Raw genomic sequence first — 105,882 nt, forward strand, 5'->3', positions numbered from 1 at the left:
AGACACTAAAACTTGAAACACTGCAAAATGCTTTGCTCACTTTAAAAATTAACTCGTCTACAGCCCCGTGCATTAGGCCATCCCAAAAAACGTGTTTCCAACATCTGCCTCTATCACTCCAACTGAACTCTTAGCAGCACCTATCACACCCACATCTGGCACATCCATCCATCCATCCATTCGCTTCTGCTCATCCTTTTCAGGGTCGCGGGGGGCGCTGGAGCCTATCCCAGCTGTCATAGGGTGAGAGGCGGGGTACACCCTGGACAGGTCGTCAGTCTGTCGCAGGGCCAACACACAGGGACAGACAACCATTCGCACTCACTTTCACTCACACATTCACACATAGTGGCAATTTGGATTATCCAATTAACCTATCCCCACAAGCTGCATGTCTTTGGACGGTGGGAGGAAGCCGGAGTACCTGGAGGGAACCCACGCAAACACGGGGAGAACATGCAAACTCCACACAGAAAGACCCCGGCCTGATGTTGGAATTGAACTCAGGACCTTCTTGCTGTACGGCAACAGTGCTAATCACCGTGCCACCATGCTGCCCCACATCTGGCACAAAATAAGAAAATAAGTGCCTTTTTGCCATTAAATAATATTACAAAAATCAAATGTATCTAACTTCATTGAATTCTCGCCTCTGAAATATTTGTGCTCTTATAAATACATATGCAATAAGGTCACCTGCAAAAATCTGTGTCTATGCCTTTTCGTCTCAAACTTGGCACTGCATCGTCTTTATACCTGTAACAAACATGTAATTACAGGTGTTTAACAGCAGCTTTTAAAGACAGTTTTACATTAATGCAAAGCATTTGATTTTTTTGGCCCTACTGGGGAGATATAGCAGCAAGATCGCCAGTACAAAAAAGAATAGGCATCAGGTTGGGTTAGGAATGTGTTACAAAGTAAGGTAGTTTAAATAGGTTGTCTTAAATGAGCTTTTATATGAGCCCATTATATATTAAGCAAGTCAGAGAAAGCAAAGGCCTGAATACTTGAATATCTTGCTGTGTTTCAAGCAGCAGTGTGCAGTTTCTTTACTGACCTGTGGCAGCGTTCTTGTCGCCAGCAGTTCCATAAAAACACTTCAGCTGCTCTGATCACAATCAACAGCCTCCTTCATGTGAGGACTCCATTATCGTTGGGAGGTAGAAGAGTGTCCTTGTATGTTCAAGTCCTTTTATCATTTTAAGCTTTTTGGGAGCCGTTCTGAGGGTTTAATTTCACAACAGATGAATCATCAGCTCATGATGAATCTTAAATGTTACTTGAGAAACCTAGCAAACTGAATTCATTCAGTGTTTGTACAAATGTACTGTTTATAAGATTGGGGAAACCTGCAGTCAGCTGAGACTGAGGAAGTCAGTTGGATGAATGAGGAAACGTTTCTCCCACTGAAAATGTCCAGATGAACAGAATCAATGTTTTGGGATTTACTTACCTGGATGATTGAGCGTGCATCAAGACATTACCTGAGAAACATTGGTCAGCACGGTGGTTAGCACAGTTGCCTCACAGCGTGAAGGTCCAGAGTTTGATTCCCCCACAGCCGGGGTGTTTGTGTGTGGGGTTTGCATGTTCCCTCTGGCTTCCTCCCACAGTCCAAAGACATTTAGTTAGTCGGGATTAGATTAAATTATTAATTTATATTGCTTATAGGTGTGGATGTGATGTGAGTGCGAATGGTTGTTGGGGCGGGTCAGCATGAAAGAGACAAAATGTATTTTATAAATGATGCTGAGTTTTGGGAAGGATTTATTTCAATCCTTTTCCCCTCTTGCATTGACCTCATCTTTATTTCAAAACCCCCCAAAGAGGAACAACCTCCTCTGCCTCCATGGACCAGCTGCCACTGATAAAATCAATGCAAATCAATGTAATTATGCGTTATTTTTTCACATCGTCTCTTTGAGACAGAGCTACTGAGAACGATTCAGTCTTACCCTCCTGTGATTAAGACCCTGATGCCCCTAATTGCTCTGATAATCATCTGTCCTCTGTTTGTCCTCTTTGAGATCTCATCCTGTAAATCGTTCTAGCGCCCAAAACGCCAAATGATTGCACGCTCGAAAGGGTGTCACCTGACTGACAAAGAAACGAGGGCCACAAGGTTATTAAAGCTATGAAACCTAATATAGAGTTTTTGTCAGATTTAACTGCACGAGGTGTCCGTCGTGCTGAATAATTACTCGGTCTTTCAAAATAATTTCTGCACAGTCCACGCCACCCAGAAAAGGTTTCTTCTAAAATGAGTCAGGCATCTTCCAAAGAAGACTAATTGAAAGCCTAAAAAATTCTTTCAAAGTCACGTATCAAAGTGACACTTACTCTTTGCAAATAACACGAGATAAAAAGCAATTAAAGTAGAAAAATAAAATCCTGTCATCTTGTCAGAATAAAGTAAAGTTTAATAATTTAGCTGCAAGCAGCGATGGTGCCGGGCAGAGGTCGCATTCGACTTTCTCGTCTGTCATGGTGACAGACAAGGTCGTAAAGATCCTGTCGTAGCGTAATTTTACCTGTCATTTCAACTTTTTAATGATAACAAGACACTTAAAAACAACTCCATCACAAAGAGTAATTCACAGAAAGGATTTCATTTTATGCAGACATGGAAATAAAACAATGATGAAACAGACTGCAGTCACTTCACTACACTGGATCCTGTAATTACTAGCACCACAGCCTGTCTGCCAATCTATCGATGCTTTAGATAAGCTACAACTGCTAGCTGGCCACTTTATTAAGTACACCTTGCTAGAACCAAGGTGGCCCCACTTTTGCCTTCAGACCTTTCTTAGCAACAAGCCTGACCTGGATAAATAAACCAAATTCAAACACAGTAAAGCATTCAAATAAAACTTTATTTAGCTAAGTTGTTCACAGTTTATAAAGTTGAAGATAATGACTAAAACAGAAATAAATACTACATTAACCACAACCACAAATAAACACTGAGACCTGCACCGATGTCCCTCCACACCCAAGAAACAGACATAAAGAAATGTTTTGTCAAATCTGAAGGTTTAAAGACTTTTAAGGCAACACCTGAGAAACTGATACCAGGAGTTAATAAGAAGACCGTATAAGAGAGAGAGATGAAGGAGAAATGGAGAAACGGTGCATGGATGCAATGGCTGAGGTTCCCACCCTTTGTTCATGACGGGGAGAAAATCTGGTCATTTAGAGACCATTTATTTTACATGTTTGGTTATGAAGTCCCATTATGTGTTGTGTTTGACATTAGCAAACAATCTCAACAAACAGATAAAGATATCTGCAGATGAATCTGTAGGTAACAGACGCATGTAGTCGAGTGCTTCTAGCAATCATGTTCGAGTTAGATTTGTTTCTTTTTTAGCTTTTTAGTCATTTGTTTAAAAATAAACTATACTAAAGTAATGTATTCATAAAATCTTAGCTTGGATATCCCCTGCTATATACCTGAGGGTCCACATTTCCACTTAGGCTTAGTCAACAGACAATAGTGCTGTCAAAAAAATAACCAAAGATCATGTTCAAAAACTCCACACGAAGCCAAACCATTTGACTATCACGTCACACCTCTTACCCCATCAAACATCCCCACCCTCTCCTCTCTTGACCTGAAGCATCGAGATGTTTTACCAACTGTAAAAATAAGACAGATATAACCACCAGACGAGTGTTGTGATCTAACTCTTTTCCTCTTCACTCTAAGTCATCCCCTTTTCTTCTCTTGCAGCAGCAGCAGAGTGTCTGCAGTCTGTGTGAGAGGTGAGCATGACTGTGACACACAGTATGTGGTACTGTGGGAGGACAGTGCTGTGTTATCCCTCCAGCAGACCTGGTGGAAGCCCACCGATACATACTGCCTGATTCTTCTTTATTTTTTAATACCCTGATGCTGACAGACCACGGACACTGAGATTGTGATTTTCACCCAACTCCAAACTTCACAGCTCAAAGCCTCTTTTTGCAAAGCGTTTGGTTTTTGTTCCTGCTGTTGTGTTGAAACCACAAAACAGTTGAAGAATTGCATTTCTGACGTGGAGGTACCAGATGCTGCTTGTATTAAGCAGGCCTGTTTTCAGTTGTATGTGATTAACTGAAGCTTATATATGAACCAGACACCTGAACCATCTACAGAGGCAGCTGCCTAGAAGGCAAAAGCTCAGGAAGACATTAAGGTTAAATAGTCATTAAATTTCTTGACTTTTATTCTTTGAAAATGTTACATGAGCAGCTTTGCTTCTTATAATAACCATCACAACAGCTTTAAAAAAGAAGCTATTTTTAGCATCTTTAACAGCATTAACTGGGAAACGTTTCTCTGGCAACACATCTGTACATGTCTCCTTCCCTGTCAGAGAACCTTGGCTATCATCATATTAGAATGAGCTTCTGAGCTTCAGTAGATTTTTCTGATAATCCCATTTAGAATTATTAAAGTGATTAGGGTTAAATCTGCAAGGCTTCCTTTTTGAGGAGAAAAGGAGAATCTTGAGGATCTGCACGGCGAGGTTTTGCTGTCGTCAGCCGCCTCCAGCCGCACCATCTATCAACTTAACTGTGATGAGATGAGCTCCGAGGCTGCATCCACAAGGTCGCCGCACAATTTGGAGGTCGTTGTGGGGCTTTGGCCAATCTTCCACAGTGGACTGAGCAGCTCCATTAGTTTTCTGCTACCCACACGGTTCGTTGCCAGTTAAAATAAATCAATACCCTCTGCTCTCATCTGATAAAATCCTACCTTTTTTAAGACTTAAGCGATTGGCTAACACAGGACAACTGTGCGGCAGTTCACCGGGTTCACCTCTTGTTTGGGAAGCAAAGCTTTTGATTGATTATTCGGATTCAGCTGAGCAGAGAGCGTTACAGTCAAAATAACCCCACAGAACATACAGTAAAGTGTGTGGTGTTGGAAACAGCTGTGACAGAGGCACAGTTAATCAATCGCAGTCTGGATTCAGACAGTAGAAATGGTAGCAGTGTTTTATCAATCTACTCCTCAGTAATGTCCATCCATCCATTTTATTAACCGCTTCTCCAGTTTAGGTTAGTGGAAGGGCTGGAGCCTATGGACAGTTACCAGTTCATCACAGGGCCATTCAACATGTCTAGCAGCTGAACAGGTGGGTTATTTGACCTTAACCAGTGATATTACTGGATCTCCGAAATAAGTTTAAGAGTGCTAAAACCGTCATTATCAAATATTCAAAAAGAGCATATCACAGTTAGATACCTGACTTTGTGGACTTGGCAGCATCTACAATTTAACCCATGAAAATCAAAGTGTGAAACAACAAGAGAAAGAAAATGAGCAGAAATTAAAACAAAACGAGCAAACGTTACAGACGTACAGAGCTTCAGAGCTTACGCGTGGCAATCAGAGCGCTCAACGAATCCGCCCACAAAAAGAAAACATATGCGACTTTAATTTGGTTGATTTCAGCTTCGATGTCGCCTCACTTTACATCTCTGGACACACATCCACTGTTTGCTTGTTTTTAGATCGCCGTGTGGAGCTCCTGTTTTATTACAGCAAAAATTATAATCACGGTCATTTTGGTCAATGTTATATTCTCGATTATTAACCAGAGTTATTCTTTAAAATAATAAGCATCTTACATTTAACTTTTTTCACTTGGAGAGGTCTCTGTGCATGTGTGAGTGAGTGTGTATTCATATCTTTGTGGGGACCAAAAATTGCAAGTTTACAATACTTGTGGGAACCAAAATCCAGGTCCCCACAAGAACAACTAGGGGGTGTTTGTGACCATAAAGCTCGTCTCACAAGGGAAGCAAACTATCCCCACAGGCCTGCTGTAACTGGATGTTACTGCAGGGTGCTGGTGCAGACAAAGAGAAGCCTCAGCCATGCTTTACTGGTAAAGGGAGCATTTGATTTAAACTGAAGAAAAAATAGACCTCTGTATAAAAATGAACAGGTCGTTATCACCAGTGATGATCCTTATGTTAAAGTTGGGTCATTGTGACAGAGAAGGGGATGAGCGCTCTTCACATGCATTTTGAAATTACAAACGTGTATGTGCAGTCGTACCACAGCTTCCAGGGGGCTTTCCAGACGGAGCACAGGCACACTGGAGGTTCAGAAGTGCACAGTGACCTGATCTTGTAGGAAAGATCAGCCATATTTAAGTCAGTGTTTGTTTTTTTCTTTTGTGGGCGGAGACCACGAACTTTCTAATCGCACCTGATACAAAGGAACTAGATGAATATTGCAGTTTAAGGTGTTTTTTGCACCAAACAGGTGATGGTCTGTGAAACCAGTGTGTGGAAGCTGTACCAGTAACATAAAAAGAGGTAAATGGAAGTACAAAGACCGGAGAAATGTATTAAGAACAGAAGAAATAAACTCAAACTATTATAAAAGTTTTCCATTATAAAAAAAAAAGCATCACTCTTGTGTAAGCTAAACCATAGGCTCATCATCGCTGTCTTCCTCTTCCTCAAAGAGTCTCTGTAGGGTGGAGAGGCGGATGGAGGAGAGAGGAGGAGAGGGAGGAGGAGTGGAGGAAGAGGGGACTGGGGGAGGAGTAGAAGAAGGAGGGAGGGTGAGGTTGCTGTTGCAGCTGCAGCTCCTGCTGGCCGAGCTGCAGGCCACCGTGCTGCTGCCGCTCCCCGAAGCGCTACTGGTGCTTTCCTCCACCTCCCTCGGCACACCCTCGATCAACACCTCTGTTTCATTCTCATGGCTGTGATGGTGGTGGTGTTGAGAGGGGGAGGGGGGAGAGAGGGGAGGAGCCTGAGCAACAATTTCAGGTGAGGGAGGAGAGGAAGGGGCGTTGGGAGATGGAGGTGGAGGTTTAGAGACCGAGTTGTGGTTGCTGATATCACGAAAACTGGCCAGAGGAGGGCGGAGCCGGACACCAGAGCGTGTGGAGCCCTCGATGGCCTTTTGGAGCTGGAGGAGGAAGAAGAAGAAGAGAAAAAGGAAGAGAAAGAAGAAGAAGAGAAAGAGAAAGAAGAAGAAGAGAAAAAGGAAGAGAAAGAGGAAGAAGAAGAAGAGTAAGAAGGAGAGGCAGGGTTTGAAGAGTGAGGGGAAGAATTAAAAACAAGAAGAAATGAGCGGAATTCATACATGAATGGTGAAAATGTAAAGACGAAATGAAGGAAAGCAAGCAGGGATTAGACAGAGTCAGTGGTGAGCAATTACACAGATGGAGGAAAGAAAAGTTAAAGAAAATGAGGCGACACAGGAGCATGAGTCAGAGACCATTATGGATAAAGACAGGAGCCCAAAACTTACAGAGAGCTTATTGATTATGCTCACAAAGTACTCATACATAATTCAAAAAGCTTTACGAGACTCCAAGGAAATTAGGAGCAAAAACAAATTGGATTTTTTCCTCCAAATTAAAGACAAACAATAGAAGACTTCCAAAGGTTGAGTGTATTAAAAAAGGAGCTTTTTTTGGACTTGGATCAGGAAAGTTAATTTCATTTAATGCTTAGGTTTCAGTTCTGGAGACCTTCAGATAGTTTCAGAGTTTTTCCATTAGCTGGTTGTGGTCTGGCTGCTTTAGCCATGCTGTGGCTGTGCTGCTGAGATCCAGACCAGCAGTGCCCAACCTTTTTGTTTGCCTTCAGCAACGCCTCATACAAGTACAAATGTGTTCATTTGCACTCATTTTAAGGGGAATACCATTTAATCCCTGATTATATAAAAGGAGGAGGATGTTAATTTTAATCCAGTTCAACGCTTACTCTTTATGCCCGTTTGGTCTGAGCTATTTATTCATTAGATGAAGCTCTGTCTCATGCATCTTTATAAACAATAAACCAACCTTTCTAGCATTTAATAAAAGGCACGATTAAGCTAATTTTTAAAGGTCTCTATTGCTACTTAACATGACTCCAACAGAGCGCACAAACACTCTTACTCTGTGATTAACTACAACACTTACTGCTTATAGGGTGACCAGATGTTCCTGCTTATCTGGGACTGCACAGCATATTTACCTTGCGTCCCACATTTTAATTTGGCTCTGTAGGATGCAGACCTTTTCTAAAGTCTGGCTTTTTACGTTTTTACGTTTTTATAGCTTGATTATCGTCGAGAGCAGGTTAACTTGTCTTTTACTCCCAATGCAATAGTCTGCAGAGAGCTACCAAAATCAAAATGAAGCAACAACATAAAAAATATTTGGTGAAAAGGAGCGGTGTGCTTACTGGAGGCTGATTACTTGTAGCTTTTACATGAACATCTGCAGTTTACAGTTTAGCTTCAATCCTGTGTTTATGTATTGTTATTAAAATGATTGATTATTGGTTGCTGTGGGTAGTTTGGGCTTTAGCTGTTGGGCAGCTGGCCTCATGTCTGACTCTGGATTACTTTGGTGTACAGATGAGTTCATGGTCGACTCAGTGACTGCAGTGTCCTGTGTCTGCAAAACAAGCCCGACTCATCACTCCTGCACCGCAGCGCTACAGCCTGACCTGAGTCCTTTATGATGAAGCTTTGCTCTCTCCAAACACGACTCTGTGCATTATGGCCAAATGTCTCCACTTTGGTTTTGTCTGTCCAAAGGACATTATTCCACAGGTCACTGTTGTTGTTGAAATGCGACTTTGAAACCTACGCTGTGCTGCCATGTTCTTTGTAGAGAGAAGAGGCTTTTTTTTCCTGGAAACTCTTTGTTGTGCTGTCATGAACTTTAACATTTAACATGCTAACGGAGGCCTGTAGCGTTTCAGATGTAGCTCTTGGGGTTCTTTGCAACTTCTCTGAGCATTGCCATTAATAAAGAGCATTTAATTAGCAGCACCTGACTGCTACTTACACTCTTAAATCCTATGAAAGCATTAAAGGTGTGCTTACTATTTGACAGAGTGCTGTGAAGGCCTTTTTTTCTCCAGACTGTAAAAGACAGATTGTCAGTCTCTTTCTTCTTCTTTTTTAAATATTGGAGTACTTAGTTTCTTCAAATATACAAAGACAAATGGAAAAAAAGTTATCTGTGCATCCTTACATTAATGTAGAGACTTTAAAACGGGGTAATATGCTCTCACCTTCTTTTCCTAGCAAGTATATAAAGCCAGCTTGATATAAAAAGTGCATTAGTTTGTCTGTCTGTTAGACAAATAACCTAAAAATACTGCTGTTCACAGCACACACAGGAATGTAAATGTCCATTTCTGGAAGAAAAACGAACTGCAGGGTGAAATAAAGTAATGTTTCTTACCTCTTTTAGTGCCACCACCCCCACCAGTTTGCCAGTACTGGTCACATAAGCATGACTTAAGCCAAGCAGTGAGAATAAGGTGTGGGTCTGTGGAGACAGGGGGAAAAGGTCACTTGTGAAATTACACAAACTTTTTGCTTTCTGCTCCAAACACAAAGTCACGCAGACAGAATGTCTCGAGGCTCCAGGTGAACCACCGGAAGAGAAAGTCCTTGAGCGTGTTTGTAAGCACAAACTATTGTGTTCACGACCCAGCCAAGGTCACACTTTGGGATGAGCTCTTTGTATGCATCGGCACACCTCCATCACAAGGCCCCCTTTTGCGCATGAATAAGCAGAATATTACAAATATTACCATGACAATGAAACCAACGGGAATGGTACAAGGTGTTTACACGCTTCACTATGCTGCAAACATCTGAAAATCATAATAAGGACGTGAGCAGGTCACAGAGATTGTACAAGGCAGGAAATGATTAGAAATACATAGATTTACAAGAGATTTTATGTAAATCCCCGACTGGGGCAGCTCGGACACGCTCGGGCTGCATTCAGCTGCACGGGGACATTTTAACTGCAACGAGACAAATGAAAACGTCACTGTTCAAAACAAAAATACAGCAAAAGCTGCAGGAAATTACTGAATGAAAAGCCATCAAAGCAAATAAGATAAACGGGAATATCCAGAGTTCATATTAAACTTATATTAAACTGCTGTAACTCATTATGGAGTGCATATTGATTAGGCAGTGTAAGAGCTTTTAGAGCTGTGGTTTCAGGCTTGGCTGGCTGATATTTTCTCATTTGACTAAATTCTTGCCAAACCTAAAACAGACCGGCAATTTCCAGATTGGCACAGCGACAAAATTAAAAATGACTGACTTAATAGCATTACACAGCATGTTTACAGCTTGGTACACAACAGGCTTTTGGTCTCTATGAATAGATTTCTCCCTCTGCAACAGCTCCATGGTGGATCGCTTTATTTTAAAAAAAATCATTTTCACTTCACTGCCTGGAGCTTCCTAAACAACAGGTATCGAAACTTCGCTTCACAGACTCACAGTTATAATGGGAATAGAAGAAGTCAGAACAGGAGACAAAGCAAAGTCACACTTGCTGTGTGTGCTGTGCGCAAACACGATAATACTGAGCATAAACTAACAGTGCTGGGTAAAAAGTCCCGAGACATCTCTCCAATCATTCAAGCAAAAACAAAAAAAGATTCCAACTCAAGGGATGAAGCAGTGTTGTGACCACACATAAGAGGCAACTTAGATCTTTAATATAAAACATTATTTCTTTAGTTGAATCTATGAAAAAACTATCTGCAGCACAAAATCAGTACATCTGAGTCATGTCCTTATGAAAGAGGGAAAAAAAATCCAACAAAGACCTGATGTGGGGTCGGAGGGATGCATCTGACCGCTCAGTTGATCCTGTTCAGTGAAGGCACATCACTGTTCTCAGAGAAAGGTTACTGTCAAGAAGCCATTCTTAAGGAAGTGAAACCGGGAGGGAAGGCTGAGGTTTGCCAGATTACAGAAGAACTGCACTGAAAATCACTGGAAACAGGTCTCATATTCTGCAGTTCCATTTATGTGTGCGTGTTTCACAAAAGTTTGTATTTTCTTGACAAAAAAATGAGGAATAGCTCAAGACTCTTGCACACTACCTCACTAACTCCATCTATCTTATTCCACTTATCTGGAGCCGGGTCGCGGGGTCAGCAGCCCAAGCAGAGAAGCCCAGACCTCCCTCTCCCCAGCCACCTCCTCCAGCTTGTCTGGGGGAACACCAAGGCCTTCCGAGGCCAGCCGAGAGATATAATCTCTCCAGCGTGTCCTGGGTCTGCCCCGGGGCCTCCTCCCGGTGGGACATGCCTGGAACACCTCAACCAGGAGGCGTCCTTTTCAGATGCCTGAACCTCCTCAACTGGCTCCTTTCGATGTGGAGGAGCAGCGGCTCTACTCTGAGGCCCTCCTGCTGAACTTCTCACCCTATCTCTAAAGGGAGAGGCCAGCCACCCTTCAGAGGAAGCCCATTTCTGCTTCTTGTATCTCGCTCTTCCGGTCACTACCCACAGCGCGTGACCATAGGTGAGAGTAGGGACGTAGATCGAACGGTACCTTACTAACTCCGTATTATATAAATAAGAATTAATTTATACATATTAATAATACCAAGATCCTGCCAATGATTGGCTGCCACCAACAAACAGAAGGTTTGAATAGCATGTGGGCGGGGCTTTTATGACTGAGATAACCACATTAGGGATACCCCCTCACTGCGACATTACACAAGAGACAAGAGTAGAACAAAAAATGATTTAGAGCAGGCTGACAAGATGAGGCAGCCTGCTCTAAATCATTTTTAGATTTAGAGCACGAAACACGTTTCAGTGTTTGCACCAGGAACCACACTTTCCAGCTCCCACATATAAATGTTGGGTTTATATAACAGCACCTCAGGAAACAAGATTCTGTTCTCGGTCAAAAATGAAAAACTGTCGTGTCCATCTCTATTTATTCAGACGACATTGTGTGAATAAAAAACCGTCCTCACTAAGTGTTTTTCATGTGCCATTACTCCCCTGTCAAGGTTATCCACATCTTCAGCTGAATGAGATGTAACAGAAGTAAACAACTTAGCAGCTGAGAGTGAGAACACCAACAAAAGACTGCCACTGCCCGTGGGGCTGAATTACATTTATATGGATATTTGCTTGCATAATGCATGTGATAAAATACATGAACTCTTCTTCAAGGCAACTGTACATTTTGGAATAAATGCAGACTGTGTGACAATGATTAATAAAATGAAAATAAAGCAACTTTGTCTCTGTTTCTAAGAAAAAAATTATTTTTCTTGTTAGTTTTCTGTAATTTCTACAGTTAAATACCACAAAACTCACAGTAAACAACAATAAATCAGCTACTTTATGACTGTAGATTATATTTACTGTTAACAGGTTACAGTTAGTACTGCAGTAATTTGCCATATGATGTCTAACAGCAAGATTTCTGGGGGACCCTGACATGCTGGGTAACAGCTTTTCCCCAGTATTTCAATGAAATGGTTGTTTTAGGAAACAAGCTTTGGAGACAGTACCTCCTATAAAGAAAAATGTGCATTCATTGAGACAAAATGCAGTAAATGGTGTATGAAATGATGTTTCTGAATGTGTAAGAAGGATCTCAGTGTTTTATAGAGGTGCCATAGGACTGGAAAACAGAGGAGGTTGACAACATGGTCATTTGATTTCATATTTCTTATAATACTGGGAACATCAAAGACACTGAAAAAGAAAACTGCTGCTGAGAGTGCAGCAGACGAGTCCTTGATAATAGAAAAACATCATAATCACAATTATGTTGGTCAATGTTGTTATTTTAATTTAATAAAGAGATGTCAGTATGTATGGAAAGTGTTTGGAAGTTGATATTACAGTGAAGTGTTTTTAAAACCACCTTGAAGTAAAAAAGGGTTTTATTGAATTACTGTTGTAATACCACGTGTTGCTTCAGCATTGCTTTCATGTGGTCATTCTTTGGCGTTTATGACCACTGATGGTGATTTCAAGCAATGTTTTTAAAAACAAGGCTTTTGTTGTTGCATTCGATGACTCTGCCCATTTTGTTGAACACCACTTCAAACTCCTTCCCTTATTCATCTCTGATCAGTCATCGCTGGACATGCAAGCTCTGTCTCTGGCTGCAAAGAGTTTGGAGTGTCCAAGCACAGAGTTTGACAATCAAGTCAGTAACACAGTTGCTGTTTTGAAATGTCATGGGTTGTGCGCTATCATGTAAACGTCCAGGTGAGAACAAAAAGTGCAAACTGCCTGAACTATTACCCACTGAGCATTCACTCAGGGTGCAATGAAAAGAGAATCGACTGAGTCTTTGCTCATGTTTGGCTCCTGCTACTTTGTTCTCTTCCTTAAAGTGAAATTCCAGGATGGATCGCAGACGCACATTGAGGTAAGAAAAGGATTTATACTGAACAATCACAGAATACCAGGAGCACGAGAAGTGATGCTCCGGTAGACATAGAGATGACTTAAACAGTAGAATGACTTTTTAGCAGTTTAAAACGCGTCTTTCTCCAAACGTTAATAACATTTCTAATGTACAACATCCACCACCTTGTCGAAAACAAGGTGGTCTCAAAAAGACTATCAAACTGCGATTCACACAGACATGTTGTCCACCAACCTTGTGTAACGATGTTCTCTCCACCAGCTGAAAAGGGGAAGGGTCCACTCGTATCTCATCGATTTCCATCGGCTTGTCCATCTCTTCCTCTTCCCACGCTTTAATCTGCAGCCACAAATAAAACCAAGGTCACAGAGGTGAATCTGCTGTGGTTAGTTCACATTCCCTCTGCTGACGGGAAAAATGCACCTATTCAAACATACGAGTTCAACTAGAGGGGAAACAGTCGGATGTGTTTTCGCTATGAGTCATGCACATGTGTTTAAATATATCTGGCAACAATAAGAACTGTTGCATAAATCATGAGCTCTATCTCTAGGTAAAAGTCTAGGTGTGTGTTTCACAGTCTGTGTGTGGATGCAGGATGGAGCAATTAATTAGCTACCACCGAGGAGAAGTCTGAGCAGTAAAAAACCTTGAAAGCCTGCGTTGCGTCCTTGCATGTCACCGGTAACCCCTCTGAGATTTAGGATGTCTGACACCTTTTAGCCTCTCTATGGATTTTACCTATGAACCTGAGCCTGCTGTGACAGCAGCAGCAGTCTTGTAGAATATACAGGCCTGTGTTATGGGGCAGTTTGGGAAAGTGCCAGGAAGAGTAAAAGCGGAGCGGCAGACAGAACAGGACTGGAGGGCACGATGCTGTTTTGATGTCTCATTTAAAATTCAGCCTGTGCTCACACTACAGTTTAAAAGTGCCCCAATTCAGTGTCTTCCCCTCAAACGTGACACAGATCTGTAACACCGCTGACCTACATTTGAGATGGATTCGAAAGCTAATAGAGATTTGCCTGCATCAGTCATATGGTAATAAGTCTAAAGCAACTTGATATATGCTGGCAGAGACAGTAAGTCAGAACTAATGAACTCAGGCCCACATTTTACATTTTAATCTCGTGTCAGTTCCCGTCAAAGTGACGCTCTTCATTTTTGATTTTCACTTCTCTCCTTGCACATTTTCAACCAGTTTTTCTTGCTCTTTGGTGACATTTCCACACATGAAGGTACATTCGGTTTTTCACTTCCACTGAATTTTGACTGTGGGAGGTTTCTGCACAGTGTTTTTAATACATGAATGAATAAAATATGAGACAAAACAATTTAAAGTCATATGTTTGCTTTATGCTTTCACGAACAAGCAATAACTACATGTTCGGCATGCAACATCTGAAAAGTTCAGCTTTCCCTTCAAAAGGTTATTTGATGCTTTTCTTGGACACACATGGTTGTAAAGTGAGTATCTCTGGATTTTAAACTGCTGCTCAGGTAAAATAAGTCATTTGCTCTATAGTTCGTATTTATGTAGAGCTTCTGCCAGCGTATTACCGTCTTGGAGACCAATGCAGCTAAAATGACCCTCAGCAACCGGGAATTGGTATTTTTAAGATTTAGACATAAGCTGCAGTCTTAGCTGATGTTCCTCATAGACTTAATTTTATTTATGAAGCTTAATATTTTTATGGCTACTTGTTCTTTTATGTGTAGTCGCACTGCTGTTATTTGGCATTTGGATGAGGTCTACTGGGGCTTATAAAGATTGATTTTATTTACTTCTGGGAGACCACTGGGGTCTGTTGTTAAAAATATGTAACGATCTTTGTAATCCAATTACAGCTGTATGATCCATGTAGCTGTCCTGATTGAATGACCCCACAGTGGTACTGTGTTAAAGACGTAAAACAGTATAATCTATACAGAATAGGATGGATTCCCATATCACCGTCATCAATAAAGCAAGATGGTGAAATAATCAGACTGTGGAGCCTCCTGTTAAATTTAAATGGACTTTTCTTTGGAGGAAGTCTCCAGTGGGTTATAGAGCTCTTAATATACATCACAAAACATAAACATTAAGGTAATTAACCTGTAAATATAAAAAGGAATCAAACATGTTCGGTTGTACTCTTTGATCTCCATAATTCCCGTTATTCTGATGAGTTTATATATACTTTATGTTTAATGAATTCAGAAATGTTTTGGTGCACAGACAGAAAGAAAGGCTGTTTTATCATCTTTAAAGCTGCTTTTAGACAGGTTGGATTCTTTATCTGTGTTACTATCTGGCTCTGTTTTGCTGTTACTGGAGTCTTGTAAGCCTACTGGGCTTTATAAAATCAAATCAATGTGCAAAACATAATATACTTGTTTGTCCCTGCAGGCTCCCTGCCAGCAAACACTGAAGCTTAATGAGCATTTAAGGTGCTCGAGTGGCAGGAGGAGGAAAGTGGAGCAGTTTGTGTGTGTTTTGGAGACTTTGAGACTTTTTTGTGGACCTGAATGCTATGGAGAGACAACAATCAAAAGTTTTCCTCTGAAATAGTTTTGCGTTTTACATTTTTTAATACCAAAAAGTGATTTTTATTTTTTTATTTTTTATTCATGGAGGAGTTAGACCCCATTGTGTTAACCTGTACCGAAGACAGAAACACAGATAAAGTAACAGTAAAACAACAACAACCTAAAAAAAAACCCTGATTTTAAGATTAATCTTATTGGCCAATTGCTACTGTACTGTAGTACAAATAAGACTTTTTAAACACTTTTTAATATTTGAGCTTTTAATGACCCCAGGACTCAGCACTTGCTCTATGAGTAAGCATTCAAATAGCATGCTTAAAATTATTCAGCAGACTATTCTGTAAAATTATGCAAATCCTTCATTACTGTACCTCTTCTGGTGTCATTGTGTCTGACAGCGGAGGAGGACAAGGCTCCTGGAGACGAAAAAACAGGGAAAAGAAGAGAAATGATTTGGAGTGATTTTATAAAAACACCCTGTCCTCTGAAACAGGTCGTGGTGATACTTCTAACTCTAGAAGCTCATCTGAATCTTACATTAGGGGAGGAAACTACCAGCAACTGAAAGAAAACCTGTTTCATACCATGAATATTAGGCAAACACACATTTCAAACTACTCATAACTCTTAAAATGAATGTATTGAACTCTATACAGTCTCACATTAGATTTCTGTCTGTCTCTTTGTTTTCAGGCTTCTGTCATCCAGTTTCCTGTGTTCGTGTTTCACTCCCACAGCACATCAGCAGCTTTGTGAGTTAAATGAATGCAGCAGGTGAAATTCAGGCCAGCACCTGCTGCGACCTGTTTTGTGAAACTGAATTTATTACTAGCTGCGATCGCAGAGCTAATATTGCTTTCACCTTGTGGAAACAATATGATTCTGTGGGTGTGTTATTGTGGCAAAATGTGATCCTGGAGACACACTCTGCAACAGGAACAATCAAAACATCCAGTTTTGGGTGCTTCAACGTGCGTTTGCATGTCTGTGGATGGATTTTGTACTGAAGGAGGACTCTAAATGCGCTCCGTTGCCTTGTGTGATTTCAGAGGGAGCAGAAAGGTACTGGCAGGACAAGTGGAGAGCAGCTCTGGCAGTGGCTGACACAATAATTTGGATGTGGTAGCAGTGTGGTGAAACCATGGGGAAAAAAAAACCTTTTGATTAGCCTCAAAGTTATTCTGGTAAACATCAGATGTCTCGGGGGGGGGGGGGGGGGGGGGGAGTGGTGCTCTACTCAAACTGCATACAGTGTTACTGGGACCTCAACTGAAGATATAGTCAAGTGGTAGAAGGAACACTTTGAGGATCCTTAATCCCACTGACACATCTTGTGTAGAGGAAACGGGGTCTGGGGGATAGGGGAACAACTCGCCTATCACTGGGGACGAGGTCACCGAGGCAGTTAAACAACTCCTTGGTGGCAGGGCCCCTGGGGTAGATAAGAGTTTCCCTGCGTTCCTGAAGGCTTTGGATGTTGTAGAGCTATCTTGGTTGACACGCCTACGCAAAATTGCATGGAGGTCACCCTGGAGTGGTTTGCAGCTCAGTGTAAAGCAATAGGAAAGACAAATCTGAGGCCATGGTCCTTAGCTGGAAGAGGGTGGAGTGCCCACTCCAGGTCAGGAACGAGTTACTACTTCGGGGTCTTGTTCACGAGTGTGGGGAGAGTGGAGCGTGAGATTGACAAGAGCATAAAAGTGGAGCTCTCGATTTAGCATTCAGTCTACCGTCCTGCCCTCACCATCGTCACGAGCTCTGGGAAGTCATTTGGTGTCCGTTTTTAATTCTCACTTCACTACAACTGTATGACAGATGAATTTTGTTTAAATGTCACTGACTTATTAGCAGCAGGACTGCTTTGACTGAAGGGCTGGAGCTGCATCAGCTGCTGGGTTTGACCTGCACTAAACAACAACTCCCCACCTTGTTTGTGGAGTTGGTGCTTTATCACCAATTTTGAAGACAAGTTTTTTTTTTAACCCTAACAGCCAGAACGAAGAGATGGACTAAGATGGAGTAAGTTGAACTATGATTTTGCCCACTTTTCGCTAAGCTAACCTCATATTTTGTCTGTCTACATCAAAGCAAAGTTGCACCAAAAACCGCCAGCTGTGGTTTGTCAGCGATATCAGAAGAATCACAGCTTTGGTTGTCTTATGGTGCATAGACACAAAACACCAAGTGATGTTTTTGTGCTATGTAATTACATATAAAATCTATGCAATTCTTTGCATTACAATAAATAAGCACGTCTCCCAATCAGAAATGCGAGGCCTGCTCACTGATACAAATTCAAGGCGGCTGGAGCTAAACTTCTCTTCTACATACAGGAGACAGCACGGAGAAAAGTGAGGAAAATCATACACAAGTGCCTTCCGAGCTTAATGGTGTTCACTGGTTACCTAGCAACCCTCTCCAACCATGAAACAAAGATGGCAACAGCCCTGAAGCTAAAGCTGAGGCTTCAGAATGCTAATCGCCGCACTGTGGCTAGATCCGTCTTTTAGATACAGTCTATAGTTTATCACTGAAAGTATAACTATTGTTTTATTCAAGGATTAGCAGCATGCTAATATTATTACACCTGCCAGATGTTGTCCTAAAGGTCATTGTTTGGTTACCTGCACTCGGCAGTTGGTCAAATAAACAATACCTGGGTCACAGAGAGAATCCAGCCTCAGCTTGGCTTGATTGCTGGTAGCAGCATCCCACTGTGTGCCTATTTGATATTCATGGTTGTAGAAGTGTGGCTGATGTAAAAACAATCCCCACCGAGGAACAGGATTGAATCCAAAAACATAATAGAGAGTCAGACTGGTAATTCACCAGCCACAGCAGTGGGCACAACACAAATCAAATTCTAATCTTGCCAGTTCACAAGCATATGCTTATTTCCAGTGTGGTTTTCATTCTTGCATGTACTGCCTTCCTTGCGAGCCAAGATCACCACCAAGCTGAATATAATGACTCTGCCACCAGCATCTGCATTTCCATGAGAGCGAGCGAGAGAAAGATGCTCGACTTCAGTGAGTTTTCCTGTGGATGAGACGTGAATTCATGTGCTTCTGTCAATCAGATAAGCATGCATCTGCCTGAATAGAAAGCAGACTGGATCTTCCATTCGCCTGGAAGATGTGGTTTCAGGAATTTTTCTTTTAGAGAAAGCGTTGAATGGTTCGCGACACATGGGAAAATTACACTCCTGACACAGCTAATTAGCTGGCTGGAGGAAAGAGCGCAGGCATTAAATACACAGACATGTAGAAACATACAAAGATGCTGGGATTTAATTCATTTTGGCTTTATTTATGTGACAAGCAGGCAATACCCTACATCAGGCAAAAAAGAAGTCAGCAGAAGTCTGTAAAAGACCTCTGGCAGAACCAGGATCAGGGATGGGACGCCATATAATACAAGAGATTTCAGGGTTCGGGGAAAGACAGCAGAGAAAGGAGATTCTCCCCTCATGTCTACATATATAGTTCAGTGAAAAATAAAGACACCCTAACTGCTTCCATAGGAATTAAGAGGGTAAGTAACAGTGAGGTGCAGCTAATCTGATGAACTAGATTTATTAAACATCAGCACTGTTGGGTGTAATGTGCTCAAAAGTAACATGTTACTGTAATCAGTAATGCAGTTACATAATGCATTATTGTACTAAACAATGATCACATCAACTTCAGTAGGTAACAAAGGCAGTGATGAGCAGCCATGCTTGCAGCATTGTAGCCTCCATTGTTTTTACTGTGCATGTTTGTACAGTAGAATCACTGCGGCAGTAGCTTTAAGTCTCTTTGGATGGTTTTCAACTTTGCATTTGAAAAATCTATTTTAAAAAAGGGATTTTTGTCAGTGTGTGGAACTGTAGCCTCAGGTTTATATCGTTAACTGGTAACTTTGTGAAAATGCGATTCATGTCATGTTACGGAATGTAGTGGGTCACTTTTTCTGGTGTCTAATTAAGTAACATACTGCATTACTTTAAAAAAAAATTAATGAGTAATATATAATATATTACTATTGTTGAGTTGTGACTCCAACACAAATCATCATCTAATATAAATAAGTTTTGACTGTTTGCACGTCTAGGGGCATTCAGGTGTGCTTTAACACAAAGCCGCAATCCTCCCAGGAGCCGACATCTGAGCAAACACCCCAGACTCTACAGGCCTCAGTTAGCATGTTGAATGTTACAGTGCATGACAGCACAAAAGCCTGAACAAGCATGGCCTGTTTGGAAAGGTTGCCAGGAAATTGGGTCATGCAACAGGACAATGAGCCGACACTGACCGGCAAATCTACAAAAAAGGAAAGAATTGAGGTGCTGCAACAGCCCAGTCAAAGTCCAGACCACAACCTAACTGACATGCAGTGGAGAGAGCTGTGCATGGCCTCATTGAACTGGCACCATGTTCTAAAGAATAATGGGCAAAAACTCCTCCACAGCAATGTGAGAGGCTGATAAAGTCATGCAGAAAAAGTTATTACTGGTAAAGCTGGTTTTACAAACTGCTGAAGTGTGCAATAAGAAGTGCAGACACACCTGAACGTGTCTGCCTGCTCTCAGAGGTTCACATGACTGTTCTTGCCTTTGCAGTAAAAAGAAAAATAGCCACTCACATTTCTCTTAAGTGGTTTCCATGTGACAACAGAGATGATACTGCATTGAATTAAGGTGTCATGCCTTGTCTAATAGCCCTGCGTGAAAGAGGGGTTTAATTACTGCATATTTAAACAGAATTTAATCTTTTCTCCTTTGTTTGATTGTATCTATCATGTCTTTTAAGCAGAAAGGACAAAACATGAGACCGAGAGCAATGCACGAATTAATTATTGTAGAAAACCATCCCACCCTACAAAGACGTGACATACAGAGTGGAGATGTGAAGCATATTTAATGCAGATGATGCATGAGAGCACACGCACTAGACATGCAATGAGACGTGCAGACACACCTGAGACTGGCCCTCTGTCTGCCTGCTCTTAGAGGTGAAGATATTCCTGAGTGTTTTCCTCACAGACTGCAGAGAACCTTTTTCTGAGGGAGGAGTGGAGAAGGAGACTCAGTGGGTAAAAGGTCAATAAATTATACAAATGCAGCTTTGGAGAAAATAACTCAAGAGTAAATGGAGACTTTTAGAGACTGCAGGGAAAAAAAACCTCGTTGTTGCCTGGAAACCATTTCACTGGGACATTGTCTGTCTCTTGTTATGTTTGATGGGCTACTGAGCAGTTTGCTGTGCCACAATAGGCACAGACACCATCTGGATACTTGGAGTGAACAAGCTGCCAAACCTTCGCTCACTGCTGTTTGGGTTGCAAAGTTATTAATTCCAAACATTTGACATCTGTTGAGGGCAGCAATGAACATGTTGAAGTCAATTTGGTAACCTAACAAAAAGAGTAGACAGGTTTAACTTTAACCTTTAAAAAGCTAGAAGAACATATTTATTGCTGCAGGGCATGATTGAGTTTAGTGGGGAGTCTTCTGGTTTGTCACCATTGGGAGTCTCACCAACATGTGATGGAGAAAATAAATATGTTACAGGTAAAGCTAGGCTTGCCTTGAGTTATTTAATGATCAAACACAGCTATCTTTCTGTAAACAAGCCTTTCTCGTGAACTTAACAAATTTGCATTCAGGGTTTTGCAAGCTGCAAAAAACACATTTTAAGTTGCGTTTTAATGCATAAAGTATATTTTTATGTATCAAATTACTGGAAACAACAGGAATAATGCACAGACTTCTGTTCACTAAGCAAACAGACTCTTTGCAAAGATTATACTGTTGTGCTGAAGTGCAGTCAACTCCTAAAGGACAACTTCAAGCCTGTGCATTTCTTCTCACGTGAGTCATCTGCAAAATGCTTTAGAATATATATGCATTGCATTTTCCCTATCTTGAATTCATCTTCTTTACCGCTTCTCTTCTCAGCCAACTAAAATTAAGTGGACTTTTTATGCTTTTTTTGTAATTGTTTGCCATATATACATACACACAGTTAAAATTATGGATGCTTATATTAAACATGGTCAGTTCAAACAATGAGGTCATTATTTGTAAGTAATCCATTTGACCTGAAAGCTTCAGACTGTGTTAAACACTGTTTTTCCTACTTTTGACTCGATCATGTCAGTGAGAGACTGTGTGGCAGACTGGAGGAGAGATCAAAGCCACCCTGTTTGATGGCATCCTTAACGACGTCCATTACTCTACATGTGTCCTCTCGGGGTACTCCAGCTTCCTCCCACAGTCCAAAGACATAAGTGGGGCTAGGTGGTTATTAGATTGTAAATTAACCGTAGGTGTGAATAATTGTCTGTCTCTCTGTGACAGCTGTATCCCACTTCTCACCCTGGACAGGTGGGACAGGAAAAAACCCGCTGTGACACTAAACTGGATAACCAGAAGAAAAAATATGGATCTGTTTTATGTCCAACAGGGATATCTCTAATATATCCCACCTGTCTGCTGCATGAAGTGGGGGAACTGAGGGGATGCAAACATCCCAGCAGAAAATTATTATTTTAAACTGTAAAACATACAAAACACCTTTATTATAGTTTAAAAATAAAAAAGGGAAGCTGAGCATAACAGCTCCAGTTTAAAGACAGATAAAAGGCTCAAAAAGCACCATTAAAAGCTGAAATCTGTTTAACAAATGATGTAAACTCTTTTTTTAAACCAACAAATCTAAAAGCAACACGTATTTTGGCTTCATGTATTAACAGTTGTGTTAAACGACTCACTCTGTCAGCAGTTCCACGACTAAAACCTGCACCGCCTTTTCAATTTCAATTTGAAGTAAATATTATTTATAACAATTTCTCCAGTCATCTATTATTATTATTATTATAGATGTTTTTCATTTCATTTCACATTTAGCTCGACGGTGTTTGTTGCTGTGCGTTCACCTCTTTGTTTTCTGAAGACTCCTGAATAAATCCTCCCAAGTGGGATAATTAAACTTTTATTCGAATGTGCCTGTGAGATGCAGAAATGGAGCTACCATTTTGAACTGTGTGTTAAACTGAAGTTCTTACTTCGGATTTCCCAAAATTGCAGCTTTTGTACTGTCTATGATCAGTGCAAAGACCAGCTTCAGTCCTAATTCAGCCTCCCAAATAAATATGACATGAACAATTCAAAGTGTGACCATCTTTGTGAGTGTTATAAGAGTAAGAAGCTCAGTCCCTGCGTGATGTCTTTAACTTGTTTAAACTGCTTTATTGCTAAAAACGGCTCAGAGGGCCGTTCCTCCTGACCCCTGTGTGTTTGGATTAGCATTAATGCTGCCACTGCTGTTTACACGTTGTGTAACATCACATTGTTCCTTATGATTTGATTAATTCTGATGGGTCCCCCTTTTCATACTTCACGAGCACCAATAAGACGTGTTTGTGTCCTCTGGGCAGTAATCTGCTCAGCAGATATGAGAACCTGGTGAGCCTCATACACCATCTGGGATGTGACTAAATGCTTAGTCATATCAGAGGAGATTTTTTTTTTCAAGGAGAAGAAGGGGAGACATAGCGAAGAATAAATCCCATTACATCATCCTAGTGAGCAAAACTTGTCTGAAAGAATCAATATTACTGTGACAGGAGCCATAAGGCTTTCATTCCCCAGCCTCGCCTCCATGCCGCACAACTCCACGGGTGTAACCGAGCTAAGGAAGAGAGATCAGGAATTGTAATTGTCTTCTGCAATCTGATTTCTGTCTAGATAAAATTGACCTTTAACCCTATGCTGAACTTGAACAGAAACTTGGGCAACAGCGAAAGAATCACCCTCCGAATACACGATGTGTTAAAATGTTTGGACGTGTGCTGCTTTGCTTTACCCAGACCACCATTACAAATAAGAATAACATTATTACAATAATAACAGACAAAAAAGGTGAAGAAATTGTTCATCCTTTTTTAATATTCGGCGTACGGTAATATATTCCTCCTCTGAAGCAGCTGTAAGGGTGAGAAATTTATACACAGTCATGTTTAGAGATAATGTATGACTACTACACCTCTGCCAATATTAAATATTTATGTTTTCTCATAAATATGTAATCCTCTCAACTCACCAGGAGCAGGAGCAGTGTGGTTTGAGGAAGGCTCCTGGGGCTTCTGAGGAGGCAGGGGACCGTTCCTCTCCTCCTGGACTGGACTACCCTGCAGACGACGGCCACGTGTTATTAAGGAAATTAGCATTAATAAAGAACCTGCAGACCAAGTGGTAAAGGTTAAACTAGGATTTAATGCAAGGGACAAGCAGCAATATTTTAAAGGTACTTTTTGTAAGTGCAAAATCTAATTAATAATAACTTCATTCCTCACCACCAGGGGGCAGCGTTTTACCTCTGGATGCTCTGAAATATTTTCGGATGTTGGTCTTTTAACTCCTTATATTCTTTTAGACCTAAACAAATGAGCTCAAAAGGTCGTGCATCTTCCCAAAAGCCATTGAACATAATCGAGTTTTTAATCACTTGCCTGATTAAAATAAAAGTTACATTTACTCTCTGCACCATCTTATGGAACTAAATTCACATTCAGTTGATATTCCTTCAGCACAGTGCACAGATGTTTGGGACATTAAGTCAAAGTCGTTGCTTTTTCACATTCTGCTGATAGCTTCAGTTAAATTTGGAAGGAAAACTGTAACACAGAGGAATTTGCATTGCATATATTTACGCTGAATACAATTGGCATAAATCTATGACTGGGGTCAATCTTTCACTTAAACGTTAAACAAATTAAAACTGAGGAAAGCAGCTACAGAGAGAAAACCCATACACAATAAAGGAATAATCCCTATGAATATATTAAATGAAACGCCCACCTTCTCTCCCTCCTCCTCTTCCTCCTCCTCCTCCTCCTCCTCCTCTTCCTCATCTACGAAGGCGAAGGACTCCCAGCTGTGCTTCTGAGACTGGTTCTGCTCCTGTAGGCAGCGACCCTGAACTCACATCCAGACAAACACATTAAAACAGAGCGGTGCTGTACCTGCGCCAGACTAAATCTAATCTAACTGCTTAACGTCGATGTTGTTTTAGCACCTGCTCTTTATTTTAAGTCCTGTTACCTCACCCGTTTGAATGGGTTAGCAAATCCAAGACACGGAGTTCTCCTTGTGGGCTTTTAAGGTGAATCATTACTGTACAGAAGGTCTTCCACTCACTACAAAATCAATATCTTTTACACAGTCAAGGTTCAGTCTCCATGTTTTTTCCTTTCCAGCATCTGACTGAGTATATTTAATTTCTGTTTTAAGATATTTATCAACATCAGAAATAATTTTAGGACTACATACTAATGTCACACTAGTAAGCATTATTAAGGTATCTTATGTTTATAATTATGATTGTTAATAGCAGTGATGTGGTAGCACTGCAGTGATAGCTTTACATAGTGTGACAGTAACAGAGGATAAACATGTCTGCATGAATGAAACACTTAATAATGCTGAATAGTGTAATAATAATACATTAATAATAGTGTGATAATATCAAACATCATTATAAAGTTCTTCAGTGGGAATCACTTGGCTTAGATTGGTAGACCACAGATTGGTACTATTGGTGATTTCATGGGAAAAATCTTCTCCAAAAATGTTCATTTTTATATCAAGAAAAACGAGCAGAGAGATTTTTAACACCATCACATAAAAAAACACAGCGATTACTAGAATGTTTCATAATTTCCATAATGTTTTCCAGTTTTAGATTTCACTCTGCTCAGTACCAGCTGACTTTTCAGTGCCCCAAATCAATAACAATTGTAAACACTTGTTATTTTAATGTCTGGCTTCAGGCTCTGCCTCTGCATGAATACACAGAGCTTCAGCTGAACTCGAGAGGCGCTCGAGCAGCTAATTCACTGACAATGTCATGCTGTAAACTCAACATTATGTAATTTCGGTAAAACGTTAATGGAATTATTGCATTAACAACCATGTTTGTACACTAGTTATAAATTATACATCTGCTTTAGGGAGCAAAGTGCTTCAAAAAAAAACCAGTAAATCCACAGGATGTTAGCTCCTGTGTTTATACATGAAATCGTGCTTGTACACAGCAGCGCTCCACAAGGTATTTATAACAATCATTTACATGTTCTGCATCATTTAAATGCATCATTGTTATTCAGCTTGAAGTAAAACTGAGAAAACTTTACTTGTGTTTCTCTTTAAAACTATGGAAAGTAGCAAAAACCCACCCTGTGGGCAGTTTTACCAGATCTGCACGGCTTGTTTGAAATTCTTCATTCTGGATTTAGGTGTAAGGTGAACAATTTATGTCCCAGATACAAATTTTGGTGGTTGTTAAGTTGGTGGTTGCCCTGTGACTGTCCTCACCTGCATCAGGAGCCTTCTTTCTGGTGACAACCACCAATCACAGAGAGCCAGAAGCTCCACCCTGTCAATGCTGCCCAATAAGATCATAGAATCTGGAAGCAGAGAAACAAATGTTAATTTTATTAATATCACGATGCCTTATGATTCCTATAAAATCCATTAAAAATCCAAAGTACTCTTATTTAAATACCTATATTTGATACTGTTGTATTTAATGTGATAGCAGCAACTCTTTGTGTTCTTTCAATTACCAAACAAATTTCTGTGAGACACTTTGTTGGCTCATCCACTCATCCAATCCAGTTCTATTTTATCTACATCAGGGGTCGGCAACCCGTGGCCCAACATTAAACTGCGGCTCCGCGTGGCTTGGGAAAATAAATTATAACTATTTAACAGAAGTGTGTTTTACTTGTGTTAGTTCTTTTTTTCAACTTGCAGTTCGAGACTGGAAAATTATTGATTTATCTTGAAATATTAAAATAAAATTATATTTTATTATTTTTTGTTGCTCAAAATAAGCGTCACACTCACGGAAGCTGGTACACCCTCCAAAACGTCGTGCATTTATTGAGACTTTCAACCCCAGGTAGGCCAAGTATGGAGAAATGTAAGAAAAGAAAAATATCTGAAGAAAACAGAACATTTGTTGATGCCGGGGCAGATTCATTTGCATTTACTTCTGACAAGAGTGAGAAGCCTACCAGCATGCCTGATTTGTGGATTGTTGATCCACATACGTATGTGAGCAGCTGTTCTCCACCATGAACTATGTTAAAAACAAACACAGCTCACGCCTCACCAACGACAGTCCTGCGTAAAGCTGAAAGTGACTCGTACAGCCCCGATTTGCAGACGCTGTGCGCAGAGGTTCAGGAGCAGAAGTCCCATTGTAAACATACTACGGCAGACCCGACGATGTTTGCATGAACACGCTTTTCAGCATCTCTTTATTGACCACTTTTCACACACAGTTGCTGCACACATGCAGCTGGCTTTAGCTTTCCAGCTCACAGCCTGACACGTACCAACAACAACAACACAACAGCAGAGAGAGCACGAGGCATGATTTCGGATGCCGCTCAGGTGCATCCGCCTCCTTGCAGCGGCACCGCAGACCACGCTCCGCTACACACATTAACCAGGTAAAATAAATATTTATGCAAATATTTATTTTTCATTGTTTAGTAGCATTTTTTCCAGTTTATTTTTTAAATTCAGGTCAAGGTTCGGCTACAGTCTCCGAAAGCCCAAAGGCGACATAAGGATGACAGCTCACAACATTTTTTATTTGGTAAATGGATAATTAAAGTTTAGCTTTATATTCATTTAAAAGAGACCTTCAACTCGGCATGTTTCTTTTTTTTGTTATAATTTTTTAAGAGTTTAAAATGTTTGTGTCCATTACATAAATAAAATTTAATTTTCTCTGTAGCACTTTGTGGATTTCATACGCAACACACTATAGTTGTTTATAGAAAGCATAAAGGTAAAAACAAACAAACAATATATACAGTGTTATCTTCATTTTAGATGTCAAAAAGTATTTCCAGCTCCCAGTGTTTTCCTTTCTGTGGAAACTGGGTCCAAATGGCTCTTTGGGTGTTAAAGGTTGCCGAACCCTGATCTCTATAATCCCCAGTCGAAATAGCAAGGAAGGCGCTTCATCGGTCTGTTTACCTTTTGAGTCGACCAGGGGGATCGATTTGAGTGAAGTGGAGTCCAGCAGGAGTTTGACTTCTCGGTATGTGGACTGAGACGACATAAACTTCACCGTCCTCACCATGATGTCCTCTACAAAGATGTTGTATTGGCTGTGAAACAGATACACAAAGATGGAACTGCTACACAATTTTAGAAAGCACTGTACAAGAAAATTACCCTTCATCGTTACCAAGAGGCACAAATTACATGTTTCAGCTGCATGGCATCTCTGCATGCTGAGGGTCCTTTATAATTGTACGGTTTCCTCATCTGAAGGGGTAAACTGGAAACCTCTTTTTGTCACTTTCTTTTATTTTCTTGCAAACATTTATTAATTATGCAGAAATGTAATTCTTAATGTTTTTTTATCCACCAACAATTACACCATTTATTTCCCTGCCAGCTGGAGTTATGGAGGGCATCATATTAAATTTGTTGACATCGTTCCCACAACTGGCTTGTAAAAAGAAAACAGACCTCATGTGTCCGAAGCCAAGCTCCGGCAGGTACGGGAGCTTCTTGACTTGGATGATGGAGTCGTAGAGGGAGGGCTGCAGGCCCTGGGCCACCATGTTGGCCAGGATTACTGCCACCATCATGGGCAGGATGTGGGAGATCTGACCTGTCAGCTCGAAGCAGATAACCGCCGTGGACACTGTGTGAGTCACAGCCCCAGTCAACGCTGCTGCTCCTGCCAGAGAAACGGGATGGGATGATGAGGGTGGGGGAAGGGAGACGTGCCAAAGGAAAGACAGTACAAGATACAGTAGGAAGAGATGGATCACAGAGTAACAGGAAGGAGGAAGGGTAAAAGTATACTGATGGAAAGTAGAAGACAAGGAAGACTGGAAAAGCAGAGCAGAATAGGATGGGAGCAGATAGGAACAGACTCAAAATAAAATAAAATTAAGAGAAAAAAGAAAATCAAGAATGAGGGTGATAATGTTTAAAAAAAAGAGCAAAGAGAATGAGGGAGAAAAGGAAAATCAGTGGAAGGAAGAGGAAACCATGCTGCACAAGAGTAGATTAATGAGAAGCAATGTAAGGAGATACTGGGAGGCTACCGAGAGAAGGATAAAAGAGAAGAAGAGGTTAAAAAAGGTAGAAAAGGAGGAGAGAAATTAAGGACGGGCTTTTGTAGGCCAATGGGAGCGAGGATTGAAGAAAAGGCCACATTTCTGGGTCAGCTGTTGAGGTGAGGACAGCAGAGCAAACCCAGGGTGACATTTAACTGTCAGAGCACAGCGACCACATGCTCTGATGGAAAGGAGGAAGAGGAGTTGGGATGGATGGAGGGAGAAGATGACAAGAATGGGGGTGGGGTAGCGGATTAGGTGGGGAGGACAAGTTGACAATAAGTGACGACTGGAGGACGAGAGAGGCTGACAGAAGGAGAAGCTGAAGGAGAAAGAAGACGAGGGAAGTGACAGTACAGAAAGAGGAAGAGGGTGGAACACGCCCGACAAGCTGAGGGCACAGGAAGCTGACAGTTAAGGGGGAAAAAGATGAGGACAGTTTGACAGTAAGACTTATATGTGAAGCTAAAAAATAGGCTAGTTGCTAAGGTGGATCATAGCTGTGATTAAAGAGTAAACATGTGGAGAAAAGCTATGAGGAGAAACAAGAAACTAACCGATGACTGCGTACCCTCCAGGGATGATGCGGTAAAGGATGCCATCAAACACGATCCCATGAGGAAACAGAGTGGCCATGATCTCCCCTACCAGCCTGCCAAATGCAGCTCCTATAGGACGAAAGTGGGGCTAAAAGTAAATATAGTTTAAAAATAAAATACATTAATTATCATCACGTCACTGACGAAGCGTGTGAATCATTAAAGTTTAGATAAAGGTTTCTGAACTGTACTGTTTACAGAGTCAGTATTTATAGTGACAACCAAAGAGGATGAAGACTTAAACCAACGCAAAGCTTCAAAACACTCACCTAGGATGAAGACCGGCATGAAAGCTCCGGATGGGATGGGCATGGTGGTGGCCACAGCAGACATCCAGAACTGCAGGAGAGACAACATGAAACCCTTTTTAGCCAAAAACTCAGAGCTGACGATTGCAACCAATAGAAACCAGATGAGACTTAACTTTCTTACAGTTCAGCCTCTTATCGGTGTCTCCACCTCCACCTGTGGAGAAATACTGGCTTGTGAACCACGTTTAAGTCATGTTAGGGCACTCTGCTTTCACACTGGAAACTCACATATCTTCCTACAACACTATACTGGATTCATGAAATGAGTGTGTGCCTGACATTTGGACAATAAAGCCTCCAAGGACATAATAACTTAGTGATATGAATCCGAACTGTGGTATTGGGCTGAAGTTTGATTTGGAGCAGAAAACAACACTGGGAATGAATAGCTATTTAATTTTTAGCACATATGATGCATGTGTGCGTCTATTTTTAACTTTCTTTGGTTCATTAGTTTTGTTTTCCTTTGTAGGAATAATTGCGTGTGAAATACTGCACATTATGTGCATGTGCTAAAATCATTCTTTTCTAAAAGCTGGTTACAGAAGACATTCGGTGACATTCTTTTGAGAACATGTGGCCTGAATTCTGGGCAGGTTGTATTAACACAACTTAATAATGTGCTTTAACCCAAATGACACCAATGCAAAGTGCCAAAAACTAAAATTCCTCCACCCAGCCACTCGATGCTCAGGATCGCGTTGATCTAGAATCTACACTTTCATGTTAAAATACCTAAAATTACAAACTTTACAGAGAAATAAATATGTTTACAGCCACAGTTGTGACCTGTGGCAGTTGTGGCTCAGGAGTTAGAATAGATCGTTTACCTATTTGAAGGTCAGGGATTTGATCCCCGGCTCCTCTAGTCTGCATGTCATACCCATGAAGTATGTTTGGACGCTTAACCCCAAGTTTCTCCCAATGCATCCATCAGGGTACGAATGTGTGACATTGTGATTAGCCTCACCTGTACTCATTAAAGTCAATGAACTGTAGTTTTGGATCATGTTTGTGCTGTTGGTATAATACACTCAACAAAAATATAAACGCAACACCTTTGTTACTGCTCCCATTCCCCATGGGATTCCAGATACACAATATAACCATCCCTCCCAAACAGTGGTCACAAATCAGTCCAAATGTGTGGTAGTGGGCACATCTGCTATATTGAGATAATCCATCCCACCTCACAGGTGTGCCACATCAGGATGCTGATCTGACATCATGAGTAGTGCACAGGTGTACCTCAGACTGCCCACAACAAAAGGCCACCCTGGAATGTGCAGTTTTGTCTCACAGCAAAATGCCACAGATGCCACAAGCAATGAGGGAGCGCGCAATTGGCATGCTGACAGCAGGAATGTCAACCAGATCTGTCGCCCGTGCATTGAATGTTCACTTCTCAACCATAAGCCGTCTCCACAGGCGTTTCAGAGAATATGGCAGCACATCCAACCGGCCTCACAACCGCAGACCTCGTGTAACCACACCAGCCCAGGACCTCCACATCCAGCAGGTTCACCTCCAAGATCGTCTGAGACCAGCCACCCAGACAGCTGCTGGAACAATTGGTTTGCACAACCAAACAATTTCTGCACGAACTGTCAGAAACCGTCTCAGGGACGCTCAACTGCATGCCCGTCGTCCTCATCGGGGTCTTGACCTGACTCCAGCTCGTCGCCGTAACAGACTTGTGTGGGCAAATGCTCACATTCGATGGCGTCTGGCACGTTGGAGAGGTGTGCGCTTCACGGATGAATCATGGTTCACATTGTTCAGGGCAGATGGCAGCTGAGAATGTTCTTGCATGGCCAGCATACTCACCGGACATGTCACCCATTGAGCATGTTCGGGATGTGCTTGACCGGCGTATACGACAGCGTGTACCAGTTCCCACGAATATCCAACAACCTCGCACAGCCATTGAAGTGGAGTGGACCAACATTCCACAGGCCACAATTGACAATCTGATGGACTCCATGCGACGATGTGTTGCACTGCATGAGGCAAATGGTGGTCACACCAGATACTGACCGGTTCTGGGTCCCCAGACCCCCAATAGCGCAAAAAACTGCACATTCCAGGGTGGCCTTTTGTTGTGGGCAGTCTGAGGTACACCTGTGCACTACTCATGATGTCAGATCAGCATCCTGATGTGGCACACCTGTGAGGTGGGATGGATTATCTCAATATGGCAGATGTGCCCACTAGCACACATTTGGACTGATTTGTGACCACTGTTTGGGAGGGATGGTTATATTGTGTATCTGGAATGAATTTTAGGTCTCTACGTCCATCCCATGGGGAATGGGAGCAGTAACAAAGGTGTTGCGTTTATATTTTTGTTGAGTGTAATATGGCTTATTGTGCATTTAAATTTACCATTTAAGAAGTATGTAGCTCAGTTTCAGTGAAGGCAGTTTCCGTATTTTATCTGTTAGCGCTAATTAGCAGGTAGGCTATGTGTTTTTCTGATGCATGTGTACAGTATATAAATGCAGCTTGCTAACCAAGTTTGATTACGTTAGCTATTAGCATGAGAAGCACTATTCAGAGTTTGAAAAGCTGAACAAGACAATCAGACAAAACACACAATTTAATTCTAAACCTTCAAGTTCAAAAGAAAACACATGAGGTCTTTTTTTTGTTTTTGTTTTCATTTTCAATACATCTCCTTTGTCAGTGCAGCACATCCATCTAATACTAATTAGACTGCTACCAACATGTTGGGTGCATAGCAACAGGAGAACATCTTTGCACCTTTTTAGCTCTTGTTGTCTCAAATATCCAATTTGGCATTCGCTTGCTGTGTTACAGAAGTGGCCAATCTTGAAAGCGTGTATACATGTATGCTGTGAGGAAGGGGACCCAATCACCTTTGGGTGTCCTTGAGCAAGGCACTTAATCAACAGCTGCTCCAGTGAAGCTGCAGTAGATAGTGACGTAGCTGCACTGGGTGGCTGCCAACTCGACGTGTGCGTGAAAAGATCACGGTCCTCTGCAGGGTGAACTAAAGCTAAACTCACCCTTCAAATGTCATTTGCACAGTTCGCGTCCAAATAATTTCTGTATTCATCAGAAAGTAACTCCAAAATAGCTTTCCTAATAATATGCTTTCTACTCGGGTGCTGAGAGCTCATCAGTGATAATGAATACCTTCAGACAAGGCCTGGATTTTTGGTGTGCGGGGGTGAAAGTCTGTCTGTTCCAGGCACCAGATGCTAAGCTTTGTCTTTTTCATTCAAATGGATTGGTGGGAAACACTACATTACCATTTTAACCATCCAGATTACCAATTCTACACATAATTTGTCATCATCGTTTGATAACTTAATTACTGTGGAACAAGATAAAAACTCATTAGCACGTCTTTCACAGGGTGGCTGCTATCCTGATGACAGAGGAGACTGCGCTCGGTCTTCTGCTCTCTTTTAATCCTGACAGTCAAACACAATCAATCAGAAACTCACACAAAGAGAGTCTCACACATACAAACACAGTGTCACCCAGCACTCGCTCCTTCATCAGTGTCACAAATCCCGAGATAAATGGGAGTTGAAACACTCTGTTTGCTTCAGTGTTTCAGAGAGGCCAATACAGAGTGGAGTGGAGAAAAGGGAAAGAAGTACAGAGCAATGTAAAGAGATTTAAGTAAAAAACTTCAGAGACAGGTGCTACCATAGACTGTATATAAAAGATGTCCATTTTTCAGATAACATGTGAAGCGTTTTACGCCTGCATTCTTTCTAAAAGCCAGCAGGGGGTGACCTCTGTTGTTGCAAGAAGTTAAAATTGTTGTAATTAAGATTCTCAGTTGAGTCAGCAAGGAGGATAAAGCAGGATATGTGAGTCAATGCATGTGCAGTGATATCGAGTGATATCACATTTCTATGCATAGTTTTTAATCGCGTGGTTTTACGTAGCCTACCACTTTCTGGCTGAGTTTCTGTGATTCGAAATCCTTTCACTTTGTCATAATACCACTAACAGATGATTGTGGAATATTTAGAAATGAGGAAATTTCATGACTGGACTTGCACAGCTGGCATCCTGTCACGGTACCATTCTATAATTCAGTGAGCTCTTGAAAGCAACCAATGTTTGTAGATGCAGTCTGGATGCCTAGGTGCTTAATTTTATACACCCGTGTCCGTGGAAGTGACTGGAACACTGGAATTCAGTGATTTGGATGAGTTTCCGGTAGGTGTTGGACTCTGCCAGGGCTGCCCTTTGTCACAGTTCATAACTGTTTTGGACAGAATTTCTAGATGTAGGCAAGTGGTAGAAGGCTTCCACTTGTTTGGTCTCAGAATCTCATCTCTGTTTTTCACAAATGATGTGGTTCTGTTGGCTTCATCAGGTGACAGCCTCCAGCTCACACTGGACTGGTTTGCAGCCCAGTTTGAGACAATCAGCACCGCCAAATCTGAGGCCATGGTTTTCAGCCGAAAAAGGGTGGTTCACGAGTGTGGGGAGAAGGGAGCAGGCGATCGACAGATGGATTGGTGCTGCGGCTGCCCGATGCAGACGCTGTACCGGTCCATTATGGAGAAGAGAGAGCTGAGTGTAGAAGCGAAGCTCTCGATTCACCAGCTGATCTGCATCCCTACCCTTACCTATGGTCACGAGCTGTGGGTAGTGACTGAAAGAACGAGACTGTGGATACAAGTGCCGGAAATGGGGTTTCTTTGAAGGGTGGCTGGGCTCTCCCTTAGAGATAGGGTGAGGAGTTCGGCCATCTGAGATGGGCTCAGAGTAGAGCCACTGCTCCTCCAAATCCAAAGGAGCCAGTTGAGGTGGTTCGGGGATCTGACTAGGATGCCTCCGGGCACCCCCTAGATGAGGTGTCCCACGGGGAGGAGGCCCTGGGGCAGACCCTGGACATGCTGGAGAGATTGTATCTCTAGGCTGGGAATGCACTGGTGTTTCCCTGGGAGGAAGTTGCCGGGAAGAGGGAGGTCTGGGCTTCTCTGCTTAGGATGCTGCCACCGTGACCCACCCATTGGCCTAGGTTATTGTTATGATGGTTATGTTTAATTGTCGAACACTCTCTTGGAAAACGAGAGAATTTCTTGCTCTTTTCTGGATATTCATTACAACCTGGAGTGTTTCTCTAACCAGAACTTGGAGAACCTGCTTCATTTAGCAAAAGCAGCTGAACTCTGAGCTGCTGGAGAACAACTATGCAGGATGAGGGACTCACTGAAGATACAGCTGATTACGCTCATTTATTTATTGTCACAAGTAACTTTTGCAACGCTCACATGTGCATTTAAATTTAACATTCACGGAGCTTTTTATATAGACAACGACGGAAAGTCAAATCAGGTAAAGGACAAAAGAGGAAGGCAGATTTTGAGTGTGTAGTGGAGAAAAGCTGACAGCAGCCGGAAAAAAACCTCTGTGTGTGTGTGTGTTGGGAGTTTCACCAGGCAGCTGCTCTCAGTTTTGGCTGAATTAAGTTTGCACTGCAGGGGGCCGCTCTGCTCCAATGAGAAACACCATAACTGAACCAATGCAGTGAATGATGCTGAGTGACAGCCTCTAATATCCTGTTGATACAATTATCTGTACAACATTACTGCCTAATTTGACTTTAGACAGAAAAACAGATCGAGGCTCTTCAAAGAGAAACAGGTGAGAATACCTTTTCTTTGGAGTCATCTTGGAAATTTAACCTAATTTCCTGAAGAAAACTTAATCTAATTTAAATGGTGAAATGTATAGAGCTACAAAACATTCTGTATACTATTTATTTGGATTGATTTTTAAGCATCAGTGACAGCAAGTGTTGATGTTTAAGATGCAGGCTTTATAATCGTTTGCCTCCAGCTGGACTCACATGAAAAAGCTTCGTAATTTTGAAGAAAAATAAGCAAACAGGAACATATTTGTGGTTTTAAGTGGACAGAAACATATAGCATAATAACACATCACCAAGACAAACATGAACTGACTTCCATGTAGCAGTTTGTACTTTGTATTTAGTGAAATGGTAATGTGCTTTCACACTGCTGTGTGCCTGAGCTGTTGAGAAGTCACAGATTTTCACCAAACAGGAGGCATCGACAGCTTGGCACCATTTTCTGCACCAGCCAACAGACTGTAGGCTGGTCATGACTCAGGAGTATTTAGAGACCAGACTTTGTCTGTCTGGGCTTTTTTTTATTTTATAAAAAAGCAAGCATTACGTGACTTTGGAAGCTCTGGTCACAGCATTTCAAAAGGAAGAACAGCATTGCAGGTTTTCTTTTTAAAGATTTGTTTGGAAATGCCCAGAGTTAAATAGAAATTTGTGTGCTCTGATATCTGCGTAGATTCTCAGTCATCCAGGTCATGGTAGTCGTAAGAGCTTGAAAAGAGAGCAGCTGAACTTCTTAAAAGACTCTGAAGATGTTTCACCTCTCGTCCAAGAGGCTTCTGAAACCAAGAGGGAGTCCCAGGGATTTAAACCCTACGGGGGTTGTGCTTTAGGTGGTTGTTCACCCACTATTAATAACGAGCGTCACACAGGTGTGAAAAAGGTATAGGTCATTATCACGAGTGTCCTCTGAAGATTACATTGTATTTTAGGTCCATTTTATTTCATGAGACATTTTAAATGTATAAATAACATGTAAGTTTCAAGCCCTTGTACATCAATGCACCAGCTGTCTTGGTTCTGGGTCATTGACTCAGCATGTTGAGTTTATGAACCTTACAGGGTTTTTTTAACGTCTTCTGATAACTCCGTTTGTCGTGTCATTTGCTTAATGTCTCCCTCTCCTTAGTTCCTGGTTATAGTTTTGTTTATATTGTTAGTTTTGTGTTTTAGTATCAGCTCCCTTGTATTAAGTTCATTCGTGTCGCTGGTTTCATCATTTAGTTATCACGTTTTATTTCACTGATAGTTATTTGTTCACATGCCTTGTGTTGAGTTTTGCTTGCCATCATCTCATTTTCCCAGACTGTTTGCACTCATGTGTTTTCCTCAGCTGTTTCCAACTCTCATTATCCTCAGTGTGTACATACAGTAAGCCCAGCCAGTCCTTTTATCCTTTGGCAGCGCTTTAGTTTTCCTGTCTCGTGATGTTTCTGGTTAGTTTGCTTTTGTGTTTTCCCTGACTTTTTGATTAAGTTGCCTTTTGGACTTGAATTGTCTTCATTTTGAGTTACAGTCTGTCTGTTCATGTGCTACGTCTGCATTTAGGGTCCACACTCCACTTTAACACCAGTAAAGTATATATTGATTGCGAACAGACTTTTCAGTCCAGAAAGAACAACTCTGGAAAATGCTTCAACTTTGTTCTCCCAAACATCATTTGTGAAGACGATAACGACACCAGAGTCAGTTCAGATTTCAGATCACGTATAATTTTCACAATTATTCTCAACCCTGTTCGGACGCTGTCTGGTTGTTGTCAAAATTCCTTCTGACTGCTGTCCTCTACTCTGACATTGTCTGGATGTTAATGACTTCGCCCATTAATTTGTATGGGTGAGAGCAGTTTCTGCACTTGGGAGCAATCTGAAAAGATGGCCTTGGACATTAAACGATCATTTCAAAGTCTGCATAAGATCTTTAACCAGACAGCCATCTGTATTCAAGGCCAATAGACGGCTGTCAGGTTCATCTTTTTATCCTTTGTTCACTGGTTTTTGCACCAGTCATTGTCCCCAAGCTTTATAGACAAAGGGTTTCTTTGTATCAGTTAATTGTCTGAATTTCATGATTTTATACGACCTATCACTCTGCTTGGCTCCTTTGAACTGTTAGACGTCTGATGTTATTTTGAAAGGACTTTACCTTGGTCTGTATCACAGGTTTCTTCTTTATTAGGATTTATTTGGGTTGTTTGTCATGTTCTAGTACACATTTGCCCACCTTTGTGCAAACTGGGATTTTTTTTACAGCGTTTCATCAACTTTTTCGCTGATTCATTGTCATCCCAGCACCTAGAACGGATTTACACACACATCTATGCTCATAAAATATTTAAGCAAACAGCTAAGAAGACAGTGGGAATTCTGAAGCTCTGGGATTTGAGTGTGTGTGTGTGTGTGTGTGTGTGTGTGTGTGTGTGTGTGTGTGTGTGTGTGTGTGTGTGTGGCTGCGCTAAAGAAAACCTAAGAAAGCTAGAAGTGTTGGCAGCCTGCCAGCTCTGTTGACCTTGAACAGGAAGAAAAGGAAGACGACAAACACAGATGTCCCCTTCACCAACACACAACATGAGTGACCTGCAACAAATGTCCCTAATGAAGAGGAGGAGGATGACGAAAATGCTGACGTCAGTCGGAGCCTGCCTTCCAACACAAACACACACACGGTGTCGCAAACAATCTCACATAAACATGCAGATGCATAACGCAACTTCGCACAAATACACAGAAAGGATGACAAAACAAAATTTCCTAGCAGTCACAAACCTTCATGAGGAAGAAGAGCACCAGAATGACAAAGACGCTGACATTAGGGTGCAGCCAGGCAGCAGAGCGGCCCAGACCGACCGGTGGAGGAGACCCTGAAATCTTTGTCCATGTGAAGTTGTCAAACAGAGAGTTGATGCACTCTCTGGGCATCAGCTGGAAAGAAAGAGGACAGAGGGGGAAATGAGGTGAGGAGAGGCAGAAGGGACAAACTCTGAGACAGATGGACAGAGGGGAAACTGGTGCAGGAGGAGAAAAGCAGAATATCTACAAATGTACCTGATTTACATTTAAGATCTTTTTAAAGGCACTTTAAATAAAATGTGAAGCCAAACCTGCATCAAGGTGAAAATGTGATATCTGCTCAAAATTAACCATAACATAAAAATTAGATAAGTTTAGGAAAATGATTTAAATTAGTTTATTATTGTGAAAATAAAATAAAAACCTTTGACACACCCTGAAGTTGATTCATAATCATTTCCAGGCAGTGGTTTCAACCGACAGCAGAGACGGTTATACTTTAACCATTTTTTGCCAAACTTAAAATTTGGCTTGAAAAACAGCAGGCGTGGCTAACAAAGCTTTCTTCTTTTGATCAGCTGTTAAATCAGCTGATAATCGGACCTCCTGTCAATCATTTTCACCAAGTAACAACCTTCATTTTTTAGACAACCTCCAACTGTCTAACAAATATGATGACTTTTCGTGTGGCACACACTGCAAACTATATTCTGTATAAACTTCAAGTATTTTATTTGATGGTTACTTGTGTGTTATATGTGCGTTTGTCCTTTGCACCCATGCAGTTCATGAGTGCAGCTTGCTAACCAAGATTGCAAGTGTTAGCACTCTGCCTGCTCATTTTACATATTACAGTAAATGTGACCAATTTCATTACACCATCTATAGTTTTTTTTATTTACAGGAGTCAGTCAAACGTAACAATGCATTCACAAATCTGTGAAATAAAAAGTACCCTCACACTTTTCATTTTCAAAGTGTGACAAAACTCGTTTTTTCCAAAGAAATAGAGGATTAGAACACAGGGAAGATATGTAAGAGGTCGTCTACACAAAACAAGGGGAGAAGGTAAAGCAAAAAAAGAACAGGATGAGAAAATTATTGAAAATTAATGAGAAAGTCAAAAAGGAGAGGGATATAGGGGGAAGTTATAGCAATAAAAGGTGAAAATAAAAATAAAAACAAGGAGGAAACGGTGAAGGGAGAGAGGAAAGGAGAGCAAGGGAAGGAGGAAATATGGTTAAAGGCGGAGTGAAATTTAAAAGGAGGATGAGGGATAAGAAGGAAATGGACACGGAAGAAGAGGAAGAAGTTTAAGAGGGAAAAAGGGAGGAAAAAAAGTGAAGTGAGGAAGAAAGTCAATTGAGATAAACAGGCAGGAAGTCATCCAGAAGGCTGGAAGCAGACGGGTATGGGTGGCCGTGTCCATTGAGTCATTCACTTCTGATGACTCATGAATGACTAATTCACTTCAACCGTTTTTGCTCCACATTTGCATAGATGCCTCTGAAACTGCTCACAGGAACAAAACGCAGCGCCTCCCGCATCTGCATAACGCCACTGCGGGGGGAGAAACAGCACCAACGTCATTTTGATTTCTCTACTTTTCTATTTCCTGCTTGAGTTCGGCTCGAATCGTGGTCCCTGAAATCCACCGTTTCAAGTGTGAGTGGAACTGTTGAGGTTCTGTGAAAGGCTGCTGTGGGCCTCTGCAGGGCTCGGATGTAAAAGGCTTTCCTGCTGCTTTTTGAAGTTGCGGGTTCATGTCTGGTTCACAACCCTTGTAGCATTTAATCTCCTCTCAGTGAGTTGCTTCTTCTGTCACTTTGCACCGAGCTGCCACGTTGGATTGGAAGGATTTCATTCCCCAAAGGGTGTGGATAAAGTCTTTGAGGAAAAGAAGAGGTGTCTGTCAAACATGGACCTGTTCACCAACTTAATCTTTTTCCTGAGGAGAAATGATTAAAATTTAGGCATCGCCTGTGTTAAAACCCACAGTGTGTCTTCATTAAAAAGGTGTGACGCATTTCTACAACGAGTGTGTGAATCATGTTGGGGTGTTACTGACTGACATATGCATTAAAACACATACCTGGTTCACACTAAGTGGTCTATTCTGAGCGCGTGTGAAACACATGATTAGCTTTTAGCTCTGGGTGGGTGAGCTGTTGATCTTTTTTCTTACCTTGAAAATCCATTTGCACACAGCAGGGCCACAGATGTGCATTAATATGGCGAAGATGTTCAGAATATTGCACATAGGGATATGTGCAATATTCTGATGTATAAGGAAAACAAGTTTTTAAGGCTAAAATGGTAAAACAGAATAGACAGTGTTGTGCAAAAGTCTTGAAGAGTCTTAGTTCATATTTTCCCATGAAAATGGAAACAGATGCAGACATACATTTCTCCACCGTGGTCAACAAACTGCCAAGCAGGCAGGAAATGAGAGAAAGGAGATCAGCAGAAGGAGAACATGGGTCGAGTCAGGAGGCTTAAGTACGAGATGAAAATAGACATGAAAGAAAAGGACCGAGTATAACAGAAAAACATGAATTTTACTTCACAAAACACAGGAGTTGGTTTATTATTGAGTAGGTTGAGTTAGTTTGGTGCATTCTCAGTAAGTCTTTGGGTATCAGAAAAACTTGATTTTTTTTCTTTGTTATTTCTATAAATCAACCAATTTTGTCAACTGTTGCCACACATAAGTGGAGCATTAACATCTATGTTAAAATATTTATTGTTTGACGGCCGCGGTGTCTCTTTCCATGCCGGGGAACTTTGAAAGCCTGGGCTCCAAGACTTTGTTGAGTGAAGAGCCGTAAACACTGACACAGCTTTCCAAAAGAAACACAACATAATACTACAGTTATTCACATTATATTACTAGATCATACTGTGTGGCTCGTGCTTCAAAGTTAACCTTACAACAGGGCTAAAAACTGATATGCCAAATTTTTATATCAATTATTAAAAACATTCGGGAGGGGATGGGTAGCATTTTCTGCCTCAGTGAGTCATGCTGACTTAGGCTACATCCACACGTACACGGCTATTTTTGAAAACTGAGATTTTCTGTTTTTGTTTAAAAAAATAAAATAAAATAAAATCCTGTCCACACGTACAGTTTTGAAAACATCTCTGTCCACATGTAAACACAAAACATGAAGTCAAAGGATGTCAAGAACATGCCAAATCCTAACCGTGAAGTAATGTTGGCCAATCAGAAGACTAGAAGCCTGTGAGGGAAAGAGTAAACAGGCACTCACAAAACCTTAAGTACTTCTGATAAGTAGTAGTTTTTCTGGAAAGGCAGCTAATTTTGTGTTACTTTTCAAGTGCTTTCATCATTTAAAGTGTTAATAACTAAAGACAGTATTTTGGATTTTGTCTCACTGGGTCTCTTGGCCGGAGTTTATTCAATAAAGAAACAAACTGAAAATTTCACGTCACTCTGAGTGACTCATAATCATAAGTCACAGCACTGTGAAATATGGCTGGTGGAGACTCACAACTTAGGCATGAACAAAATGCATACAGCATGCATACATTCAATTTTTAAAAAAATTACATTTATTCAAAACCAACGCCGACGTTGGCGTCGGGATTTGGGTTTTAAGAGCGTCTGTGTTTAATGTAGAAGTTCACTCTGACGCCTCTGTCTTTGTAAATGGACGGACAGTAACTGCATGTTTATATGTAAGCATGTAAAAACTGCAGATAGTCAGATTAACAGCAACAGTATTTTGTCTCTATCCGCCATTGCAGAAATTCATCTCATGTAAACAATAACGTGGTTTTTAAAAATCTCAGTTTTCAGTGACCCAAAACGCCATTTACGTGTGGACGAAAGGTCCAAACGCATAGAAAAAGATGCTTGTGTACGTGTGGATGTAGCGTTAGATAAAGTAAGCAAAGAGCCAATTGATACACAGAGAGCAGAAATACACCAAACTCCATGAATCCAAGTGGGAAAATATGCAATAAGATGAGAATCAACTTTTACTTTCTTGTCATATTTCTCATCACAGGAAACACACTCGTTTTCACACCCGTGTCCTATGTTGAAATCAAATTAGAAAGCAGTATAGACTCACTACAGTCATCCTCCTTAATATTCAGTAACATGAACGGGTTGTGGTTTGTTTACTTTTTCTTTTAGGTCATCGGGGGTCGGATTGAGTTGTTCCACAGGCCAGTTCAAGCCCTCAGGCTCTGTTTTGCTTATGTGTGCATTCAGGTGTCTCATTATTTTCCAGCCTTCTGCACGACTTTGCTAAACAGTGAGAGAAATTTGGCTTCAAGCAACCAGTGAATAAACTTCTATATATCTGAAAACTTTTCAGCCTTTTACAAACTTAACTGAATTCATCTTTGGAGTCTAATTACACTGCATGATTAAAGTTCGCTGGTTTGTCTCTCATTAGTGCTCAAACTAAGTGTTCATGTTAGGAGCACCCTGCGGCACTCAGAGGTCACGGTTTGTAAATACTGAACTTCAAATCCCAAAACTTGTGTGATGTGACATCAGTGGAGGGGACACAGCAGGCTCACATTTATCATGGCTACTGGACTGTGATGATGCTTTGCACCAAAGGAAACCGAAGATCTAAGAGACCACTGGTGTCGGCTTTCTGTGGACTTCAGGCCAAAGAAGCTCAGATTAAGCTTTCAGGTTACGATACGTATACGACTACATGAGGATGGTTACTGGACACCAAAACTTTGTGTTCTTGATGTAAAAACAAATGATTACTAAAATAAATAAATTAGCATGTAAATCAATTATTCAATATTCTATAGTGCTTACATAATAAACAGGACAACAAGCTATAAACTGACCTCTCCTGCCATGAACTGTCCAAATCCAGGTGGAAAGGTCAAGGTAGCGATTATCAGCGTTACCACAGCGGGAAAAAGCAGTCGGCTGGGAGGGAAAACAAAAGGAAAGTCAAAGCTCTGTGAACGAAACAAGCACCAGTAATTACCCTGATTATACCTGTGCATTAAAGTAATTAAAATACCCACAGTAAGGCACAGGCAGCATGGGCTAAAGTAAATTAAAAGCTGCCACAGCAAAGAGAGGCTCACTGTTTAGTCAGGAAGCGGGTCATGGCATTGGGTCTTCTCATAAACAGCACCACCTGTCTGTTGAGGTAGACGAAGAACGCGCCGAGGAACCCGCAGAAGATCCTGTACCAACGAGAAAGTCGGACACTCATTAATTACAGCCTTAAGTCATTTATTATATACATGTTGCTGTCATACATATCAGCATAGTCTCAAGACATTTGTCCAGTGTCTGACGTTACATTGGGCACTACTGGAAGTTTCATTGGCCAGTGGGGGAAAAGGTGATTTTGCTTACTTTATAATGCAGTTTCTATCGTGTAGAACAGAGGCGTCCAACTCCAGTCCTCGAGAGCTACTGTCCTGCAGCTTTTAGATGCATCCCTATTCCAACACAGCTGAATCCAAATGGTTGGATTACCTGCAGTCAAGTTCTATAGAGTCTTGTTAACACCTACTAATTTTATTCAGGTGTGTTGTAACAGGGACACGTGGAAAAGTTTCAGGACACCGGCCCTTGAGGGACTGGAGTTGGACATCACTGGTGTAGAACAACACTGCACTTACAATTTAAAAAGTAGTAAAAGCTTCAAAATGAATGTCAGGGAAAAATGATGTTTCTGTTTCATGTTTAGGCTTTTTCTGAGCAGATGGTTTGCTGTGGTTTTTTATACTGGATGGTTTTGGTTGTAATAACTGTAAAGAGCGCTGGCGTTCCCATCTATGAAAGACACTTCACCTGGTTCAAGGTTGTGGTGCTTCGTCTTTACTGCTCAGCACACGAAGCACAGTAGCCTCAAACAAATCAGCAGCCCCTCAGCAAGTAACTGGTTATGACTGCGTAACTAGCAATCACCTTCATTTTCTCATGTCAACCTAACTGTAGCAAACTGTGTAAATACTCATCGAGTAGAGGAAATCATAAAATAACAGCTGCAACTACATTTTTATTATTCAACTGATTTTCTCCATTTTCAGTCTGGTCCCTGAGGACATGTTTGGACATGCAGAGTGAAAATGGTCAAACATATATACTCTCATCCCAAAAGGTTGATTCTGTTCATCTGGAACTGAAAACACTACGTCCAGATGAACAGAATCAACCTTTTACGATTTAAATACCTGGATGATTGAGCATGCATCAAGACATGCATACTCTACTCACTACTTCATTAGTTGCATCTTGCTAGTACCAGGTTGGGCCACCTTTTCCCTTCAGAACTGCCTTAATTCTTCATGGCATAGATTCAATAACATGTTGGAAATGTTTCGAGAGAGATTTTGGTACACATTGACATGATGTCACAGAGTTACTGCAGATTTGTCAGCTGCACGTCCATGATGTCCTATTAGATTGAAATCTGGTGGCTGAACTCATTGTCATCTTTTAGAAACTTGTTTGAGATTACTCGAGCTTTGAAACACGACATATTATTCTGCTAGGAGCAGCCATCAGAAGATGGACACTATGTGATCATAAAGAGACAGACATGGGCCCCAAAGTGTGCCGAGAAAATATCCCCCACACTATTACACCACCAGCAGCCAATCATACAATGCAGGATGGATCCATGTTTTTTATGCCAAATTATGATCCTGACATCTGAATGTTGCAGCAGAAATCGAGACAAATCAGGCCAGGCAACATTTTTCCAGTCTTGATGAGCCTGTGTGAGTTTATTGGCTGACATAAGCAGCATCTAGTCTGGTCTTCTGCTGCTGCAGCCAAACTGTTTCAAACACTGTCAGGGTGAGCTCTTCTGCATGTCACGAGTGGTTGTTTAATTTACTGCTGCCTGTCAGGTTAAAGCAGAGTGACCATTCTCCTCTGACCTCTACATATTTTCTCTTTTTTGGACATTTCTCAGTAACCCCTGCAGATGGCTACGAGGGGAAAATCCCAGTAGATCAGCAGTTTATGAAATATTCAGACCAGCAATTATGCCACAATCAGAGTCGCTTAAATCACGCTTTTCCTTGTTCTGATGCACTTTCTGTCCAAATACTGGTGAGTTGGACATATGCCTTCACAAAGAACAGGTGTACCTAACGAGTTTGCCGGGGGGTGTGTGTGTGTTTGCTTTCTCTTTGCTCACCCAATGATGGCAAATGCTGGCAGCTCCTGCAGATCAAAAGGGAAATCCATACGAAAGTTTGTCCTGAACAGAGCCGTGATGGTTACTGGAAGAAAAAGAAAAAGTGCCCAAATTTATACCCTCGGCTTTCATTTCAATTCATTTAAATAATGAACTGGAGCTTGTGGTTATTTTAGTACTTAGACTAATAGCAGATAACACATTTACTGTGACATACAAACACAAAGCTAATATGTGGTGTACTGCAAAGTCACAGGAATGTGTTTGTACAGCAAAATGATTGGTTAAACATCCACGGAGACGCGAGCGAGGCACTGAAACACTCTGCTGCTACATGAAGGAGGAGATCGCCATCTAGTGGAGGGAGAGTGCTGTAACTACAGTACACACATATTGTCAGTGTCCATATAAAGACATGACACTTTGCTTCGTGGAGAGAGGGCTCCCTCTAGCTCATGTCTTGGAAAGTAGTATATATATATTTGCACACATACCTGCATCTTTATTAAACACGGATAACACTCTGAATATGAAGGCACTAAATGTAGCAGCAAAGTATCCTCTCCAGTAGTTTCTTACAGCAAAGTATGTAGATGTTACCTCTATGCTGAAGAGCACACCTGGTGGAGGAAGAAAAAAAGAGCAGAGAATTAGTCATGTATCAGATGTGTACTTCCATCATCACACTAATCTACATTTAAAACCTCTGCAATATGGAAAACTGACTGTAGATGAACATAAGAATTCTGATATTTTCCGTTTTTGACTCTGAATTTCGGTTTCCTGTGTGCACCAGACTGTGATGAAAATACCCAAAGCAGAGGTCTGACTGTCTTACATGCACTCCTGAGGGATATGAGTCAGACAAAGAGAGCAGAGGAGCACAGGGAAAAGGATGTGTACCTCCAAGCGGAGTACCGAAGCAGCAGCCCACCCCGACAGCACAACCGACCGTCAGGATGTCTGTGTAACAGTATGGATTCTACTGATCCAGAGAGGAGGAGGAGTCAGCATTGAAACAACATATAAATAAGGAATATTCAATCAGAGGGAAATTCGAGTGTTTCCTGACATCAGCTTACCTGATAAACTCCTGAAAAAAAGGACATGAACCTGCTGAGAACTGCTGCACAGATGCTGGCAATGTGAACAAACGGGCCCTGAGTGCAGGAATGGAGCATAAAAAGAAAAAGGTTAATCAAATAAAACAATGCAATGGTTCGATGAAATGAAACAGCCCGCGAGAAGCTTTTTCATTTATCTGGGCTGACCCACCTCTTTGCCTACAGGCATGCCGCTGCCCAGAGCAGCCGTCAGACCAATGACTTTGGCGATGAACGCCTTCAGAGTCAAATACTCCTTTAGTACCACACCTCTCAGGATGGTCTTCAACTCTGGTATACCAGAACCTAGAACAGAAGGGTTATATAACAAAATAATAATAACTGTTCTGAACCTTTTATGACTCGACACACTTTCCTAACCTTACACTTGTCTCAGATGGCTTTGGTGCTGCTGTTTTCTGAATAATTTGTTGCAAATTTTCAATTAATTTTCATTCAGGGCATCAAACATTTCTGCAAGTGGCATTTTATGTCAAATGCTGCTTGCAGAAATAATTACAAGTTTTCCTTTGCAATTAGTTAATGATGCTTGAGGGAAAAAGTTACAAAATAATTCCACATTTGCAGGTTGGAGAAAGCGTCAAAAGTTTGCCAGCCAGGAGACTGTGGTTCATTTATGTTGTGTGTTTGTTGTGCTTTGTTTCACTTGGTGGATTCTTTCTTTTTCTTCATTGTACCTGCTGTTTAGGTTTAGACATCAAATCAAATCCACAGTATTAACCATATGAAGCACAATATTGATTGCACACAAATGTGAGAGATCTTTTACAAACATCCATATGTCCCAAGGCACCAAACCAAAGGAAAACCTTGTGTCTATCTGTGAGACAACAAAACAGCAGTACTGTGTGACACCGTGAGAACGAAAACAGACAGAAAACAATAGCAATGCAAAAACTTTCCTCTGTAAAGCTGCTGTTGGTAAACAAGCATCATAAAGGGCTGAAAGTGTGAAAAATTGCATAGTTTAGATGAATGAAAAACTATTTTGTTGATCGGTTGTTTAATGGCTGCAGAGAAAATGAGTTGGAGATGTTCTCCCTCAGCTTCAGTTCCCTATTTTTTTCTTAATTTCATAACCAATAAGAACCTAAATGTCTGATCCTGTCCCAGTATTTAAGAGTGCAGACTAAATTTGAAATGCACTTTTAAATCTATGGATTACACGTTACGGTAGACAAACACACAGAAGCATGAGAAAGACAGGGGTACAGACCAATAGCTTGAGGGGAAACCAGGTGACAGAAGAGGGAGGAGAAGAGGATAAACATCAGGGGATAGGATACCCAGGCCAGGTACTGCAGGGGGATGTTCCCCCTCAGCTCCCCGTGAATCCACTTATAGGCTGATGCAGGAGGAAATTTAAGGAGGAAAAGAAAACGAGTGTAGAGGCAGAAAAAAGCAAAAACAAAGTAAATTAAAAGAAGAAGTAAAAGAACCAAATTACATGGATAGAAGGAGAGGGAGGAAGGGAAATGGTTAGATATTAAAAGAGGACAGAAAGAAAAGTGCTTCTTGCACAAACACCTGACTCGTGTTTTTGCTTCACAGTCCTACCTTGTAGACTCTTTGCACTGGCGTAGTCCATTGTCCAGCTGACCAGTGCCATTGTGATGCCCAGGAGAACCAGGAAGATCCAGTCCTCTCCCAACCTGGTCACAAGGAATCGCTGCACTCGTGCTATGCAGTCTGCAGAAACCAACACATCCCAGAAGCTCTAAACGTGGCACTCACACAGCATCATTTTCTGTCTTCACTTTTGCCTCATCTCACCTCTACACTTGGAGTAAGAGCGCTTCTTCTTCACAGAGGACGCGAGGTCGGGCTCAGCTGTTTGCTCCTCAGCAGCATCGGTCTCCATATTGGACTGACGCCTGTTCCGTTGCCTGCTGTAGTAGCTGTATTGATGGCGGCTGTGGTATCCGTTTTGGCCACGGCGCCCATGTCCGTGCCGTGTCCTGGCGTGGCTGCGGTGGTGGGTCCCATGTTTCTTGATCTGCCTCTCAGTCAGCAGGCGTGTGGCCTCCCGTCTGCCGGAGCCTCCTTGGTTTTCTTGGTACTCCCCATAGAGCTGCCAAATGATCAGTTAACAATTTTTTGTCTTTTCATGACTCCATCAGACATGAACATGCACAGGTAGTTCCTGAGACAGTGAGAATGAGGAGTGTTTTCCTTTTGGCAGCCTGGCAAAGAAGGGTTCACTTTAAAATTAGACAGGACCACGTGTTGAGCCAAACGGCTCTAATGGAAACGGAAACATGGACTCTGCCTCTAGATTTATCACCGCTGGACAGACTCCATGAAAACTGTCCGGGACATCTGGGGAAGAGATTAATTCTCCTCTGTCGCATTTACAAGTGTCTGGGTTTCACTTCAATAAAGACCCGACGGGACTCAAAGTGGTGGCAAATATAATGTAATGCCTGATCTATGGACACAAACTCAGATTTAATTAATGTCATTAATGCCTAAAAATATTTGTGATCATTTTCTTCATTTCAGGTTATTAAATGTGTCCACAGTTCAGCTCCACACAGATTCATTAATGCACGATGCACTTAAATGCTGGGGAAACTAGGACACCTCTGCTTTTGTGAGATTGATGAGTTAAATCAAAGTGTGAGGAACGTTCTTCTAACTACTCAGTCTGGCTTGTCACTCCTATACCAGCCTATACATTTGGTTCATAAGTCTGGATAAATATACTGCTTGTGATTGGCCAAGTACATCCTGTGCAGGGTTGTATACAGATACTGACAGAGATTCTGCACCACACACACACACACACACACACACACACACACACACACACACACACACACACACACACACACACACACACACACGTGTTTGAAAAAGAGAGCTGCTGAATTGATGGTGAAAATGTTATTGAATTGCCCGAGCATACTTAATACATAAATTTGTTGTTTTAAATGAGCTAGATTATGGTTCTTCTGCTGGGAAATTACACAATAATTGCAGACAAAAGAAGATCAATGGGAGACAGACTAGCAGCTCATCATTTGATTAAGCATAAAAAAAATAACCCACTAGAAGTAAAATGTGTTTATATTCAAATATTTTGATATGCACATGTGTGAAATTCTTTTACAGGTGTTCAAAGTCTGTCCTGTCTCAAGTGCTACCAATAAATATTATATCTGTATCTAAACTACATTTTCAATGTACACGGGATGAGTTTGAACGCTGCAAAAGCTGCTATCACAATTCTCAATTTATTCTTTCTCACATAGCCGAACTGTTTAGGACTAGTTTGGAGTGCTGTACTGAGAACTCCGCCTCTGTTTTCAATCGCTAACTATTGTAAAATGTCATCTGCTGCAAAACCAAACAGAGGGAAGGTGCATTCAGTCTCTCTGTGGGAATCTCACTTCAATGAAAGGACAGACAAAATAAAGAAAAGATTTTTTGTAGTTAAAACACAGAAGCAATGCAGCTGCAAGGAAAGCAAAAATACTAAACTGTAAATGCAACAAACAGAGTCACATAAACTCAACGACACATAGTGTAGCCACCTTAGTGTAACTGCATACTGACAAAAAATGCTTTGGTGCACAGTCAATACGCTCATCATATTCTCTGATGTCATATATTTACATCATACAGCTGCAAATAAAAAGTATTTTTACTAGTTTTTTTATATAGTATTAAATCACAATGTAACAATTTACTAAAACTAGTAGTTGAATGTAAAGTTTGACTTCACTTAATGTAATCTGAGTGTGAAACCTTTACCATGGTTTCACTCTGTTACGGTGCAAATGTGATGCAAATGTGTACAAACCTCCCTGACAGGTGGATCAGGCCTAGTCGTCACCACAGTCACAGAGGTTGTGTATTCTTTAAATTTCATTGTCACTCCATAGATACAAAAGGCAGAGTGGATACAGAGATTCCAGCTCATTTACCCATTTACACTTGAACCATAAAAAACTCCAGCACTGCCCCACAAATACAGGACCGAGCCTCATATGTGCTTTGGTACATGAACAGCAGACAATAGCAACCCAGGAATATAAGTGACAAGCTGGTAAGTTGTCGCTTATATCACGTCCACGTGTGATCCTTTCAACGCCTTCTGATTTAGCAGGTTCACGGACAGGCCGACTGACGGATGGATGGATTTAGATACACAGACACACGTGCACATAAGGCGCTGGACATGCTGTGTGTCTGTGTGTGTTTGTGTGCATAGATGGCAGTCAATGCATGGTGAAACCTGAGCAGCATAACACACAAAGTACTACAACTGAATGCCTGCACACAGCACAGGCTCAAACAACAGAGCAAGGCACGGACGTCCTGACTCAGAGCTCATGTGATAAAAGTTAAAAGGATCACACGTGTAGCACTCTTTTAATCTAAGCAGCAGTAAAATTGGGTGAAACAAGCTTTTAAAATACAAAAGCACATTACAAAAAGATGCTTTGTGCATTCTACATAAGAAGTTTCTCATAATTTCCATAACATGCAAACAGATGGCGCGAAGGAATCCTGAATTAAAATTGTTGAATCAATACTATAACAGAAAAAATGTGGACAAATTGGTTATTAGGATGACAAACATTAAAAACATTCTGAATTTAAGAGATTCAAATCTCACACATACTAATGATGTGCAAAGTTTTTGAGTCACACTTCATTTCTTGTATTTTGCTAGGAAAATGGATAAGAGGCAAATAAAGTTGGAAAAAGAGTAAAAAGAGTATACACGGCAAAAACGGAGGTTGTAGAATTCCAACCAGCATGAAAGCCAATAGTTGGTATGACTGCCTTTATCCTTCAACACGGCCTGTTAAAAAACAGTGTTAAGCAGTTACTTTTACATCCAATTTTCAGGGAAAATTCTACTTGGGCCAGATTTGACTTCTGCTGTGTCACTGCTGCTACAATGTTGCTGCTGCTGACACCTTGTGGCAGTAGATTCACACTTGGCAGTATGCAATCAATAGAAATGAAGGCCTTAAAATGTTCTTTATTTATAACTTGGCATCCTTAGCCTTTCCTTTTACTTTCCTTCTTCTCTTTCCTTCTTGAGAGCCTGAGATGATTTATGAGGCTTTGGCTCAACTGACCAACTAAAATTGTTTCTTTGCTAAGTTGTCTGTTATGTGTTGACACAACATTCATTCATCCCTTAAGTGCTTAAATAGGCCAGTGTTAAGCGATTAACTGGAGTAAGAAAAGTAAAAGGACTAATGAAAAAGCAGCCAACGTCCAAAGACAAAGTTTGAAAGACCTTAAGAAATCCCGGAGAATTACTGCTCTTTACTTACTTTTAAAAATTCCACGAACGTCTGGCTGCTTGGAAGCAAGAATCAAAGACATGAGGTGTGGTTCAAGACTTGTGCGCAGTACTGTATGTTGTCAGAAATCTGACACTGTCCCCTTTACCTCTTTCCTGTTTTCCTCTTGACCACTGAAACTCTACTCTGCACTAATCACTTGTGCCCCCTTCCTTCACTGCACCCTACTCTTATTCCTTACTTCACCACTCTCTCTCTCTTTGCCGCTGAAACACTACTCTGGGCTAAATTTAGGACCAGTGTGATCCAATATTCCTCATTACATTTCCCACACCTCTCTCCTACCATCGTACATTTCAATGCCTCATCGTATTCCACGGTTTTTCCCATGTCTCACATTCATTTACTCTGTGTTCTTCTAACTGGGTCCTGTTCGCTTTGGGAATACATCGAAAGGAAGTATGAAGGGATTAAAACTGCTCCAAAACACTCAGTATATCAAAGACAGACGTACCTCTGGGTCTGAAAAGTGGGACAATTGCCAAAAAAATGCAATATTTCAAACAGCCAACAGGGAGCGACTCTTATTAAGAAAAGACGTCCGTTTTCATAACAATCAATAGAGAAACAACACTACTTCTGCACTGATTTATGACCTCAGTAAACACTTTCCTAATGAGCTCATGGGCTCGGTGGTTAGTTTTGAGGCTCATTTAAGAAATTCTATATTATTTTTCAAATTATATAACATTTATAGAGAATGCCATGCCAAACCTGTGTGGTTACTTTGTGATTGACAGGTCATCACCATATATGCACACAGTGTCCAGGCTTTTTTAGTCAGACTGACCTCTTAACTTGGCAAATGTTTTAAATGGGTTTTTGATCTGTTGTTGTGCTTGTTGGCATGAAGTACCTACAGCTGGACAGTGGCAACTTAACTTCTTATAATAAGGAGTTGGTAGGGCCAGCCAGGACAGACTGGAACTGGGCCACCTATCATATGGTGGACGGGCTGTCACGTGGCGAGAGGCGTGGCACACCCTGGGCAGGTTATCAGCCTGCCGTAGGGCTAACACAGAGATAGACAACCATTCACACTCAGATTCACACCTATATCCAATTTAGAACTGGACTGTGGGAGGAAGCTGGAGAACCCAGAGAGAACCCACCCATGCAGACTACACACAGGAAAACCAGGCCAGATGGAGGAGCAGAGATGGAGCAGGATCTTCTTCCTGTGACACAACAGTGCTAACCACTGATTATCTATACAAATATTGCAAAAGAAACTCAATGAAATGTTCATATTTTCTGTGCATTTCATAAACAGAACAGAAAAAAGAAAATCAGGAAACCATAAATCTGATACATTTTCTGTCTCTAACCACACTGCTCTGGAAGATAGAGGTTTTTTTTGTTCTTTTTGGATAATTTACTAATATTTTTCCCAACTGAATTATGTCACATCATGAGCAGGTATCGCTCTGTACAGAGAGGGATTTATATAACAATGTGAGTTAAGCCACTATATGTCGTCATGTGCAGTCAAAGCCGACGCATATGAAGCGTTTCTAAAATAGAGGCCGGTTTAACTCCACGCATTCTCTGCATGACTGCCAGCTCTCTGGCCACGTGTCCTGATTGTAAGAAATTGCTGTCAGAGTTTTTTTATTATCAAATTTAAAAAAGGACACATAAGAAATGGGAAAGATGTTACCACAGCATGCATAGTATCCAAAAGCACAAACACACACACACGACAGATTAGATAACTTTGCACTCTCTCAGGTACTCGTAGGCGTACGATTTCAACAGCCATTAAATTCTATAGGTCACTCTGATCACCAGCCTTCACATTCCAGGCTCTCAACACCACTGAGGAGGGCTGCTGTATGGCTTAGTCTGTCAGAGTGATTTTTTTAATATATATTTTTTATTTGCTTTTAACTAACCATGATTTAAGCAGGAAAATGACTCAGGAGATTAAAAAGACAGCACTGCAATCAAAGGCAGCTTCACGGACGAGTATCTTACAAGTACACAAAGTAAAAATACAGAAAGTATAAATAAAATAGACCTTCAGAAAGGTCTGAGAGTGTGGGGATTTCAATCCTAATTTGATAGGCTTTAAATATTCAGCAGTGTAAAGTAAAAAAAAACAAGCTACCTCTAAAACTTGTGATGTCACTTAAAGGAGTCATTATTTATGAAAGCAAAGAATGTTCATTTCCATCTAATACAGCATGAAATTGAATTCATGGATTCATAATAACAATTTTCAGTATACGGATATGTGTACAAAGGCATATTGTCAGCAGTCATCACTCTTATGTTCCACTGTTTGTTACCTAATGAACATTTATGATGTTTAAAAGACTGTTAAAACTGTTATCCTGGCAACTAAAGCCAAAAAGAGTTTAACATTTCTCTTCTTAACACACTGAAATACACTCATGTGTACCACTCGCTTCACAAACCAGTATAATGTGGCATGTATGTGTCAGTAACAGCATGGGAGATTTCTGTTTCCCAGTTGTGTACCAGGGTTTCTAACTTTTCTTATCATTATAATATTCAATTTCATTAAAAATCAGAAATCATTTAGAATAAATGTTTCAATTAAACCATAACTATCTTTTACAGTAGCTGTCCATGGTCCGGGGCCATGGATGGGCTTGAGGCTGAAATTTATGGTTTTCAGGGTTTTTATCATCATTCTGTTATCATTTTTATCGTTAACTCGGTTTTCCTGGGTCTTTTCACGTGTGTTATGAATAAATCTTTTTCTTTTTTTTGTAGCGGTACTAGTTTTATTTTGTTGTATTTATCCGCGATATCTTAAAGGCCGGTCTGTGAAAATGTTGTCGGACATAAACCGGTCGGTGGCGCAAAAAAGGTTGTTTTACATCCTGTCCGTTACATCAGAAGAAAAGCAATGCACTTTTTCCCACCATGCTTTTCCTTATTTTCTGCCATATTTTCTGTGAAAGGTCCAGATGCTTACATTACACAAAGCCAAATTTGAACTAAAAAGATCAGTGTATGCACAAGGGACCAGTTTTGCACGAGGAAGCTATTCATAAGAAAGATGTCCTACAAAAAGAGGGAAGGGAGCTCGAACAGCTTGCTTCAGACAGGGGATGAACTGATGAGCTACAGCAAGGCCAAGACCCATGACATGAATCAATGAATCAGCTATGAATCAATGACAGCCACTCTACTAAAGTCACACAATAAAAATATAGAGCGTCACTGATCCACCTCAAAAAACTAAACTTTTGCTTATTATTGTAGATGTAAAAAAACATTTATTCAATAGAAATTACAAGCTAACAGTGAACAATCAGATATTAAGAAAAGAAAAACACCAACAAAAAAACAACAAACAAAAATGTTTCCAGTTCTCTGGTCTCCTAAACAACTCAACAACAAGAAAAAGACGATTCAGAGTTGTGTAACAGAACCTCTCAAAGCTGTAATGAAAACCCGCCAGATGTTGAGAGACGCTCTTCACACTGCTTTGTCCCAAAAGACACGAGCAGCTACATGAATGCTGGAAATGCATGGTCAGGTTTCCCCTCTTTGGAAACATATGGAAAACCACCTGGGACACACACATGTACACGCACAAAACCCCCTAATACACAGAAACTGTTGACATGCAGAGTCATGCACTTGTCACAGAAGCCTGTCCCACATGTGCAAAGACCAAGCAGGGCTTAAGAAGCGAGGCACAGAGAGGGTAGCAAACAGGTGGCCAGCAGAGACGGTAGGAAACAAGTAGCGAGACAGCGTCACAGGGGCGAAGGAGCTGCACAGCATCAGAGCACCTGTTTGCACGCCCGTGTGTTTGATACTGCTGTTACACATCACCTTGTCACATGCTGTTCATTCACAAGGACGCAGATTAGTGTGGACGATACAGGTGCGTTATGCAGGACTCCCGCAACAAAACTGCAGACGCATGCTAGATATGAAACATCAAGGCTGGTGTAGACATGGCACAAGGACAGAGACAGACAGAGAGCGAAAGAGAAATGAAAGAGAAGGGACACTGACCAGGGTTTGCTTGTATCTAAGAGCTTTCCTTTCCGACGCATCTGCAGCCATTGACACACTGTCACTGACCCAAAAATAAACCTACCCGCTCACCGTCTGTCTCAGCAATACCAGTACTGCTGTGGACGCACAGCCAGGACGCGCTTACACACAAACACGCACATACACACATACACTGAAAGGCATGGATTCACACCGCACACACAAACACAAATAGTTCCAGCTGGGGTTACCCCTGCAGTACTCCAAGCTATCTGTAAAATGAACTCAGATTTAATGAGACAGACTAAATACCAAGTGAATAATATTCTAACTGAACTAGTTGTTGCTCAATATTTAAAGAGCTGCAGGTCAACCAGGTCATGAAAAGGGAGAAGCTCAGCGTTTCTTTGGAGGGGAATCCTGGTTATTCAACCTTGGGTTAAGATGTTACTAATCCATCCAACAGTATTAAGAGATCTGTTTGTTTGTTTTTTTTTAATAAGATGCAGTTTTTAAAACATGCCACTAATTAGCTAGCTGCTAATTTTGACTGCCTAGGTAGTTTAAGTCTGATTATCAGTGTTAGAGGTCAGTGCTTTGTGTTTTCAGTGCTAAAGAACAGGTGGTGAATGCTAAATAGTTTAATTTGTTTCGTTGTTATGCAAATTCTGTGAAAACATGCACAATAACAACGTGTCTTTTCAAAACTCAGACAAAAAAAAAAAAGCAAAACTCTTCAATCTGTTAGCTCCTTACATGTAGACTGTTTAAGCACAGAAATTCAAAATGAATCCTTTCAGCAGGAAGGGACCAAAAGAGAACTTCTCAAAGAATCTGGAAAGATAAATTGTCTCATGTGTTAATCAGCAGTAACCACATGGCTGATCCCTGTAGAGCAGCGGTCCCCAGCCCCCGGGCCTCGGACCGGTCCGTGAGTCGTTTGGTACCGGGCCGCAAGAGTTGAGGCTCAGGTGTGAAATGTCTGGTTTTCAGGGTTTTTATCGGTTTTCAGCGTTATTTTGTTATCGTTTTTATCTTTAACTCGGTCTTCCTGGGTCTTTTCACGTGTGTTATGAATAAATCTTCTTTTTTTTGGTACCTGTACTAGTTTTATTTTGTTGTATTTTTCCGCGACACCTTAAAGGCCGGTCCGTGAAAATATTGTCGGGCATAAACCGGTCCGTGGCGCAAAAAAAGGTTGTTTTACAGCCTGTCCATTACATCAGAAGAAAAACAATGCACTTTTTCCCACCATGCTTTTCCTTATTTTCTGCTATATTTTCTGTGAAAGGTCCAGATGCTTACATTACACAAAGCCAAATTTGAACTAAAAAGATCAGTGTATGCACAAGGGACCAGTTTTGCACGAGGAAGCTGCTGTAGATCCTTATAATGGCTGAACTGGTTTGCTCTGCTCTCCAGTCACACATGAAACTGGGTTATTCAAACTGGAATGAGGAAATAAACACTGGGAATTTGTTTCTTTACAAATGAAATGCTTTAAAAGAAAGAAAAACTGGCTCAAAGACCTGTTAGAATGAAAATGAGGGACAAGTGAGTTTGTTAGACATGCCTGTAAACTTGATTGTCAATGCAAATATCTAAACTGTGAGTTTCATGGCAGCAACTCGGTGCATTCAGGCAGTGACGTAAAGATGACCAGCTCTGGGTGAAAAATACCCTGCTGATGTCAGAAAACATGCCCAGACTGGTTCAACTTTACAGGAGAGCAACAGGAGCTCAAATAACCATTTGTTACAACAAAGGTAAGCAGGTATTTAACCAGGGAGCACAGCTACAGCTGCAGACCACACGGTACCATTCCTGTCAGCTAAGAACAGGAAACTCATACAATTCATATAGGCTCACCAAAACTGGACAATAGGAGACTGGAAAACACATCGGAGATTCACATGATCTATGCTGTGGAAAACTGATGCAGTTCTGAAGGTAAATGGGGGTCTAATGCAGTACTAGCAAGGTGCACCTAAAAGTGCAGATGAGTGTATGTCTAAATTTTTAAAAATATTAGCCATTGCTGCTATAATTTCTCTCTGGATGATCCCTGTGACGCACTGCCAACCTGTCCAGCTCTATGACAACAAGAACTCCAGGCCTCCCGGGACCCTAACTTGGATAAGCAATTAAGAAAATGGATGCAGGGGCATTACCCTTGTAATAATCAGGTGTACATAATAATCTGTTTTGTGTACATGTAGCTGCTTTTCTTGGAGCGTGTATGTCAGGCTACAGCAGAGGTTACAGCATGTGGGGTGTAATATTTAATGCTGTGGTACAAATCAAGCTTCAGACAGTGAAGTAATCTGCTTTCAAACACACATTTGCAGAATTCCAATGCATACTAGAGGTGGAAAACAAAGAAATAGTGACTGAAGCAACAGATGGGCTGCCTAACAGAACAATAATCATGATTAAGCAAAACCTCAGAAATGTAAACAATATCAAAAGTTCTTTCTCAGAACAGAAGCAGCTAAAAGAAACACAGAACAACACAATCAGAAACCTTTAAACAACTCAAGCAAAACATAAAATCTTTGCTTGTGTCTTAAACATAAAAAGCCTAAACAGCAACAACATACGCTGAGGTGTGGCACACAATATGTAGTGCTGGTTACCTCTGTGTTGCCCTGATGAACTTGTGCAGGTTGAAACCAGAGACAGCAGTGAGAGCACCAGGAGAGATTTCCATGATGGTTGAAACCAAAACAGCCACGGCAGTTTCACCGTGCTCCTAAAGGAAGGTAAAAGTGGAAAATCAAGAAGGATTAAACCTGTGGCCTTCAATAGCAAGGCCACTACAATGACACTTCACACAGGCTTTCACACAAAAGCTACAAATATTCGAGTGTGCCTTGGATATGTTTGTTCCTACTGAGACTTCAGGCCTCTTCAAAATGGATCTGCATGTGGTTTACTTTGCTCATCTTTTTGTTTCATCTGAAGTGTAGGCCTAAAGAAAAACAAAGAGGAAATGTCACTAATTAATACCAGAATAGTCCACCTATACACTCTAATTACAGCTGCTAAACCAGGATTTGTGTTGGAAGGGTTAAATTAACTCCCCAGTGTGCATCTTTGCATTAGTCCCGCAGAAGCACTGGTGAGAAAGCTCTGCTGTGTTTTGTGCTTGGACCACACATCATATGGGACAGACACAGCTGCTTTAACAAGTGCAAACTAACCACCCTTGATCACACCTTTCCAAACAGAGTGGAAAGGTGTGATCAAGTTGAGAGTTGCCTGTTTAATATGTAAATAAATCTCAGTACTGCAGTATAGTGGAGGAATCATTATTTATTCAGCTACGATAGTTGGACAGGTGCACTGTTTGAGCTTTCACTGTCTGTGTATATTCAACAACTACTACATTTAACTGCAGGCCAAGTCTGCAATTAAACAGACTGTTTGCTATGTAGTCCAGTTTTTCTGCAGCTGATGGAATAAAAATTATTACGCATTTCCACCCACTGGAAAACTCCAAGTTTGTCAGCTAATAAATACACCCAGCTAACACATACACACATACACAGAGAGAAAACATGAGCAGTGACACTCAAAAACAAATACAACACTGACTGCAGACTATGTGCAGGTGATAAAGCTGAGAAAGAAAAAGTGTCGGTGGTGGGTGTGGCTAACCTGAGGCAGAGAGACCGAGAGAGAAAGACTGGAGAAAAGTCACAAGTGAGAGAACTGAAACACAGATCCTACCTTCACTGATGTCTTCAATGGAAATGTGTCTGTGTGTGGATTTCTCTCCATACATCAGGAAACCATGAAAACGGAGGATTTGTATTTGTTTCGTAGCTTATATGAGACTAAGGACAAAACTACATGCTTTGGATACAAGAAGCATCCAGAATCTGATACGTACACAGCACCAGAGAGTCAACCAGCAGGTATGATTCAAATATATATGTGTCAGACTAACATACTAAATAAAATGAAATGATATTAAACAGTGGTCAGATTTTTAATTTGAGGCTTGATTTCTCTTTCCTTTTAAATTGAAGACTGAACAAGAAGTTTCACATCACTGTAAATTTAGTACACCGGCTACGTGTTCTGATGCCTTAATTTTGTGCACTAGCATTTGCACATATGTGTGTGTGTGTCTTAAATTTTTCCTGTTTGTTCTCACTGTGCATGTGTGTATAGAGAGATGGCAGAGCCTTTTGTTGTGCGTGCAGGCGTGTTTTGGTTTTGTCATAGTGTGTGACTATGACAGAACAATGCAGACAAACTGGTTTAGTGACACTGACACAAGTTACAGAGACTGTGCGTGCACGCATATGTGTGCATGCATGTTCTGCCTTTTAAAAATGCTTACCACATACCAGTGTGTCTCTGTAAGGGTGTGTGCGTGCATGTGTCACAGCAGCAGTCAGTCAGTAATAAGCTCTGATGGATGAGGATGACATTTCATTTACAGAACCTGAACAAGCACACGTACCTTTAGATCAGTCGCAGTTGATGGTTTTGATCCCATTGCTTCACCACGGCAGCCTGTGGTGCTGAAACTGCTGTTTGAATGACTGAAAAGAAAAAGGTAGGCACGCGTGTTATTTTTAACAAACATTATTTGACTTAGAAGGCTTTAAAGGAAACTTCTCAAACAATCCTCTCCATTCAGAAATACATTCAATATGGTGACATGAAGTACTGGTTTATATTAACAAGTCATACTGTACAACTCATTTGAGATGTTAATAACTTCATACATATCACGATTGAGTGCCGCACTATGAGTGGGAGTATCCCCCCACAGAGGGACAAAAGGACCCCCTGATGATCCTCTAATCGCCTGAGCCAAGGTGTGAAAGGAGGTTTAAATCTGGGACTCTCGGCCATTTGACCTTAGAACTGAAGAAGCTTCTCGGATGAGAGGTGAAACGTCTTCAAGCAACTTAAAGAAGTCCAGACGCTTTTCTTTGCAAGCTCCTTTGACTATTTTTGTGCTTCTTCGAAAGAAAACAAAGTAACTATCAGATGATTTGTATGGCGCAGTCTTCTCTGACAGCTTAAGACTCATGAACAAAGCTTTTCTGGTTACCAAGTGATGCCACGGACCCCCCAACCACACATTGGAAACTATTGATCCAATAGTTTGCAGATAGAAACCAAACCAGAAACAAAACTGCAGCGTTAAGTTAAGGTCAGCAATCTAAAAACAGTCTCAGCAGTGTTCAAAAGTCTGTTTTATGGCACTACTGAGAAAACCATGAGACTAATTTCATAAATTTATATAACAACAACCATAATTACAGACAACTGTTGAACTTTTAAGCAATTTAAGATAAGCTGATTTTTGTTCATCTGCTACAAACAGGATTATTCAAACTTGTTGAACGAGGTTGTGTTTTTGGAATAACCTGTTTTAAGCATCTGCAGAAAAAAGTCTTTGTTTCCAATATCGTGACCTGAGTGACTTTAATCCCCGAGTCATGTGATTAGGTTTTATTTGCTTAATGACTTTATCGCATCTGTGAGTAAATAATGATGCTCTTCTTGTGATCACCTGAACATCAGGCACCAAGTGTGAAACACTCATGTCTATATTTGCTAAACAAATTAAACAAACAGGAGAGTGTGCTTCCCTGAGAAGAAAAAGGTTGTAGAAGTGTGTGTCTGAATCCCCCATTTATGACCCAATAGCACTGTAATCGTACTGGGAATGAACAGCCATCACATGCAAATACGCGCAGTCAAACGTGCATGGGAGACATTTGCAGAGACATATGCTGCAAATGTTTTCATTCAGATCTCCCATTTCCTCTTTAGTGTTGTGCTTTACATCAGTATTTGTTTTCCCATTTTTTCCTTCACTGTCAAGTTTTAAAACACGTTTTAAAACCCATTTTTATTCCTTGGCTTTTGGCCTCAGCGGGACACAGTTTCTTGTAATTAAATGAATTATTAACTAATTAGTTATTTTACTTTTTTCCTTTATTTAGTTTTTATTTGTACCTTAAATAATTTCATTATTTAGTTCCAATGGACAGCACTTTGCATCAGTTGTGGTTTCTTTTAAAGTGCTTTATAAATAAAGATGACGATGATGATTTTCCTTGTACAGAGCCACCTTCAGATGAATAATATTTGAAAAACTCTGGTTTTAATAAAAATGTTCAGCGTGGCTGTGGCTACAATCTAGCTGCCATCACCAGTGTGTGAATGTGTGTGTGAATGGGTGGATGACTTGTTGTGTAAAGCACTTTGGGGTCCTTAGGGACTAGTAAAGCACTATACAAGTACAGGCCATTTACCATTTCAAATTAAAGACGTTTTTTATATCACCTGTGTGATTGAATTAGTTGAACCGGCTGCTGTACGTCACGAGGCTTTTATGGGTTTCGGGTCACTGCTAGTTGATGGCTATAATGACATCTGCTCTCTCCATTATCGTTGTAACCAATAGCTGGTCAGCACCACACGTTCACCAAGCACACCCTGGTATATTTGCTCTGTTAGTCCAGATTAAAAGGTCACTGCTAATATTTGTTATGTGAATCTAGATGGAATAAAAGGCCAAAGTCAATATTGAATTGATTTGCTAACGTTGATCACTAACAGTCTGTATGTCTGTGGGTGTGTGTCCTGCTGGACTGAACTTCACTGTTCATACAGTCACTAGCTGAGTGACTGTGTAAGCTGTGAGGATTTCAGGTTGCTGCTGAGCAGGGATATCTAGCTCATAGTAACGTTGATCTGTGTTCTGCTTTCCCTCTCCAGCATGTCATCATCCAGCTCTACAAACGTTACTGTGTGTGCATCGAACGACACCCTGTGCAGTAAGTGCTCTAATCCTACTTATTCCTTTCCTTCCTCCTTGAACAATCTCTCCCACCTGGACCTTTCAGTTCTTCTCTCGGGCGATCACATAGACGCTTCTATTAAGCTTATGTGACCTTACAAATTATTCTACTCCAGACATCTTGTTTATTATGAACTTTTGACTATAATGACACCAACTTAACAGCTTATCTTGTACTTGATTGAGTTGAAACCTGAAACTCAGTATCTAAGAAACCCAAAGCTTAATGTGCATCTAAATAGTTTTTTCATGTGTTTGATTACATTTTCTGCTCCTTTTCAGCCCAGTCACAAATCTTTGGAAATATATTGCAAATATGAACATCTACTCCATCTATTCACTGGCCACTTTATTAGGCATGCCTTGTTAGTCCTGTTAGTCCATTTTTCCTTTAGAACAGCCTCAGTTCTTCGAGGCAAAGATTCAACAAAGTGCTCTTCAGAGATTTTGCTCCATATTGACATAACAGCATCAGGCTGCAGATTTACTGGCTGCATGTTCATGATCCCAGTAGTGCTCTATTGTCTGGTGGCTGTGGAGAGCATTTGAATTCACTGAACTCGTTGAGATGTTGAAGAAACAAATTTGAGATGATCTGAGTTTTGTCACATGGTGCATTATCCTGCTCGAAGCAGCCGTCAGAAGAAGAGTGCACTGTTTTTAAATGGATGGAGATGGTCAGCAGCAATACTCTGGCAGGCTGTAGAATTTAAGTGACGCTCAGCTGGTACTAAGGGCCTGATCAGTTTGGCAAGAAAATATCCCCACACCATGACACTACCATTAGAGGCCTGAACCATTAATACACGGTTCAGGCCGTGTATGTATGTGTAATATATATATATATATATATATATATATATATATATATATATATATATAGGTCCTGCCTTTCCCACAATACCTGCTTGACCCCACTAAAGAATCCAGATCTGTGGGAAACTGTGCTGGTTATCAGCCAGTTAGGCCAGCAATAGAAAGCAAAGCCAAAACACAACAATCACATTACTCTATGCCTGCATGCCCTGAAATAATGTAACCTCGTTATCATATCAGGGATAAATGAAGGGCCCAAGCTTTGTTTTCCACTTCCCAAGCTTCTATCTTTAAAATAGACAGATCGATGGTGAAAGCCGCTTCATCAAATTACAGTCTTGTTTAGCTGAATACCAACATTTCACGTAGGCGTAAATGGAAAATGATGCACTGTCTAGGTAGACTTTTCTATCAGCAGGAGGTGTAACAGCCAACATACTTAACCTGTTAACATGCCCTGCGCTTAACAGCAAAAATAAACCTGCACACCCTCTTCTACAGTGCAACGAGGAAACTGCAAGTCTAATAAACAAGTGCATATCTGACCTGAAATTTACACATGAACTCCTGTGTTTCCCTCTAAGCGATAAAAGAATATCAGGTGGAAGTTATTATCGTCCCCGCGCTGCTGCTCTTCGGCACCCTGGTCACCTTAGTGCCCCTGTTTATACTGAGGTATTGTTGTGATCGTAATCGGACACGGGTCAGAACGGCCCAGCACTACCACAGCTCATCACACAGACAGACAGAGAGGCATCACCAGCAACAGCATAGCACCAACCACCACCACAGTCATCGCACCAAGCACCAACATCACAGATCTCATCTGCAGGGCATTGATGGTGAGCCAGCATGCAGAAGTCTCTTTGTGCACATTTAATCAATATTTTAACTTTTTTCATCTTTACATGCACATCTGCTTAATGTCCACTGTTCTTTCCTTAAACAGCGCCCCCTGGCATCAACCCACTGGAACATGAAGAGCTGCCAATGTCTGTTACACAAGTGCGGCAGAATGTCAGGCCAACGATGGCTGTAGCACCACAGAGGTCCACAGAAAGGCATCATGAAGCCTTCAGCCAGGTTGCTGCACTGCCGCAGACTTTCTCCATCCACCCTAATGACACAGTCAACTTCTACAGAGCACGCACGGACAACAAGAACGTCGTGCTGAGGGTGCTGAAAGGTAAACTGAGCTGCTTGAACCAAGTTTTGGTTTTGCAAAGTATACCTGCAAAATGGCTTACAAACAAGTGTTTTCCGTTTTTTGTGTCCAAAATGCTTTTCAAAGTCAAAAATGATCAATTATTGACAGTAACTGGAAATGTTAAGTCTAACTCTGTTATCAAATATTTATTTTTCCCAGAAACAGCCACCAGCAGTGAGAAACAGAAGTTTTTGGGGTTTGCTTCCTTTGTGTCTGGATTGGGGCCGCATCCCTTCATACCTGCGCTGCTCGGCGTTATGTCAGCGCAGTCGCCTTTAGTCATGGTGGTGGAAGAGCTACAGCAGAGAGACCTGCTGGGCTTCCTGTGGAGATGCAGACAGGTAGTGCAACCTATTAGTTATTCATGACGCTGAGCATGCTCTGGGAGTAAAGTTTACAGTGCAGTAACAAGAATTGCCACAGTGCATGCAAAGTAAAAGGATCAATAACACAATTAAATATAAAACAATAACATAGTATTTAGTTCCAAATTATAATGTAATGGTTTCTCAAGTTTAAAATTGCTAATTGAGCAACAAAACAAGAAAAATAAATTAAGTCACAGTTTAATGGTAAAATACATCATTCAACCCAAGAGTTTGGCTGAAAACCTTTTGAGGTTAAACATAAAAAACACTATACCAACTAAACATAGTAAACGGGATAAATACAATATTAATCACATATTATATAGAAGGATAATGTTTAGCTTATGAACTCTAAACTTAATGGTGACTGAAGTAATTACAGCCATCTGCCTGTGAGGGGCAGTATAGTGCAACGTAAGCTGTTTCTGAAAAGATTTGAATAACCTGACAGTTACAGTCTGTCCTCGTCTAGTGGTGTACGGTTTAGGATAGGAGCTAATTATGAACATCCATAAAGAGAGAGGAAAGATCTCAGAGCTTTCAAAGTGAATACTCACTAAGACTGATTGTTTATAGTAACATGTCTACTTTCTGAATGTAACGAGTCTGACACATTTACACCTTTCTCCCACTGAAGGATAACTCAGGTTTACAGCCTTCTTGTGACATGACAGAGAAGAGGATCTTCACCATGGCAGCACAAGTGGCCTCTGCTCTGGTTGGTTAAACAGCTGTCTGCCCTTCCAACAGTCTGCTTCACGATCTTTGAGCAAACTGCTTCCCAAGAAAACTTTATTTGTAAAGCACTTTAAAAACAGCAACTACAACTGTGGATTCAGTGAAAGCATAAATACAGTATAAATTATTACACACAGTGCAAAACAAATATATCTGAGATGCATTCATAAGAACAAGAAAACACATATTTTAGAAATGTGCCAAAAACCTGTTCAAACTAAAAACATTACATAGAAATCACATTTTTACACCCAAATTTGAGCCGGGACACTGGACTTCACTGAGAAATCAGAAGTTAACCAAGCAAACATTCAGCCCCTAAGCGCTGGATGTTAATGTTGTGAAGTCTGGCTTATGGTTTTATTTCTTTTATTTATGTATTTGTAGTAATGGACATCTCCTAAAGGCCCTCGTGCTCACTAACTCTGAAATTGTCTGAACATCTTCTAGGACTACCTGCACAGTCAGAACTGTATCCATGGCAACGTGGGAGCCCGCAGCATTCTGGTTGGTGGAGACATGACAGCTAAGCTGTGGGGGTTCGGCCCGGCCCACCGCAGGAGAACCCAGGGCAGTTCAACGGGAGAAGATACAGTGACTAAGAAGTGGCAGGCGCCTGAAGTGCTGGCCATGAGACCCATCACTAAGAGCAGCGACGTGTGAGTGTCCTCTGTGAGAATAAAAGATCCCCGTCAATGGACAGAGTTGTCAAAGACTGATTCATGTCCCAGTCCATCCCTGGATGCTAGAAGTCCAAACTATTGCACTAACAGCACATTTCGCTGTGTTTACACTCAGTAAGGTAAAAGGAAGAGCAAGAAAACTGACATGCCATTCTTGAACTTTTCTAACAGATGGTCCTTTGGCATCCTCATCTATGAAATGGTCACATTAGGTAAGTATCCTTCTTTCTTTTTTTTAAAGAAAAAAGAAAATTAAAGGGTGATGAAATTCCCCATTAGTTCTGTGACATGTAAGGATTTTATAGTCTCTCTCCTTTTACTGGAGTTTTGGGTGGAGAGAAATTTCCTAAATCTGATATACAAGTGTGTTTCTCATAATTCAATACTGGTGTTATGCTAAAAAGTGATTTCCCATATTTAGACTTCTATAAATGACTTTCTGGCCTATAATGTATGAAACATATGTCAGTGTATCCCCCATGAATGATATCAAGTCACCTTAAAACACAGACAACATTCCTGTAGGGGCCAAAAAGGACTGGAAAACAGTCCTTTTTGCAAAAACAGTTATTTTAAGAATAGATAAATGTATTAAACTCAATTTATTTATAATTCCTGTTCACTAAAGTCTCTTGATCAATACACACATTAAAAAACCCAAACAATGGAAATCACTTTTTTTGGCACAACACTGGCTGACATGGTCAGTGAGTGTGCTCTGTGACAAGATTGTATACTCCAACCTTTCAGGTGACCCACCATTTGCTCAGGTCCCGTCGTCTGAACTTCTGCAGCATCTCCAAAGAGGGAGTCACCTCAAACGACCGGACACCTGCTCCAACTCACTGTAAGAGCAACAGCAGACCAGCAGTTTGCATCACTCACTAATCATCAGCTTATACAAAGATGTCCAACCTTTAGCCCGTGACTGTTTAGGAGACGTTTCTGAGCTTTGTTTCCCCCCATGTGGGTTGAAAAAAATAATCCAAAAGAATCCAGTCTTTTCGTTCAGGTGTGCCTACACTGGGCTGCCTCCACCTACTCTTACACCATCAACCAGCAAATTTATTTATTTTTTATTAAAACTACTTTCAGTGCATCTTCTTTTACAGTCTCACACGTCTGAACAGTCAGCGTTTGGGTCTGCTTGGTAAACTTTGGCTGTATACTAATAATCAGAAGCAGAACCTGAATGTTTTAGCCATGTATCATTCACACATTTACTACAATATTTGCATATTTTGCATCATTGTAGCCTTTTAACAATTTTTTTTGACGTTTTCTATGGTCATTGAATCTATTTCCATTTAGTTTAAACATTTCAGTTAATCTTTAGGGATAATTTATCCCTACAGACACGATACTTTTACCTGCTTCTTCCAGTTTTACTAGCTTTTGGTCACACTTCTTTCCATTCTTGTTACCTATTTTCCGACGTCTCAGTGGAAATATTATTGTTAGCTATTAGTTTTTCATACCAGTATTCATATGCATACGGTTTCACAGTTGTTTTCTGTTTTCACGCTGGTGTAGGTACTCCATTATCAGGTCATGCTGCCACTTCAAGGCCAAGAGCCGGCTCTCCACGTCGGAGCTGATTAGAATGCTGAAAGCCGGGGAGAGCTCAGCCAATGGGCGGACAGCTCTCAGAGTGACTGAGCCATTCATATTCGAGAAATACTTGAGTGAGGCGGGGTTTGCAGAGGCGTACAACTATGCTGTGCTCTGATTGGCTGGTTGTTATCAGAGGTGGTGGCACGCCGATTTTCATGAAGGACCGAGGACTGGTGCAAGAACTCTCGCAGAAACGTGCACATTATAATTGTTGTTTATAACGTTTTTGTATTTGGTAGTATTGTAGGAAAATGTGCATGGCACAAACACTTTATATTTTAAAGAATAATATATTCAGTGTAAAAAATACATTTACTCTGTCAAAATTATTGTCAAGAGATATAAAAATCTTTTTTGTTTTTAAATGTAATGCATGCTTTAATTTTATCGATGAGGCCAGCTCCTACTTGATCTCTAGATGGCATCACTACAGGTCAGGGGTTTAAAGGATGCAAAAAGACTAGCACAAAACTGCCACTGATATAGGAGGCATGTGTGACCAGCACAAGAAAGAGAAGAAAGAAAGAAAGAAAGAAAGAAAGAAAGAGGTGTACATAAAGTTATTGTTTCTTTATTTAAGTCATCCACCTGGAAACTGGAGCTGGGTGCATGTGTTCCTGATTGAGAGGTGTGCTAACACAGGCAGCTGTGGCCAGTCTCACCTCTGCTAACTGGAGTCAGTGTTGTGGACCTCACAACTGTTTTTGTACTGTGGATGTGCCCACAATCTTTATTTATTTATTTTAATTGAATTATCTGAATTATAACGTATTTTCAACTGCTATCGGGAAGAAGCACCTTATAGATTCAAACCAGTTGTATTTCAGGTGTTCTATATAATAAAATAAAATATCAGAACCTAAAAATATGTGTTTTTGCACATAAGCCTGTTAGGTTAGGATCATGAGCTGTAAGGTTTATCAACACAACTTGTTAAAGCCAAACTACTGTATGGTCCAAACATGGTCTCTACCGACTCCGAAACAGCAACACGGCTGAAGCCAAAACTAACCACGGAGCCTCTAAAATGGATGTAGCTACTGTGATCGTATGACATCATGACTACATTCATTTTTCATTTACAGTCTATAGTTTATCACAGTGGTCTCCAACCTTTTTTGCGCCACGGACCGGTTTATGCCCGACAATATTTTCATGGACCGGCCTTTAAGGTGTCACGGATAAATACAACAAAATAAAACTAGTACCGGTACCGAAAAAAAAATAATTTATTCATAACACACGTGAAAAGACCCAGGAAAACCGAGTAAACGATAAAAACGATAACAAAATAACGCTGAAAACCAATAAAAACCCTGAAAACCAGACATTTCACACCTGAGCCTCAACTCTCGCGGCCCGGTACCAAACGACTCACGGACCGGTACCGGTCCGAGGACCGGGGGTTGGGGACCACTGGTTTAATCACATCTGGGACAACAAACCTGAAGGGACTTTCTTTAAAACAGCACAACACCTCAGCCTGAACTCAAGCCGGGGGAGAGGAGTTAAAAACAAAAACATTAAAGTTTCAATGATGCAAACTGCCCACTGATGATCTGCACTTGTTACACTTGGAAAGCAACAGTGCAAACCGAAACCATTACTCAGGCTAACAAACAACAAAAACAAGCATCACAGCTTTAAAACAGTTTGATTATTTATTTGCATGATAGTATTAATTACCTCTTCTTGTGAAAACCAGCCCCTCTAGATTTTGCAGATTTTGGAAATTATTGCAAGCAAAGACATTTGATTCCAAGTGGCTTCCTTATTTGTATGTATACAGATTTATATATAAAAGAACGTTTTTTTGCTGAATTCACTGTTCTTCTGTGAGAAAAGTGCTACTTTTTGGGATGTTGAAGACTAAACGAACAACGCTGCAATGGTCTGATTTTGGACAAATGTTGTACAGGTAATCACAGCTGCATTTGTGGCTCACCTCACTTGAAATGAGGCGAAATTCAGGTTTTTTTTTTTTGGCGTTTAGAATGAAGATTTAAAGACTCCAAAATCCTGGGGAAAGTGAAATATAAGCAAACATCATCAAGATTATTACCCTTTAAAAAAAAGAAAAAAAAAGAAAGAAAAACAAAAACAAAGTACTGGAATAGCCACAGTCACTAACAATAAAGCCAAAGATAGCTAGCTAGCTAGAAAGGTAAATACTCTTGGTAGTTACACGCTATGTGACAAAGCTATGAGGAAGACAGCAAGTTGATCCTTGATCAAAGTAGCTACTATTCAGTCACGCTTTTTGGGAAAAGCAACACATTTCATTGCTTAATCGAGAGTTGTAAAAAAGTAAGCGCAGATATAAAACAAGGAATGATATGAAAGCAGTAAAAACCGACAATCCTCATCTAAACCTATCGTTGTAGAGACTAGTGAGAAAGGCCACGAGGTTCACAGAGAGAGAACATGAGAAAAGTCCTACAGTAAAAAGCTTCAAACAAGGCAGTCCAGCAAACAAATGTGCATTTAAATAGAAAGGCAAACTTTACACTTATTACAGTATAGCTTCAAGGTTCACTCATTCACACAGTCATTCATTCATTCAGGCGTGATGTCTTATTTCTCCCACATCCATCGTAGGTCCACGTGTGGCCAGCAACTTCTCTTGTTCACGAATGCAACTTAAAGACACTTTAAAATGAACATCTTATTGTCAGAACTCCTCTCTGACAGCATCTCTCCACAAAACCAAACCGGTGAACTTGCCTTGTAAGTGCACTCATGCAGACCAGGAGCAGCTGGTGGTACCATTTGAGTAATCTCACAAACTGCTGACAGGTGAATAATCACAGAGTTGACGTGAACTTCTCTGGTAAAAAGCTTAAAAACAGTGAAAAGCATTCAGCAGTAGAGCTGATGTTCTCTGGATATAAAACAATACGGTAAAGATGTGAGAAAAAGTTATGCAACATCCGTATTTTTACTTGAAGTATGAAATGCTCTTTGAACCTTGAGGGATTAGGGTTTCATTTGGACTCTGGTGTTTCTGCACCCAGTACCCTGTACTCTCACAGTACCCTGTAGCGCAAAGAATAGGCTGCCTTCAAAATAAAAGTGCCATTGTATACTCTTCTCAAATAATTAGAATGCTGGAAGTACGCAATGAAATTCATGTCTTTGAAGGAATGCTGAACTACATAAGAAAAAGATTTGTGACTTCACTTTACAAAGGAAGTGCTATAGAAGTGCTTCCAAAGGTCTTCCTTCCAAATTCCTGTGCAAAACAAAGCACAGCTGTTTTCTTCTGTCTGTATCTTCAGTCTTTTAAAGGAAGTTTAACGAAACGAAAATAAATCACAGCCTCGGTCTACGGTCAGAAAAAATAACGAGCAAGTACTTCAGGTTCAACGAGTCTCGTTTGCAATTAAAATACATTCAAAACCTTCATTTACATTGATTTTGAGCAGAATTTGGTGGAACGTGTACCTTCATCGAAATAAAATCGCACATTTGAAGGATTTTTACAACTTGTGCGAGAATCTGATGTGAAACAGGATGAGATTCCACTTCTGCAGTCCCAGAGTCTTTGCCGTGTTTGGGAAATGAACTGTACTTCAAACATTCACCTGCAGGACTCTCGAGCTCCATATCTGACCCGCGGGCTGGTGGTGGATGCCCGGGGGGGCTTCACTTTTAAACTTTGCAGATTTGTGGTAAAAACACCGGTCAGTCTCTTAGGCTGTTGATGTGAGCGCAGATCTTGAGGGCAGGGCCAAGCTTGATGTTCATGGTGGACATGAGATGCTCCTCCTTCAGCAGCAGCAGCGCCTGTCCATCAATTTCCTGCGACAGGAACTGGGAGGCGAGATCCTCGCACCCTGAGAGGACGACGGATAAAAGCACAGGTGGACAAAAATGCAAAGGTTGAAAATTATGGTACATTAACATTAATGCACACAGTCGTTCATGCATTAGCTCCAAATGCAAACATTTACATAACAAATAAAAGCATCAAGTTCGAGGTGGAAACAGCTGAACTCCAGATTAATGTGTCACATTAATATGAAACTGGTCTGTTATTTTAACTGTACAGTATTAACAATGTTGATAAGCATGAAACTGCAAATTAAAAGAAGAACTGATCAAAACATCAATTACTGCACTTGAATATAAAAGCAGAGCAACACAAGATAAACATCAGCAGTAGCCAGAAACCAGCTAATTCAGGAGCACTGCCATTCATTTTCCTCTTTACCCCCACTTCCATCATCTATCAGTTCAGGAGTTCACAGATTCCACAGAGGGAGAGACGCTGGAAGGGCTTTAAAAATACTGGTGGCCACCATGCTACCCCTCTGCCTCCTAGCACACACCTCTATGGTGCCAATTTCAACATCCTGCATCCCCTTGCCCTCGAGTTAACTCATTCAGAAGATAACTCGACCTCTGACCTTGACCGTGAAGTCGAGCCTTTTATCTTTATGTGAATCAGTGCTGCATTATAAGATCAAAAATCAGATCTTCTAACCTTGCAGTGAGGAAATAAACTGTGACACTTCCTCCACGCTCCACTGGGAGGGGCTAGCAGGCAGGCAGGTGGGCGGTGGTGAGCTCTCTGCTGGGAGCGGAGGAGGCGGCTGGTGGCAGGACGCTGAGGAGGCCGGCGAGAGAGACATGGGGTCATCTTCATCCTCCTCTACGCTGGACTCCTCATCTGAATGGCTCGACTCGGACCGGCACTACAAGCGGAGGAAGAAAAAAAAAAAAAAAAAGCAGCAGCGTTCACTAGTGTCCCGGTCTGCTTGCAAAAACATGAACATAGGCTACAAGGACAAAACCCCGTCTGCATATTTAAAGATTAGAGCTGCACAGACGGGGATTGTTACAGTTTATAAAAAAGGAGCACAAACCTCGAGATACCTGAGCACCGTCACAGAGAAGCAAGTAATGACTTCAAAAGGCTCATCATGCATACAAGTGAAAAATGCACATTCAGATGGATTCAGGTCTATTTTTGCTGTTACATGAAGTTTGTGTTCAGGAGTCTCATACATTTGGTTTGGGGCCAGTTTGTAACAATGGAGGAGAAATTTAAAGGGGCTCTTTTATGCTTATTTACTCTGCATTTCTATTCTTTACTCGGCATAATTCAGTGTATTTGTGTTAATCTGGGCTTCTGGCCGTGGTTTCTAAGCTCGCAGCCAGAGTGGTGTGAAATGACCACACTGGGGATGTCTCCTCTGAAACAGAGCTTCAGCAGTCTGAAGCCTGAGCTTTGACTAATGGATTATTTGTATGTACACTGACATCATTATTAGAAAGAGATCGCCCTCCTCGCACAATTATATTTGTGTGCTCCTCCATCCGTGTTGATGTCCCTGAGCACAAAGCCAGATCTGTATGTGGTTTAATGTGGTTACAAGTGAAGTTATTTTACAAAAAACACTTCCCAGGAAGCTGAAAGCTGCGGTAGAAGCAGATCATTTTGAACATGATCACAGTTATTGATGACTGGGTGTAAAGTTCTAGCATCCAAATATGTTTAAAACTACTTAAAGTTGCATTTCTGCCAATAGGATGATAGAAAAGTAATAAATTGACTGAAAAAGGTGTAAAAAAATATTATATGTGTTTTGCAGAGTTAAACATACAAACATTAAAAATATTTGGAGCCAAATATTTTGCACATATCAACACTTACAGGCTTTATTAAGAGGCCACTAAAGTTTAAAAACCCTTTTGCTAAAGTTTGAAATCCATCAGACAAATCTGAGCCCACCATCTCGTCTGCTGGTTCGTCTTCTTTCGGCTGCTCTCAGATCATCAGCCTCTTTCTTACCAGCTTCTGTCACACCAACGCTCTGCATGTCCTCCTTCGCTACATCCATGAATCTTCTCTGTGGTCTCCTGCTTTTCCTCCTGCCTGGCAGCTCTATATTCAACACCCTCTGCCCAAAATATCCACTAACCCTCCTCTGCACACGTCCAAACCACATCAGCCTTGGCTCTCCAACTGCATCTCCAAACTGCTCAACCTGAGCCGTCCCTCTGATGCACTCGTTTCTAAACAAATGCAATGCCTCTTTTGCTCTCCACACAGACCGCTTACCTGCATGTGAGCAAAGGCTATTTAAATGTGATCAAAGCAGGAAAGGCTCCAGTACAACTACACAGATCAGTTATCAGCTGGGATCGGACTTCTAATTTTTGACCTGCACCAATAATTTTCCTTGTAGGGACTGTATAATCCTGCCTCACCTTGGCAGGTACGGGCCTCCCTGCTATCTTGGCACTGGCTATTTCTGAGCTGGTCCTGCGGGGAACCCTCCTCCTGGCGATTCCTCCCTCGTCGTCCGAGTTGGAGAGGTGTCCGCGGCTCTGATCCCGATCCGAAGAGTGATCTTGAGCTTGACGCTGGCCGTGACCCTGCCGCACGCCGAAGTGCTGCCTGAAGCTGACGTTGTACCTGGGGAACCAATACATACTGTATCGTAGACAAAGAGTGACATATACGGTACTGAAGCCAAGACGAGCAACACAGTTTTTGTCTCTTTGCACCGTACGCGGTATATAAGCTATACACGTGTAGTGGGCAAAGGGACAAATACAAAGCAGAAGCAGAAAATGTCAAATCATAAGCTGACAACATACTGTAACAAACAATGCAGACAGCGCATTGTTTTCTACTGAAACATGTCACATAATAAATACAGTGTACATTTTAATACGGAGCACATTCAGAGGAGAAACAAAGCGTCCTCCACTGTACTGCGAGGTTACATGCTGCATGTGAAAGTGGATGAAGTGAGGCTATCACAATATGTAGACACAGAAAAAAAAACATGAGAACAGAAAAACACAAGCTGTGAGATTTACAGCTGGAGCCACCTGAGAATTCACACTAAAGTCCCGTTTTAGACAACATTTAGTGGGTCACATCTTTAGTAACACTGGCTTTTGATATCGATTCATTATATATCAGTGTTTCCCCACACACACACACACACTAGTCTTTGGCAGCTCTGGGATTTAAAGTCATTTTGTGTCCTTTTTTTTTTTTTTTTAAAAATGGCTTTTAGCCATTGGCTGGCATGTTCTCCCCAAGCTTGCATGGGTTCCCTCTGAGTACTTTGGCTTCCTCCCACAGTCCAAAGACACATACGCTATGTTGTTGTTGTTGTGACTGTAAAATGACCCCTAGGTGTCCCTCTGTTAGCCCTACAACAGCCTGGTGACCAGTCCACGGTGTACGCAGCCTTTTGTCTCATGACAGCTGGGATAGGCCATGGCTGACACCATCTTTCATCCAACAGAACAGAAAACTGACAAGAGTACAGCCTCCTCACTCTTACTTTGAAAGCTCACTTGATGCTAAACAGCTGGCATAGCCCATCCTGTTTCAGATGGGTAACCCTTCTGTTTGTTATATATTTATATATATGTATACATTAGGGGTGCAACGATACTCCTATCGATATTGAACCGTTCGATACAGTGCTTTCGGTTCGGTACGCATATGTATCGAACAATACAATTTAAAAATTTTTTATCAACTTTTCTTCTGACGATGCCGTCTGTGTGGAGCACTCAGTGCGTTCAACTACTCCGCCTAGGCTGCACTGTGGAGCACAGATCCACTGAGCGCAGCGCAAGCTAGCAAGACAGAAGCTAAGCTTGTTGCAAAATGCCAACTGCCTCAACGACTGAACCTCCCCCACCCTGATTCAGATCTGGCGTTTGGAACTATTTTGGTTTTCATGTGACGTATGACCCTGAAGGTAAGCGCGTCATGGACTAAAGTAAAACAGTATGTTGGATGTGCCATGCAATGCTCAATTACATGGGTGGGAACTAGTGTGTTAGCGCAGTTAGCTCGTTAACGTGTTGGCCGTCTAGCCCCACGCACGGGGCGATCCGCGGTAGCTCGTTAACGGAGATTTGCCGTGTTGTGGCGCTAAGGTCATATCAGACTAACGCTGACAGCACTAGTGGGAACACAACAAATATGACTGCACATTTACGCCGACATCATCCTAGTGCAAAGACAAGTGGAAGCAGACAAAAACAACAAGCACGCATGCTACAAACTTTACCCGAGTCATTTAGACAGCCGTTAGCACAGGATTCTCCTTATGATATGTTTAATATGCTGCTGAGAATATAGCCCAGAAGAAGCGTATAGTATAGCTTTTATTTTGAAAGAGCCATTTCTCTGTAATAAACTCTCTTTTCCAAAGATGAGTGATTTCTCGATCAGATAGATTTATTATTTTATCCCTTTGTTGTTTCAGCAACATTAAATTTAAAAACTGTACTTTTGAGTTAAAATATATATTTATAATTTTAATAAATGACAAATTAAAAAGGCATGAACATTTTTTTGTATCGAAAAAATATCAAACCGTGACACAAAAGTATCGAACCGAACCGTGAATTTTGTGTATCGTTGCACCCCTACTATATACATCTATATATGCGCGCAGTCGATTCTACTAAAGCAGTCAGCCTTCAGCTGCAGTTCTAGATGCTACAGTTTGTAGATGGGAAAGCAGACGTTATTATATAAAGGATTTATTTTCCATTTATTTAAGAAGGCACACACATGCACTGCATGGCACAATTACAGTGCAGTTATGTGGGAAACACTGTATATAACTAAGAACTAAAAGCCTCAAAGAGGATTGAGGTTTTGAGCTTTATGCAGTTTTGTTTGACTTCAAGATATCCAAATCTTACTGCACAGCATCTATGACAAACTGCACTGTAACTAGAAACAGACGTTTATCACTCGCACTGTGAAATAAGCTGAAGTGGCTGCAGCTGTTTGCAGTACAGTGATTTATTCTGTATATGTTTCATGCATTTTGAAGTACCTCTTGGCACAAGACATGGAGCAGAACCTTTTGGTGCCTCGGAACTGGCTGGCAGGAGCAAAGTTTTTACAGTATTCACACTTCAGCACTGAGGAGAGAGTTTAGAGACAGAACAAAGCAGATGGTGAATAATACACAAACGCAAACGTGGTATTATATACTCCAACGGGTTATGAGTCCCGGTCCACACACAGAAAATCAGACTGCGATGATATTTTCTTGTGATATCGCGCTGCCTGCGGTTTAGACTCAGAGGTGGGAAATTCCCAGCTTGAAAGTTATAATTAAAGTCTTTATGCTTTCCTGCAGCCCAGCTCAAACAAACGGGGCAAACACGGGTCATCTTGTTACACAACATTAAATCCCATAAGCCATGTCCATGTTATAATGTTAAAGGGACAGATCACCAAAAAATCAAAACAAAAAAACAATTCATATTGTTCATATTTTCCCTCCAATTCTCTACATTCATAATGCTCAAAATTTTTTTATGCGTTTCAGTTTTGAAGATATCAGCTGTACCAAGGTCTGCCTTTAATATACATTACTGTAATCTACTGTCCAGTATGGCAGTCACCGTGTACAGTATAAAGAAAAAACTGCAGCAAATCATGACTGTGTGACTTAAAAGAAGAAAATGAGAATCTAGCTAGAAAACTGGGCACACCAAGTAAATAACTAAAAATCTAGAGGATAATAAAACGCTAACGGCCAAAGAACAACAACAATAAAACATGTACTATGGCTAATGCACAGAGACTTCAGCAATGCAGAAATCACATTTTGATTTTCAAGATTTTAAGAGCCGTTTCTCATGCAGAGGCAACTTTATCCCAGAAACCTTACAGTAGATATTTATGATTCTGATTTCAGCCCTTAAACGTGTCTTTAAAGCAGCACTGCTTTAAGCAGTCTGGCTGTTACCTGTTGCTGTGGTAACAGTCTCCGACGGGTTAGTGTCTGGACTGTCGTTAGTCAAATCTTCACCAGCCGAGTCCTTGACTGGACCGCAGACCTGTCAAACACAAATTCAGTTTAAGAGTCAGCGACCGACAAAAACAAAACAAAAAACAAACTACAAATCCCATGTACTCACAGGGAAAGGCTCCGCCCCCTCCTGGATCACAAAGCCCTCTATGAGGTGTGTAAGAACCTGCGGTTTAACCACAGCTTGAGGTGGAGGAGCTCTCTCACCCTGACCACAAGTCCCACGGGACACCAGCAGCACTGGAGAAGGAGAGGATGCAGGAGGAGAAGGAGAGGATGCAGGAGGAGGAGGTGGAGGAGGAGGAGGAGCAGCAGAGCCTGGAGAGGTGAGAGGAAGATAAATACTGTTTTTCACCGAGTGTGTGTGTTGACAGTATTTTACAGGGATGTATTTCTATGTTATTACCTGCATCGACGGGATTGGCTGGGATGGCCGAGGCATGATCTCTGACTGGCTGGAGCCGTGGAGGGGAGGGGCCATGTTCGTCATTGGCTGAATTCGAGTCTGATTTTCTTTTCAGAGAGCCAGTCGTCTGTTTACTCTAAACAAAAAGTGCCAACAGATACAGACAGACACTGAGAGTGATTGTAGGATGTAATATTTACACAAGGAGCAGTTATGGCTGAGTAGCGTGTTTGTTTTAGTGCTAGAACCCAAAATCACCATCTGTGACATGTAGAAATGTGTGTGGGTTAGAAAAACATCAAGTCTGATTCATGAGAATCACTTAAATCCTGCTTCAGCTGACCTGTGGCGTCTGACCTCCTGATGAGTCTCCATTGGTGGTTACACCAGCTGATGCTGCTCTCTGCTCTTCGGTCACCAGGTGGAGAGAGAGGGAGGAGCGAGACAGCGAGGGGGGAGGAGATGAAATGGTGGAGGGCCAGCAAGAGGCAGGGCTTGAAGCCAGCTGTCTGTTCTGACTCTGTCCAGAGCTCTGATTGGCTTGTGGATGCACCTGAGACACCTGAGCCAAGGGGGGAGCCTCCTGGGGTGACTGAAGCGTCTTCAGCCCCACCCCTCGGCCGACGACTCCACCCTCCCTGGAAGCGATGGACGCCACCATGGTGAGCAGACTAGAGGAGCTGCTGAGGACGGCGGCACCATCCTGGCTGCAGCTGCCACGGGCCAGAGCGAGAGCCTGGGCATTTCCAAGTGTGCTCTGCCTGGCTCCCACTATCTGCACTGGGATGTGAGGCGTGTGGGGAGGCTGGCTGGAGCTGCTGGCAGGCGGCGGAGCAGGCAGGATGGGAGGGGGGTTCCTTGAAGGAAGCTGGAGGGGCAGGCGGAGCCCCTGTAAAGTTTTAGGTTGGATGGGGATGGGTCCGTTTCCGTGGCCTGATTTCTCAGCACCGAGTGAGGTTTTCTGTAGAGGCTGCACCACCAGAGTCTGAGCGTTGACCGCTGGTTTGATGGTTGCCGTGCCCACCGGGTACCCGTGGGGCTGAGATGTGGCGTTGGATGTCAAGACCAGAGTATGTGCTGCTGTGGGAGCTGTGGTTCCTGTGGTGAGGGTTCGAGTACCGTGGAGTAAGAGCTGGGAGAGAGGGATGGAAGACGACGAGGACGACGAGGCACCGGAAGAAGAGACGGGGTGAGCTTTGAGATTAGTAGGCTGGGGGTAGGTAGGGATTTTGATGTGGGATGGCTGGGGCTGAGGCTGGCTTGGTTTGGTGGGGGACTGAGGGGTAGACTGGTGAGAGGGCTGGACCAGCGAGTAGGCAGCTGGGAAAAATAAGAATGAAAATATATTAGTGTCTATTTAGTGATTCATCACATTTAAAACGGCAGTTCACCCCCAAATTAACGTTACGTTACATATAAAAGCATTTAAACCTGAATCACTGTCATGAATTTGCTTCAATATTATTATAACTAAAATGAGAAAGTCCAAATTAAGTGTACGCTTCTGAAATTTCTGCCAAATCCACCACAGGCTCCATCATCATACACAACCTTCAGAGCATTACAAAGCTCATTTATATGTTTAATTCCTCTTCTTTCTTTCCTACCCGAGTCACTTCTCTCTGGGGCTTCAGTCTTAACACCCACACCTTTAGGACCCGACAGACCTCGCATGGCTAGATTCTGTACCTGGAGATGGAGCACAGAGCAAATGTTTGGGTGAAAACACCCATCTGTCACTTTGTTGCTGAAGAACGAAAGAATGTGTCTTCAAGCCATGAGAACATTTTTATGTTAGCCACACACCTGGTCGTTATCAGATTGGCTGCTGGATGAGGAAGTCGGAGGCACTTCCTGCTGCTGTTGCTGAGCCTGTGGCTGCTGGGCAACAGTTGCCACAGCAGTAGTTGCAGTGCTGCCGGGCATGAAAATGAGCTGGGAGGGGATAGGCGTCCTAAGGGAGCGGTTCACCTGCAGGACAAAAAGACATTAAAGCCATTAAAATGCACAAAACTGAGCTGCCGCACATAAACCATCTGATCAAACTCACTCTCAGGTACATCTGGCCCTGCCCTCCGGCTGTCCCACTAAGCAGCACTGATTGGCTGATTGTGGATGTTGCTGAGGCACCCATTGGACGGCTGCTGGTTGTAGACCCTGATCCAGATGTTACATTGACCTGAAGAACAGGAACGTGCATCTTTAAGATCCTTTGTGGCTCGAAGGAAAAAAAGCGGTACTGATTTTGTGGCATAAAGAGCTATCGTTTTTGTATGATTACGTACTGCGGTTGTGCTGGTAGTCTGAGAAGAGCTACTGCTGGAGGGGCTTGACTGACGACTGGCAGCCAGAGTGGCCTTAAAAAAACAAAGAAAGTAAAACGAAGAAAGGGAAGAGACAGAGAAAAAAAGCAGCTTAAGGTTTCAATAAACTCCAAACAAAATGAAAACTGAGATGTTTACAGAGGCTGTTGTGTGGTTGATGCAAAATATGCTCAGCTTTGTTTCTGGCCACAAAGCCTCCATGTTTTACAACCCACAGCTGTCCAGCATCGACTGTAGACGTGGCCTCCCCACCTTTTTCTTCTGGTTTTCATGGGAGTTAATTATTGCATGCAAGTAGGTGGCAATCTGTCTTATGCAACGCTCTTACAGCGTCATCATGTATCGTTTTATTTCTTACAATAGTTTTTCTTTGTGCTTTGCAAACAACACGTGCAGGATGTTTATAACTTCCTTTACTTGAAAGAAACAAAGTGAAATTTGCACACACCTTTACCTGTTGCACAGCTGCCAGGTTCTGCAGCTGTGCTGCGTTGTTGATCTGCTGCTGCAGCATCAGCTGCTGGAAGTACTGAGCGGCATTGGGCTGCCTCTGTAACGCCTGCAGGGCCTGGAGGGAGGAGCAGACGGCCAAAAATGAAAACTGAAGGAGGGACAGCATTTTGGAGAAGGAGAAGAAAAAAAAAAAGGGGGAGGGAGGAACGGAGCATGAAGGAAGTAAAGTGCTGTGAAAAGATGGGGATGGAAAACATGACGGCAAAGAGTCAGAAGAAGACATGAAAGAGTGAGGGATGGGAGAAATTTAGGATGGAAAAGGAAGTGCAGAGAAAATTGAGGGGATAGAGCAGACTGAGAGAAACGAGTGCAGAAGGAGCAGAGAGAGAGCGAAGCTGCAGAAACCTGCCAGCTGCCTGATGTATGAGGGGAGGCTCGTACAGTAATAAGTCGGGGGATGAAAGCGAGCGCGGCGGGCTGGATTAGTGTGTGCCGGGTGACAGAGACAGATGGCCGTGCAGGGTGACAAAAGCCTGAGAAAATAACACCCAGCCTCCATCACACCCAGCACGACTCGGTCTCTTTTCTTTACCCCCCCCCGATTCAGTCAGTCTTCATCAGTTTCTGTCCATCGGCTAACACATAAATCAGAAATTATGAAGACAAATGAGCCACACACACACTTTCTGCCCCTGCTTACACGCAAACAGTCCATGTTTACGCTGCAGCCAAAAACACAATTTGGACACGAAAATGCAAAGTGATATCATCATTTTCTATTAATTTTTATTACAATTTTGTTCACTGGCAGGATTATAAATGCTCCGCCTACATCACAGTGAAGGTTTTGCCACAGGGATCTATTTTACGTGTTTCACGACGCATCTGAAATGAGTTTTAAACTATGCAAAGAACCAAACGCTCCCACGAGTCACGTTTTTAAAGTCTAGACCTGAATCTAGACCTGTATACGTGCAATCTAATCCCCAGGCATGCAACCTACTTTTAGCCCAACAATAACAACTCGAAAGCAGAACAATGCACCATGCTGCCGGGCTATCACCCTCAAGGTATGGTTCAAGTGTGAGAACAGCGAGATATTAAAGATGGTAGGGGTCATTAAAAGCCACCCCATGAAGATTATGACCACTTCCTACTTGGGGAGGGGAGTTTTTGAGGATGAGCACTGGTTTCTAATCAGGGATGTCTCCCTTTTTTCACATTTACAAACAAAGAAACGCATTTCCTGTCGAACAAAACTTACATTTTTAAGCATTTTAAATATTTTTTACGCGATGCCTTTTCCCCCCTTTGTGCACAACAATCCTGGCACACTTGGATTATTACTGAGGCCCAAAACTGGAAATCCAGCTAACTAACATGTGTGTTAGTTTTTAACTGTTAAACTAAACTGATCTTAACCTGAATTCTAAAGGCAGCTGTGAACCGAGCCTTTAAAAGCTTTTTCCATGAAGTGAGGACTCATTGTCAGCGTGTGAAAATCAATGTGGTCTGGTCCTGTAGCCACACAGGTATAAACACTCACACCTACCTGGACCGCCTGCCTTTCATACAGAGACATGGAATTCATGGGAGAGGGGCGGGAGCTGGTCCCAGACGGAGCGCTTCCATTGGTCGAGGCCCCCTGCTGGTTCTGCTCTCCGTCTGTCTCCATGGCTGCTGAGGAGACAGATGAGGCGTCCGTCAGTCAAACACAGGATGAAACAAACACCAGTTTCTCTCTCTGCGAGAGTCTGATGGATAGAGGAGGAAAAAAACTCCACACCTGTCACGGTTCCTGACAAACAGCAGACCTCACAGAGTCGAGATGCTGTGAAACACTTTTTACAGCGTGGATGACTGATGTAGTTCTGCTGCTGGTTATTTTTAACACTTTCAACATTTTAAAATGTTTTCATTTTTTATGGCAGTAAATCACAACGACTGAGTGTCTCGCTGACAGCTGTTTTTTCCTATCGCCACCATGGAGACGGACACAATGCTCCACAGACCAGTTTACACCTTTAAAGGGCTTCCATCAAGCTTTTCCTTTTTTCTGTCACACACACACGCATGCACGCACACTATAACGGATGGATTTAGTATGGACGTTCATATGAAAGATTACATTTACTGCCCTCATTACTTGAAACTTTGGTAAATTATATGCAGTTTTTTCCTGCTTGGATCTGTAGGATGTCCAGATAAGGGGACATCTCAGGTATACAGAAGCTCCACCGACCTCCTGTTCAAACCTTCTGCTTATGAGGGGCAGCCAATCAACAGAAAGTTGACCTAAGGGGCAGTCGATGAACTGAGTAGCTTCACCAAAGCCCAATATAAGACCGATCCACCACATTCTTGTTTTACATGCTGTGGACAAGCTGCAGATTCAATTTTAACCCCCTCACACTAACCACACACAACATGCATCCTGCAGACAGGAAGACTATGAAAGTACCTCTAAACTGCACAACTAAAATGATTAATGAAATCAGGTTGCATTTACAGATTTGCCAAATTAATGTAAGTCAGGCTGTCACAGGGATTGTGGTAAAAAAACAAAATCATAATAATAATAATAATAATAATATTCTTTACATATATGCAGAAAATGAGGGAAAAATGTGCAAAAAAAAAAGATATCTGTCAAATCATTTTGCAAATGCTTTAAACTCAAAATGCGAGAGCTGGAGGTGGAAAGGATTCTGCAACCATGCACAAAATTCAGTCATCTCTGATATTAAAGACGTGGATTTTTGACACAATATTGCCATCATCACCTTTATCATCAATGCATGGTTACTGTTACACACTAATCTGTGTGTAAGAAAAAGCAAATATTTGCTGTAACGTATGAACCTCAGAGTGAAGTGATAAAAGACAGAAGTCTGTGCATTTTCTTCTTATTTTTGACCATTTGATAAACAAAGGTGTATTTTATGCTTGTGTAAATTAAAGCTCTGCATTAGATTTTTTTCTTGTTCCGTTTTGCACGTCTGGACATGCAGGAAAAGGCCTGGAACGTGTGAGGGGATGAAGATGGCAGCTGTAAAGATATAATTAACTGTAACATGCAATTTAAAAATGCACATTCATTTCCTCTTTGCAGCAGTTTATCATTTTAATCAGGTTATCTGGTTTAGGTAGGAAGTCATTATAAAGCATCCATTTTCGGGGATTCACAGGAATAAAACGGGGAAACGTGCTTTAGTACAAAGGCTCCTGCATGAGAAACATTTCCAAAAGCATCGCTCACACAGCCTTTCTGCATCTACTTCACCACCTTACAGGACTTGTTCAGACCAGGTGTTCACAATCTTTTTTTTTTTTTGCAGTTTCCTTTATCACTGCTCCTCCTCCTCCAACCATCCTGTCCCAGCACCTACAGTCTGCCTCCGTCTCCAGCCTCCACCAGCTCAAAAACAGCCACCTGAGCAGCTCACACAGCGCTAACGTTAGCTAGCCATCCTCCATGTTTCAGACCAGTTAACACTGGATCCACCGGAGGCTACTCCTCCTAGCCTCCCGCTAGCCCCCCCGCCTCCACCGCTGCTGTCTGGCTCGTTAACGCGGCTCTCGCTCCGACCTTACCGTCACCGCTCCGGGTTCGTCCGGCTCCTCCTGCACCGGCTGCCCGCTGCAGAGCGACACCGAGCGATGCAACGATCCGCCGGGCTTCTTGTCTGCGTTGTGCCCGGTGCTGCTGCTCTTTTCGCCCGTCTTCTTCTTCTTCTCTGTGCAGGACGCTCGAAGCGGCAGCAGCAGCACTGATTTTACTGTTCTGCATAAATTTGCAGCTGATGTGTGGAAACGCCTCCTTCTTTTTTCTGCTCGGCCCTTTCCGGCGCTGCACGATGACGGAGCAGGACGGGGACAGGGGCTCACTTTACCCCCAAAGGCTTCGGGATCAACATGCTTAGCATTATCTCAAACTTCATGTTTTACTGGACACCAGAGTAGTTTTGCATTTTTCACAACTTGACATGATACTTGTTCATCCTGCACCTATATTCATCTGACACAAGGTGGTTCAGCTTCCTCCCCCTCCCTTCCTTCTGATTGGCTGACACTTAACAACAGAAGGTTTGAACGGCAGGTGGGTGGAGCTTCTTTTCCTGAGATGACCATTTTAGGGATATCTTGTCTTTATAACTTCATACTAATAAAAAAAAAAGGTATACCTGTCTGAAGTCAAGTGTTTAGAGCAATGTGAAGGAATTACTTGTGGACACACGGATCTCATTATTTTTAACTTTGGCCATGTTTAATATGAATGTCCACCAATGGAACAGGAGATATAAGGTATGATATATAAATATATATAAGGAGAAACTGAAAAAAGATTCACCTGGGTACCTGCAGTCATTCTATACCAACGTATTCTAGAGTCAAATGTGAGACCATCTGCCCAACAGCTTCAGCCTGAGCGACACTGTGTCGTGCAACAGGCCAATGATCCCAAGCACAGCAGCAAATCTGCAGCAGAATGACTGAAAAAGACGAATCATGTGGTCCAATCAATGGCCAGACTGCAATCTAACTTGAGCTGAAATGCTGTGTCAGGACCTCAGGAGAGCTGTGAATAAATAAATGTCCACACACCTCAATGAACTGAAGCAGCGTTGTAAAGAAGGCTTTGCTGAAATTCCTCCTCAGCCATGACTGATAAAGACACACAGAAAACCATGACCTTAAGTTATTGCTGATAAAAGTGGCTCTCCGAGTTATTGAATCGTGGGATGTACTCACTTTTTCAAACACCACTTCTGCATTTTGGCTCAGTTTTTATTGAATAACTCAGAATAAGTCAGTGTTTAGATTATGAGGGAGGAAAATGTAATATCCTTTTAAAGTCTGAACCATGAAATAATTGCCAGAAAATTCTAAAAAGTCTTTTTTGAACATGGAACATTTATTGAGCCTCCTGACAAATAAAAAATATATTAATTTGCATAGATTAGTTTTAATTTGTATCATATTTGCTGCACCTTGTATTTTTTTTGCTCAATAGTGTATTGTGCAATCTCAAAAACTCATAAAAACTGTATGTATCAAATATGATACACTACGTGTTAAGAGGATATTATAAACAAAATTTCATGAGTGCTGAAAGAAAGATGGTCACACTGTGTGTAGTTACATGATGAATATTTTATTTAACAACATTATAATAACTGGTTTGTACAGTACAAACAAAAAAGGCCGGGGTGCATCACTGTTGTTGCACAGAAAAATGTAAAAAAATAAAATAAAATAAAAAGCTAAATCACCAGCTTGGTCTATTTCCATCAAAACATATGATCAATATCACTTGGCTTCATTTTTGGCTGCCACTCAAAGACGATCCATAAAGATAATGGCTTTTTGAAACATGTCTAAAATAACACCCAGTCACTAACCACAGCACGGCCTTCAAGTTTCAGATGAACCTCGTTTATTGTTACTGAGTAAACCAGCGAGTTCTTTCTAACGTACTGGAAGCAACGGGAAGCTTTCTCACAAAGACACACATTTAATAACAGTGAGAGAGGCACAAACAGAATTACAGTACATGACACTCAAACATCTATTTACACATCAACAACACACGTTAGGACCAAACCGACGCCGGAAACACAAACAGAACAAAGATCACAGCAGCCAAAGTGAACTGTTGAGACCTGTTCCTTGGTGATAGATTCATATCTATGACGATGCATGAATATTACCAGAACTGCTGGTTTAAAACACAAAAGCTTTGACAGTTTATTGTGAAATTTTCAAGTGTAACAATATGGCTAAAAGTCCTAACCAAACTGAGCAGTGCTAAACACCTCTGAGTGTAATGTGACCAGGCACGTACAGCCGGTGGACAGTAAAGAGCAGGGACAGCAGTGTTAGTCTGTGAGTTGACTCTTACTCACAGGCAGATTGTGTACAATGTGCAAGGGTACTAGTTAACCAGTTAACATCCACCAGGTCTCAGGCGATCTAAATGATACATTTCAGGGAGCTTTTGCTTACTTTACACCCAAAAAGGAAGCAGAAGAATAGACGAACTACAATCTAACACGGCCACCGGTGATCTGCTGGATGTTAAGAGCCAAAGAAGCAGAGTGAGAGATACAGTAATGACAATGTGCACCCCGAACTAAAAAGGAACCAAACACACATACAATGGCCAAAGTCAACATATAAATAGTACTCTATTAAAAAATACATATTTACAAATTAACAGCTATACTATCTTTGTACAGTAAGTGGAAGGTTTTGAGGGTTTTGGGTTCGTAGATGTGCATAAAGTAGCTGTTGGGAGCAGTGTGAGCCTGGGTCCATATATCTGTTTTAAATCCTTTCAAATACATTTGGGATGCACTGCAGTCAAAGCAGGGGTTGAATCAGGGCTGAGTTACCCCAAATCATTCAGGTTTTAAAGCCCTGTTGAAGAAGTTTTGCCAACTTTAACAAACAATATTCACTTTTCCACCACAGTTAGAATAAGAGGTTCTAAGTTTACAAAACAGCTGTGAAAATACAGGTAATTTTGAATATTAGATACTGCACAGTGCTGTAATATTTTTACAGCAGGAAACTGTTGTTGTAGATTACAGTAGGAATAACAGATTCATGCTTGCAAATATTAACTGGAATATTGTTACAGTGTTGTCGTGAAGGTTGCAAAAATCCAATCTTTCCACATCAAAAGCAAGCTGTACGTTTTTAAACTCCATTTTAAACATTTTGCTCCACCCGTGACCTCAATGCTGAGAGCAGTGAACTCAAATCTTGGAGGTATCCTGTATCACAAAAGGCCAACAGGGCAGGCTGTGTAATAGAAAGAACTTTAAATATCAGACTCAGTGTTAGTGCCATTGAAGAAGCTGCGTGTGACTAAACAGGGTCGAGAGACTAAACACAACACTGAACACCACCGGCGAGGAGGAGCGTACCGCACCCCTCCCTCAATGCAAGCACAGTACATCACCCACAAATACAGCAATACACAACAAAGTCATGACTGCACAAACAATCCCCTCATTGCAAGAAATATTCCTCTCAATAAATCTCTCAAGTTCAACAGGTCTGCAAAGTTATATATTTCCACCATTTAAATGAGGCAGGTAGCATTGAAAGAAGTCGTGTCCACACAAATATTCTTCCAGCGTACAATAATTACAATAAATTCATAAATAAATACATAAATCAATAAATATATCCTCGTTGTGCAGCATGAGTGAAAATAGCTTTTTTCATGAAACTACAGGAATTCACGCAGTCACGACAGAATGTATAAAATATACTTTGTGTCACACATGTCTACACCACACACACTGCACACTGTTTGGAATACATAAATCTGTAATGGCTGATGGTGCTACTCTTCAGACAAAGCGTCACAATGTTGGCAGGATCTGGACCCAAGCACGTAAAGCCAGACTCACACCACACAGATGTGGTCTCATTTCTACAAATCGTGGTTGTTAATGTTCATTTTATTATTTGGGAATCACTATTAATGTATGAAATACACAAGACTGATTGTTGCTTATTAAGTCATTTAGTCTTACAGCTTTTGTAAGAATAAACAATTTTTATACTCTTACAGTGTTGCGTCAAAGGTTCGTTTTAGTGCATTTGGGCCATTCGAAGGATTTTTAAAGCATTTGAAGACATTCTTCATGTCACGTTAACAAATCTGATGCACGTATGGGAAAAATTAGCAGAAATGAGGAAAGATGAAGTTCATTTTGACCTGAAGGATGAAATAATTTAACGCACTTTCGAGCGAGCTGAAATGCACTGGAGGTTACGTAACCTCGGTTCTCTGAGTGTTCCCGTAATCAAACAACAGAAAGAAAGCTTTAAAGAAGACTCCAGCATTCGGAGCACATATGTAATAAAGTCTGCTGGGAAAAAAAAGGTTTTGCCCTCCAATCACTGGGTCCTGCATCCAGACCAGCTGCTTCCAGATGTTTTTTTGTTTTTTGTAGAATTAAAGCCCCAGTCAGTCCTTTGCAATTTCTGTATATAAATAAAAACAAAACCACATACAGTTCCATTTCAGAACGAAAACACAATACTAAAAAATGTCCACTATGTCATTTTCCCTTTGTGGAAAAAAGTATAATTTAAAATAAAAGCCCATGAACCATCACAGACAGCTGTGTCACCCGTTATCCTTACAGTATTAGCACTTCCCCCTTTAATGGTCTCTGCCCATTCTCAGCTCACTGAGAGTTTAGGATTTTTTATCTATTCTAACATCAGCTGTGACAGATATAAGTGTTCTGCAGGTAAATATAGTTTCGATTATTCTGTAGGTTAGACATAAAGCGCTATTGTGCTCAATGACTTCTACGTTGCTGATTTTGGCTCTATTGCTTGCGTTGCCGCTTCTCTGGTTAACAAGGTGCATTAATGCATCTAAATCTCTGAGCTACATTTTAGGTGATGGACACAGAGCTTATTGCAAACTCTGTGTCCCTCCTTGGGGCAAATCTGGAAAGCACTACAGTTCTTTGTTTGATTTCTAACTATATACTCTATACAAAAATCAGTTTCTAAGGTTATAAATACTATGATAATTTTCCCTTTAACAAAATAATATACATTGCACGCTACCCCACCGTAATCTACGTGTGTAAAATAATTAAAAGGGTTTTTGTTTACAGGACACAGTCCTAAAAATAATAAATCTTTGTATATATTCAGTGTCTATATAAACATTATATAGAATAATTATAACTTTAAATTCTCTGGTGAACGGGACATTTTTTGGAGTAAATTTGGGATTCATCACCAACTACATCAACTCTAAGATCAAAGATGAAGCAGAACACCTCTGCAATTGTCAGTTATTACTGAGGGTGGCGCCAAACTCCAAGTAAGCAAAGGCATACTAGATTACAGCTTTGGCCATCTTATGAGCTTTCAGAATTTCTACAGTTAGCGTGACCTGTGCGGCTGTTAAATCCCCGCCGTGAAGAGCCGATTTCAGGTTGTGTGTTCACCATTTCTTTGGCTTTGCTCTTCAGAGCTCTCTGTGAGCACTTAATGAAATGCTGAAAGCAGAAACTGCAATTATCCTTTCAGACCTGCGATTTGAGAACGTTTCCATATACATAATTGCAACAAAATCTACAATAATATACGAACTACAGCTAAAATATACACGGCACTATACTGCCCACTACGACACATGTCTAATATTTTAAACAGAAGTGTGTCAGTTTAAAAAAATGTGGATCATTGTTATTCTAACATCACTCAGGCCTGAACTCAAACACCTACACCCCTTCATAAAAGCGTCATCATTTCACCTTGACTGTTACCCGGCGCCTGCTTCAATTTTGTTTTACAGTGTGTCATCCTGAGACTCACTGCCGTGTTGAAAAAGAGTCACACTGTCAATGAGTGCAGTTGAATTCCTAGGAATGTATGTTTCTTTTCAAAGGAAGAGAGGATTTAAAAGAAGGAAGTGTGAGAACGTTCAGAAAAACAAGAAGTCCAAAGTGCGATGATGAGAGCAGAAAGTAGGACCTTTCAAAGGTACAAACCCATGAACTCGTAACGCTATTGTTATCTAAGCCTGCTGTAAAATAAGCTTTAGTTCCAATTTAGAGTATGTCTAAAATTGCTGTGGCTCTTCCTTCGTTTATAACCTCTCTTATCCATTAAAACCTCATCTACACCTGCTCTACTTGCTCTCCTGTTTAGCTTCAAGAGGTGTGGTCTCAGCCACCGGAGATGGAGCTGCTGCTGGTGCCTCCACCAGTGGGACCTTCTCCTTCACAGGAGAGGCAGGAAGTGTCACAGCAGTGCTGGCACTGGCTGGAGGATCCTCGGTGGACGAGGAAGGAGGAGGTGCGGCACTACTAAAGCCACGAGCAATCTCATCGAAGGTCTTGCCTTTGGTCTCGGGCACTTTGATGAATGTGAAGATGAAAAAGACGATCAGTAAGCCGGTGAAGATGAGGAACACCCACGGGCCCAACCACCCCTGAGGAGAGGAGAGAGCAGAGTCAGAATGATCTACAGCAAAATAAACCACAAGAAAAAAACGATCACCTCTCCCTTACTTGAAGTGTGGGGAAGCTCATTCCAACCAGGAAGTTAGCCGTCCAATTACAGCAGCCAGCCAAAGCCATGGCTGCCGGGCGGGGCCCCTGGGAGAACAGCTCAGCCACAATGAACCATGGGATTGGACCGGGGCCCAGCTCAAACATAGCCACAAAAAGCATGACAGCCAAGATGGCCACGTAGCTCATACCAGGGATTTTATCCTGCACAGACAAAGAGAATGAGCTACTACTGCAGGATCACAAAGATTAGCTTATCTAACAGTTAGTGAGAGCATGCAATGGTGAATTATTTGCTTTTCAGTGGAACTAAGTATATTTATTTGCTCCTTAATTATTTATTATTTTGTTTTTAAATTTTTTCCTACGTTTCCACATTTTTATACAAACCACTGACTGAAAATGGCAAGGGACAAAAATACAGAAAAAAGTAATAATATTAAATAGAATAATTAACCAATTAATTGCTTTTAAATATGTAAATGCTATGGGAAATAACTGATGGAAATACTGCATCGGCCATTCAATATAGCAACAAAACCAAACAGCTGATGTTGCATTTACTTTTGTTTTGGCTGTGGAGAGAATCAATCACATCCTTGTTCTTACTCCGTCTCTGTATTGCTCTCTGACGTCACCAAACTCACCAGCAGGAGGGACACAGTCATAAGCAGAGCGCTAACCGCCATCCCACCCAGTCCCAGGAGGTGCAGAGTCCTGCGCCCTGCTTTCTCCACTAGGAACAACTGTAGGACAGGGACATTGTGAGTGACGTGTGCTTCCCAGCGCACACAAACGCATACCAAGATGAAGAAGACACACGGCAGCGTCACTCACAGAAACAATGGTGAAGATGGTGTTGACGACGCCGGCTCCGATGGTGGCGTAGATCGGCTTCTGCACACCGGCTGAGGAAAAGATCCCAGTGGAGTAATAAAACACCTGAGTGAGGTAGAGAGGATGGAAGTGAGAATATGAGGGATGTAATATTACCTCATTTATAACAGTATCAAAATAAATAATGCATATTTTATTTTCCCGCTGACCTCCATCTTTTATAAACCAATTTTTCTATAGGATCCTTCTGGGAGCTGCCAACAGCGAGAATATAACAGCCCAACCTACCCAACATCCAGGAATAATAGCTACACACAGTTTTATAGCATGACGTTGCTTATAAGACATTTTTTAGTCAAATAACAACCTTTAGAGGACTTTTAGCCAATATTTTTTTCAAATTAACTAAAAGATCCAGACATGTAATAACAAATGCTCAGAGCGCTAAACTGCCCTCCATCTGTGACTCTGACCTGTGGTTTGAGCGATACCTTCTAGCACTGCTGTTATTTTTATTTTTATAACGTATATTTATCAGTTTTATTATATAGATTTTTTTTTAAAATGAAGGGCACAGGAAGAGCTAAAAATAAACATTAAGCTTCCATCCATCCAAGTCAGGGCCACCAGGGAGGCTGGAGCCCATCCCAGCACTGTCGCAGGTTGCACAGAGGCAGGCAATCACTCTTGTTTATATTCACAACACAGCCAAATTCACCAATTAGCTTAATGCCATGGATGTCTATGGAAGGAAGTCAGAGTATCCGAAGTAATCCCACACAGGGATAGGGAGAACAAGCTTCTTTCTGTGAGCTGACAGCACTAACCACCGCAAAGCTGCACCAAAAACAGACAATAAAACCCATTAAACTTACAGCGTTAATTCCTGACAGCTGCTGGGAGAGCTGCAGCATGACGGCGATGAAGAGGGGCTGTCGGTACGCTGCCGTGCGGAACAGTTCAGCGATGGTTACTTTCTTCTCCTTGGCCATCTTGGCGCTCTCCTCCTTCATCTCCTGCAGATCTTTGCTCACATCCTCAGAGCCACGCAGACGCACAAGCACTGCGGACAGAACAGAGACAGGTTTTGTTCACCTTTACAGATGCAAAAGACAAAAAAACAAAACAGCAACAACAAGAAGATGTAGACATTCAAGAGTAACATGCTGGAACAACAACTTACAGCTATCGGACAGAATTCACCACAGTTCATGTGCAGATTAATTTTCATGGATGTTTATCACACATCAAACTCAGGACAGGCTCCTGGAATCCATGAACTGCATTTTAAAATGAGCTATAATCTTATAATGGCCACCAGCAGGCACTACACAGCAGGATTCACACAGGCTGAGTTCAAAGTCTTTTCCGACATAATGTCAGAGTTTGTTTATTTAAAAAAGACAATCTGCATATTTATTCCTTCACAAAAGATTGTGAGTTATAGCAGCTTTGTTTATCGTAACCTTTGTTCATAACATCAGGACACATTGCTAAATTTTGCTTTCTGTAGAGAATCTGCAGTCACTAAACAGTCACAGTAACTGTGTTTGTTTATCTTATGGAGGCATGAAGGAGAAGTGGGTCAGGGCCTCAGAGTCAAACCAAACAGGCCACATGTTGAACAGATGCCAAAACCTTCTGTCTGTTCAAGGACTCTCTGATCACGCTCGACCTTCCTCCTGACTCCGCTGATCCCACCTCTGTGTATCTGTAACGAATCGCTCTCCTTCTCACTGCTTCTGTCGCTGTAATGCTGCAGTGCTGTAGTAACTGCTGAGTCGTTCCAACATTATTACATGAAGACACTGTGTTAGTCAATGGGACCATCTCAAGGTGGTCTTTAGCAGTAATGCTGGTGCTAATAGAATACATATTATAGTGTTATAGGTGCCGTGGGGATAGAGACAATAAAGCTAACAACAGTGAATGACTGAAGTTACGTTTCTATTGGTGGTAGTTTAATTTAGTTTATTGAAATCCTTATTATCCCCATTAGTAGCAGTTATACAGTAATAGTAGCATTTACAAGACTATACTTGGTATGTGTTGTGCTTCATATATTTTAAGGTAAAGTGATTAATTTATTAGTAGACAGTTTCTTTGCTCTTACTTTGAAAGGCCAGCCACTGCTAATGAGCTAGCTCTTGCTAGCTCAGCGTGTTGTGATGGTTTTGAATATAAGTTTGCTAACTCCAGTCTCTTTTCTTCTACTGCAGCTTCCATTCTGCTCTGGGCTTCTACTGTGAGGTGGTGCGCCATTCTAATCAGAAGCTAAAAAAAGGTGGTGCTACTGTGACCTCACTGAGGCTTCAGAGGAGAGAGAGAAACACCACCACCAGGTGCAATCCAAGATGTTGGAGTCCATCCATGCACAGCAGCAGGAAATGCAGTAATGTTGTGTGTCATTGCAGTATATTTATAGATGTATTATTGTGTACCGTTGCGTGCCTCCTCTTCCTGTTTGAGGTTGATGAGCAGGAAGCGGGGGCTCTCGGGACAGAAAGGCAGCAGGATGCATTGCAGGACAGCGGGGGCCACAGTCAGGGCCAGCAGCAGAGGCCACAGGTTGTCTGAACCCAGCAGAGCTTCCAGACCAAAGATCTAGACATCAGGGGACACAGAAAAAGGGTAAAACTGATAAAAACAATAAAACTCAATCAGTTTTAATGCTCACTGTGTATCCTAGCTGATATCCTCTTGTAGATACTACTATGTAGTAAGACAAAACTAAAGAATATCTTGTTTTAAATTCATGCATAACTTTCATATTTCACGGCCTCACAGTTCCTCCACCCCTTCCTGACTCTGGTTCTCCTGGAGGTTTCTCCCTGTTAAAAGGGAGTTTTTCCTTCCCACTGTCACCAGGGGGCTTCCTCATAGTGGGCCATCTAATTGTTGGGGTTTTCGCTGATTTATTGTAGACTCTTTACCTTACAATATAAAGCACCTTGAGGTAACTGTTGTTGTAAATTTGGCGCAATATAAATAAAATTGAATTGAAGTAGAATCACTGTAGTGATCACTTTGGGCGGCTTTTGATCTTTGCTTTGTCACGTTGGCTTTTTTTCATTTGTAAAAACTAAAAGAAAGATGGTTTGTCCTCATTAGGAATGACATTTGTCTTAGCGTGTGGGACTGTATCCTAAGGTTTCTGTTGTTAAATTGTAATTAAGTGAACTTTAACTTTCTGGAAAAGTGTAATGCATTGTAATGCATTTCTTTTCTTGAGTAACGACCACAGCGATGATAATTATCCATATTAATTAATAATGAATTAACTCCTATAACTCAAAGACTTCTTGATACAAACTAGGTTTAGCTCAGATGCCTGAAATGAACCTAATATACATGTCTTCTGAGCTTTGACTTAATAAACTTTCAATTCAACTACATTTGATTAAATAGCACCAATTTACAAGAGCAGTCACCTCGAGGCACTTAATATTGTAAAGTAAAACCCCTGCAGCATTAAACAATCAGATCCGTGCAAAGCTTACTCCAGCAAATTACATTAATTTCCTAAAGCAGTCAAGCAGTCACACATCTCTAGTGTGCAGTTTTTAGTAGAGCTGCTGACCTGAGCGATCAGGATGCCCACAACCACGCCGAGCTGGTGCAGAGTGCCGAAAGCTCCGCGGAGCGGCGTTGGTGACACCTCGCCAACATACATGGGAGTCAGGCCAGTAAAAAGGCCACAGAAAAGGCCAATGACCAGACGCCCAGCGATCACCATCTCGTAGGAGGAACAGATGGTGGAGAAGCCCATAAGGAGGCCGCCGATCACTGCCAGAGAGTTCACCAGGATCATGGAGCGACGCCTGAGGATGAGGAGGTTGAGGAAAGAATATGAATGTTAATGATTAAAAAAACAAAAAAATGTACAAAAAAACTCCACAACTTGATGCTAAAACGTTTGACAAAGGAAAACTAACATTTTCAACCAAACTCCAGGGAGGAAAATTAAAGCTAATGTAGAAGCCCCAAAGACTGAAACTCCTGGAATGACGTCTCAAGGCTGGTTCCAAAAGTATCCATAGATTTCCATGTTAAAAGGCTTAACTTTAGACGAAATAAAAACAAAAAACAGTTTAAATACAGTTTAGGTTATATGGACACCATCTTTTCATTTTGCTAGCCAACACTAGCATTAGCTGTGTGTTAACTTCCCAGTAACTTCACATGGTGACTGGCAGCAGACTCACCACAAATAAACAATTTAGAAGGAAATGGAGAAATAAAGGAACAACTCTGGGGAACGTTAGAGCAGAGCAGCGAACTCAGGACAGACACGCTTCATGAGATCCATTAACAGTAATGGGCTGTGATGGTTCAGCTGTACCGAACAGGAAATGCACAGAGCCAATGTAGTGAAAAACACTGCTGTGACTTAATGTCCACAAAACTGCTCTAAAAGTAAAAACAACAGTTCTTATAGAGAGGCTGTAACTAAAAGGTTTTTTGGCTAAAGATGGTGAAAGAAAATAAATCTTGCATGTTACCTATAATATTACACAACAGGATGAAGAAGGTTTCGTACCTGCCAAACCGGTTAGCTATGACACCAACACTAAAGGAGCCCACCATGCCGCCCACACTGAAGATGGAAACAGCAACGCTCCAGACAATGGTGCAAACACCAGGGTCGATTTCCTCGTTATATCGCTTATACCAGGTTACGTTGAAGAAAGATTTGAGTTTCTGTAGGCAAAGATGGATGCACAGACAGAGGATGAGAAAACAGATCAATTCACAGAACTGGCCAGACAGAAGAATAGACAGAACATTATAGTATTTGGTATTTTATGTGTTCAATAAACAAAAAAATAACTATATTTAAAACGAAGATAAAGTTAGAAAGTGAGAAAAGTGGGTAAATGGAGAGATCTGTTTCAACCAAAACAACTTTTTCAAAGAGGGTATTTTTGTTATTTATTCTTTCACATTAATAAAGCACTGACTTTTATCTCTTAGTTAAGTAAAATAAAAATCTCCCCCAAATTAACACAAACATTTTATAATTTAAGCCTTAATATAATTCTGATGTAAATTTGCTTCTCTGAAAACAAGCAAAATTAACCCTTTAAAGCCAAGCGCATCATATTTGATACATGTGTTTTTAAGACTTCTACATATTCAGTGTGACAAAAAATGATATAAATTGCATGACACATTTTTAATGACTAACTTGCAAACATATGTCTGATGTAGCAAATGTGATACAAATTAAAACTCATATATGCAGATTAAGATTTGAGAGATTTTTATATATTTTGTTTAAAGGTTCAACAAACACTCCATTATCCAAAAATTAATGCTTGAGAAATCAGATATTTGTATTTGCAATCTTTACAATAACTTATATCTCCTACAGTATGAAGCCTACATCACATTAGATTGCTAATATTCACCAACCATCTCTGGAGCATTGATGACTCCTGTGTTGTAACCAAACTGCAGAGAGCCGATGACGGCGGTGGCGAGGGAGAACAGGAGATAACCTGTGACCTGCTTGTCCTGGACGGAGAAAGAAGGGGAATGAAAGGAGGAAGAGGAGAAGGGAGAAGAAGAGGTATGACAAAGATATTGAATATGAAATTTGATATCATAATGGGATTTTAAATCATTGCAGGAGGCAGACAGATGCAATAAAATGCAGAAGCTGACGCCAGACAGGTCAGAGATGCAGCGTCACAGGAGCAGTGATAGCAGGAATCAAATGGTGAAGTCACTCGGGCTGCACGTAGAAGCACTCACATGTAGGGACACACACTTACTCGTCATCTTTGAACTCTAATTAACATACCTGCTGCTACCACAAATCACTGCTATTTATTCTTCAGAGGACGTTCTTAAGGTTAAAGGCAAATAGAAAAATCATGAAAAGATATACTCGAAACAATAATACACAAAAAACTCAAGTGCCTTCTGGGTAGAGCCATGGCTCTGTGATCAGCTGTTTTCCTGCTTGTGTTTGTCCTTCCTGAAGATAATCAACTGAATGCAGACGAAATTCAATCCTGAAGCCGTCATCTGGTCCTGCAACAGAACCGGGCCTCATAACACAATCTATTCATCTATTTAATGAAATTAGGGTGTGTGATAAAGGAGCCATCACTGTTGTTATTGCAATCAGATGTTCGTAAGCTTCAGTAACGCTGATAAGATATGATGAAGAGTTTTATCAGGGTGGGTTTGCTCTTTAAGTATCATGCTTCTGTTATTGCTTTTATTGCTTTTATTTCTAAACTGAAATAATGGCTTAATTAAGATTTACTTTTGCCACATTACCCTTATCTTAAGGATAAATAACATTCTTTCTTTTGCATTATTTGATTAGTTGTGTTCCATAAACCCAGACTCTGAAGGTCTGAAGCTACTCCTGGTTCTGGTTCCAAGCCTAGATGGGCATCCAGCGTAAAACCTAATCAAATATGTCGATCCCTCTGCTGTGGTGACCCGCTCAGCAGCTGAATGCGTTTTTTGAGTGATGATTCTACACGTGCAACTTTTGTCCCCATTATCATCAAAATTTAAGTTATAGCTTGCTCACTATTCATTTAGGTAAGCACTTAAAAATAACTGCCTGGAGGCATTTTCAGGTTGACTGGCAAGAGTTGCTTCTGGAAGGACTTTGGTACAACCAGGTGCAGGATATTTGTTCTGCTTGAAAAGTTAGATTCAATATTTGTGAGTCTGCTATATTTAGAGTGCAGATTGCCCTTCACTTTTCTTCATTGCCTTCTGCACAGTGCAATGACATTAAAATCATAATTGAAATACATTTAATATAATAAGCTTGCTATGGATTATGCTAAATCAACAGCACAATAAAGTGTGCAGGAAATAAAATCCCTGTAGCTTTTTCTCTCTCCCTCTGATTGGTCGTGTTTAACCAACACCCCTGAGACAAAAAAAATCCTGAGAAGTGCAGTGTACGCTAATAATATGTGACCTCGCCGTGATATTGTTGTACCAAGGGCAGCATATCACCTGAGGCCCATCGACATCTCTATGCGGCCTCAAAAACAGCAGTCAGTTCCGCCCCGTCAGCAGTGGGTCTCCTTATTACCGGCTGCATGGTGAATTACTAACATCAGCAGAAACAAAGACACAGTGGCCCAATTTCTGCTGCTGTGACCCAGTTTGACCTGAATCTCATGACTAGGATCAATTTCTCAAACATAAGTATAGAGTTCTTTGATAAAGTCGACCTTCATTGACCCTTAATTGTTAACAGGAGGGATTAAAACAACAGCGCCATCATGAAAACTGTGCTTTGAGATCCATGATAAGTAACTGTGATCTGTATAGGAGTCTAATGGGAGTGTAATGTAAAGAAATTTACTTGCTGGAATGTGTTAATAATCTGGCAGCCGCATTTGGTGTTGTCTGGAGATGTGAAAAGATAATTGATCTAAGTCAAGAAACAAGCTATTACAATAATCTAATCACAAAGGCACAAATGCAGGAACTCCAGTTCCATCAAAGAGACCACATGTTGCAATTTAGAAATGTTCCTCAAATGGGAAAAAAAAGGAATGAAACACTGATTTTACATGCAAGTCAAAACCCAGAGAGGCATCAAATATAACACCAAGATTTCAGACACTGTGACTGAACAATAGGATGTAAGAGTTTGACTGAAATTAGAATATAAACCAGGAGGGGCTATGACCATGGCCTCAGCTTTGTTGGTGTGTAAGACAAGGTGAGAGTGTCAATCACTGATATGGGTTAAACATTGTAGTAAGCTTATATATATAGCCTTTGCAGGTGTTGACACTTGGACATTTGAATGTCATCAGCATATAATTGGAACAAAAAATAATTCAGAAAAAGATTTAATGATGACAGCTAAGGGAAGGAAGTAGAAAAATGTAATGGGCCTAGGACTGAACCTTGTGGAACCCCACAGGTTAGAGAAGCAGTGTTAGAGTAGAACTAAGAGAGACAGAACATAAGAGAAAACTCCCATCCAATACACAAGAAAAAAACAGTTAAATGCCGAGCCTAATGACTATTTCTATCGTTACAACGCCGTTACCGTTACTAACAAGAAAATGAGGTGCGGCCGCGTTACTATTTTTCAACAAACAGACGGTTGAAGCTGTGTTCAGCTTACCGCATCTTATATGGTGTTTTTTCCTGAATAGTTTCGTCACGTTTACTGTCTAAGGACAGCACTAGCAAGCACTCTCTGCTTATGAGCAAAAACCCCCCAAAAACAATAAAAAAACAAAACAAAAACCTTTCGTGTTGGTGGAAAAATGCACCATGTCGACCAATCAAAAAATGATATGGGAACATGACATTTGGTTGTTTAGGAAGAGGGGAAGTTTTAGGAGTGACGGTGAGAGAGAGAGAGAGAGAGAGAGAGAGAAAGAAATACTGCAGAAAAAAAGAGAGAGAGAGAGAGTTTTGAGATGTGAGATATTTGTGACGTTTAGCGTGTTTGGAGTGTGTAGGTAATGTGTTGTGTTGTGTAGTTAGTGTGTAGTGTTGTGGATAGTTTTGTGTTGTGTGTCAGATCAATGAGGTGACTGCTGTCTCCAGGTAGAAACAGGAGTGATACACCTGCTGCTGGCAGACCTGCAAGTATCAGGCTGTGATGTTCATAGTGGACAGAAATTATTTTTTTAGAGTGGCACAAATAATTTGCGTGACATCTTATTGAAATCAGAACAGCTGATTGTTCTGTAAATAGTTTGAAATGGTTATTTTAAAAAAAAAAGGGTAAAAGGTAAAAGGCTGCAAATAACTTGTGCATATGATTTTAAAATTGACAATTTATATTTGCATTTAAAGAAATATGATTCATTAAACATGTTTGTGGTTGTTACAGTAAAAAAAATATAACTTTTTCTACTGGGATTTTATGTTTTTTGTTTGATTTTAGATCAATTGTGTTAATACAGTATGTCAAAATGAAAACATGACTGTAAATTCAGACACGTGAGGTTGTGCTGAAAAGAATGATACCAAACAAGGCAAACAAATAGTTTTTAAAGGTGAAATGTAGAGGAAACATCAAAAGTAGTAAAACATGGCCAGTTATACCCTGGACCCCAGAGGGTTAAACTTTTTTTTTTTAAGTAACACAATAGTTACTTTTCAAGTAATTAATTACTTTTAGAACATTGTAACTCAGTTACTAACTCAGTTACTTTTTTGAAGAAGTAACTATAATTAATTACTTTTTCAAAGTAACTTGCCCAACACTGGTCAAGAGTATCAAAGACTGCACTTTGATCAAGTAAAACAATTAAAAAAGAATTGCCTGGATCCGAATAGCTTATTAAAAAGACGAGTCTCAGTCTGTCATGTTGCATGACAGGGATGTGAATGTACTTAAAACAACTGGTACCCTCATTTTTATTTCTTGAGATTAAATAAATCATAAAGTGCACTCTTTGGATATAAAGACTATTTTGCTTCTCCCGTCCTTAAGGATTTGTGTAAAATATAAAAATAATCAATAATCCTCTGAGACACCACAAACTAAAAGCCTCGACATCTCTCTGGGTGTGTCTGCTAATGGACATCAGAGCATTTGTCTGTATTTAATGGATGTTATGATATAAACAATCACCAAAAAAGATTATCTTTAAACTGCAATTAAAATTTTGAAAACTAGAAAATATCTGCAAACATGTGGCTGCCAAACAGTGGTGCTGCATGTTAAACCTGTGGAGTAAGGACCTTCAAGTGTTCATTTATTATTATTAGGCTCATATGACCTCAAAATCAACATAGAGGTTATATGACTGAACTGACTGATGAAGAAGAAGAAGAGAAGAAGAAATCAGTGGCTTGCACCAACTACAAGGGGTCAACCTAAACACTGTAACTGCTGTAAGGTGAGAAGATGGAGCCGTTTTACACAATTGTTACATAGTTACTGAAGGCTGTAATAAGTTTCTGTGAAAAAAAGAGTCAGAATTTGTGAATGCAGCCCTCCTCACGTGTCTGAAATCATCAGCATCAGTTCAGCTGAAAGTTAATTAACCGAGACACAGAAAAAAGGCCTCCAGCATGACGTAGGAACAAAATGAAATTCAGAGTGTCTTAGCTGTAAACCGCTCTCCCATATCCTATGACACACCCACACACACACACACACACACACACATTTCTTTCTTTTTTTTTTTTTTCTTTTTTTTTTTTTCTTTGAAATAAAAAAATATTCCCTACGGTTAAAATCCATCTTCTTTCTTGCATGCAGCATTCTCCATCTAAACTACAGTTAAACAAACACCAGAATCATACGAACAAGCCACTAAAATAAATAGCGGTTGAGCTTTGGTATCTTCAGCCCTCCTACTCGTCAAACCTCACAGCTCAGATTATTACAAATGAAAAATTTGCTTCACATCTGCTGAACTTTCCCTTTTGTAGCACCACGCTCGCCAATCAGAAGGCTAAATTTTCAACATTTCAAAGAACCACATGATCATCTGCTGGAAAATGGAAAAGCTGTACTAAGATGTTCGCACCAAACCAGGTGGGTTGAATGTTAGCCTCAGCGCAGTGGCAGTAGGACTGTTGTGTGTGCAGTAAGAGACAAATATCAGAGACTTGGCTGGACCTGCAGCTGATCAAAGGCAACAGAAAGAGTAAGGAGGGCTCAAAGACACTGACAGACAGACAACGCGGGGAACATTTGATTCATCTAACGTTTCGTTATCATCCTCGCCCCTCCGTTAATAGTTTCCATATCTGCACTTTGACAAATAAAATGAGGAAAGGGGGAAAATATTGTGGTGTACAGTATGTAAAGTGCTGGAATCAAAGTGACAGAATGCAACTGTGGGAATGTACATGGATCCCATCTGAGGGTGGGGCTCGATCCCTGGTCACGTCTGGTAAGCACCAAAAACTTTGAGTGCCAAAACTATGTGCAGGATGATGTTACGAGCTGGAAACAATGTGTACAATCCTACCTTAATACTTAATAATCTACAGTACATTTACTACAAACAGCAACGCACCCAGAGGAGCAGACATAATGGCCAAGGGCTAAGAACAGAGAATTTAAATCAGACCAACCTCACAAAGACCACCATCCTGGGTCTTTCCCTCTTGGCCTACACAGTCTCACACAGACATACTCACGCACGCACGCACGCACACACACACAAAACGGTAACGTTTGTTAAGACAGCAGACTAGGCTATATGGCCTTGGCGGTGATAAGCAGTGAGCTTCTTACAGTTCTTCTTCGATGTAATACGAGGCTTCTTGTGTGCTCTTGTTTCTCACTCGACTACTCTAAAGTGGTGCTCTTGCTTTCCTTTAAAATGACAGCTTGACTTCATCGTCTGCCACTTTTGGCCAAAAAGAATCACTTAGCCGGGCGTCATTACTGTGTAGATGTAAAGACCAAAATGTCCCTGCTCCGAGTCCTCGACATGGAAAAGAGCACGAAGGCAGTTAGTTCATTTTTTCACAAACTGTAAGGTGATTGTGATTACAAAGGAGGACCGGGAAAGGTGGGTTGGTACTGGTGAGTCGCACAGGAGGAGAAGGCAGAGAAGAGATATCAGTTTAGAGTGTCTCCTCAGTGCAGTGTGGGGATAGTGGTGTTGGAGAAAGTGAAAGGTTAATGAACAAATGAGAGAGACAGAGGTTTATGCTTTCTCCTTTAAGCAGGAGCCCTCACTCAGGTGGTCACTTTGGCATGGTGGCTTCTGTTTCTCCCACTGACAAATGGCATTGGCGTAACCCACGATCACTTTGTCCATCCAGGTGAGAGGCTGGGGGAAGAGGACTGCACCCTCAAAGAAGCCCAGGTGGCCTCCATGAAGTGTCAGGGCAAAGATCACATTCGGCTTCTTTGCTGCTAGCGTGCATTTCTTTCTACATTTGACCTCAGTTTCACCTTTGTCTTCCTCTCCGTCATCCTTTTCATCCTTTTTTTTTGTCAAGTCACAGTGACTCAGTAGAATTCGTCAGTCACCTGACAGCACCCAAAATATCTCAAATAGCGATCAATGAGAAGGTTAAATGTCTGTACAGCTACATTTCAGCTACACTTTGACATCTGTGATCCAGAGGATTGTAACCTGTCCATCTACTGTGTCTGGGGGACACATTCTTTCTTCTAACTGCCGAAGCTCTTCTTGATTTTATGAATGAAACACTTTATGATTATATTTTGAATTATGAAGGTATATCCAACTGGATTTCAAGCATTTTATTCACATTACTGCAAACATTTGAAGGACTTAATGGTCCTTTTAAGAGAACCTGTTTCATGCAAGGGCGTGTCCAGGAAAAGGAGAGGGTGGTGCCAGCAGATTGGACCTTAATGTTGTCCCAATCCCACTGGACTGGACTATTCTGGACTATCTGCAACATTTAAGTGATGTAATCATTACTTAATCAATAATTATGGTCCACTAATATGCCACTTTGTCTGTGATTATTTGTGATGAGTACTTTTACTTAATTACTTCAAGTATATTTTCTAAAACACTCTCAGAAAAGCACTCTTAGACTACTCAGGTAGAAGTTAGATTTTTACTTAAGTAAACAACCTAAATCTTCTTTTACTACTTTGCTAATGACTCAATCAATATAAAACAATTAGCTTAATAATAGGACTCCTGCAGAGTTCCATATTTCATTTAATACCATTTGATTTAGTGCACATGTCTGTGCCTAAGCCTGGAAATTAGGATTTTCTAAACCAGTTTTCTACACTGTATAGTTCTGATAATATACTCTTCCAAGTCATTATTCTTGGTCTCCCACGTCTTAAAAAAACCCCTGGAAACACCTCTGGTTTCATGCAGACAAATGTAATAATCAAGCTCCTAAAAACACTCTAAACAGGAGAAGGACAAACTTGGTAGTAGCCTGTTGCACCAAACACATTTGCTGAACAGATGCTGTGTTACTATGGCAACCTGTCTCATGATAACAGCAGCAGATCACACTGTTCCAGTGTGCAGAAATCCTCCCTGATACAGCAGAACACAGATTTAACAAACAGATATTTCTGTGTCGTTTATACAACCTACATGTCATTTAGTACAACTGTGTGTATCAGATGATCACATGACGCATACATTAGACCTCTGTGCTCATACTGCATCTTTTTTTTTTAACACAACGTGTGTACATTTAAACCTCCACCCCTTATTCCACTCCTCTGTCCATCCATCCAAGAACGCCCACAGCTCCCCCTCCTCCCTCCTTCATCTCCATGGCAACAGCCTGGAGGTGACACGTTTATTGACAGAGGCTGAAAGTAACCACTGTGCAGCAAACATGCGGCAGCGTCTCATTCACTAAAGTATCACTAATCCACAGCAGCGCTGCACGGAGGTGTGTGTGCATGCGTGCACACACACACACACACACACACACACACACACACACACACACACACACGTGTTTGAAAAAGAGAGCTGCTGAATTGATGGTGAAAATGTTATTGAATTGCCCAAGCATACTTAATACATAAATTTGTTGTTTTAAATGAGCTAGATTATGGTTCTTCTGCTGGGAAATTACACAATAATTGCAGACAAAAGAAGATCAATGGGAGACAGACTAGCAGCTCATCATTTGATTAAGCATAAAAAAAATAACCCACTAGAAGTAAAATGTGTTTATATTCAAATATTTTGATATGCACATGTGTGAAATTCTTTTACATGTGTTCAAAGTCTGTCCTGTCTCAAGTGCTACCAACAAATATTATATCTGTATCTAAACAACCAGCTCATAGTCTCTGAAGACTGAATTGTTGAAGGTAACCAGGGAGCAGGGTTAATGTATTGATCTGTTCATTATGAAGGACTCAGGCTCTTCTGTGAGGGGAGAGTCTCACAGGTGTCAGGTGGTGTACTGACAAGCAGATTCATAATTTGTATGAACAGAGGAGGGTGGGGCAGAAGGAGGCCATCT

At 41.2% G+C, this 105,882-nt stretch overlaps 4 protein-coding genes across 5 annotated transcripts; 1 reads left to right on the plus strand and 3 right to left on the minus strand.

The window, feature by feature from the left end:
- Nucleotides 1-2,828: 2,828 nt before the first annotated feature.
- Nucleotides 2,829-55,916, minus strand: LOC146609203 (chloride channel protein 1-like). Its single transcript, XM_085346797.1, has 24 exons — nt 55,824-55,916; nt 48,268-48,565; nt 48,052-48,183; nt 47,711-47,839; nt 46,646-46,779; nt 46,453-46,530; nt 46,274-46,352; nt 45,865-45,990; nt 45,371-45,455; nt 43,296-43,397; nt 43,047-43,131; nt 38,178-38,333; nt 29,727-29,796; nt 29,416-29,526; nt 28,260-28,473; nt 27,759-27,892; nt 26,079-26,170; nt 24,564-24,680; nt 23,806-23,893; nt 20,680-20,762; nt 16,090-16,134; nt 13,421-13,525; nt 9,204-9,290; nt 2,829-6,922 (listed from the first exon to the last, which is right to left on the minus strand). Exons 1-24 carry the CDS (start codon nt 55,872-55,874, stop codon nt 6,431-6,433), a joined length of 3,093 nt encoding a protein of 1,030 aa, XP_085202923.1. The 5' UTR covers nt 55,875-55,916; the 3' UTR covers nt 2,829-6,430.
- A 6,643-nt stretch (nt 55,917-62,559) lies between these two features.
- styk1a (ATY kinase 1a) lies at nt 62,560-68,181 on the plus strand. The gene is made up of 9 exons (XM_085346643.1): nt 62,560-62,617; nt 64,041-64,298; nt 64,406-64,642; nt 64,823-65,004; nt 65,669-65,749; nt 66,220-66,428; nt 66,624-66,664; nt 67,203-67,299; nt 67,986-68,181. The coding sequence occupies exons 1-9, from the start codon at nt 62,560-62,562 to the stop codon at nt 68,179-68,181; spliced, it is 1,359 nt and encodes a 452-aa protein (XP_085202769.1).
- A 3,569-nt stretch (nt 68,182-71,750) lies between these two features.
- On the minus strand, nt 71,751-84,857 carry LOC146609205 (polyhomeotic-like protein 1). Of its 2 annotated transcripts, none has more exons than XM_085346477.1 (15): nt 84,662-84,857; nt 82,620-82,744; nt 81,063-81,182; nt 80,576-80,647; nt 80,341-80,469; nt 80,097-80,261; nt 79,898-79,979; nt 78,634-79,610; nt 78,291-78,426; nt 77,994-78,202; nt 77,822-77,912; nt 76,898-76,985; nt 74,283-74,490; nt 72,553-72,763; nt 71,751-71,902 (listed from the first exon to the last, which is right to left on the minus strand). In XM_085346477.1, exons 1-15 carry the CDS (start codon nt 84,855-84,857, stop codon nt 71,751-71,753), a joined length of 2,961 nt encoding a protein of 986 aa, XP_085202603.1. The 2 variants fall into 2 exon arrangements, with proteins under 2 accessions (XP_085202603.1, XP_085202602.1); XM_085346476.1 differs by having other exon boundaries at nt 74,283-74,508; nt 82,620-82,747.
- Nucleotides 84,858-90,746: 5,889 nt separating this feature from the next.
- slc2a3a (solute carrier family 2 member 3a) lies at nt 90,747-97,749 on the minus strand. Its single transcript, XM_085346970.1, has 10 exons — nt 97,723-97,749; nt 97,381-97,482; nt 96,506-96,666; nt 95,546-95,786; nt 94,407-94,569; nt 92,841-93,028; nt 91,966-92,070; nt 91,776-91,874; nt 91,129-91,332; nt 90,747-91,049 (listed from the first exon to the last, which is right to left on the minus strand). Exons 1-10 carry the CDS (start codon nt 97,747-97,749, stop codon nt 90,747-90,749), a joined length of 1,593 nt encoding a protein of 530 aa, XP_085203096.1.
- Nucleotides 97,750-105,882: the final 8,133 nt, after the last annotated feature.

The sequence above is a fragment of the Diplotaxodon limnothrissa genome, linkage group LG22, assembly GCF_057381915.1.
Source record: "Diplotaxodon limnothrissa isolate DT_005_m linkage group LG22, D_limnothrissa_male_GT1.1, whole genome shotgun sequence".
NCBI classification, from domain to species: Eukaryota; Metazoa; Chordata; class Actinopteri; order Cichliformes; family Cichlidae; genus Diplotaxodon; species Diplotaxodon limnothrissa.

What these genes read in the sequence shown, in the direction of transcription:
- LOC146609203 (XM_085346797.1), bottom strand. Translation starts at nt 55,874, where the DNA reads ATGGCTGCAGATGCGTCGGAAAGGAAAGCTCTTAGATACAAGCAAACC. An exon ending in CGTGTTTAATAAAGATGCAG is followed by an intron (nt 45,456 to 45,864) that starts GTATGTGTGCAA and finishes TTTTTCTTCCAG; the next exon opens with TAACCATCACGGCTCTGTTC. An exon ending in CCACACTGCTCCTGCTCCTG is followed by an intron (nt 20,763 to 23,805) that starts GTGAGTTGAGAG and finishes CTCCTCCCTCAG; the next exon opens with AAAAAGGTTCTCTGCAGTCT.
- styk1a (XM_085346643.1), top strand. Translation starts at nt 62,560, where the DNA reads ATGTCATCATCCAGCTCTACAAACGTTACTGTGTGTGCATCGAACGAC. An exon ending in TCATCTGCAGGGCATTGATG is followed by an intron (nt 64,299 to 64,405) that starts GTGAGCCAGCAT and finishes TTCCTTAAACAG; the next exon opens with CGCCCCCTGGCATCAACCCA. An exon ending in CGTGCTGAGGGTGCTGAAAG is followed by an intron (nt 64,643 to 64,822) that starts GTAAACTGAGCT and finishes TATTTTTCCCAG; the next exon opens with AAACAGCCACCAGCAGTGAG.
- LOC146609205 (XM_085346476.1), bottom strand. Translation starts at nt 84,857, where the DNA reads ATGCAGAACAGTAAAATCAGTGCTGCTGCTGCCGCTTCGAGCGTCCTG. An exon ending in ACGAACCCGGAGCGGTGACG is followed by an intron (nt 82,748 to 84,661) that starts GTAAGGTCGGAG and finishes CTGTCTCCTCAG; the next exon opens with CAGCCATGGAGACAGACGGA. An exon ending in GGAGGCCCGTACCTGCCAAG is followed by an intron (nt 72,764 to 74,282) that starts GTGAGGCAGGAT and finishes CTCCGCTTGTAG; the next exon opens with TGCCGGTCCGAGTCGAGCCA.
- slc2a3a (XM_085346970.1), bottom strand. Translation starts at nt 97,749, where the DNA reads ATGACGAGTAAGTGTGTGTCCCTACAT. An exon ending in GTAAGTGTGTGTCCCTACAT is followed by an intron (nt 97,483 to 97,722) that starts GTGAGTGCTTCT and finishes TTCTCCGTCCAG; the next exon opens with GACAAGCAGGTCACAGGTTA. An exon ending in AGCTGTCAGGAATTAACGCT is followed by an intron (nt 92,071 to 92,840) that starts GTAAGTTTAATG and finishes TACCTCACTCAG; the next exon opens with GTGTTTTATTACTCCACTGG.